Below are 143,802 nucleotides of genomic sequence, written 5' to 3' on the forward strand. Positions count from 1 at the left end.
CCATTTGGGACTGGTGCTTTCTTTTTTTGTTAAGTAATTAGCTATTGATTTCATCTCCTTAATAGATATAGGCCTATTCAGATGATCTGTTTCTCCTTGTGTAAGTTTTGGTAGCTTGTTTTTTTCAAGGAATTGGTCCATTTCATCCAAGTTACCAAGTTTGTGGACATGAAGTTGTTCAAAGTATTCTTTCATTATTCTTTTAATGTCCATGGGATCAGTACTGATGATACCTCTTTCATTTCTGATAGTGGAAATTTGTGTATTCCCTCTTTTTTCCTGGTTTCCAGCTTCTAGCTGGCTAGAAGTTTATCAATTTTATTGATCTTTTCAAAGAACTAGGTTTTGTGTTGATTTTCTCTATTTTTTTCCTGTTTTCAATTTCATCAATTTCTTCTCTAATTTTTATTATTTCCTTTCTACTTAAGAAGAAAATTAAATTGCTTTTCTTTCTCTATTTTTCCAAGGTGGAAATTTAGATTATTGATTTTGGATCTTTCTTCTTTCTTGATATATGCATTTAGTGCTACAAATCTTCCTCTAAGCACTGCTTTTCACTGCATTGCACAGTTTTTTATAAATTATACTTTCATTTTTATTTAGTTTAAAATGTTTTAAATTCCTCTTGATACTTCTTTGACTCTTGTTATTTAGAAGTGTGTATAATCTCTAAATATTTGGAAATTTTCTAGCTATTTTTCTGTTACGGATTTATAGTTTAATTTTATACTTTGTATGATTTCTATTCTCTTAAATTTGCTAAGGTGTGTTTTATGGCCCAGAGTCTATCTCTCTGAATATTCCATGTGAGTTTGGGAAAAATGTTTATTCTGCTGTTGTTTGATAGAGCATGTTATAAATGTTAATTAGATCAAGTTTATTGATAGTGACATTCAGGTTACCTATATCTTCACCTATTTGATTGATTAATTAATTACTGAAAGAGGGGAATTGAAGTCTCCAACTATAGTAGGGGATTTGTCTATTTCTCCCTGCAGTTCTATCAGTTTTTGCTTAGTGTATTTTGATGCACTATTGTTAGGTACATACATGCTAAGGATTGTTACCTCTTCCTGGAGAAATGACTCCTTTATCATTATGTAATGCCCCTCTTTATTCCTAATAATATTTCTTGTTCTAAAGTCTGCTTTGCCTGAAATTAATATAGCTAACCCAACTTTCTTTTGATAAATGTTAGCATGGTATATCTTTCTCTAACCTATTACTGTCAATTTACCTGTTTTTATATTTAAGTTGGGGTTCTTATAGAAAATATATAGTTGGGTCTTTTTTAAAAATACACTCTGACAATCTTTATCTTAGCTGGATTAATATCTACCATGTTTGTAACTGTTTCCTATTTATTGCACTTGTTCTCTATTTCTCCTCCCCACCCCCATCCCCAGCCATTTTTATGCCTTCTCTGGTTTTAATTAAGAATTTTATACAATTTAATTTACTTTCTTGCTTCAGGATATCAATTACACATCTTTTTAAAAAGACTTACTTGTTCTTCTAGAGTTTACTGTACACATTTACAAATAATCTGAGTCCACTTTCAAATAACACTATACTGTTTCACAGGCAGTGCAGTTATCTTATAACAGAGTATTTCCATTTCCTCCCACCTGTCCCTTATAACATTGCTGTTATTTATTTCACATCCATATGCTATAACCACCTAATATATTGTTTCAATTATTACTTTGAACAGTTATCTATTATATCCATTAAGAATAAGAAAAATAAAATATTTTTTTTACTTACATTCGTTCTTTCTCTGACACTCTTCCTTCCTTTATGAATAAACAAGTTGTTGATATCCTGGCCTTATTAAGCCCAAGGGATAATCTCTGGCTCGTATTGGAAGAACATTAAGAAAGCCAGGTACTATGGAAACAGAGGAATGGGGAGCAAGGGCTAGAGGTGATGGAGCACAGCAGTCTGAGGTTATGGGCTCCAATGGGGCCATGGGGCCAAGTTTGCTTTGTTGGGTGCTTCCCTCCTGGGATGTGGGTGAATTCAGGGTACTGACAACCCCCAGAGTCCTATGGGGCTGTTCAGCAGCCTTTGCTAAAAGTTCTTGCCAAGTTTGGGACAAACTCATGCTTATTTTGGGGCTAATGGAAGAGAATAATTTTGCTCCCAACTCTATACTTATTCTGACTTTAATTTTTGTACATCAGACTTGGGCTACCTACATGTTCATTACCTGGGAGACTTGTGACCCCAAACGATCTTCTTAAAAGCTGCATCAAAACTTCAAATGTCTTACTCTTGGATATGAACCCAGGGCTAGAAAGCTAGCAAGGAAAGGCAAAAAAACTCATTTCTTTTCCCAGGAGCATTGCAGGGATGTGACTCAGAGCCACTTAGGTGTTGCAGATGACATGAGGGAAAAACCAGGGTTGAGTTGTTCTGTGAAAGAAAAATCTCATCACAGTGTATCTTCTGATAAAGATTTAAATAGTGAAAAGCTGTCTACATTTGGAGGTTGAAAGTAGGCAGGATAGAGAAAAACTCAATGTTCTTTTCAGGCAGTTTGTGGTTAAGGGTGAGAGAATGTATCAGCCCACAGGGAGAACTGCAGAAAAATGAGAAAGTCATCAAGAGGAACCCTGTGACTTGCAGGGCTGGGGAGCCTGGAGCCTGAGTTCCAGTGCTGGCTCTGGAGCCAGATCTTCCTGTGGCCTGACGAGTCTTTTCTGGCCTTGGTTTCCTCACTTGTACAATGAAGAATTTGTGTTAGATGCTCTTTCAGGAGACCTTCAATTCTCAAATCCCCTAATGCTATGGATTGACACATTTTGATGTGAGGTGAGGTTTTCCTTTTTCTGTTGCACCAGTGGTTTGAACAGACTCATGGGACTAGACTGAAGAGCAAGTTGAGCGTAAGCATTTGTCTCCTTTGCTGACCGACAGCATCCAATTAAATTGCAAGGAGAAGTGGTTTTGTTTGGCAAGGCATTCGTTTGCACATCAGGAGTTGAGGAAGCTTGATTTTCTTCCAGCTCTATTCCAGAACTAATCTCAGCAGACATCAGGATATTTTAAGAGGAGGGAGAAGGGAGGAGTTTTGAGAAAAAGTTATGAATGGAGGAAGAAAGCACAATGTGGGGCTGGGGCTGTGGGACTCTGTCTGATTCCCAAGCACCCTTAGGACTAAACTCTGGATCCAGTTGATGTCTTTCTTCATCTCCCCCCCTTGGAAGAACGTATAGGGGCCAACTGCTTGGGTACAAATCTGTGCCCTACTATTTATTAGAAGGGTGAACTTGGGCAAATGTCTTAACTGCTCCAAGCCTCAGTTTCTTCATTGGTAGATGCCAGTTATGACAGTGGTATCTTATGGGGTTGTCATGAGGTCAGAGGAGGCAAAGCATGTGATGCCCTTGGAGTTGGGTCTGTCCAATGCTGGTCATTATCACCTGAGGGTGCAGACATCCCCACAGATCTCTCAGACCCTATAGCAGATGAGGCTTCCTGACCTCGAGCCCCACTGTTCAGAGACTGGGCCCCCCAACAGCGACCCAGAGAGCTAAGCATATGCTGATGACTCAGGGACACAAAATTGGACGTATTTAAGGAAAAGAGAAAGCACAGACTATCTTCCACCATCTTTGGAGTACATACCTGTTGCAGTCATACTACTATCCTAGTCTAGTAGTCAGCTCTGCTGTGATAACAAACAATCCCTAAATCTTAGGGCTTTCAACATTGAATGTTTATTTTTTTTGTCATGTTGCATAAAAATGGCTATGGTTTGGCTGTAGCAGCTCTATTCCATGCGTCCTCTAGCTTGGAGAAGCAGCTCCTGTCTTGGACACACTGGTTTTGTAGCCGATGAAAAAAGAGTTAGAGGGCTACAGAAATCTGTGAGGCATTTCTTCTATATCATGTCCTCACACACTCCACTGGCCCAAGCTAGTTATGTGGTCTAGCTTGACAATGGGATGAGAATTATAATCTGCAGGAAGGTAGATGCTGTAAATCAATGACCATTGGAGGGAACGCATACTCTTCTACTGGGAAAGAGGATGAATATTAGGGGGACAATTATATACTCTACCACACCCAGCATGTTTTCCTCTCTTTCTTGTAAACAAGGGAAAAAGAGAGAATACTAGGAATTTCAGATAGACTTTAGATGGTGGAGTGGGCTGTTCATTAGATGGAACCCTTACATTTAATGCAGTACCTACTGCTTACTAAGCATTTGTTGAGTTAAATAATGACACAATACAGATGTACTCGAGAAAATCACTAGTAGCTGCTTTATGTGTGTTGTTTCAAATATTTTGAAACACAGAAGCTGCAGTGAATTTCAATGATAAAACAAGGTACATTTGGGGAGCAGCTCTCAAGATTACATTTTGACCTTCTTTTCTAAGCAAGGAAAATTCCTTGGAACACAGAAATGGCAGTTCATTTAGAATTAATGAAAACCAGATATTTATAGCAATGTTTAGAAGGGTTTGGAACCCTTCCCTGAATAAGCCTTTTGTCTTAGAAGAGTGATTAAAGACACTTTTTGAAGACAAAATGGCATGGCACAGCTAAAACGTCTCAGTCCATGTAAATATCAGACGTGAGTTGTAAACAGCCCTGCTCTCTTTGGCATGCCGCCATGCTTCGTATGCAGTATCCCACGCTACGCCATGAACATTCACTTCAGATCACCAGGGAGGAGGTTTGCTATTGGCTTGTGATGAGGTTGGACTCTGTTTCACAAAACACAATGTTTTAATCATGACAGAGACTCAGTTGTAGAAGAATAGATGAGAGAAAAGCATTTTAGATGGAGGTTCTCCTTGCTTCAGCCTCCTGTAGGGCAAATCCTTGAAGCTGAGACCTCAGACACAGTGAAGTATCCTTTGGTTATGTTCAGGTTATTACTCATAATTACCTGCTAAGGCTGTTTATGAAGGGTGTTGAGTTTTGGATTTTAAGAAACTGTGTCAACACTTCTTTTTTTAAATGATGGAAATGTGTATATAAATTTATGCCCCGAAGTTTTGAACTTTACGCCAAAAAATCCATTCCTCCAAATCAAAAAGTAGTACTTTGGGACATGTAAACTTGATGCTGTTGTTAGGGTTCCTGCTCAGAATTTTCTACCCTTTAATCATCTTCAGAAATTTTGGAAACCAAGTATTAAACCTAGAGCTAAGTTATTTGATTTTCTTCCTGATTTTGTTTTTCTCTCTTTTTTAAAAAGGGGAGAGAAAATAACTTTTTTAACAAACTAAACCCAGCAACCCTTTGTCCTACCCTTCCTGAAACCATTTTAACTCTTTTTTTCTTTCTTCTGATATTTGTCTCCATCTACGTGTAATACTTGTACTGTTCTTCTCAGCTTTTTCGGTCACAGGTATCTTCTGACTTCCTTCCGTGGAAATGAGTACTCAGCTTTCTTATGTCTACCACTCCCCTGCCCTATTGATAATTTTATCATGTGTTTTGCTTAAACAGTTCTTCTGTGTTTATGTTTTTAGGAGAGTTACTAGTGACCTCTTCTTTGTTGTGTTAGTCTCCGTACCTATGCGTATTTCTTCCCCAAACTCCTTTCAATAATCACCCAACACAACACGAATCTATCTGTTTCCTAAGTTCCTGGGGGCCTCCCTTTTGGACCCCACCTTCTGTTCTGGTCCTGGCCCGCTAACTTCCAAGCTGGTTTTACAAGCTCTTGTTTTACACCAACTACCTGGAAATGCCCCTTTCCTGACTTTTCTGTTAGATCCCTGTCTCCCAGAGCCCTTGTTTCCCTCTTCCTGGTTTTCTTTCTCATTTTGGTGGAGCACATCCTTTAGTAGACTCCTGAGAAAAGGTACTGGAAAATAATTTTCTGAAATCTCACCTAATGGTGTCTTTGCTCTTACCTTTGATTAGTTGGGTGTGGCATTTTAGGATGGAAATATTTATTTTTTTCCAGACTTTTTTTTTTAATTTTAAAATTTTAAAATTAATTAATTAATGAATTAATTATGGCTGAGTTGGGTCTTTGTTGCTGCGCGTGGGCTTTCTCTAGTTGCGGCGAGCAGGGGCTACTCTTTGTTGCAGTGCTCGGGCTTCTCATTGCAGTGGCTTCTCTTGTTGCGGAGCATGGGCTCTAGGCGCACGGGCTTCAGTAGTTGTGGCTCGTGGGCTCTAGAGCTCAGGCTCAGTAGTTGTGGTGCATGGGCTTAGTTGCTCTGTGGCATGTGGGATCTTCCCAGACCAGGGCTCGAACCCATGTTCCCTGCATTGGCAGGCGGAGTCTTAACCACTGTGCCACCAGGGAAGTCCTTTTCCAGACTTTTGAAGGCATTTCTCCATTGTGTCCCTGTTTCTGGTATTATTTTTGAGAATGTCTGATAGGTCTTCTGATTCCTAATCCTTTGTGTAAACCCCCAATCTTTTTTCCTTTTTGACTTTCTATAAGTTTTCAGGATCTTCTCTTGATTGTCAGTGTTTTGTGAAATGTGGCAAGGATGTGCCTTGGCAAGGATCTTTCTTCATTCATTGTTTCATTCATTGTCCAGAAACTCAGACCCTCCAATTCTGGGAAGTTTTTTCATATTATTTATTTGATAATTTCCTCCCTGCTGTTTTCTGTTCTTTCATTCTATACTTCTAGTTCTTAGATTTTGGGCCTCCTGGATGGGCCTATAATTTTCTTGTCTTTCCTGTTTTATTTTCTCTCTCTTTGATTTTTGTCATACTAGCTGAGGGATTCCCTCTTGTTAATTGTCCAAAAACTTCTATCGAATTTTTTAGTTTTGCTATGATATTATTTTGCATATTACCACAATCAAGCTAATTAACACATCCATCACCTCACATAGTTACCATTTTTTTGTGTATGTACTGAGAACACCTAAGATCTGTTCTCTCAACAAATTTCAAGTGTCCAATATGGTTTTGTTAATTATTATCACCATGGTGTTCTGATCCTCAGAACTTATTCGACTTATAACTGAATTTGTACCAATATCTCTCCAACATCTCCCCATTTCTCCCAACACCCAGTTTCTGGAAATTACCATTCTACTCTCTGCTTCTGTGAGTCAACTTTTTTAGAATCCACATATAAGTGAAATTTGCTATGGTATTTTTAACTACTAAACGCTTTCTTAGCCAGTAAATATTAAATATTCTCATTTAAAAAGTAGAATCCTTTTCTTGTTTCATGGATGCAATATCTTTTCTTGGATTTCTATGAATGCTCACCATTACTCTGTAGAAAACTTTTCTCTGCTCCCAACATTGTCTTTGTTTCCTATAAGTTTAATTAATTTATCTGTGTTCAGGTAAGGGGCTTGTTGAATAATGGGTTCCACAGTGGGGTGAAGACCTGCCTATCTTCTCAGCTTTTTTTCTTGGTCCAGTGAATTTAGTTATGGAGGAACTTTCCGGTTTTCTGTTGGGAGGGTGTAATGGGTTGAACTGTGTTTCCCAAAAAAGGGATGTCCAAGTCCTAACCCCCACTGCTTCACAATGTCACCTTATTTGGAAACAGGGTTGTTGCAGATGTCATTAGTTAAGATGAGATCACAGTGGAGAAGGGGGACTCATCCAATTTGACTGGTGTCCTTATAAGAAGACAGAAGCACACAGGGAGAAGCTGTGTGATGGCAGAGACAGAAATTGGATGGAGAAATGCCTGGGCACCAGCAGCTGGAGGAAAAAAGGGGGGATCCTCTCCTAGGGGCTTTGGAGGGACCATGGCCCTGCTGACAACTGGATTTTGCACTTCCAGCCTCTAGAACTGAGGGAGAATACATCTCTACTGTTTTAACTTTACTTACCACGTCCCCTGATGCTAGTTCAGGGTCTCGCCCTTGCCCTATTCTGTGCCCGGTGTCCCTGGACCTGGAGTTCATTGCTCTTGGAATTAAACTTCTGGTTCCTCTTGGGGTGAGGAAGGCGTGAGTCTCAGGGGGCAGGGATCTGGGGCTGTGCCCTCCTCACTCAGACTCCCAAGTAGCCTCAACTCACTCTTGAAAAGTAACTGGAACCTCCTGTTCCTGAAGGACCTGCCTCTGCACACCAATGTCCCGTTCTCAAGGGCCGCAGCCAGAGGTCACAGCTTCTAGGAATCCCTGAACCTTCCCAGACGGAGACGAGGGCGCCCTCTCCTGGCCTCCCCAAGCATTTTCTCTGGGCTCCCTTTAGGTCTCACTTGGACCATAAGATCCTGGAGGGAAGACTTCCTGTCGGATGCATCCCAGCTCACCTCCGCCTCCCAGCAAAGTGCTTTTCTACACAAAGGCCCCTCAGTACATGTCTGCTGAATGAATGAAGGAATGGAGATGGCCTGAAGCTAAAATGAGGAGACATTTGACTTTATGACTAAGGCTAAGATTGTTAAAGAAAGAACCAATCCACCCATTCTTTATGAATGGAAATTTATATCTCAAAGCTTGAAAAATGAGTCAAAATTGGTCTCGTCTGATAATTATAAGACCAAACATCTCCTTGCTAGAAGTTTTGAATTCCAATCAACTGCAAAAACTTTCTTGGCCAATCTCACAGTTGGGTTTGCCATCCTTAAAATGAATCAGCTGAGCATGGTTTATAGCTCACAAAGTTCTAGGAAGAGTGCTATAATTTTAACTGGGAAATTTTACACAGATTTTCCTAGAGCCGGCTCAGTGCTGGCAGATTACCTCTACTCAGTGCATCTTCTTATTCCCCCAAACGGAGTGGGCTAACATGTTCCCCCAAAGTTACTTATTCAAGGTAAGTATAAAATTCCTCTTGTTAGGCAATTCTTTGCAACAATGTGGATTGTTACAAGGTGTTTCCCGTGCACTTAAAGTTGAAAACTCTCTTTAGGATGCAAAGCCCTCCCCCATGTCTTGCTGGGTGGAGGCTTTGGAGAATCCACTGAATCTCTAGTTTCCATGGCAGGCTTTTGAGTCTATGTGATACTCAGTGACAACACTTTCTGTCTGTTTGATTAGAAAAATGGCTTTAAGAAAAAGCAAAGAATTAATGGAAAAGAATCTGAAAAAGAATATTTATATATTCAGATATATATCTGAATCATTTTGTTGTAAACCTGAAACTAACAGAACATTGTAAGTCGGCTATACTTTAATTAAAAAAAAATCAAGGAAAATAAAGACGGGGTACATTTTTATTGCAGCAGACGTAATCATAGACTTGCCATGGTCATTATTGCAACGGCCTGACTGATCTGCTAGCCTAGGACATAAATTAGAAGGTTGCCCTGTGAACAATTTTTATTAGTGCATCAGGCAAGACTCTTTTGGTTGCAAGTCTTGAGATCCTAACTCGAATTAGGGTAAAAATGAATAAGTTTTGGCTCACATAATCAAAGGGAGAGTTGAGATGTGTAGGATGAGACCAAACAAGGGGGTAGGCTCAGTCTTGGGACATCTGGAACCAGGAAGCTGATGGTACTCATTCTCCTTCTCTCCTCTCTGCTTCCTTCCCTCTGGCTGCCTTCCTCCCCACGGCAGGAAATGCGGCAGCTTCTGGGATCCCGAGATGGGCCGGCTGTAGGCGCGAGCTGGAAACCCCGGGGAAGGGCTGTTTGGACCACTTGTGTCACATGCCCATCCCTGCATCAACCAGCGGAGGTGGTGCTGGCACGTTCGGCAGGAAGATGGCGGCTCCCTGTTGAAGCACATGATGAAAGCAGGGGAAGGGCCTTTCCCACAATAAGGGAAGTGCTGGTCTAGACAAATGACGTAACAGATGTCCCTCCACGACCCGCAGATATTTTCCTTCGTAGCCTGCTATACTTTATTTATTTTTATATTTTTTATTTAAAAAAAATTTTATTGGAGTATAGTTGATTTACAATGTTGTATTAGTTTCAAGTGTACAGCAAAGTGAATCAGTTATACATATACATATATCCACTCTTTTTTTTAGATTCTTTTCCCATATAGGCCATTACAGAGTATTGCGTTCCCTGTGCTATACAGTAGGTCCTTATTAGTTATCTATTTTATATATAATAGTGTGTATATGTCAGTCCCAATCTCCCAATTTATCCTTCCCCACCCCCCTCTTCCTTATTACCTGGTAACCATAAGTTTGTTTTCTACATCTGACTCTACTTCTGTTTTGTAAATAAGTTCATTTGTACTATTTTTAGATTCCACATATAAGCAATATCATATGATATTTGTCTTTCTGTGCCTGACTTACTTCACTCAGTATGACAATCTCTAGGTCCATCCATGTTGCTGCAAATGGCATTATTTTGTTCTTTTTTATGGCTGAGTAAGTATATATGTACCACATCTTCTTTAGGTAGCCTGCTGTATTTTAGTAATTGGAGGTGAGATGTCATTTAACTTTAGACTCAAAAATTGCTGCAACAGCATTATTTGAACAGTAGACCAGAGTTATGGGAGGACTGCATCAGGGCATGTGTACCAAGTGCACGGGGAGCAGGGCGAAGGGGCAGCGAGCCCACCATGTTTTTTATCCTTGCCCCTGAGACTGGGGTTGGATGGGGCTGAATCTGGAGGTGGAGAGTCTGAGTTTGCAGCCCGGGGCCAGGGAGGAAGTAGAGGCTGGAAATCAGGCCGAGGCAAATGTGCTGATCCAGCCCCAACTCCCCAGGGGCTGATGCTGGACCGTCCTGGACACCTTGGTGCACAGCTGCCCTTGGTCTACAGATGAGGAAGCTGAGCCGCCCTGCCCAAGACCTGCAGTTCATTAGTGGCAGAGAAGGACTAGGGCCTCGTTCCTAGCCGGGCGGCCCACTTTCCACGGTGCTGCTTATGGAGGCTGAAAACCGGCATGGGGATGGAATGAGGAATCCCAGCCGCCCTCCAGCTGCAGGGTGAGTGGAAACCTCAAAGCCTCCCCATTGGTTGGACTCACAATCCTTCTTCTCTTGAAATAGCAATGCCTCTGTGAAAATTAATGTGCGGTTGGTGAAAATGTGCTTTTCCTTTTAGTTTAGGATTCGTACGATCTTTTAAGATCGGGACGTAATTATGCAGAATTGGGATGCTTCTTTTCCCACAGTGCTGTAGTCTCCATGTCTGATTGTTATTTGCCAAAGCTGTGGTTGCCTGTTGGGAAGAGCTTTTTGGTCTCGAGCAGCATCCTGGGGGCTGAGGAGTCGGGGATGCTGGCTGTGACCCAGAACAGGCCTTTCCAGTGTGGAAGCCATCGAGGCACCTCCCGACTTGTCAAGGGACCATGAGCTCAGAGGACCAGGCCCCCGGATCACATATCTCTGAACTGGAGACCAAAGTCACAATGGCGGACTTACGGCTCCCGTCAACTCTGTTAGGGCTACCAGTGTCTATTATGGGAGGCTGGTTGTTATGACAATGGGGGTTGAGGGTGGCAGTAGGGAACTGATCTGAGGGGGGTTATTAAAGATGTAAAGTGGAAAAGGGCTCAGCTCACATGCACTTCCAGAAGCTCACTCCGGTGAGCTGGTTGTGAATCATTCAACCCCTTCCTCCCAAGGCATCTGCCAGGGAAATTTCTTAAGATTCTCATGAGCTCCCTGGGGATCCTTCTCAATGGAGATCCAAGTTACAATTTCAGGGTCATGCGAGTTGTGGTATGTACATTCTCCTCTCCATCAGCATGGACTTATTATGTTGAATTAAAAGAAAGAGATGGCACTTGAGGAGAAGTCATTTCACATTTCTTCTAAAAATGTACTAAAATTCCATTTAAGTGTAGACTTCCACATGTACGATAGTATAGCTGAGACATGGCAATTCATTGTAAGAGTCTGTATCCGTGCGGGCTGACTCCGTGTGTTTGTTAGTGTGATGAAGTCTGCAAATGGCAGAGAGAATTTATCAGTAGTGCCAAGAGAGAAGTACAAGAAGAACAATAAAGGCCATCTTCTTTTTTTGGTTTCCTATGGTTTTTTTTTGGCCACGCCATGCGGCATGCAGGATCTTAGTTCCCTGACCAGGGATCAAACCCGCACCCCGTGTAATGGAAGCATGATGTCTTAACCACTGGACCACCAGGGAAGTCCCTAAAGGCTGTCTTCTAGGGAAGAGACCAAAGGCAGAGAGGCCACCAGTTACAGAATAATCTATGTATGACCGAGCCAGAGACTAATTAATACAATATTACATCTACAATCCCATTTGGGCATAGTGCTATTTTCGTTTTGTTCTGTCATATAAAATATATAAGCACAGGCTGTAGGAACTGAAAGAAGCTTTAGAGCTGATGTAATACATCTGTTCCAGTCGGGGTTCCAGGCAGGAAACAGAAACCGCTTTTGCTACTGTGAGCAGAAAGGAATTCTTCACTAGGAATTATCAGGAAGGGCCAGAGGAGTGGGTTTGAGGCGGGGCCTCCAGTAGTAATTCCCAGGGCATCCCACTTGATCCTCTGGCCCGTTCTGGGAGGGAGGGAAGCATGGGGCTGCACTGCAAAGTCGGAGTTTAGGATCACAGCGGCAATCCAGGGGTAAGAGGAGGAAGATGGGGGAGGGGCATTCCCCAGCCACCTCCCGGATGCTGGGCTGAGGGGTCTGACTGCCGCTACTGCCTTCACAAATTCCCTTCAACTCACCCTCAGCACCTGGGAAGCTGGCGTCTCCCTTAGACCTACCACACACATCCCAGCCTCTCCAGCAGAGGCAGCTTCCAGCAGGAAAGAGCAGTCCTCCAAAAAGGGTGCTGTGTTCCAGTCTTGGAAGGGGTCTGGGAGGGGCTCCCTTAGGACCTCCGCACTATACTTGCCAGGAGGGAAAAGACCAGCTAAAGTAGTAGAGAAATCTCCATGCCTCTCCCCACCTTCCTATATATCACAGCAGTGCATAGGGAAGCCCTAACTACGGCGGAGCCTGGGAAATGGTGTTTGTAACTTTCTAACTTGTGCAGAAGGAAATGGGAAGAGGTACCCAGGTTCAACACAACATTTAAGAAGAAACTGGACTGAGAGATTCTGTAAGGTCCCTTGGGTGGCCAGGCCCAGACCCAGGACCCTTGATGTTGAGGTCAGTTCTCACCTTTGAGATGGTTTCCTCTTGGGACCAGATGGCAGGAGGAACTGGTCATTTCACCGAGAATCCCAGATCCCAGTGATTAAGTGAGAAAACCATAGGAGCCATAATGCTCTCTCTGGTGAGTTCAAGGGAGGATGTGGGAGGTTTTCCACCAACGGCTGCCAGCTTCCAGAAGTTTCTGGGGCCACAGACAGTGTTGGCGAGGGTCTAGATTGTCAATGATTAGTTACAGTTAAATATTACAGAGAACCGTTCCTGCTTGAGCAGGGGTTTTTATTTCTTTAAGTCTTGTTCTAAACGATGCATCACCCTTGCCATTGAAAGAGTAGAAATTCCTAATACCAAGGAATGTGTATTCCTAGCTATTTTGAAAAGCAATAGTTGTATTGGTATTTGGGAAAAGGAACCACTGAATGGAAGTACATAGGCCACGCTTGTTCCATTAATCTCTCTGAGCAGAGCTGCTTGGAACAGAAAGTTGTAATCAATCGTTGCCTTAATTTGCAGCAGGCGATGTGCCTCGGAGAAATGGTTCTCTCCAGAGCTGAACTTGCAGATGCCAACCGATGAAGTGGCAGCACATGTCCCAGCTCCTCGGGTCCAAGTCCACGCCTGCCGCCTGGAGCAGGGACTCTGGTGGGAGACGAGCTGCCTTGCGTGAGAACATTGTCTTCCCACACGTCACACAGGCAATGTGGCTCCTTCTCAGAGCCTCTGCTCATTTCTTCTTCCTCTACAGGTGATGGACAGAGAAACCCTCAATCCAGGTCTCCATCCCCATTCTGACATTCCTCGAGCTGAAACCCCAGGGTGTAGAGAGGGGGTGAGTCTTCCTGTGGATGAGTAAGGGGGCCCTGGAGCTGCAGGAGGGGAGCAGGCACTGTCTCTCCTGTACCATCTCCCCTTCCTCCCTAAACCGGAAGGACATCGTCTGTGCAAAGGAGTTAATGATACTTTTACTCCTCAAACTTGGCTTTGGAAGGATCTCCAAGTCAAAAGCATCCTTCAGATGTCTCTCTCTTTTTTAAAATTTTTATTGGAGTCTAGTTGATTTACAACGTTGTGTTAGTTTCTGCTGCACACCAAAGTGAATCAGTTATACATATACATATATCCACTCTTTTTTAGATTCTTTTCCCATATAGATCATTATAGAGTATTGGGAAGAGTTCCCTGTGCTATACAGTAGTTCCTTGTTAGTCGTCTATTTTATATATAGTAATGTGTGTAGGTCAGTCCCAATCTCCCAATGTATCCCTCCCTCCCCCTTACCCCCTGGTAACCATAAGTTTGTTTCTTCAGATGTCTCTTGATATCTCACATGAATGGAATTTTCAAGGGGGGGCCATGTGATGGGTGAGCAGTGAGCAGTTTGGGGGTGTCCACGGTCAGGGTTCTGATCTGAGCTCTGCTACGAACCCAGATTCTTCTCATATGTAAAATGAGACCATAATCTCACTTAAGAAAACACGACACATATCTCTTTAACAGGTGGAGATGTTCTTGGTGCAAGAGATAATGCATATCAAAGTGCTGTGAAAGGTACAAAGCTTTGCCAAAACACAAATTCTTTCTCAAGAATTTTCCTGTAAATCTGAGCACGATAACCATTCTTGTTCCCCTTGCATGTGTCCTGGAATTGGGACCATTAGCTTCATGATCAGAATCATTATATACAGAATTACCACAAAAAAAAAAAAAAAAAGTATTCTTTTTTTTTCCTTGTCTTCTCACCGGCAAACAGAACTTTGGTTAGCAGAACGCCAAGGCGATTTTAACGGCTGGTTTTTTATATTTGAAAGGGGAGGTTATTAGGAGAAGTCTCAATTCAGAAACTTCAAGAAGAAATGGGAGGGCGTGGTGAGGGGGGAGGCGGGAGACTGCATTTCCTGTTTTCCTTTCAGATGGTGTTGGAAAACACTGCAGCAAAACCATGGAGACCCACGGGAACATTCCAAAATTCATTCTCTTTGTGGCCAGGGACCCAGCCCCAAAGGTGATGAGTAGAAGGGGTGGATTTTTTTTTTTAAGAGTTGAGGTTTGCAGGCGTCCAGCTACGGGCTCGTAGGGTGAAGACAGCCTTCTGAGGTGACATCAGCCTGTGGCTGGGCCAGAAGCAACAGAGTGAGAGTCTGGTTTTCATTTACAGTGTGGGGCAGGCCCGAGTGGGGAGGGGGAGAGGAGGGGTCGGAGGAGGGGTGGGAGGAGCGAGGAGCTGGAGGGAGCCTTGGCTGTATCCCTGGACACGGTCCAGTTTGGAGCTCAGTCCTCCACCGAAGGCCGCTCAGCTCTCCCGCTCACCAGCCCCCCACAAGGACCACAGGGGGAGTTTTCTGCCTGCTCGGGGTCCCCTCTCCTGCAGAAGGAAAAGGAGACGCAGCCAGTGGGAAAAACATGTGTCAGATTCGCACATAATTGAATAGCGAAGCCCAGGGACACACACTTCTCCAGGTTTGCTCAGGGTAAGTGCCACTTCGCCCCTGTTCCCCCTGTGTTGGGTTTGTGGCCAGAGGGAAATGCTTTAAACCCCGCTGACCATTTCTCGATGGCTCTCAGGTTCGCTCCCATAGAGTCTGTTTTCTGTACACGCTGCTGGTCTCTGGAAGACCCAGCCGATTTTTCTTTCTCAGTTTGTGCCACCTGGGTTTCCTTAGCTGGGCCAAGGCCCTGCTTGCCCACGAGTCGTGCCGTGCCCCCCGCTACCTCCCCCCCGCCCATCACCCTCTGATCTCCTGACTGCGGTGCTTTTCGGCTCACGGTTTATTTATTTGACATAAATAAACTGAAGCTCAGCTGGAATCTGAGAATCTGCTTTGTTCGCAGAAGTGTCTTTCCGAGGATTCGAGAGCTACCTTGGGGAGACCCTGAGTTCTCCCACGTCCCTGGGGCGTGGGCTGGTTGGGTGTATCTGTCACCTCCGGGGGATCGTGGTGACTTTGGTGTCCAGGAACGGGGCCAAGTCAAGAGTTACTCAGCTATTACCATCAGGGCTCCATCTTTTCAGGAATCTGAAGTTACTGCTGGAGCCTTAGTCCTCTGGGGCTGCTTAAAGGAGCTGCAGGGGTCAGAGGAGGAGAAGGAATTTGGTGTTTGGGCAGCACTCCCAGTGGCTAGGGCAGGGCCCCTAGGGCCACGGGCTGGCCTGTGTTGCCCAGAAGTGGAGCAAGTACCAAGCCCGGAGGCCGGGAGCCCGTTCCCCAGCCAGGAGGGTGGGGTTCCGGCCCCCTCGCCCAGGATGGAAAGTGTCCTCTGACAGTTGCCAATCTACTCTGGGGACCTGTTTCAGGGGCTACCGTGTTGGAAAATTAGGACTGAAGCAGGGGTGGGGTCCCTAGGAGGCCCCAGAGGAGTACTGGGGGGTGTAAACAGAAACTGGCATTTCACAGCCAGCCCAAGGAGCGAATTGAAAGGCTGGTCTGGACCCCAAGAACAAACTGCTGTAGACGGAGGGGAGTGTCCCCCCCCCCAGTGGGGACTCAGAGGAGCTGGCCTATGCCAGCCTCCACACAGCTGCCTCCACACGAGAACCGTAGGGTCCTTGAGCTGCAGGGGTGCTCAGAGCTCATGCAGATAGACTATTCTCACACTGGGGTCCCCCAACTTCCCAGGGGACCCATTCTTAATACTTCAAAAAACTGAAGTGGCTTTAAAATCAGGTATTTTTTGTTCCTAAGCAAAATGATGTTGAAAACCACCAGTTGGCTGTTGGACATTATTGAAACTTCTGAGTTCTTTGCTGGGCTAAAGATAAAGGAAGAGATTCTTGGTTAGAAGGCACTGAGGTGTGGTTCCCTGGCTTTAAAGATGAAGGCTCAGGGGCTCTGAGATGCTCAATTACTTGCTGAGGCCACAGCACCAGTAGGTGGCTCAGACAGCAGTAAAGTCTTTACCATTTCAGGAAAGCAGATGGCCCAGCACTGGAGGATCCTGAGCTAATTTACATCTAGATTTGGAACATACTGTTTGATTTGTTCTCCCAGAAGACAGCGTCCTCCTATCATATTCTATTAAAAGCGATGGGGAAATTGGATTATGCTTCCCGGGGCCTCTACCAACTAACGGGGAAAGAAGTGCCAGAGAAGAGAGCTGGTCCCCAGGGACCGACATTGGCTTTGTGACCAGAGTAGCTGAGCAGGCATCCCTCATCCAGGCCACCTCTGGGGATGGGGGCCTGGAGGGACGGCACCAGCGTTTTGCTTCATTCTTTCTTTTTAAAATTTAATTTAATTAATTTATTTTTTATACAGCAGGTTCTTATTAGTTATCTGTTTCATACATATTAGTGTATATATGTCAATCCCAATCTTGTGTGGGCTTTGCTGAGGGTGAAGGCAGAAGGGTTGGGGCGGTGAGGGATTTTGTAGGAATTCAAGCTATACGAGTGGTCTTGTGGTCTTGATCTCTTCTTTGAGGAGGCAAGGGTTTTCCATTACCATAAGGTTTATTTTTTTCTTTCTCTGCTCACGGCAGTGAGGAAACCATTAAGAAGATACCCGGTGGAGAGGAGGACTTGGGGAAGAATCCCATAGCAGGGTGGTGAGTGTGGGTGTCCTGCCCTTTTCCAGTGGGGGAATTGGAGGGTGTAGCTACTCCCACCTTCCTGGGAGGCAGCTGTGGAAGTCTCTAGAATGTTAGCCTTTGGCCCGGGCTCTTCCAGCACTTGGGAGAGTGTGTGCCTCACCCCACCGTGCTTTGTGGTCCTTAGGTGATGGGATGTATGGTGAATGTCCAAACTTGGGGTCTTAAGGATACTTCTGATGTAAGGCAAGAAGAATTCCTATCTTTCTGAATACGAATTGTTTTTATTTCTGCACCTCCCTCTATTTTCAAAGTGTTGAGGATTCACTGCATCTCTTTCTGTCATCATAAGTGCCTTCTGTGATTCTGTGCCTTAGAACCTAATACAACACTGATGATAAAGTAGGAAGAAACCCCTCTCTTCAACTGATGATTGATGATGGATTCGTGACTCAAATGAGGCTCCCCATCTGACCTTAGTTTTAGGTTAGGTGGTTACAGATGCCGCCGCTTAAAGCCAGCTTGAAATCAGACCTCCTTCCCTTTTGAAAGTTAGTTGACTTTTGCCCTGGAGGCTTCATCTGTGCTATTGCTCAGAGTATTTAGACAACTGGTTACAGGGGTCTTTGTCATTACCCACTTAAAAAAAAAAAAAATTAATTAATTAATTAATTAATTTTTTGCCTGCATTGGGTCTTCGTTGCTGCGCGTGGGCTTTCTCTAGTTGCGGCGAGTGGGGGCTCCTCTTTGCGGTGAGCAGGCTTCTCATTGCGGTGGCTTCTCTTGTTGTGGAGCACGGGCTCTAGGCGCGCGGGCTTCAGTAGTTGTGGCGCACGGGCTTAGTTGCTCCACGGCGTGTGGGATCTTCCTGGACCAGGGCTCGAACATGTGTCCCTTGCATTGGCAGGTGGATTCTTAACCACTGCGCCACCAGGGAAGCCCTCATTACCCACTTTTATGTGAAATTCCACATTTAGGATTTAAAATACACTGGCAGGTCACGAATTCTGTTGCATGAGACTGTCTTGCAGGAATGCTAATCACTTTAGGCAAAAGTTTTATTTGAAAATTAGTTCTTGTCACTGTTCTTTTTGGAAGAAGCTGAGGATTTGTTAGCTCTTGGAGAAGAATCGCGGGCTGGTTCCCATCGGAATGGCACTTTGTGTCTCGGGCAGCCTTTCCACGGAAACCCACAGGAGCGAAATTTTCTTGGTGTCGTAGCTGTGGAAACCACACCACTGCTACATAAATAGTTGACGATTTGAGGAGTGACCTGGCATTTAAAAAAATCCTATTAGTAGCTCTCACTGAGGAAAGGAAAGCTCAAAATGATTCAGGTTTTCAAGTAGGGAAGCTTTAAAAGTTTCCTGCTTCTTCAGACAGCCTTGAGCGAGACAAGGAAAGGTTCTTTTCATCCGCATTTCTAGATATGGATTCCCTCTTTCCAAAAATCTGGGAGATAATCCTGCCCTTTCAAGAAAAGACACTGCTTGTCCCCTCTAAACCGTGGGTGATGACCGTCTCAAACTCAGGGAGCGCCTGCAGCACCCTGATTTACAAAGAGGGGTTCTTTTCAGGAATTCATTATATTAATTTTTGAAAACGTAATTTTAGTACCTTCTGGTCTCATCAGACTATTTTAGGAAGGAGATGAAATTGTGAAGTAGCACCTTTGTCCTGGTATAGTCTTTCCTGAAAGTGTAGAGGAAAGATGCATCGTCCTTTAGAGGACAATGCATCCCTCTGAGCTCCAGAAAAATCTCCGTGCATTGTAGGGAGTCCCTGGGGTGGGGTCGCAGGGAATCTGTTGATACACATCTCAGCAGAGCTTGTGGGTCACTTTGGGACTCACCTGGAGACTGTTTCAATACATAATTTTTAAAAATGTGACTGTAATATCTGAAGTAAGTGTACATTTAGAATTTTATTTTTTCCCTATGCTCAGGTATGCATGTATTGAGGTGAACTTCTGCTTGCAATGAAGCATTCTGCTTTCTAAAATACCTTCAGGACAAGGGCATGAACCAAGTGAGGACTTTTAAAGGAAACATTTTACTGATATCTACTGAGAAAAAAGTTTAAATTAAATGAACAAAAAGGTGTTTCAGAACCAGAGCAAGGCTGCCTATTTGTGCAATGTTGTATCCCTGTAGGAGTTTTGAATTTTAGAACTGGAAGAGATGTTAAGATGAACTAATCCAGTAACTCCCAAACTTTTCCTTACCTGCCCTTGGTCTATGTGTCTCATATGCCTTTAAGCTTAATAAACCCCCTTGTGCTCCAGGGCATGGAGCTTTGCGTCAAGGGAGGGGAAAAAAATGACTAAGACTTAGGCCCTGCCCTCTGGTTGGCAAATATATGATTTCCGTTTGGCTACTGGAAATATCCCCAAATTACTACCTTGGTGGATGCTCTCCCCACACCCTTGACACCTCAGATGAAGAAATGGAACACAGGGAGGTGAATTGCTAGTTTGAGGTCCCAGTACTAGAAGGAAAGCAAAATCAGCATTTCCTGGGTGCTCCTGTACATGCTCATGTGTTCTCACAGGTAGGTGTCTAAGGCCAGGAATATCAAGGGAGTACAAGTCTTCAAGGGTATATTTTGGAGTTTCATGTGAAGAAAGGCACTCTTTGCCATCGACCAGTCTTTTATAGAGTAGCATATTTTAAGTTTGTTTAGCAGAGAGGTAACTGTTGTTTCAAAAAATCTGGAAAGAGAAAGCAAAGCAGAAAAATAGGACAAATATGAAAAGTTCTGCCAAACCCTCTCCCAAAGGCAGATTGTTAGTCTTTTGTAGGGGTCTGGCTGCATTTTGCATAGTGTAATCCTGCTGTTCTCCTGAATTTTAAGACTCATGAAGTACAGAGAAACATTTGCGAGGTAGGAATGGCTAGGGAATGGTACAATGGCAAATGTTTCTGTCAGATGCCTCTGGTTTGACCCATACCTTCAGTTTTCATGGACCCAGAGCATCGAGAATTGGCCACTGGATGGAAGAGCTCGTGGGTTGGTTGCATTTCAAAATTAAGAATTGAACAGCAGCTGGAGATGACTCAGGTCTCAAGAGAAGCCATTCCAGGAAACTGGTTTTTCTCTTCTGGAAACCTCATCAGTTGATTCAGCAGTGCAGTGCCAGGACCCAGAGCCAGCTCAGCTAAGCCCACAGACTGCCCCGCCGTGCACTGTGGGGCTCTCTGTTTCTTGTGGGGACAGCAGGAAACCCACCGGTGGTCAGAGCCTAGGGTAATAGATGAAAGAAAGCGGTCACAGAATCACTGCCGGTTAGAGCATCAGGCCATCAGCCTCATTTTACACATAAAATTAGTGAGGCTGGGAGAGATTAACTGACCTTTACTGATAGAGACAGGAACTAAGTAGAATTTTTCCCAGATATTACACTAAATACAGTGTGGGTGATATTTTATCTGATGTTTCAATGTAATTTAAAAAAAATCTCTTAAATAATTTCCTCTTCTAGACTTGATCACGAATCAGACTAGAAAACAAAATGTTTAGTTTTTCCTTACAATAGGAGGACATTTTAGCCGCTGTGTTTGAACAGTTCTACAATGGAACACCATGGTTTTGGAGAGGCCAGTAGCCCCAAAAGTCCATGGCCAAGGCAGGAAGGGAGGATTACGCTGGGATCTACCCTGGAGCCGACGGCACTGTGTGTGTCACGGGGCAGGAATGGAATGGGTGTTTGTGCAATTCCTTTTGAAGCGTCTTCTAAGGCATTCTCTGCCCTAACATTAAATCTGAACTAATCTCTGCTTAATGTTTATAATTAGCAGGAAAAATGGAGGAAATGCTTTGTCTGGCTGCCTTATATTTAAGAGGGTAAAATGTCTTTTACATGTGCATCGTGGTGTCTAGCTTTTCCAACTATAGCAGATATGGAACTTTCTGCTTCATGTTTATTATCTTGGACCCTAGGAATATGTCTTTAAATAAATTTCCAAATATCTGGGCAGTTAACCTGGAGGTTCTTCAAGTTGCCTTTATGAGGAGAAGGAAGGTAACCCCAGATGGTGCACGGGACATCCTCACGTGACCTCATTCCAGGAGCAGGCTAACTTGCCAAGGCACAGCCAAACCCTCCCCTCCTGGATTGCTCTGTTCTAATGCATGAGCTGTTGAACAGACATTGTTTATTAACAAGATAGACACTTAAAAAAAGTTGAAGTATAGTTGATTTAAAATACTGTATTAGTTTCAGTTGTACAGCAAAGTGATTCAGTTATACATATGCATATATATATTCTTTTTCAGATTCTTTTCCATTCTAAGTTATTACAAGATATTGAATATAGTTCCCTGTGCTATACAGTAAATCCTTGTTGGTTATCTATTTTACATATAGTGGTGTGTATCTGTTAATCCCAAGCTCCTAATTTATCCCCTTTCCCCTGGTAACCATAAGTTTGTTTTTTATGTCTGTGAGTCTGTTTCTGTTTTGTAAATAAGTTCATTTGTATCATTTTTTAAGATTCTACATATAAGTGATATCATAGGATATTTGTCTTTCTCTGTCTGACTTACTTCACTTAGTATGATCATCTCTAGGTCCATTTGTGTTGCTGCAAATGGCATTATTTCATTCTTTTTATGACTGAGTAATATTCCATTGTATATATATATATACACCACAACTTCTTTATTCATTCATCTGTTGATGAATACCAAAAGTCTACAAATAATAAATGCTGGAGAAGGTGTGGAGAAAAGGGACCCCTCCTATACTGTTGGTGGGAATATAAATTGGTACAGCCTCTATGGGGAACAGTGTGGAAGGTCCTTAAAAAACTAAAAATAGGACTACCATATGACCCAGCAATCCCACACCTGGGCATATATCCAGAAAAGATGAAAACTCTAATTTGAAAAGATACACGCACCCAATGTTCATAGCAACACTGTCTATAATAGCCAAGACATGAACAGACACTGTTTTACTTGAGCCAAAGATCTTGGGTCCAGTACTCAGTGTCTAACAAGGATACCAGTAGGTGGCAGTGAGACCAAGTCGACACACAGGATCAGAAGACTTAAGTTTTGCTATCACAGAACACACCTTCAGAGCCTGGGTCAAGCAGATAATTGTTTACAGATGTGTACACGTGGCTGATATTTTCGTCTCTAGCACAGTTTCATAGAATGGAAATGCGAGATTCAAGTTGTAAAATAAACTGTAAAAAAGCAGCTTCCGATGCATTTCTTTGGAGGAATCTTCTTAGAGTTGTTCCAAATTGTTTGCTTTTGAGGATTCCCCCAAAGCTCTTTCAAGTAGCAATAACATGTTAAATTCCGCTCTCCTCCTTCGCTAACCGGAGGAGAATAAGTCCTCTCTTAGCTTCCTCTCTGGGGACAAGAATGGGGGCTCTTTTCCCAGGATTCAGGCAAGAAAGAGAAGAAGGGTAAGAAAAAGAGAGAGAACTAGGGTGGCTGCAAGCTAGAGACCCCTAGGGTTTACTGAAATGTGACTTTTCATTTCACGGCAGGTGGACATAGTTCTGTCGCTGTGGTCTTCCAATATTTCTGCAGCTCCCACTTAAAATGGGACAGTTAGGAGTTAACAGAAGTCCTAGAACTTGTTAGGAGGACCAGCCTGATTCTAAAAAGCAGTGCTTGGAGAAGACCAAATAAATGACTTCAAAATGGGAGCTCTGGATGTATTTAAGTCTTTGTTTGAAAAAGATTGCCTTGTGTGCATGTGTGTGTCTCTGTCTTAAAAGAGATTTCCAGACATGGAAAATGAAAAAGCTTCTGAGGAGACTTAATGAAAACTAATTTCATGGAATTGCACAATGGCTGGGGAATGTCACTGGACTCTGAATACAATTTTGAGTTGAAGGCCCATGTAGAGCAGTCTTCATAATAAGAGGTATCTTTTTAAGTTTCAAGCGGACAGCTACAAAAAGGAAAAAGGCACCTCAAATTCTTTTCAGAATGAGGCCGAGTAAAAAAAGGAATGACTAATGCTCAATAGAAAGATAAGAATTTAATGAAGTTCTCTGGTTGAATCTATTGCCTTCAGGACAGAATCTGTGACACAAAGCAGCTTGACACCCCACCCAACACAAGGGTCTCAAGCAGCCAATTTTGACTTTTTTCGTATTTGAAAGAACAGCAGCAGACAAACGGAGTCTGTTGATGCAGAATCTGTGGTTTGTCACCACCAAAGAAATTTAGTGTATTTTTTCCCCGAAAGATGTCGGGAGTTTCCTTGAGATTGGGGCCAAATCCGGCATATCCTCTTAGGGTTTCCTGGGGTTCTTCCCTTGGGCTTTGGAAACACAAATTTTCATTAGGATTCTGGTTCAATTTTTTTAAATTTTTAAAAATTTTTTTTAATGTGGCAGTGGGCAAAACACTTTGCCTCACCTGCTTTCAGTTTCCCAGCTATAAGATGGGGGAAAATGCAGCCATTGGGCTACTGGGAGAAGGGCATGAAATCCCACCCACGAGACAGGGGCCCAGCAAATATGACTTGTGCTCTCTTGTCTCTATTTCTTGGGGGTGGGAGGGAGAGTTAAGGAAGAGTAATGGGAGGGTGGCTTGTTCCCCCTTATTAAAATGGACAAACTGGGTGATCATTTGAGGAGATGCTATTTGACATCTTTTAAATCTAAATGAAAAAATTCTCCAAGCTTTGTTGCCAGGAACTGCAGTTTTAAAAAGTGGGATGCCATGACATGGTAAACACTAGGAGAGATTTAATTGCAAACAAAAACATTAACAAATATTCACCAGCTGGTCTAGGAATGCTTGAGCCGCATGACTGGCTCCTAAGCCCTGTGGCAGGAAAAGTGTGTGGATCTAAAGGCCTTTTCCCCACCTGGAAATTCAGCTCAACTGAACATGAGAGTTCATAATCATCAGTGGAGCCTGGATAACTCATCATCTAACAAACATCATTTTCTGTCCTTCACTTTCAGAGTTGGAAGAGCTTCTCCCCTCTGCCCTCCTGTGCCCTCCTCTGCCTTCTCCTCCCCTCCCCTGCTTCCTCTCTCCCCTCTTTCCCTTTCCTCAACATCTGGTTAGGTTTTAGAAAAGATAATTCCAGTGCACTGACTGTTTTTTCATTACTTTGTGTCCCAATGAGAAAGAATTCATTTACGGGTCTACTCTTTTATAAGATTAAGATCTTGGAAATAAAAATCTTTACATATAATTTTCAACCAATTTAAAATTCATTTTCCTTAGAGAATAATTGAGGTAACTCCTTAATGCCTCAGAAAGACATTAAGACTTTGTTCTATCATGATTTTGATTTTATTGAGCTCTACCAAAGACTACCAGATTTTGGAATTTGTTAATAGAGATCCCACACAGGGATATAGGGATAGTATAGGGATAGTATAGGGATAGTATAGGGTTAGTATAGGGATAGTATAGGGTTAGTATAGGGATAGTATAGGGGCAGTATAGGGACAGTATAGGGACAGTATAGGGATAGTATAGGGATAGTAAAAACAAAACAAAACCAAAACCAAAACCAGTGAAACCTACTCATTGCACAACTCACCCATGTTCTCTGTCAACGTTGTCTGCAGAGAAGCCTGAAGCTCATCCCATCCCACACTCAGCAGTGGTCATGTCCTATTTCTTCCACATGGATTACATTGTCCAATGCTTTGCAGTGAGGTCCTATACTATTTTTTTGCCCTCATTCCAAAACAAAAATACTACTTTAAATCCTGCCTCTTGTGCATGGATCAAATATTTAAAACAATTGAACTGGACCTCCCGGAAGAGTTGCATCAAATCTTTTTCTCGAAGGAATGGTGCTTGAACTTTAGTGGGGAGTTAGAATAGAGGTGGTTAGAATCACATGTGAACTTGGATGCTGTCCCCAGAGACTCCCACATACACAGATACAATGTTGTACACTTTTGGGGGAGGTTGACAGATCCTTTGAAATCTGTGGATCCCATATTAAAAAAAAAATCTGTGGATCCCACATTTAAAAAATGTTCTTGACCAATTAGAATATTACAGGCTGTCTTGGAAAGGACAGTATATATTTCTGGAAAGAATCCAGTAAAACTTAAATAATGTGGGCGGACAATATTCCCACAAAATAGTTTTCTAGTAGGATGCTTGTTGCTGGTAAAGAAACCTGATGTTCAATTTTAATGGAAAGAATCAAGAATAGCATATGTATGATGTACTTTTACATTACTCTAAAGTGTATATCCTCAATTAAGAAAAATAACAAAGACCACAAATACTGCGTGTGCTTTTTTTTCTTTTCTTCAAAAGGCAAACTCAGGAATAGGTCTAGCAGAGTGTGGGGAAGAAAGGTGTGACTGGATGGAAAGGCCTAGAAGATTCCTAGAGTAGAGCATGGTCTTGCAGGATTTCTAGAGAGCAATGGGGCAACACTGGGGCGGTGGCTTGGGCATTCATCCTCAGTGAAGAAAACAGAACAACCAGCCAAGCGTGGGTTTCTACACTGCCTGAGGGAACTCCCTTGAGCACTGACCAGGACTTGGGGGCGCTGTGGAACCGAAGCGCTGCGAGCTGAGGACTGCCCTCCTATATCGTACAGATCTGTGCCTAACACGTGTTGGCCATTTCAAGCCAAGAAGATTGGGCTGTGTTTTTGGAATGTCACCATTATCACCACTGGCTGTCACTTCATTGTAGGAAGAAATACGTTCTCTTGATGACTGGCCTTCTGATCATCAAAAAAACCTTTCCTTCTCACTGTTGATACATTTCCAAGAGAAAGTTGTATTGACAGGTGGTTTTGTATTACATGCTGGGGTTGTATCTTCAAGCTCTCAGAATTTGAATCACAGGGTAAATTTGTTTTATCACAGGTGATACTTCTGGTTTGACCTCCCTGGAAAATCCAAAGCAACAGTGGGTCTTGGAATCCATTCTCTTGTTTATGGTTTTGTCTTTTTCTATCCCACCAATTTGGCTGACTGGGCTGGCCTGGGGCCCACACTCTGTTGTCTTGCTGTTCCTCACAGCTGGGCCACAGGATCTGGACCCCAGCTCCTCCCTCCGGGCCTGATCTCTGGCAGGAAAAATCATGGGACTGAGCCCACTTCATCCACGTCCCTGGGTGACAGCTTCGATAAGGGGCTGCCTTTTGCTCTCCTTGGCCCTCCGTGCATCTTGCTAAGAAGTCCATCTAGACACTAGTCCCTGGCCAAGGCCAGGTTGCTAATTAGCCAGACAGATTTTCCTTTGCTGTCATTATTTCTGTTGCTCTAGATGGCAAGGTTGAGAACCTTAGACCACCCTTAACATTGTCTTCCTTAGCAATGTGGGGAAAATGGGATTCCTGAATTATATATACAATGGACAACCACAAATAGAATCACCAGGCCCATGGAAGGCCTATGGCGAGAGGAAGGTCAAGGTAGGAAGGTCAAGCAGGTATAAAAGCCTAGGCCTTAGGCGGAGCTGATTTCGTAGCTCTAATGACACTAGTTGGGGTAGAAATAACTTTTGTACCACATCTCAGTGTTCATGTCAGATTTTTTTCACTTTCCTGGGACTGAAGTTTTCTTCCCCAAACCTTAATATTTTGCTGCCAAATACTTCTTTTCTTCTTCCTTTCCAAATATTATTTAGGAGCAAGGACAAATGTTGTGTTATTTAATTATAGGGGCACATACATATGCTTTAAGAAGATATGTGCAGTTGTATTGTTTTCCTGTTTTAGCTCTTAAAGACTCATGCCTCAAAAAAAAGATGCCACATTTATACCATTCCTGTTAAACTGATGGCTACATTTTAGGTGTATGGAGTAACCCATACTAAAACCCATACTTTTAAAAATCTCAGGTAACTTTTCCTATCTTTTTAAAGATTGTAGTAAAACACACATGACATAGAATTTACATGATTCTAAACTGTATATCCTCAATTAAGAAAACTTACAAAGACCACAAATATTGCATGTGCTTTTTGTTTTTTTCAAAGGACAAACTCAGGAATAGGTCTAGCAGAGTGTGGGGAAGAAAGGTATGATTGGATGGAAAGGCCTGAAAGATTCCCAGAGTAGAGCAAGTGAGCAAATCTTAATCATTTTTTATATTTATTTTTATTTATGGCTGTGTTGGGTCTTTGTTTCTGTGCGAGGGCTTTCTCTAGTTGTGGCAAGTGGGGGCCGCTCTTCATCACGGTGCGCGGGTCTCTCACTGTCGCGGCCTCTCTTGTTGCGGAGCACAGGCTCCAGACGCGCAGGCTCAGCAGTTGTGGCTTACGGGCCTAGTCGCTCCGCGGCATGTGGGATCCTCCCAGACCAGGGCTTGAACCCGTGTCCCCTACGTTGGCAGGCAGATTCTCAACCACTGCGCCACCAGGGAAGCCCCCTTAATCATTTTTACAGTAGTGTTATCTACATGTACCTTGTTGTGTAACTGATCTCTAGAACTTTTTCATCTTGCAGAACTGAACCTCTGTACCCTTTGGACACTAACTCTCCTTCCCACCTCCCCCTCCCTCTAGCAACCACCATTCTATTTTCTGTTTCTAATAGTTTGACTATTTCAGATCTCCCACGTAAGTGGAATCTTGCGGTACGTGTCTTTTTGCGACTGGCTCATTTCACTTATCATGATGTCCTCAAGGTTCATTCATGTTGTAGCCTATGACAGAATTTCTTTTTTTTGTTTAAGGCTGAATAATATTTCATTGTATGTATATACCACATTTTCTTTATCCATTCATCCACTGAGGGGCATTTATATTGTTTCCACGTCTTGGCTATTATGAATAATGCTGCATTAAACTTGGGTGTATATATATATCTTCAAAATCTTGTTTTCAATTATTTTGGATACATACCCAGAAGCTGGATTGCTGGCTTATATAGTAATTCTATTTTTAATTTTTGGAGGAACCTCCATACAGTTTTCTAAGTGGTTGCAGTGTTTTACATTCACACCAACAGTGCCTAAGAGTACCAATATTTCTACATCCTCATTAGCACTTCTTGTTTACTGTTTGTTTGATAGTGGCCATCTCAGTGGATGTGAGGCAATATCTCATTGTGGGTTTTTGTTTGTTTGTTTGTTTTTGTTTTTTTTAACATCTTTATTGGAGTATAATTGCTTTACAATGGTGTGTTAGTTTCTGCTGTATAACAAAGTGAATCAGCTATATGTATACATATATCCCTATATTCCCTCCCTCTTGTGTCTCCCTCCCACCCTCCCTATCCCACCCCTCTAGGTGGACACAGAGCACCGAGCTGATCTCCCTGTGCTATGCGGCTGCTTCCCACTAGCTATCTATTTTACATTTGGTAGTGTATATATGTCAATGCTACTCTCACTTCATCCCAGCTTTCCCTTCCCCTTCCCCGTGTCCTCAAGTCCATTCTCTACGTCTGCATCTTTATTCCTGTCCTGCCCCTAGGTTCTTCAGAACCATTTTTTTTTTTTAGATTCCATATATATGTGTTAGCATATGGTATTTGTTTTTCTCTTTCTGACTTCACTCTGCATGACAGACTCTAGGTCCATCCACCTCACTACAAATAACTCAGTTCCGTTTCTTTTTATGGCTGAGTAATATTCCATTGTATATATGTGCCACATGTTCTTTATCTATTCATCTGTCGATGGACACTTAAGTTGCTTCCATGTCCTGGCTATTGTAAATAGAGCTGCAATGAACATTGTGGTACATGACTCTTTTTGAATTATCTCATTGTGGTTTTGATTTTCATTTCTCTGATGCTGAGTGTTTTTTCATATGCTTATTGGCCATTCGTATGTCTTCTCTGGAGAAATGTCTATTCAAGTCCTTTACCTATTTTAAAATCAGATCTTGTTGTAAAGTTGTGGGAGTTATTTATGTGTTCTGATATGAACCCCTTATCAGATATATGGTTTGTGAATATTTTCTCCCATTCTGTAGGTTGCCTCTTCACTCTGTTGACTGTTTCCTTTGCTGTGTAAAAGTTTTTAAGTTTGATATAGTACCATTTGTCTGTCCTTGCTTTTGTTGTCTGTGCTTTTGGTGTCATATGGAAGAAACCATTACCAAATCCAATATTATGAAGATTTTCTCCTATAGTTTCTTCTAAATGTATAATAGTTTCACGTCTTACATTTACATTTTTAATCCATTTTGAGTTAGTTCTTTGTAAGTGGTGTAAGGTAAGGGTCCAACTTCATTTTTTGCATGTGGATATACAGTTTTTCCAGCATCATTTGTTGAAGAGACTATCCTGCCCCCATTGTGTAACCTTGGTACCCTTATAGAAGCTTATTTGACCATATACTTGAGGGTTTGTTTCTCGGATCTTTATTTTATTCCATTGGTTGACATGTTTGTCTTTATTCCAGTCCCATATTGTTTTGATTACTGTAGCTTTGTAATATGATTTGAAATCAGGAATATGAGGTCTCCAGCTCTATTGTTCCTTTCCCAAGTTTGCTTTGGCTCTTCTGGGTCCTTTGAAATTCCGTATGCATTTTAGGATTTGTTTTTCTATTTCTACCAAAAAATGCCCCAGAGAGAGAGGTTTTTGATTTTTATTTATACTGATGATGATTACTTTTTCATGCTGTAATTCCCAAGGCCGCCTTCTTAATCTTCAAACCCTAACAATGAACTGTAAATTATGATGGTAACCCAATTTCTGCAGATGAAAATATTTAGGTTTCTTAAACCAAATGGGATTTCTCGCTTGACTGTAGTCTATAGTACATAATTTTCAATATCAAATAGTACTTCTTGAAACTAAGGACAAGAAAAAATAACCAATAATTTTGACCAGCATGCCCCTCCTCTCTAATGCTGTTACCCAAGGCTCTGACCAGGGAACCCCTGCCAAGTCTGGGTAAGGGTAAGAAGAATCATTGATACACATGCACAGCTGTAGCCAGGACCAGCTCCAGAATCTGTGGGCTCGATTCAAAATGAACATGAAGGGTCCTTGTCCAAAAGTTATTAAGAATTTTAAGACAGCAACAACAAATCATTAAATCAAGCATGGGGTCTAGTGGGTCTGTACAGGTCATATACCCAAGACCTAAGAAAGAGTTGGGGGAAACCAGAGCCTTGGATCAAGGGGAAGAGAAAAGAGGTGATGTCCTGCAAGGGGACCTAAGCTCAGATGGAGAAGACCTAGGCCAGTTCTCTGGAGGGTCATAAGGAAGAGCCCAGACCCTCAAGCTGCTCTCACTGGAGATTGGGGGGTGAAGATGCTGACCTGAGGGTTTGGTGTGGGTCAGGGTGCTTTCAGATGTGGCATGGGGAGAAGGTGGTGTTTGCTTGAAGGGAAAAGTGATGGTGACACAGCCTACTGCGCCCATCCAGACTTGAGCCAGGCTGGCTGGAAGACACAGACCTACTAGAGAATGGACTTGAGGATATGGGGAGGGGGAAGGGTATGCTGTGACAAAGTGAGAGAGTGGCATGGACATATATACACTACCAAATGTAAAACAGATAGCTAGTGGGAAGCAGCCACATAGCACAGGGAGATCAGCTCGGTGCTTTGTGACCACCTAGAGGGGTGGGATAGGGAGGGTGGGAGGGAGGGAGACGCAAGAGGGAAGAGATATGGGAACATATGTATATGTATAACTGATTCACTTTCTTATAATGCAGAAACTAACACACCATTGTAAAGCAATTATACTCCAATAAAGATGTTAAAAAAAAAAAATTTGCATGGGAGACCACGCTATGTGGCCGTCAGCCCTCATGACTGGCTTCAGTCTTGCTAATTCAGTATCCCAGGGTGTGCTCCATCCTGCGATTGGAGTTGGACACACAGCAGGTTTTTGTTGGAGGGAAAGTGCTAAATATTAACAGAGAATGAGGGCAAGATTCAAAATGGTCCCAGCTGCCATGGTTGTTTTTGCACACATTGTGATTTGGACGAAACCCGTTCCCTCCCTGAACGAAGCTTCCCTGCGGGATTCCTTTAGACACGATTGACAGTTAGGCTGGGCGTCACCAACCTGCTCCTTTGTGCCTCTGAGCACTTTCTCTCCTGACCCTTTTTCATTCTGCCATTTGTTTCGTGATATACTATTTTTGCCTGCCTCAATTTGAGAGGAAAAAATGTTGAACTGCACAATTTTTAGCTATGGCCAAAGTCCTACAATCACTAGATTCAAAGATTCTCCTGTCTATGTTTAGTCAAAACTATTTTTCATAAAAGGGATAAATCCTTGATTCATTCGTTAGTAATCGGAGAGTCAAGACCTGATCATTCTCCTTTGTCCTGTTTTCTCTCGTAGGTTCTCACTTGGTGCTTAGACAAAATCAAAATGAGGAAGCATCGGCATTTGCCTTTCGTGGTCACCTTTTGCCTTTTTTTCTCAGGCTTTTCCTTGACTCGTGCACAACAACAAGCAGGTAAGATCCAGAAACATCTCTTCATTTCATTAAAAGGAACAGTATTCTCTGATTTTAGATCTTACACATCATGTGCTGAATATAGAGCTTAAATAAGCTTTGAAGAGATAACCAAGCCATTGACTACAGGATGTTCATTTATTTTACAGACTTTTTGCTCCTCTTTATCCAGTGAGAGAGAGATTCTTTTTACTGAAACTTGGGTTTGCTATCTTGGCGGTGGTTGGCAAGTGGTTTGTTTTTACCTTGGGTGTGAGCAGAAAGTTTGTGTCAAAAATATTTTACCATCTGAAGAGCTTTTCCACATTTCTCGCACTGGTTGATGTCTGAGCACATAAAACCCAGAGAAGACAATGGTTGAGAGTAAAAAATTAATTTTCCCTGACAAAAACAAACACAAATGTCACCATTTCTTTCTCACTCTGGACAGGAAAAGACATTTTTCATCTAGAATCATCAAATCTTTAAAGTATCAGTTTCCCCAAACTACTTAAAAATAGATCCCCCCCCCCCCAAAATAGATCCCAACTAATCCTATTAAGAACTTGCTCACAGAGTTTTAGAAAAATGAGAAATGGTTCATGTATTGTGAGCTGGGAAGGATTGACTTGGGTCCCTCTCCTTTGCTTGGAGAGCTGAGCTTCTGATGGGGATTCTCCCTCCAGATCTGGTAGTTCTTAGATGGTGGCCTGGTGAGGACCACCTCAATGCCAGGGGAGCATGGGTTGGGGCATCGGGTCAGCCCCAGGTGAGTAGAGTCCAGGGGCATGCTGTGCGCAGCCAGCCTGGCCCAGTGCAGAAGGGCACTTCCCAGACACCCACAGCCTGGCACTTTGAGTCTCCTGCTCCTACTTTTGAGAGAGAACTGGATTCATCTTTGAAAGAGATGAATACTGTTCAGCATCTAAGAGGGCTTCGATGGCTCTGAAAATGTAATGACGAGTTAGGGTACCTTTCTTCATGCTAAAAAGTCTGAAAAAAATGAGACTTTGCCTTTCCCTACAGTTATACAAGTCTTCTTCACTTAAGATGTATTTATGACATTTATTTTTAGGGCAAATTACCCAAAGCATGGGAGGTAAAACAGTAGTAGATTTAGTTCAGGTAGAACAGTAGTAGATTTCAGTATTCTATCTTGTCAGGGCCAAGTTTCAGACCCAAAGCTGAGGAAGGAATTTCTAAGATGATGCTTGGTTACCTGTGATAGGATATCCTTCCCGTCCGAGCAGGTGGGTCTTGGGGTTCAAACTACCACAAAGAATCATCTAGAGTTAAAGGACACCCCAGGGAATGTTTCTCCCCATTGTGGAACCTGCTACTGGTCCATGTATGGCAGTCATTGCATATGGAACTTGGCCCAGTGACTGGGCACCGGCAGCTGTTGGGTCCATGTGTCCAGGTCCCTGTTTCTCAGGTAAGTCAGCGTCCCCGCCTGTTTCACACATGAGGTGTAAATTATTTAGTAACAACACAGTGGAAACTGAATGAGTTGAGGAAGGCTTTGCATTGATGGGAAGTCATTTCTTGAACAGGAGAAACATCTAAACCAATGTCTTTTTTAAAAGATGTCACAAATGGCGCTGCTGCCGATATAATATTTCTAGTGGATTCCTCTTGGAGCATTGGAAAGGAACATTTCCAACTTGTTCGAGAGTTTCTATATGATGTTATAAAATCTTTAGCTGTGGGAGAAAATGATTTCCGTTTTGCTCTGGTCTGGTTCAACGGCAGCCCACATACCGAGTTCCTGTTAAATACTTATCGTTCTAAACAAGAAGTCCTCTCCCATGTTTCCAACATGTCTTATACTGGGGGAAGCAATCAGACTGGAAAAGGATTAGAATACGTAATGCAAAATCACCTCACTGAGGCTGCTGGAAGCCGGGCCAGTGATGGAGTCCCTCAGTTATCGTAGTGTTAACCGATAGACACTCAAAGGATGCCCTTGCTCTGCCTTCAGCGGAACTTAAATCTGCTGATGTTAAAGTGTTTGCAATTGGAGTTGAGGATGCAGATGAAGGAGCGTTAAAAGAAAGAGCAAGTGAACCGCTCAATATGCATATTTTCAACCTAGAGAATTTTACCCACTTCATGACATAGTAGGAAACTTAGTGGCCTGTGTGCATTCATCCATGACTCCAGAAAGGGCTGGAGGCACAGAGACCCTTAAAGACATCACAGGTAATGGCAACATCGCCAAGCTGCTGCCTGCCTCGCTCTTCTTTGGAGATAAGCTTGGCAACCGCTGGCGTTAAGGCAATATTATGGCTAAAAGATGGTGGGCGGATTAGGGAAGAGATGCCTGTTCACAGGTCTAAAAACAAAGGTTTGAATATTCTCTGTAGTCTCCTTCCAAAACAGAGCAATTCACCTATCTTCAAGAGGAATTCTTTGCTTTTGAGACAATTAATATTCTAACTCTAAAAAGCACATCCTGACATTATGACCCCACAAGAAGTTGCTTCTATCTTCCTTGGACAAGACAGACTCAGTATAGCTGGGCAGGCATCTAACAAAAATCCCTTCATTGTTCCTGGGATAGAGAGCCCGTTTCCTTTAAGGAAAGCTGAAAGAGCTTGAGTGGAGGGGGAAGGGGGGGTTCCACTTTTGGGTCCAGTGAAGCAACATGCAGAGCTCCTCTCTTTGACTCTATGGGATTTATTTCGGAGATTTGATGGAATTAGAATTGTGAGAAGCCTTAGAGATGATCCAGTCCAAATCTCTTTTGAAGAAATTGAGTTTTAGAGCTGGAGGCCCTTACATGTTGGCTCTGGAGTGGGTTTTCTCACTTCTCCTCCATGCTGTCACCATGGTTGTGCCCATAGAGATGCTTCTGATTCCAATGGTCCTTTTCAGTGCCACTCTGGAAGTACTGATGATGCAGCGACTTTACATGGATGTGTTCGTGCATGGTGACGTGCATGGAACTAATTGCCTGGCAAGTCACTTAACCAGTCACACCTATTAGCTCTCTTGCCAGTGCTAAGTGCCAAAAGACTGACAGGGAAGAAATTCCACAGGTAAATTTCAAATGTATTGCACCACAGCAATTCTGACCAGGGTTAGGCTTCCTTATCAGCGACGGGCAGGACAGAGGGACCTCCCTATGTCACAAAATGAGTCCATGTCGCCAACTGACAGTGGGTAGCAGAGAATTCTAGGAGAATGGGCAGAAAGCTAGGGTGGAGTCAAGGGCCTCAAGGGAGAGATGAGCTCCAGAAGGAGAGACGTGTGTCCCCCAAGATGAAGGGAAAGGAGGAGAAAGGGATCATATTTCTAAGATATTGAGGTGGAAAGGGGAGAGGTTGAGAGTGTTCAGGTTGAGTTGGCATCAATCATCCAATAAGAGAGGATGACAGAGGGAGAGAAGCAGTGGTGCTTGGGAGCTTGGAGGTATCGAAGTTATTTTTGAACAGCTGCAACAGGGCTATGAGGAAAGGATCACAAAACGTTCAAGAAGCAACTGCTGACTTGCAGTGATGTTCAGTTGTTGTCAGAGACCACAGCCTGGGGTCTTGTCCATGAGCGTGGCTCCCTGGTGTTCTGAAGGTATCTCAGGCACTCTTGGAAGAAAAAAGTTACCAGGTTGGAGCTTGCAAAGAGAGGATGGTAGAGAGGCAAGAAGATCTTCTTGGGAAGGAAATTTACCATTGTTAAGATGGCAGCTAGTAAATTCCTGAAATAGCCCGCCCTGGGGACCTGGCTGGGCGGGGAAGCAGATGAGAGCTGGAAGGGGCTGGGAGACTTCTGGAAAGCCAGAGGAGCAGGGGTCAGGATGAGGGGGCAGAGACCTAGAGGCAGTTGAGGAGGAGTCCAGAGAAAGGCTTTCTGGATTATGATCAGAATAATGGTGTTTTTTAGGCAAATAGTACTAGACATCAGTTTTTCATAAGAGAGATTCAGAAAACGAGGAGTGGGGAGCAAGATGAGTTGATGTCATTAGATAGGAGCCGGGCAGGCAGATCATGGTTATGAGAAGGGTTTCAGGACTAACCAACCCCAAGGTGTTTCAGGAGATTGTTCATAAAATGGTTTCCCCAGTGGTTATCTGTGATTTCAGCTTTGATAGGGATGGGAGGGCTCATTACCCTACCAGTGGTTCTACTTCTAATAGAGAGGCGTGAGGCACAGTCTGGATTATTTGCATTAAACCTGAATAGCATTCCCTACTTCAAATGATGTGTCTCACCTCTGCATTATGACACTAGTGTCGATCCTGCCAATTACAGGAAAAGAAGGTGGACCCTGAGAGCACCCCAAACCAGGCACTGCAGTTCACAAGGAGGTTACAAGATGGCAGCTCTAATGACCTTTTCCATTTGCTACAATGTTCTCAGCATCAATAATTCACTAATCATTGCCTTTCTGAATATAGGGATAATAACTCATCCATGTCAAAAAAATGAAAGGGATCAGGAGAGAAATGGAACATCTTCTCTTTATTGGTGTTTTGGCCAATTTAGGAAAAAGGGTGGATGAGTTTGCCATTATGTTTAACAATTATATAAATGGATAAACGATTAGATTACCATATGAATGCTAAATGAGCCTGTCAACATAGTCTGTTTCCACACAGATGACAAAACCTTTGTTTTTATGCCAAGAAAGCATCTCTGTCTTCTAGTGTCCAAGCCACTAGCAGCACCAGGGTGGAATATTAATCCATTTATGTTGTCTTTTCTAATTAACTTCACTCTGCAATTCTGCCAGTATCATGTCCCACTGCATGTTCCACAGCAAAAAAAATAAAATAATAAAAATTCTCTGCTTATAGTTGTTGGGAAAGGTAGTCAGGAAGGCATTATGGAGCTTGCTAATAAGTTAGGGCCATTTCTTTCCATTTCCTGCCCACTAGGTAGGTAACTTTTTCCCATGAATATATATATGAGGGCCACTGTTCTAAATGAACTGTACTCAAGTAATCACTGAAAGTTGTGTTTTTTAAAAATCCCTTTTATCAATGGATATAAAATACAAAAGCTTTACTAAAGCAAAAGCTAAAGTTGACCTATATATCAGTGAGGATGAGCTTTCTTTTCTTTGCAAAATATAAAGATTTAGAAAACTCGCAAAACCTATCTGCAGTTTTGTGTTTGCATAGGAAATACAAATGTGATCTTTTAAATTTTGCTTGAAAAAAGGAAGCATCCCATGAGCTAAGGAAAGCATTGTGCCCACACCAATGTGCTCAGGAAAGTAGTGTTTCCAACGATGTTGAAGGAACCTATGATTTTTCCATGGATGTTTCGAAACTTTTCCATAGAAAATGCCACAGATGGTGTGATACGTGAGCCATAAAAGCAGAAAACCAGACAACTTCACATTTTAAATTTTAGAAAGATCTGATTCCTCTTAGAGTTAATATTGATCCCTGGTATGCCTTGCTGTACACAAGAACCGGTGTCTCTTGTGTCTGTCTGAGGCTTCGGCTCTCCTGGATAACAGCATGCCCTTGTGTGTCCCATCATTGTGTGCATAAGAGGACAACGTGGTTTTTTCAGTGATGACAAATTATCCAACATTTTTCTATGACCTGCTGCGGTTCAGCTTTTTAGAAGAGCAATAATCAAGGGTTTTCCCTCAGTGTTTGTTTATTTTATTTATTTTATTGTGAACCGTAGTCAAAAAGTATAAGAAATTAATAAGGAATGAGTCATCTGTGATTTAGGGATCGTTCTTCTTTTATTGATCTTAGGTTCAGAATTAGTCCTTCCTTTAAAGGTCTCGGTTTGCTGAGTAAGGGGCAAATCTTCCTTTGTCCCTCAGGGTCATTGGTTTAGGCCTGGGAAGTGCTGAGGAATTTTGTGGTATGGTTTGCTGAGCCTGGAGCTCCTGGCACTATGTGGGCTATTTCTATGGCTTGGAACATAATTCACACTGCTGGCACCGCACCCTCCCATAAGATCCTTCAGGAACCCTATGGTTTGGTTAAAGAGTAGCAAATGCTTTGGAATTCTTAGCAAATGCTAAGTTAATATCTTATAAAACCTTATAAGATATTTTCACATTAGTATCTTTCCCTATGAAAGGAATTCCTCTGCAAAATTGTTGTTAGGGGTTTCATGTATGTAAGGGGAGAAAGAGAGCAGTTCTGATTCCAGTAATCCCAATTGCAGCCATCCTTGGCTCAGATTACCCAAGGGGAGAGCTTGGGTAAGAATATCATTTCACTATAGCAAAATTCCTTAATTTCATGAGACAAGATTTGTATCCTGTTTCCATTGTGGAAATAAAAGCAATTTTGTCGGTACCAGGAAAAATTAATTTTACATATAAAATGTTCACTGCCATTAAAAATATCAGAATGAATGATTGTTCATATAATACTACAATTATACTCCAAACATAGCTTCCTAAAATCCAGAATATAAATACCATATATGCTCACATAAAATCTCTTCCTATTCCTAACACACACTTAAGTTATTAAAATATATTTGCTAGAATAATTTTGCTTTTCATATTGTTTAAATCAGCCTGATTTAAACATTCTAGCAGATGAGCCTTTGAAATATTCCACCCAGGTTCGTAGTTTATTGATTGCCATTCCTTGCTCAGTGCTTCTGTGAAACTCCTATTCTCAGTAACAGAATGGAAGTGTCATGTTTGCCATTGTGGGGAGAAAAGAGATCTTGGTCAGCCTTTTTATGTCCATTTGTATAACTCCAGAGCTAATTCTGATTCAGGGTTTACTAGATGCCCATGGTCCTGCCAGGCACTCGGTCTAGGATGTCATAAAAATAAGGTTGGATAATTATGTCATGACTGGTTTCATATCACTCTGCTTAACATCGTCCTGCATTGTGTGATTGAATATAGAGGCAATGGCAAAAATAAATGAAGAAAACATTTAGCTGAATCCCAGACTTGCATTTGAGTTTCACGCAACTAAACGTCATTTGAGAAACGAAAATCAAACCAAAATGGATCAGAGTATTTTTGAGTCAAAACTGTAAATGTTGTGTGAGTTCTTCTTTTCATATTCCCAAAGCGGTAGATACACAGCCATTTTGGTTTTTAAAGTGAAAAAGAAGGAACAACATTTGCTCAAGGAATCAAGTGTTTAACATACTGGGGTGATGAATCACCAAACCCTAAATCTGGGATTCTGTTTTGTGCTGTGGATTTGGACAAAGAAAATTCTTATAATGACTTGAGGATTATAAGAGAAATGTCCTCAAATTAGAAATCATCCTTGGACCTTTGTTAACATACTCCTTTACTTTCTCCTGTAGGCATGGTAATGCACACTTCCATGCAACTGCAGCTCCCTCCAAATTTAGTAGAACATTTCAGAATATCCCCAGAAGTTGAATATGTTTTGGAATTTGACTACAAAGATGGCACAGAAGAAAATTTGATATTAAATGCCCCTACTTAACACCATCATTTCTGTTAAGAAGTTGCCTCTTATCCATTCAGAATGCAGAACTAAAAGAGAATTTCACATTCCTTAATCAACATGTGTTTTGTTTGTCCATATTTCGTGTTTCTTATTGGTTTCCCAAGAAACATGTCAGAACACTGAACGGTGCATGTGGTCACTTGTTCTAATGCTTTCACATTTTTTGCATTTCTCTCTTTTAAAGCACAAGACTCTGCTGACATTATTTTCCTAATTGATGGATCAAACAACACCGGAAGTGTCAATTTCGCAGTCATTCGCGACTTCCTTGTAAATCTCCTTGAGAGACTCTCAGTTGGAACTCAGCAGATCCAAGTGGGGGTGGTCCAGTATAGCGATGAGCCCAGAACCATGTTCTCCTTAAACAGCTATTCCACCAAGGCTCAGGTTCTGGACGCAGTGCAAGCCCTGGGGTTCATCGGTGGGGAGTTGGCCAATGTCGGCCTTGCCCTTGATTTTGTGGTGGAGAATCACTTCACCCGGGCAGGGGGCAGCCGAGTGGAGGAAGGGGTTCCCCAGGTGCTGGTCCTCATAAGTGCTGGGCCTTCTAGTGATGAAATCCGAGACGCGGTCATAGCACTGAAGCAGGCTAGTGTTTTCTCGTTTGGCCTCGGAGCCCAGGCCGCCTCCAAGGCAGAGCTTCAGCACATAGCTACCAATGACAACTTGGTGTTTACTGTCCCGGAATTCCGTAGCTTTGGGGACGTCCAGGAGCAATTACTGCCGTACATTGTTGGCGTGGCCCAAAGGCACATTGTCTTGCAACCGCCAACCATTGTCACCCAAGGTACGTATGCTTTTCTCACCGTCTGTGTGGTAGTGGGGTGTCTGTGTGTGGTTTTGTAGAAGTCAGGGGGGCACCTTGCAGAATGATTTGCCTCGGGAGAACCTGTAAGTACCCACAGCCGAGTCCTTCCAAGATGAGCTAGTTATTGGATGTGGTGTCTGTGACGGTTGCAGTGTTCCAAAAAACCCAGAGATCTGAGATGGAGTGGAAAGTTCTTGTTAGAGCATGAGTTGTCAAGAAGTGTGCTTTTAAGGCTAATTCAACAAACCTGGTACGTTGAGGTTATTAAACATCGTCGTATGACCTACTTATAATGCAGTCATCCTAAAAATGGATCTCAGGGGATCATTACGGTTCCGAGACAGTTACTCCAGGATAATGGCATTGAGCTCTAAAAATCAGCCCGTTAGAGTGTGCTGACATGTGAGAACTGTCTCCCCAAAATCAGTTTTGTGATGCGAAGCAGGAGTGGCATTTCTGGAGGTAAGAAATAACAAAGCACTCACTTGGGGGGATGTTTATGAAAACCTTGTTTCCTGTGTTTACTGAATTGTAGGGTAGCTCTGTTGACGGAGTGATTATACACTCAGATGGGAGGCCTTTGGCAAAAGAGCCCGACTGGAGTCATTTTAAAACAGCAGATAAAACTAATCAAGTCACATAAGAAAATACATTTCATGGACATGGGAGGTGGGAAGAGTATTTAAAAATTTAAGTAAGAACCCAGTGGTGCTTGATGCTGTGGCAGGTAAAAATCTGGCAGATCCAGGTGGACCAGGTTACATCACTGGTGATCTCACCCATCCGTCAGGGATTTTATTATTAATGGTTTTAGGCATATTGCTGGGTGGGGTAAATTAAGAATTGACGCAAAATTACATCTGGAAAATTCTCTTGATATTTCCAGACTTCCCTCTGATTGGAATACAATCTATCAATATTAAGGTTTCTCTGGGCTTGCATGCTTTTGGAAACAAAAGAATGACTTCCATAGGTTTTGTAAACACTCAGGAAGCGCCACGGCTGCTGTCCGAAGAGCGGGCCTTTGGTCCTAGGTCTTATGTTAACCAGCTGTGTGATCCTGGGCAGCCCACACAGACTTTCTGGGCTCCAGTTTTTTGAAGTGATGACAAAGGATGAAAGGATATTTCTGTTCCAGGAGAAGTTTCAAGTTCATTTTTATCTATGGCAGTCCAGGCCCTTATTTCAGCTTTCCCCAGCTAACTTTCACTCCTCACTTACAAAACCGTCTTTAATCTTTGTGCTTCGTCTGTAAATATTCAACAGATATTCCTAGCTATCAGGTATGTGCTGGACACCTTGCCAAGCACTGGGGACCCAGTGCTGGTGGACCAGACTGATGTGGCCGCTGGCTCGTTGCAGTATAATGGGGAGATAGATCACAAAAACGTGAACCAACGACCAGAAAACTACTCCCAGAGCGTGACAGATGAGGACGATAAAGGGGGCTGTCGTGGAAAGAAGGGCGAAAGAGAGCTGTAGGTCAGGTGGCTGGTGTGAGGGAAGGCTGGTGTGAGGAGCTGCAGGACAGAAGCAGACGAGGAGCAGAAGGAACAAGGTACCAGGCGTGGCGATCAGTCGTGCAGCACGAGGGAGCCTGGCCGCACCCAGAACTGTCGGGGGAGGCGGGGCTGGAGCTCACTGAGGCCCGGAAGCCTGGAGAAGCCTCTGGTTTAGGGCGCGAGCATCACCAGCTTGGGTGAAGTCCTCCAGTGGCTTCTATTTTTTTCAGTGAAGCTGGGGGGATAGGAAGACCTGCTTTATTGGAGGTCAGGGTCCCCAAGTCACTGAGAAGAATCACCTAAGAGTAGCCTTGAGTCACCCTAAGAGGAGGGTGCAGAGGAAGACAGCACCGAGGAAGGGCGATGGGGGCTGGACGTTTGCTGGAGGAGATTTTGCTTGGCAACAGGAGCGTGAGAGAGAGAGGACTGCCACGGACCTTGGCTTGCCAGGGCTGCAGGGGTCTTGGCATCCTGTGGGTCAATAGGGAGGTGAGGGCTGAAGTCGACTGGTTACAGGACCTTCAGGGCCCCCTTGGTAAGGGGGTTTCACACCGAGCCCCAGCAGAGCCGTGTGAAAGAGGGGAGACGGCTCTGCTGGCATCTCACAGCAGGAAGAGGAGGACTCTTACTGGAGGGGGAGGGAGGAGACAAGGTGGGGGTGAGTCAGCCCAGTGACCAGGGGATGAAAGGGATCTGCCTTCCTCTCCATCTATCCATGTGTTGCATACATCTTATTGAATTCAGGAAGCTCTGCATTTATCGTTTCAACTCCTACATCCACGGTATGGAAGGAGCGTGTGTGAGAGTGGGTGTTTCCAGGTGTGCTCGCTGTCTTTGTATGTGTCTAGAGAGCACACATGTGGTTAACTGCACAGCTGTATATATGGCTTTTAGGTGTATATGGAGAGAGGAAGAGGGAGGAAGCAGGGGGTGTGGCTCTCAGGGTCTCTCAGCCCCCCCGTGTAGGGAGAATCCACGTGTCTGCAGCCCTCGATGGAGAGTTGGAGGACTTGGAATTCACTGTTTACACCACGACTTAATGCCAAAGCAGTGGTCCCCACGCGCCTGTCCCTGAATGCTTTGTATCTATGGTACATTAACATGTTTTCTCTTAAAGAGGAGAGTTTGGACCCATGCTGTCAATATAATCAAACGTCAAGTGAACTAAAGTGTTACGTGCCGTCCATCTGACTGCAGGGAGTAACGAGGCCTCCTCACATCCAGATGATCACTTAATAAATTGCAAACACTCCTGCCTCTGCTTGAACCATTTACGATCTTACGAGTCTTGGAAGCCTTCTCCGTTTTCTAGATGGGGTGCTGTGGTCCGATATGAGCCTCGGTTCCCGAGACTCAGGTGTGCTGCCTGGGTGTCGATACAGCAGGTGGACACAAGTTCATAGTCACTTGGAGGCAGTGATCTTGTTAAGGTGTTTTTGCTTTGTGGTTTGTCTTTGGATTATCATAACCTTAACATGTAACGTGGGACCTGCACAATGCCTCTCTCTTAAATACAAATACTTCTGGGCCACTTGCTAGTTTTGACATCAATTTCCTTTTTATAAGTTTATGATGCCAAATAACTGGTGTTTTTTCCCCCTTGCCTGAAAAAATCAAGGCATGGACAAGAGTACCAAAAGGAACAGAGGTGCTTATGCTTTTTCAAGTTTTGCACTTGGCAATAGGTGTTCATGAAGTCAGGATTGTGAAGCACAGGGCTCTCCGAGCAGACACTGATCGCTTCTTTAATTATTTGAGCTACGGCTTCGTTCTCACCTCTAAAACCCAAGCTATGGATTTATGGTAGAAAAGAGCTTTCTGACATTTTTAGTGACAATATGGTAAATAAGCGGCAAATAAACCTACATTGATTTCTGTGCAACTATTTTGTAAAAAGTACTAAGAGAGGGTGGGGGTTTGGGGAGCGCCACTTGCCAGCCGTAGGGAAGCTATAACTAACGCAGCTATAACTAATGGGTGTGTTAGGACAAATTCCTTAGGGGCTCCCATGGACTTGACATTGGCCAGGGCAAAGGGAACTCTCCTTGGGTGGTGTTAGCTGTGTAGAGAGTCATACTGAATGTGATGCGTAAGGCTATTCTACTCACCTTGTCACGTTGCTACCTACAGTCATTGAAATCAACAAGAGAGACATAGTTTTCCTGGTGGATGGCTCTTCTGCCCTGGGACTGGTCAGCTTCAATGCAATCCGCGACTTCGTTGCCAAGGTCATCCAGAGGCTGGAGATCGGACAGGATTATATCCAAGTGGCAGTGGCTCAGTATGCAGACACAGTGAGGCCGGAGTTTTATTTCAATACCTACCCCACCAAGAGGGAGGTCGTGACCGCCGTGAGGAAAATGAAGCCCATGGATGGCTCGGCCTTGTACACAGGCTCTGCTCTGGACTTTGTTCGGAACAACCTGTTCACGGAGGCGGCCGGCTATCGGGCCGCCGAGGGGGTCCCTAAGCTTTTGGTGCTGATTACAGGTGGTAAGTCCTTAGATGAAGTCAGCCAGCCTGCCCAGGAGCTGAAGAGAAGCGGCACCATGGCCTTTGCCGTCGGGAACAAGGCGGCCGACCGGGCTGAGCTGGAAGAGATCGCTTTCGATTCCTCCCTGGTGTTCATTCCTGCTGAGTTCCGAGCCGCCCCTTTGCAGGGTGTGCTGCCTGGCTTGCTGGCGCCTCTCAGGACCCTCTCTGGAACCACTGAAGGTGCGGTGTGGAGGGTGTCAGACATATAAGAGGGCTGTCTCCAGGCAGAGTCTTTGGGGAAAAAACAAACCCAAGTTTTATTTGTGTTCAGCTGAGAGACACCTTTTAAATGATGGAAACCATAGCAGCAAACAAGATTTATTTCGGGTTTCCTTTTACCCTGACTTGGGAAATATATGACTTAAAACACCATGTGATACAACTGTATGTCTTAAAATGTCATAAAATAAGAATCGTGTGACTTAGGCTATAGGACCAGAGACCACCTGTCTTTGAAGCTTCTGGCAGAGGAGATCATCTCTCTGTTCTGATCCCTCTTGAGGTCCCAGTGTTCTGTCTCTACTGGTGACTCCTGTCCAGCCCCCTCCCCCCTCCACCAAGATGAAGCCTGGCTCTTCCTTTCCCAAGTAGACAGTCCACTTCTAAATGGTCCAAACCTGAGCAGCATAGAGCATTCATCCTCTGTCCTCTCTCTTTAAGGGATTTCCTTCAATGGGGAAGCATAGTGAGGGGATGCGTGTGCAGATAAAAACCCAGTGGTTCTCCAAACCCCTCATTTATTATGGTTATCACTGAACAGTTATTTTTAAAGACAGGATAACGGTCAATGAGCTTACGAATTGAATCAGTGCAATTCACCGTCCTTAAAGAAGATGGATATCACAGAAACAAGCTTTTCCGCCTCACAAACTTCACCACTGGAAGAATGTTCGGTGCATGACCCACGGTGCATGGATGCATGCTTTCTCCTCAAGCTCTCTGGTCTTCTAAAATCCTCTCTCTCTCTCTCTTTTATTTCCTTAAGACTTCTAATCCACACTTTCAGAGCCAAAGTTCAATTTGATAGAACATAGGATATAAGTAGTTGTTAGGCTTCAATTTTAGTGAAACCTCAGGGAAGAGATGGGGAAGATTTTGGTGACGTGTGTTGGGGAAAACACTCTGATTTGAGAATTGTACTTTCGATTCTTTATGAGCACAACCTCAGCCAAGCATAGCAAAGAGTCTCTTTGCATTTTAATGTGTTTCCATGATCCTGTGATCTCACTCAGGAGGAATCCCCATGGACACTTGTTGGATTATTGCCTGGCAATGCCGTGACTCTCCTATAGAAGAGTCTCAGTAGAGAATGACAAGTGGGCCTCCCTAGGAATATTTCAAGATGAGAACAGCCTAATTTTGTTGATTTTTTTAGCCTTAGGGAACTCATGTTCTCAGGTTAACTTGGACTAACCCTTCTAATCTATCTGTAAGTGGAAATTTCTCTGTAAATGTGCAGAGGGAAACCCAGGGGGACCCAGTCTCGCCCAGGTAAACCTGGCTCTGACCGTGGTCATAAGCCGAGTGATGCAGAAAGGAGCAACACCCTTGCAGAATTCATTTCCAGGGAAGGAATGTTCTGTTTCAAGGATTCTGATCACCTTTGTTGGTTGTAAACATTCTAGCTTTTGGCACTGTATCTCTCTGTGAGCCAACTTGGTTTCGTAATGTCGGCTATCAATACTCCTCACAAACACCAGCCCCCACTGGAGGAAAACATGCAGCTTTCTGCCATATTTTACGAGATGGACGTGCTTGGCCTCACTGATGTTCTCTGTGTTCTACATGTTGGCATGTGTGCCTGGGCTGTGGGCACACATGAGGAAGCCCTCTGCGGTTGTGTATGTCTCACTTTGTTTTCTGTGCTCCACTGCAGTTCACGTAAACAAAAGGGATATCATCTTTCTTTTGGATGGATCGTTCAACGTTGGAAAGACCAATTTCCCTTACGTGCGGGACTTTGTCATGAACGTAGTTAACAGCCTTGATGTTGGAAGCGACCATATTCGTGTCGGTTTAGTGCAATTTAGTGACACTCCGGTGACGGAGTTCTCTCTAAACACCTACCAGACCAAGTCAGATTTGCTAGCTCACGTGAGGCAGCTGCAGCTCAAGGGGGGTTTGGGCCGGAACACGGGCGCAGCCCTAAGCTATGTCCACGACAACCACTTCACCGAAGCTGGCGGCAGCAGGATCCGGGACCAGGTGCCGCAACTCCTGCTCCTGCTCACAGCCGGGCAGTCTGAGGACTCCTATTTGCAAGCTGCCAACGCCCTAGCACGCGCAGGCATCCTGACCTTTTGTGTGGGCACTAGCCAGGCCAATAAGGCAGAGCTTGAGCAGATTGCTTTTAACCCGAGCCTGGTGTATCTCATGGATGATTTCAGCTCCCTGCCTGCTTTGCCTCAGCAGCTGATTCAGCCCCTAACCACTTATGTTAGTGGAGGTGTGGAGGAAGTGCCACTCGCCCAGCCAGGTAACGCTCTCCGACTGCTCCGGGCTCCCTCTTCCCCCCTGACACCACTTTGGCAGGCAGATGGCCCGATCTGAATTCCAGAGCGTGGCAATAAGCTATAGAAAGATGATGGGCTCTCTTTGGTTGAAGGATTTTGAAGGGGGGTTTGAGACACTGTACCAGCAAGCTTAGATGCTCTGTCTAAAGGGTGTTGGTTCATGAAAGAAAGTCTAGAAAATCCAGCTTATGTTCTGTCCAGGTTATCCCACTCTTGATTCAGAAGCTTTACTTATTTATTTATTTTGCCCCAATGCCTCTGAAGATTCTGGTGAGCAAATCCAGATGGAAATGGGAGAAAAACAGAGAAAGACAGAGAGAGATGGATTCTCTTTCATACATGAGTATGCATTGGGAGCATTTAAAAATGGAAAGGATTTTCCTGATATGATATTTTTATGTTCCAAATCTGCTGTATCTAGAAAGTTATTTGTCATAAACCCAATGAAGGCTGTATCTTTATGTGATGGCAAAATGGCTTCCAAAGGAAGTCTGGATGGTGATGATGACTGCAGATTACCAGGGTGATGAGATACAGACTCTTAGCTCTACCACTTGCTGACATCACACAGATGGGTAGCAAGATAGATCCCGCTGAAACATAATCAAAATAGTTCTAAGAACCGTTTGTGCCGAAAATAATGTTCACATGACATGCTGTAGCCCCCTATGTCCGTGTTTTCTGTTGTCTGATCACAGCAGATTGGAAATCACTGACAGAGATCCTGACCCACAGACCGATAATGGACACTATTTTGGGTTCTAACCCATAAGCTCAAATTTAATGAAAAGAGAATCTAATTAGAGCATGTCTATGTGTCAGGTGGATAACCCATATCAGCCTTTGTCACTAGAGACAGATCAATTTTTAAGCAGAAGAACAACAGGACCATATTTTCCATAGTTCTGTTTGTAACAATTTGAAAACACTGTCTGTTCTCCTAGAGTGGTTGCCACATGATATAAGAACAGCACCCTCTGGGCTTTTCTTTGGCCTGCTTTGTTGAGGAAGCATGATGTAAGTTTGGGCAGACCAATCTAGTTGTCCTAATCCTGTGCATAGATGAAAGGGGGCATTTGAAAGACACCTGGTGTGGGTTTTCTCTTCCCTTGCTGGTGCAGTGATCATCAGATGAATTTTGTGAACTCCCCTTACCAAAAGCTGGTGGTTCTGGGCTCAGGTCAGTTTGGTGCCTGTTGTGTTCTTGCCCCTCACTGTGTCCTAACTCACTTCCATTGTAGAGAGCAAGCGAGACATCCTGTTCCTCTTTGATGGCTCAGCCAATCTCGTGGGCCAGTTCCCTGCCGTCCGCGACTTCCTCTACAAGGTCATTGATGAGCTGGATGTGAAAACTGACAGGACCCGGATTGCGGTGGCTCAGTACAGCGACGATGTCAGGGTGGAGTCCCGTTTTGATGAGCACCAGAACAAGCCCGAGATCCTGAATCTTGTGAAGAGAATGAAGATCAAGACAGGCAAAGCCCTCAACCTGGGCTACGCCCTGGACTACGCGCAGAGGTACATCTTTGTGAAGTCCACTGGAAGCCGGGTCGAGGACGGAGTGCTTCAGTTCCTGGTGCTGCTGGTGGCGGGAAGGTCGTCCGATCGTGTGGACAGGCCAGCTCTCAACCTGAAACAAACTGGGGTGGTGCCCTTCATCCTCCAGGCCAAGAACGCAGACCCTGCTGAGTTGGAGCAGATAGTACCATCCCCCGCCTTTATCCTGGCTGCGGAGTCACTTCCCAAGATTGGAGACCTTCAACCACAGATCGTAAACCTCTTAAAATCGGTGCAAAATGGGGTGCCAACACCAGGTAAGGCATAGAACTTCTGGTTGCTTCTGCAGCCCAATTGTCCCATGCTTGAGTTGATGGTAGGCCGCTGGCTCCCTGTCTCAGGGTAGAAGCCCTCCTTGGGTTTCCAAGAAAGATAGGTGATTTCTGCAAGAACAATGGAATATGACTTTTCTTTCCCTGAGATGACTCTCTAACTGCTCTCTAGGGCAAAACAGGAGAATCAGGGTGATTATTTTTAAGGACACTAGAATGTTTTGTAGTAAGATACATTATAAAGATTTAGCTATATCAGTGGTTAAAAATAATCCTTTTTTTTTTTAAAAAAAACACAGTTTTTACTATATATATAATAAAAGCCATATAACACGGTTACGTTAGAGCTAAAACGGTCTTCATCTTCATATATTTCCCCGATTTCTTATTTTAAGTGGGTATCACTGGTCATAATTCATTCTCTGCATTCATGAAAACCATAAAGCATGAAGAGAGGCAGGCACGTTCCCGTTATAAACGCTGCATTAAAGTTTTTCAGTACTAATCTTTGTTACCATGACTTCATGCTTAACCACTTTGCATTTGGTGATAAAACTGCAGCAAAAAGAGTAATTAATTTCACATATAATCCCTTTGATTGAAAATAGAGAATATAGAGCTTCTCTACATTGACTATTGAGCACGTTCGCTGTTGGTTTTGGGTTGTAACCTGGACATCTGGGTTACATTTTCCCCCATTGATCCGCTGTGACTTGCAGTACATCATTCGAAACCTCTCATCTATAAAGTGCTAATGGTTGTGCAGACTCCGCCGACCATGTCTCTCTCCCTGCCCCCAACATTTCTTCTTGAGTACAATGTTGAAAGTTAACAATACTGTTCAAACATGGAAAAGTTCTAAAATAAAAGGGCTATCTGTATGTATTGGTGCATCAGTTTCCTAATCCTGCTTTAATAAATTGTGATAAATTTAGTGGCTTAAAGCAAAATGAATTTACTATCTTAAGTTTTAGAGGTCAGAAATCCAAAACCTGTTTTACTGGGCTAAAATCAAGGCGTCAACATGCTTGCTTTCCTTCTGGAGGTTCTGGCCGATTACCCACTTCCTTATCTTTTCCAGTGTCTAGGGGCTGCCTGCATCTTTGATCCATGGCCCCCTCCTCCATCTTCAAAGCCGGCAGATCTTCAAAGCAGATCTTCTTGTATCTCTGGCCTCTTGTTTCCATCCTTACCTCTTCTCCCTCTAACTCTAATCCTCTTATCTCCCTTTTATAAGGACACATGATTGATTACACTGGATCTACCTGGATAATCCAGGGCAATCTCCCCATCCCTCTAATCCTTAATTTAATCACACCTGCAGATTTTCTTCCATATAAATTCCAGGGATTAGGAGTTGGATATCTTAGGAGTTATTCGGTCCACCACAAATTGGTATGAAATTATCCCTATTGTGTCCCATGTGAGTCACAGAGGCTGTCTTCCTTCTAGTTTCAGGTGAAAAGGATGTGGTGTTTCTGATTGACGGCTCCGAGGGTGTCAGGAGCGGCTTCCCGCTGTTGAAAGAGTTTGTCCAGAGAGTGGTGGAGAGCCTGGACGTGGGTGCGGACCGGGTGCGCGTAGCTGTGGTGCAGTACAGCGACCGGACCAGGCCCGAGTTCTACCTGAATTCCTACATGGACCAGCAGAGCATCGTCGGTGCCATCCGCGGGATGACCCTGCTGGGCGGGCCAACCCCCAACACCGGGGCCGCCCTGGACTTTGTCCTGAGGAACATCCTGATTGGTTCCGCCGGGAGCCGCATAGCGGAAGGCGTCCCCCAGCTCCTGATCGTCCTCACGGCCGACAGGTCTGGGGATGATGTGAGCGGCCCCTCGGTGGTCCTGAAGAGGGGAGGGGCCGTGCCCATCGGCATCGGCATCGGGAACGCTGACATCACCGAGATGCAGACCATCTCCCTCATCCCAGACTTCGCAGTGGCCATTCCCACCTTCCGGCAGCTGGGGACCGTCCAACAGGTCATCTCCGACAGAGTGACCCAGCTCAGCCGCGAGGAGCTGGGCAGGTTGAGGGCATCTCTGGTCCCTGTAACGAGCCCGGGTAAGGAGCAGATTCTTTGGCTCTTCATTCCTTGAAATATCTGGGGCTACTTGTTTGGACTGTGAGTTACAAAGTATTCTCAGTTTTGTTTCCTCAGCTGTAGGGAGTGAAAACCAGAGTTACGCGGAGAATCAGGAACCACGTGGGCTCGGTGTCAGAAATGGCTTGGGGAGATGCTAAGGTTCATGTTTTTGGCCAAATTCAAGTCTCAAAGATGGGCGTAGGCTTGGCTTTCAGCTCAGACCCCTAATTCTGCATAAAGGCTCTGTATAGCTAACCGAAGAGACAGGCCATCTAATTGATAGTTCCAGTTCAATGCCGGGTCCTGGCTTCCCCTGGTCGGTTGGTCCAGCTGGCAGCCTCCTGTGATCGAGGAGGGAGTTTGACCACAGGTGGTCTATCAAGCTGGAGCACAGTCTCTGAAATATTGTTATTTCCAGAGCCAACGTGTGAAGATTGCTTTTGAATTTGCTTGGTGCAGAGAAGTAAGTGTCTTAACTGGCAGGAAGGCCACCTGGCTGTTATGACCTCGGCTTATTCTATTTCCTCCTTCCTGTTCCCCTTTCCTAGGCCTGATACAATGAACTGGAAAGTGGAGGGAACCTCACTTGCTCAGAAGGAAGGGGGCTCAGATAGACCCACCCTTCCAAAAATGCCCACAGAGGGCCTGCCCTCCCTGGACACTCGGGTGGGGAGGGCGCAGTGGTGAACAGGCACATGCATCCTCGCTCCTGTGTGGTTCACATTCTACAGAACCATCCGCATCAAGGCTTGGGGAGGGGAAAATAGGAAGGGCTGGTGGGGAAGGGGGAGGGAAGAGTAAAAGCAAGTGAGAGAAAAGTCGATGCAGGACACAGTGCTGTCTGGGCGGGTGAGGGAGGGAGGGTGAGTGGCACGGTGCTGCAGAGAGGGATTGCTTCCCCTCACTCATGTCCACGCAGAGTGCAGCACGCCCTGCAAGCCTTCCCTGGAATGTTCTAGAGGGCTTGCCATCAAATAAATTTGGGAAGGCAGTGGGATAAATGAAGTGAGGGTCTTTTTGGTTTTGGTTTTGCCCTAATTGATATGTTTTGTGTATCCCCAGTACAATAAGCGAACACAACATTTCCAAAACTTGTTTGGCTACAGGAGTCCTTTTTCTTTTCTTTTCTTTTTTTTAGTTTTTACTTTATACTGGAGTCTAGTTGATTTACAATGTTGTGTTTGTTTCAGGTGTGCAGCAAAGTGATTCAGTTATACATGTACATATATCTATTATTTTTAAAATTCTTTTCCCATTTAGGTTATTACAGAATATTGAGTAGAGTTCCCTGTGCTATACAGTAGGTCCTTGTTGGTTATCTATTTTAAATATAGTAGTGTGTCTATGTCAATCCCAAACTCCCAATTTATCCCCCCTACATCTTTTTTTTTTTAACATCTTTATTGAAGTATAATTGCTTTACAATGGTGTGTTAGTTTCTGCTTTAAAACAAAGTGAATCAGTTATACATATACATATGTTCCCATATCTCTTCCCTTTTGCATCTCCCTCCCTCCCACCCTCCCTATCCCACCCCTCTAGGTGGTCACAAAGCACCGAGCTGATCTCCCTGTGCTATGCGGCTGCTTCCCACTAGCTATCTATTTTACATTTGGTAGTGTATATATGTCCATGACACTCTCTCACCCTGTCACATCTCACCCCTCCCCTTTCCCATATCCTCAAGTCCATTCTTTAGTAGGTCTGTGTCTTTATTCCCATCTTGCCACTAGGTTCTTCATGACCTTTTTTTTTTCCCCTTAGATTCCATATATATGTGTTAGCATACTGTATTTGTTTTTCTCTTTCTGACTTACTTCACTCTGTATGACAGACTCTAACTCCATCCACCTCATTACAAATACCTCCATTTCATTTCTTTTTATGGCTGAGTAATATTCCATTGTATATATGTGCCACATCTTCTTTATCCATTCATCCGATGATGGATACTTTGGTTGCTTCCATGTCCTGGTTATTGTAAATAGAGCTGCAATGAACATTTTGGTACATGACTCTTTTTGAATTATGGTTTTCTCAGGGTATATGCCCAGTAGTGGGATTGCTGGGTCGTATGGTAGTTCTATTTTTAGTTTTTTAAGGAACCCCCATACTGTTCTCCATAGTGGCTGTATCAATTTACATTCCCACCAACAGTGCAAGAGTGTTCCCTTTTCTCCACACCCTTTCCAGCATTTATTGTTTCTAGATTTTTTGATGATGGCCATTCTGACCGGAGTGAGATGATACCTCATTGTAGTTTTGATTTGCATTTCTCTAATGATTAAGGATGTTGAGCATTCTTTCATGTGTCTGTTGGCCATCTGTATATCTTCTTTGGAGAAATGTCTATTTAGGTCTTCTCCCCATTTTTGGATTGGGTTGTTTGTTTTTTTGTTATTGAGCTGCATGAGCTGCTTGTAAATCTTGGAGATTAATCCTTTGTCAGTTGCTTCATTTGCAAATATTTTCTCCCATTCTGAGGGTTGTCTTTTGGTCTTGTTTATGGTTTCCTTTGCTGTGCAAAAGCGTTTAAGTTTCATTAGGTCCCATTTGTTTATCTGTGTTTTTATTTCCATTTCTCTAGGGGCTGGGTCAAAAAGGATCTTGCTGTGATTTATGTCATAGAGTGTTCTGCCTATGTTTTCCTCTAAGAGTTTGATAGTGTCTGGCTTTACACTTAGGTCTTTAATCCATTTTGAGTTTATTTTTGTGTATGGTGTCAGGGAGTGTTCTAATTTCATACTTTTACATGTAGCTGTCCAATTTTCCCAGCACCACTTATTGAAGAGACTGTCTTTTCTCCACTGTATATGCTTGCCTCCTTTATCAAAGATAAGGTGACCATATGTGCGTGGGTTTATCTCTGGGCTTTCTATCCTGTTCCATTGATCTATATTTCTGTTTTTATGCCAGTACCAAACTGTCTTGATTACTGTAGCTTTGTAATATAGTCTGAAGTCAGGGAGCCTGATTCCTCCAGCTCCATTTTTCGTTCTCAAGATTGCTTTGCCTATTCGGGGTCTTTTGTGTCTCCATACAAATTGTGAAATTTTTTGTTCTAGTTCTGTGAAAAATGCCTGTGGTAGTTTGATAGGGATTGCATTGAATCTGTAGATTGCTTTGGGTAGTAGAGTCATTTTCACAATGTTGATTCTTCCAATCCAAGAACATGGTATATCTCTCCACCTATTTGTATCATCTTTAATTTCTTTCATCAGTGTCCTATAATTTTCTGCATACAGGTCTTTTGTCTCCTTAGGTAGGTTTATTCCTAGATATTTTATTCTTTTTGTTGCAATTGTAAATGGGAGTGTTTTCTTAATTTCATTTTCAGATTTTTCATCATTAGTATATAGGAATGCAAGAGATTTCTGTGCATTAATTTTGTATCCTGCTACTTTACCAAATTCATTGATTAGCTCTAGTAGTTTTCTGGTGGCAGTTTTAGGATTCTCTATGTATAGTATCATGTCATCTGCAAACAGTAACAGCTTTACTTCTTCTTTTCCGATTTGGATTCCTTTTATTTCTTTTTCTTCTCTGATTGCTGTGGCTAACACTTCCAAAACTATGTTGAATAATAGTGGTGAGAGTGGGTAACCTTGTCTTGTTCCTGACCTTAGTGGAAATAGTTTCAGTTTTTCACCATTGAGGACAATGTTGGCTGTGAGTTTGTCATATATGGCCTTTATTATGTTGAGGAAAGTTCCCTCTATGCCTACTTTCTGCAGGGCTTTTATCATAAATGGGTGTTGAATTTTTTTTTTTTTTTTTTGGGGTGTTGAATTTTGTTGAAAGCTTTCTCTGCATCTATTGAGATGATCATATGGTTTTTCTCCTTCAATTTGTTAATATGATGTATCACGTTGATTGATTTGTGTATATTGAAGAATCCTTGCATTCCTGGAATAAACCCCACTTGATCATGGTGTATAATCCTTTTAATGTGCTGTTGGATTCTGTTTGCTAGTATTTTGTTGAGGATTTTTGCATCTATGTTCATCAGTGATATTGGCCTGTAGTTTTCTTTCTTTGTGACATCTTTGTCTGGTTTTGGTATCAGGGCGATGGTGGCCTTGTAGAATGAGTTGGGGAGTGTTCCTCCCTCTGCAATATTTTGGAAGAGTTTGAGAAGGATAGGTGTTAGCTCTTCTCTAAATGTTTGATAGAATTCGCCAGTGAAGCCATCTGGTCCTGGGCTTTTGTTTGTTGGAAGATTTTTAATCACAGTTTCAATTTCAGTGCTTGTGATTGGTCTGTTCATATTTTCTATTTCTTCCTGGTTCAGTCTCGGTAGGTTGTGCATTTCTAAGAATCTGTCCATTTCTTCCAAGTTGTCCATTTTATTGGCATAGAGTTGCTTGTAGTAATCTCTCATGATCGTTTGTATTTCTGCAGTGTCAGTGGTTACTTCTCCTTTTTCATTTCTAATTCTATTGATTTGAGTCTTCTCCCTTTTTCTCTTGATGAGTCTGGCTAATGGTTTATCAATTTTGTTTATCTTCTCGAAGAACCAGCTTTTAGTTTCATTGATTTTTGCTATTGTTTACTTCATTTCTTTTTCATTTATTTCTGATCTGATCTTTATGATTTCTTTCCTTCTGCTGGCTTTGGGGTTTTTTTGCTCTTCTTTCTCTAATTGCTTTAGGTGCAAGGTTAGGTTGTTTATTCGAGATGATTCCTGTTTCTTGATGTAGGATTGTATTGCTATAAACTTCCCTCTTAGAACTGCTTTTGCTGCATCCCATAGGTTTTGGGTCGTCGTGTCTCCATTGTCATTTGTTTCTAGGTATTTTTTGATTTTCCCTTTGATTTCTTCAGTGATCACTTCGTTATTAAGTAGTGTATTGTGTAGCCTCCATGTGTTGGTATTTTTTACAGATCTTTTCCTGTAATTGATATCTAGTCTCATAGCGTTGTGGTCGGAAAAGATACTTGATACGATTTCAATTTTCTTAAATTTACCAAGGCTTGATTTGTGACCCAAGATATGATCTATCCTGGAGAATGTTCCATGCGCACTTGAGAAAAATGTGTATTCTGTTGTTTTTGGGTGGAATGTCCTATAAATATCAATTAAGTCCATCTTGTTTAATGTATCATTTAAAGCTTGTGTTTCCTTATTTATTTTCATTTTGGATGATCTGTCCATTGGTGAAAGTGGGGTGTTAAAGTCCCCTACTGTGATTGTGTTACTGTCAATTTCCCCTTTTATGGCTCTTAGCCATTTGCCTTATGTATTGAGGTGCTCCTATGTTGGGTGCATAAATATTTACAATTGTTATATCTTCTTCTTGGATTGATCCCTTGATCATTATGTAGTGTCCTTCTCTGCCTCTTGTAACAGTCTTTATTTTAAAGTCTATTTTGTCTGATATGAGAATTGCTACTCCAGCCTTCTTTTGATTTCCATTTGCATGGAATATCTTTTTCCATCCCCTCACTTTCAGTCTGTATGTGTCTCTAGGTCTGAAGTGGGTCTCTTGTAGACAGCATATATATGGGTCTTGTTTTTGTATCCATTCAGCCAGTCTGTGTCTTTTGGTGGGAGCATTTAATCCATTTACATTTAAGGTAAGTATTGATATGTATGTTCCTATTCCCATTTTCTTAAATGTTTTGGGTTTGTTATTGTAGGTGTTTTCCTTCTCTTGTGTTTCTTGCCTAGAGAAGTTCCTTTAGCATTTGTTGTAAAGCTGGTTTGGTGGTGTTGAACTCTCTCAGCTTTTGCTAGTCTGTAAAGGTTTTAATTTCTCCATCAAATCTGAATGAGATCCTTGCTGGGTAGAGTAACCTTGGTTGTAGGTTTTTCTCCTTCATGACTTTAAGTATATCCTGCCACTCCCTTCTGGCTTGCAGAGTTTCTGCTGAAAGATCAGCTGTTAACCTTATGGGGATTCCCTTGTGTGTTATTTGTTGTTTTTCCCTTGCTGCTTTTAATATGTTTTCTTTATATTTAATTTTTGATAGTTTGATTAATATGTGTCTTGGCGTGTTTCTCCTTGGATTTATCCTGATTGGGACTCTCTGTGCTTCCAGGACTTGATTAACTATTTCCTTTCCCATATTAGGGAAGTTTTCAACTATAATCTCTTCAAATATTTTCTCAGTCCCTTTCTTTTTCTCTTCTTCCTCTGGGACCCCTATAATTCAAATGTTGGTGCGTTTAATGTTGTCCCAGAGGTCTCTGAGACTGTCCTCAATTCTTTTCATTCTTTTTTCTTTATTCTGCTCTGCAGTAGTTTTTTCCAGGTCACTTATCCGTTCTTCTGCCTCAGTTATTCTGCTATTGATCCCGTCTAGAGTATTTTTAATTTCATTTATTGTGTTTTTCATTGTTGCTTGGTTCCTCTTTAGTTCTTCTACATCCTTGTTAAATGTTTCTTGAATTTTGTCTATTCTATTTCCAAGATTTTGGGTCATCTTTACTATCATTATTCTGAATTCTTTTTCAGGTAGACTGCCTATTTCCTCTTCATTTGTTAGGTCTGGTGTGTTTTGACCCTGCTCCTTCACCTGCTGTGTGTTTTTTTGTCTTCTCATTTTGCTTATCTTACTGTGTTTGGGGTCTCCTTTTCACAGGCTGCAGGTTCGTAGTTCCCGTTGTTTTTGGTATCTGTCCCCAGTGGCTAAGGTTGGTTCAGTGGGTTGTGTAGGCTTCCTGGTGGAGGGGACTAGTGCCTGTGTTCTGGTGGATGAGGTTGGGTCTTGTCTTTCTGGTGGGCACGTCCACGTCTGGTGGTGTGTTTTGGGGTGTCTGTGGCCTTATTATGATTTTAGGCAGCCTCTCTGCTAATGGATGGGGCTGTGTTCCTGTCTTGCTAGTTGTTTGGCATAGGGTGTCCAGCACTGTAGCTTGCTGGCCGTTGAGTGAAGCTGGGTCTTGATGTTGAGATGGAGACCTCTGAGAGATTTTCGCCGTTTGGTATTATGTGGAGCTGGGAGGTCTCTTGTGGACCAGTGTCCTGAAGTTGGCTCTCCCACCTCAGAGGCACAGCCCTGATGCCTGGCTGGAGCACCAAGAGCCTTTCATCCACACAGCTCAGAATATAAGGGAGAAAAAAATAGAAAGAAAGAAAGAAAGAGGATAAAATAAAATAAAATAATGCTATTATAATAAAAAATAAGAAAAAAAATTATTAAGAGTAAATGTATTCAGAAAAATTTTTTTTTAATTTTTAAAAATAGATTTATTAATTTTTTATAATAAAAAATAAGAAAAACAATTATTAAGAAAAAAATTTATTAAGAAAAAAATTTTAATTTTTTAAAATAAAAAATATGAAAAAACTTATTAAAAATTTTTTTAATTTCTAAAAATAGAAAATAAGGAAAAAATTATTAAGAAAACATTTATTAGGGAAAAAAAATTTTTTTAAGTAAAAAAAAAAAACAAAAAAAAACCCGACTGCCCTAACCCTAGGACTAATGGTGAAAGCAAAGCTATACAGACAAAATCTCACCAAGAAGCATACACATATACACTCACAAAAAAAGAAAAAGGGGAAAAATTAATATATCCTGGTCCCAAAGTCCACCTCTTGAATTTGGGATGATTCGTTGTCTATTCAGGTTTTCAACAGATGCAGGCACATCAAGTTGTTTGTGGAGCTTTAATCCGCTGCCCCTGAGGCTGCTGGGAGAGATTTCCCTTTCTCTTCTTTGTTCGCACAGCTCCCGGGGTTCAGCTTTGGATTTGGACCCGCCTCTGCGTGTAGGTCGTCTGAGGGCGTCTGTTCTTCGCTCAGACAGGACGGGGTTAAAGGAGCAGCTGCTTCGGGGGCTCTGGCTCACTCAGGCCGGGGGGAGGGAGCGGTACGGAGGAGGCGGGGCGAGCCTGCGGCGTCAGAGGCGTCGTGACGTTGTAGCAGCCCGAGGCGCGCCGTGCGTTCTCCCGGGGAAGTTGTCCCCAGATCACGGGACCCTGGCAGTGGCGGGCTGCACCGGCTCCCGGGAGGCGCGGTGTGGAGAGTGACCTGTGCTCGCACACAGGCTTCTTGGTGGCGGCAGCAGCAGCCTTAGCGTCTCCTGCCCGTCTCTGGGGTCCGTGCTGATGGCCGCGGCTCGCGCCCATCTCTGGAGCTCGTTTAGGCGGTGCTCTGAATCCCCTCTCCTCGTGCACCCCGAAACAGTGGTCTCTTGCCTCTTCGGCGGCTGCAGACCTTTTCCCGGACTCCCTCCCGGCTAGCCGTGGCGCACTAGCCCATTCAGGCTGTGTTCACGCCGCCAGCCCCAGTCCTCTCCCTGCGATCCGACCGCAGCCCGAGCCTCAGCGCCCAGCCCCGCCCGCCCCGGTGGGGGAGCAGACAAGCCTCTCGGGCTGGTGAGTGCTGGTCGGCGCCGCTCCTCCGTGCGGGAATCTCTCCGCTTTGCCCTCCGCACCCCTGTGGCTGCGCTCTCCTCCGTGGCTCCGAAGCTTCCCCCTCTGCCACCCACAGTCTCCGCCCGCGAAGGGGCTCCTAGTGTGTGGACACCTTTCCTCCTTCACGGCTCCCTCCCACTGGTGCGGGTCCCATCCCTATTCTTTTGTCTCTGTTATTTCTTTTTTCTTTTGCCCTACCCAAGTACGTGGGGAGTTTCTTGCCTTTTGGGAGGTCTGACATCTTCTGCCAGCGTTCAGTGGGTGTTCTGTAGGAGCAGTTCCACGTGTAGATGTATTTCTACTGTATCTGTGGGAAGGAAGGTGATCTCCGCGTCTTACTCTTCCGCCATCTTGCCCCTCTCATCCCCTCCATCTTTTTTACGGTGCATTGGTACTCCCAAGAAGGCACTTTGGAAATGCTGTCATCGTGTGTGTGCAGCTTACTTATACACAAGCCTATGTTTCTACAACAGTACGACTCCTGGTCCATCGGCTCTCCCACTCTTCAAGATGACTGTTTTCTACCTTCTCCTTCTCCTGCTTCTTCTACACTTCTCCTCCCTCAGCTTACTCTGAGCTGGTGATCTTGATTCCCATTTCACTGAGAAAATATAAGTAAATCGAAAAAGAACTTCCAGAAGCCATACTCAGTCTGTCCCAGCATCAGTGTCCATGTCTCGGCTTCCCTCCCGTTACTTGGATGAAGTGTCCCTGCTTCCCTGGGCAGCCTCACCGCTTCCCTACTCAAGGGTGTCACCTGCTACTCTCCTTCTCTCTCCTGCATCATCAGTTCTCTGACGTACTGGGTGATTCCTTTCATGATACAAACGCAATGCTTTTTCTTTTCTCATAAAAACTCTCCCTGGATGCCCTGCTCCCCCCTGCAGGAGTGCTCCAGGCTCCTTTATAACGTGTTGCTGTCTACAATTCTTCTCTGAACACACCCTAACCTGTTGTTTGCTCTCCCTGCTCCACAGAAAGTGCTCTGGTCAAGGTCCCTCCATCTGGCAAATCCCAGTAGTCAGTTGTCGGGCACTGTCCCACTTGACCTATGAGTGTCATCTGTCACAGGTTCGATCCCCTCCTTCCCGAAACCCCATCCCCACTCGGTCTAGACCTGGCTCCTGTGTGTCTAGGTTCTTCCTCCTGCTGACTTACTTTTCCTTACCCTTTGCTGGTTCCTCCTCTTCTCTCTGACTTGTAATCACTGAAATGCCCAGGACTCTCTCCTGGGACTGGTATTCTAACTCAAATAGTCTGAATTAGGATACCTTACCGGTCAGGTGGCAATTCTGAGACAAATTGGGAGGCTGTTCATTAACACTAAGAATTTGGTGTCCATGAAGCTGAAGCCCTATGATAACGTTTGATTCACAGGTGTCGGCGGCAAGAGGGATGTGGTCTTTCTCATCGATGGGTCCCAAAGCGCCAGCCCCGAGTTTCAGTACATCCGTACCCTCATTGAGAGGCTGGTTGACTACCTGGATGTGGGCTTCGACATGACCCGGGTGGCGGTCATCCAGTTCAGCGAGGACCCCAAGGTGGAGTTCCTGCTGAACGCCCACTCCAGCAAGGACGAGGTGCAGAACGCGGTGAGGCGGCTGCGGCCCAAAGGCGGGAGGCAGATCAACATTGGGGGCGCCCTGGAGTACGTGTCAAGGAATATCTTCAAGAGGCCTCTGGGGAGCCGGATTGAAGAGGGTGTCCCTCAGTTCTTGGTCCTCATTTCTTCCGGGAAGTCTGATGATGAGGTAGATGAATCGGCAGCAGAGCTCAAGCAGTTTGGCGTGGCGCCACTTATAATCGCAAGGAGCGCAGACCAGGAGCAGTTGGTGAAGATCTCCCTGAGCCCTGAATACGTGTTCTCAGTGAGTACCTTCCGGGAGCTGCCCAGCCTGGAGCAGAAACTGCTGACACCCATCACAACCCTAACCTCCGAGCAGGTTCAGCAGCTCCTGGCCAGCACGCGCTACCCTCCTCCAGGTAAGACTGGGCGTTTCTTGTTCTTTGTTGTGTCTTCTCAAAAAAATATAAAAAATGACAGGCTCTAAGGCCATGGTGCTCACAGGTAAATTTAAATAACGGGACACCTGAGATTGAACAAGTTGGGTCTATTGCTTGTGGCAGGGAGGAAGGACACACACGCTGGTGAACCACAGGGCATCTCAGCCAGAGGGTGTTAGGAAGGGCTTATGATAGGATTTGAACTCATCATAGATGATTTTGTGGAAGGCTTGAGGAAATGGGACTTTGCCCCGGATCGAATGCTGTCGAGAAGGAGTAATTTTATGATTGGATATCTTACCAAATCTCACGGCTAAAGCTGAAATTGATACAGAAGCAGTGGTCACGTCTATGATCCAGGATGAGGAGTGTCTGGTGATTTTTGTTTTCTTCTTGTCAGTGTTCAGATATGATCAGGGCGTGGCTGTCTCTGATACTGATGTTCTGTGAAATCTTTTATGTGCCACTGGAGAATCCAAGTCCTGGCTGTGTGTGCCTGGCCAGCTTTTCTCTTTCTCAAGATAAATGGTTCAATTCCATGACCTGCTCAGCTTTTGCTGTGCTATGTTTCCACTATAAGTAGCCAGTGATTTATGAGGCAAATGTTGAATTTGTTGAGAGGCAAGATATGAGCTATTTAATAAATGGCATCCAAGAAGTACCTAGAATTCTAATTAATAGGAAGCCATTGTTCATCTTTCCTAGGACTTTTGATTAATTTTATAGTTAAAAATGGATTCATGCAAAGAAAATAGGGGCATAATAGTGAAAATAAAAACTTTGTATAAATGCTAGAGATACGTGAGAAAAAGAAATACTATGAATCAAACACCAGGAACGATGGTGTGGTCTGCTGGAGCGAGTTGGGATTCTCCGGGCTGTCACTAGCTAAGTGGTGGCCTTGGATGAAGTGAGGGCCTTTGTCCTCAGCTATCTCTCTTTTCTTGCACAACAAAGATGTTGATCCTGGTGATCTCAATCCCTTCTGGTAGTAACAGTTCATGATTCATAGATTATGGTAACCCAGGATTCGTTTCTAAGTGCTGTTTATATTTTTGAAATGAGTTGTAACCCAGACCCCAAAGCCAAAATTAAAATCGAATAAACTCAGAAAGAGAAAGTTTTGGAGAACTTAAAATATTTCAAGAAGCAGAAATTGTTTTGATGCAAAAGGCCCAATTTGTAATGATTGATTAAAAAAAAGCCCAAGAGATAAACACATGCACATTGGCTTATAATTTTCATGTTAATTGATGTTATGGTGCAACATAGAGCAAAATTCAGAAACGAAACCAGATGAGTGCCAGTCTTGTACTGAGTTTTCTTTTTTCCTTTTCATCCACAGCCGTGGAGAGTGATGCTGCAGACATCGTCTTCCTAATCGACAGCTCTGAGAGCGTGAAGCCGGACGGCATTGCACACATCCGGGACTTTGTTAGCAGGATCGTGCGGAGACTTAACATTGGCCCTAATAAAGTGAGAATTGGGGTCGTGCAGTTCAGCAATGATGTCTTCCCAGAGTTTTACCTGAAGACCTATAAATCCCAGGCCAGTGTGCTGGATGCCATACGTCGCCTGAGGTTCAAAGGGGGGTCTCCGCTGAACACTGGCAAAGCTCTGGAATTCGTGGCAAGGAATTTCTTTGTCAAGTCTGCCGGGAGCCGGATAGAAGACGGGGTGCCCCAACACCTGGTTCTGTTTCTGGGTGGCAAATCCCAGGACGATGTTACCAGGTATTCCCAGGTGATAAGCTCCTCGGGGATTGTGAGTTTAGGGATAGGAGACCGAAACATTGACAGAATGGAGCTGCAGACCATCACCAATGACTCCAGACTAGTCTTCACGGTTCGGGAGTTCAGAGAGCTCCCCAACATAGAAGAAAGGGTCATGAACTCCTTTGGACCCTCCAAGGTCACCCCTGCACCTCCGGGAGTGGACACGCCCTCTCCCTCACGGCCAGGTATGAGCTGTGGGACCCATGACTACAGAGCGGGACACCAATTATTTTTTTTAATTGAAAAAGAGCAATTAGCATTCATTTTAATAGTTTTCTTCTCTCAGGGTTGTGGCTGCCATACGATTAGAAACTAAATACAGGAAAAATAATTCAGTTGAAATTGTAGGAGGAATAGAAGGAAACGCATCTCAGAAAGCATATGGTCATTGATTCTTCCATGCGTTTCCATGAGGCTAATCATAGCCCCATTGAAAGGTTCTATAAAAGTGCATTGAGGGTTAGCCACAGACTCATTGGCTCTCAGAATAAAATGGCATCTTTGAAGTTGTTCAATCCACACCTCTCCGAACATGACTGGAAGTCAGCCTCTCTCCTAGGTGGGGTCATGGTCCAGTCAACCCTCTTTCTTTGGACTGGTATCACCGGGAATTTAGAGCTGTCCGCCTGTAGCTTTGACCTCATGCTCCTGGGTCTGACCTTTGGGGCTGCCAAGAGCAAACTGAGTCCCTCCACCAGCCCACGTCTTTCTTCGCTCCTACCCCAGGTGATAGCCCCTCAGACATCTGGAGCAAATGATTAGGGTTGGTTTTCCATGGGGCATCTGCACTCCACTTAGCTCTTTCACGTCTTCCTTCTGTGCTGGTGGTGGAACATCTCACACTGCTCCGGATTCCCCTTCTCTCTGCTCCAGTCTTGATCCCTTGATTGGAATTAGGGAATTTTCTCCAATGTCATTGAGTTTCACAGGCTCCAACAAAGCTCTCGGCATGCTGGCTGGTGATCCTCCAAAGGTGCACGGGAGTCTGCTTCCCATTTTCCAATCTGTTTCTCCCAGCCCTCCCTTTCCCCGCCTCTAGCACACCTCCCCCAACTCCTTCCAGACACTATCATTTATTTTTGACCAGGAGGAAAGTGTGTAGTGGCATTTCCTAAAACCCCTGATATCACGGACTGTTGAATCCATGGCATAATCTCATTTTGCACGGGACAACTGGGACCCAGTTCTGCTGAGTTTTCACATCTCCTTTCCTTTTGTTTAGGTGATTTATCATTTATCACCTAAATATGTTTTGAGGACTGTGAATTCAGGAACTCTAGAGGCATGGAATAGAGCCCAAGGTGTCCACTGTGAATGAATTACAGGAATGCCTTATTTTAATCATTTTACATTTTGTGTTTTTGTTCTGGATATAAAAACCAAATTTCTCCTTTTTTTTTTCATTGTAATCATCTTTAGAGAAAAAGAAAGCAGACATCGTGTTCCTGTTGGATGGTTCCATCAATTTCCGGAGGGACAGTTTCCAGGAAGTGCTCCGTTTCGTGTCTGAAATTGTGGACACGGTTTATGAAGGGGGAGATTCCATCCAAGTGGGGCTGGTCCAGTACAACTCTGACCCCACTGACGAATTCTTCCTGAAGGACTTTTCCACCAAGGAGCAGATTATCGATGCCATCAACAAGGTGGTCTACAAAGGGGGGAGGCACGCAAACACCAAGGTGGGCCTGGAGCACCTGCGGCTGAATCACTTCGTGCCAGAGGCAGGCAGCCGCCTGGATCAGAGAGTCCCGCAGATCGCCTTTGTGATCACCGGAGGAAGGTCGGTGGAGGATGCCCAGGACGCGAGCCTGGCACTCACCCAGAGAGGCGTCAAAGTGTTCGCGGTGGGCGTGAGGAACATCGACTCAGAGGAGGTTGGGAAGGTCGCGTCCAACAGTGCCACGGCGTTCCGAGTGGGGAACGTCCAGGAGCTGTCGGAATTGAGCGAGCAGGTTTTGGAAACTCTGCATGACGCGATGCATGAAACCTTATGTCCTGGTGTGCCTGATGTTTCCAAAGGTAATGCCCTTTAGGTGCATATTTTCAACCATGTCCTGTCGATGTTGGTGAGTTACCTGGTTACCCAGATCCCCAGCGCTGGCCTCTGGGCTCCTATAGCATCTGGTGTGTCAGGCATTGACTGACATCCACGTGGGTTGGGTCCTGGTTGTCACCTACCACTGTGATCGGATGTGGTTCCAGGATAGGAGTGGATGTCTCTCTTTTCTTGCTCTTACCACATTTACTCCCCACCCCCTACTCTTTAATCCCCTAAATAATTCAGACTGATTGATGCCTGTTTCTGTTTGTAGGTTTATTAGATCAATTATTTGAGATCAGAGTGTTTGCGTTCTCAAGTGTGTTTAGTCTAAAGCACAAACTCGGGATGCATTTAGATAGACACTGACTGTATACCATGCCGAAGTTGATGAATATCAGCAAAGCAAACATACTGAATGGCCAACAATTTTGGCTCCTAAGAGTCAGCATGAGTTTTCCCAGTGAGAGAGGCAGATGTAATTGCTTCTCAGCGCTCATACACAGAAGGTCCCATTTTGCACTTGAGTGTGGTGTCCTGGTCCACGTCCCGAGCTGTGCCTGTAGGTTGAACACATCTCGGCAGCTCGACTTTGAGCTCATGGCCTGCTTTTCCCTTTACAGTCTGTAACCTGGATGTGATTCTGGGCTTTGATGGTTCAAGAGATCAGAATGTATTTGTGGCTCAGAGGGGCTTTGAGTCCAAGATGGACACCATCCTGAATAGAATCAGCCAGATGCAAAGAATCAGCTGCAGCGGCAGCCAGCTGCCCACGGTGCGGGTGTCCGTGGTGGCCAACACGCCCTCAGGCCCCGTGGAGGCCTTTGACTTCGCTGAGTACCAGCCAGAGCTGTTTGAGAAGTTCCAGAACATGCGCACCGAGCACCCCTACGTCCTCACTGCGGACACGCTGAAGCTCTACCAGAACAAGTTCCGGCAGGCCTCGCCAGACAGTGTGAAGGTGAGGACGGCTGCCTCGTTTCCGCTTCCTGTGCCATCTCTGGGTTTTACTGGGCAGGGGCAAACCTTGATGCCTGGAAGCCCCCTCCCCAAACTGTTCTCCTATAGATGCTCTTCATGTTTGATGGGGTTGGTGGTGCCTATATGTAAGAGTCCTTTATTATCAACTGGGCTGAAATGGGATATCTTCTTCTAGTTTTACTAAAGCTCTAAAAAAAATCTTGGAAATCAGTAATTAAGCTTGAATGCATTGAATTTGTGGGTAATTCATGTTTAATCATAGTCCTGCCCATTAAATGCATTATGTTCTCTATTTGTATTTACTTTTCTCTCTCTCTTTCTCTGTATTGGTTCATACACACACACACACACACACACACACACAATCAGTTTGCTAGGGCTGCCATAACAAAGTTCCACAGGTTGGGTGGCTTAAACAACAGGAATTTATTCTCTCACAGTCCTGGAGGCTGGAAGTCTGAGATCAGAGCGGTGTCAGGGTTGTTTTTTTGGAGGTCTCTCAACTTGGCTTGGAAATGGTGTCTTCTTCTGTCTGCATGTGGTTTTCCTTCTGTGTGTGTCTGTGTCCTAATCGCCTCATCTTAGAAGGACACCAGTCGTATTGGATGAGGACCCACTCTAATGACCTCAGTTAACTTAATTGCCTCTTTAAAAGTCCTTTTGCCAAACATGGTCACACTCTGAGGCACTGAGGGTTAGGACTTCAAAATATGAATTTTGGAGCCTATAGCACGGGCACACAAACACACACGCACGCATGCACACGCATACACATATGCATGATTTCTAGAAACTACATCCCCTAAATAAGAGAATGAGATAAACTTTTTATTTCCATTGTTGATTGTGCTTTTTAATAAATCAAGTCCTACCCTATACCCATTTATTTTATACCTCATTTATTGCACAGTATCAAGGAACTGTGAACATGGGGTGATTGTTTCTCAACCTTGGCCCCCAGTTTCCTCTGCTGTAAGGTGGAGGCTGTGGACTGGCTAATCCTTCTCTCAAGGGTCTGTGATGTTTCTTTTACTTTTGGCTGGCGCTTGATGTATCTTTTATCTTCAGGTGGTCATTCATTTTACTGATGGGGTGGATGGAGATCTGGCTGATTTACAAAGAGCGTCAGAGGAACTCCGACAAGAAGGTGGGTTCTGGGGCTTTCTATGGGAGAAGTAAACCTGGGGGAGGCAGGCGCACTGCTGGGCTGGAGAGAAACGACTCCACTAAGGGACCCTCTGGGAGAGCGGCTTCTCTTGGAGGATACCTCATCCCAGCATTTTGGTCCTCTGTCGCCTGCCTGGGGCTACAGGATGGGGCAGCAAGGATCCCATACTTACACAGACAGCTCTATTACCAAGTCCTGGCACAGACCCCATGGGGTCTCAGGCTCATTCCTGTGGTAGAACATCTAGAAAGCATGATGCTTTTGTAAAAGAACGTGAAGTTTTGATTCATTGGGCTGTATTATATAAACTAGGAATTAATTTTATAGCAAAAAATCTTGCTGTATTTTCCGTTTGCTGTTATCACAGCTCAAAAATACTCCAATGTTAAGAAAAGATACACTTTCACATAAAATTTGGAAATTTAAGGTGACTGGTTTGCAAGGATACCTGTTATCAGATGTACTATTTGACTGTTCAACTGCTTTGGAATTTGGTAGCACTGGCTATCAAAAAAGTGGATGCCAACACTAGAGGTTTAAGAAGAATTTGTTGAAGCATAATTTATCATAGGAATGTTCTATTTATTAGCTTGCTTTTCCAGAGCAATGGAGATGAGACCTGCTATCATCTGATTTTGGAGATGTGGGATTTCAATTCTTCCTACAGGATACCTGTGTTACGTAAGACCAGAGCTTGAGAATTTATGTATGAATAAACTTCATGGTGTCGTTTCCTAGAGTTACATTAATCCATTTACTTACTGACAGATCAGAAACAATTGCTCAGAGGAGTGCAGAGTTCCAGTATTCCAACTCTTCGGAGCAGCTAATTAGTGTGATTAAGCAGTTAAAGGCCAAATTTTATACTGAAGTTTTCTTTAAAAAATAAAAGAGAGTCAGGAGGAAAAGTGCTGTGGCTCTTGAATGCGTAGGTGAGGCTTCTTAAGTGTACCTGTGCCCCCAGGCGTCCGAGCTCTGATCTTGGTGGGCCTTGAACGTGTCGCCAACTTGGAGCAGCTGATGCAACTGGAGTTTGGGCGAGGATTCATGTACAACCGGCCCCTGAGACTGAACTTGCTGGACCTAGACTATGAACTAGCAGAGCAACTTGTGAGTGTTTTATGTATCTACACACAAACTGGTTTAGATAGCGCAATATTGGGCATCTCAGGATAACGCAGTCTGCTATCACCAGGCAAATGGAGGAGAGACCACTGGGTGGGCAATTTAATTCATGTAATTTACTTGGGACCTACTTTGTTGCCATAACATGAGTCATGGAAACAGAGCTATGTGAGAACTGGAAAGACGGCCACCCGGGCATGGGTGTCGAGGTAGCTGTCGCCTTAGAGTTTCCTCTGCTCCCTTTAATGAGACTTCTTTTCATTTATAAGACTGTTGAGAAGCCATAACATTGAGATTGACCCTTCCCTCTGTAAACAGGAAACAGGGAAAACAAGAATATGCAGGAAACGAAAGACTATTTCTGGGTGGAAATGGGCTTCCATTGCCTTCTCTTCTAGTTTCCTTTGGAGCAAATGAGGGCACCCCATGAGGCTTCCTAATCCTCTTGGGTTCAGCCTCTCAGCAGGTGGGGTTAATGCCTGGGTTTGGGGGTGAGGCTGGGGGCTTTGGGGACATGAGGGGGCTGAGTGTTCAACTCAGAGGTTCTTTGGCGGAGGCAGCGGTGCCCTATGGGACAAGCTGACTCCTTCCTGCCCTCCGACCTTCTTCCCAGGGCTGCAATTCGGATTTTTTTATTGAGTGTAAGGAAGTTGAGTTAATTGACAAACCTAGGACATGGGAGAAAGTGAAAACTCTAGGAAATTCACAGCAAGAAAAGGCATTGACCGTCATGAGTTTAGTGGGTGGAAATGTACTTTGGGTGTGCGCTTTCCCGTATAAGGCCAGGGGCTGGGATGGGAGGGAATGTCCAGGGTGTCTGATGGGCGCTGGAGTCATTGGTGACGGGCGGTGTGGTGCTTGTGGCTCAGAGGCAGGGATCCCGCCCCACAGCTGCTCCCAGGCCTCCTCCAGGCTGGCGCCGTGTTCCGTGACTCTGACCAGGGTTCTGGGGAAGGGCATATGGTCTCTGCTCTGAAACCACCTTCCATCCTGGCCATCTGCAATGGTTTGTCAGGTTTTGCCTTCTGAAGCTTAAAAATATGTAAGCTATACTTAATATCTGAAGCTTGAATATCTATGTTGGAAACTTCTAGAAATAAGGCCCAGCCAGAGGTGACATTGTGAATAAGACGCATTATCTTTGGTGGCTCTTCAGAGTCCATTTGTGACACCCTACTACCCACCAATGGCTAAGCCTTCAAGAGAGTGCCGTAGGAGGTGACTTTATCTCTTGCTGTGGATGCCACAGTCCTCAGACGGCACATTTATGCCTTTTTTCTAGGTATTTATTGAGATCTAAGCTTCGTTTTTTGTCTTGGTAGGACAACATTGCTGAGAAAGCCTGCTGTGGGGTTCCCTGCAAATGTTCTGGACAAAGAGGAGACCGAGGGCCCATTGGCAGCATTGGGCCAAAGGTATGGTGGTTTTACCCTTTTCTTACACCTGAGACTAGATTTCAGAGCTGTCATTACTTTGGCTGGGGAATTTCTCTGCTATGATGGTGGGGAGATGGAAAAGGGAGGAGAAGGAACTAGCTGTGCTGTAGGACAGATCTGAGGGGCAGACCCTGTCCCTGTGTCTGCTCCCTCCTCCCTTTCCACTGGGTTCTTTTATGCGTTGGTTCTTCATTTTATAAAATTATGTTAAGACCAGTGGCATCATTGACTGGCAGCCTCTCTAGGACGGCCAGCAGGGATTCTTCACATTTGCCTCTAAGTTATAGGAAATGCACAGGATTTCTTGGTAGATCAAGAGCCTTAAAGATCCTGATAGAACAATTGCACTGAAACAATGAGTAGGAAACTGTCATGTTCCAGGGACACCGAAAGCACCGCTCTACCAAATGCAGGGGGGGTGAAGAGATGCTTAAGTAGGAAACAGAGAAAGCCACAGCATTTAACCAAGGAAACGATTTACTTTGTTCTAGGGTATTCCTGGAGAAGATGGCTACCGAGGTTATCCTGGTGATGAGGGTGGACCTGTAAGTAAAAGTTGTTTTATTCCTTAAATCTTTGTTCCCTCCTTGTTCTTTACATGTTGGGATTGAATTGTGGGGTTCTTCATCTGTTCTGTTTCCAGTCTTTTCCACCAGAAAAAAATTACATTCTAACTTTTGTAACAACTTGACTCAGATTTCTACACTACGGAAACTAGTCTGAGGATGACAAATGTGGGTAGGAAGTGCAGCTTCTTACGTGTTCCATCTCAGAGGGAGGGACTAAATGGCTTCTGAGACAGAGGGCCACTGAGGATGGCAAACCCAGCGTCTACCAAATTCAGACATCCAGGCAGAGACGAGAGGCCACTGGAGCCGGGGGTGCAGGGGAAACCCAGTCAGGAGTTTAGCGGTGACGCCCTTTGAGGGGAGCCTCCCAGAGGGCGGTTGCTGGAATGGGTTATCAGTCACCAAAGGGTCCATTTGGGGGTGGGTAGAGCCTGAAGCAGGGCCTTCGGGAAGCAGAATCCTGCCCAGAAGTGGTTTGAGAACTTTTGAGACACTAGAACAAGGCCCAGCCCTGGGATGGGGAGAGAGGGCCCCAGGGGGAGGAGTTGAAGCCCCCAAGGTCCTATCTGGCAGTGCCGGGTGTCAGGGCTGAGCCTGGACCCCATAGAAGAGCTGGGAGCCCAGGACCATGGGCAGCCCTGGGATGGGGAGAGAGGGCCCCAGCAGGAGGAGTTGAAGCCCCCAAGGTCCCATCTGGCAGTGACGGGTGTCAGGGCTGAGCCTGGACCCCATAGAAGAGCTGGGAGCCCAGGACCATGGCCAGCACTGGGATGGGGAGAGAGGGCCCCAGCGGGAGGAGTTGAAGCCACCAAAGTCCCGTCCGGCAGTGCTGGGTGTCAGGGCTGGGCCCGGACCCCACTGGAGAGCTGGGAGCCCAGGACCATATGGAGGAGAGCCAGCCTGAGGGTTCTCCACGGGGCCCAGCCTCCACCCAGACCCAGTACCCTGAGGCCTGCTTATCCTCCGCCCACCAGGAAGTGCCCTCTGTGCTACAGACACTCCCAGACCCCACCCCCTCCAGGGGAGGGAACTGCAGGTTCAAGGCCCTGTGCAGAGGTCGGCCTGCGGGGGGCCGCGGGCGGGGATGCTGGAGGCCCCGCCTGGCACATCAGCCCGCCAGCCAGTGGACCGCTTCCTAACGCACGCCTTTCACAGGGCTCCCTACTCAGTGGAGACACGTGACAAGAAGCTCCAACTTGCAAAATGCCTCTGTTTCTCCTGACAGGGTGAGCGCGGCCCACCTGGTGTGAACGGCACGCAAGGTTTCCAGGGCTGCCCCGGGCAGAGAGGCATAAAGGTACAGTGCGGTGGCCCCCATGTGTGGGGAGGGGACCATGGCACCAGGCCCCAGCGGGGAGAGGGCGGTCGGTGGCGCGTGCAGAAGGGGGACACTTTCTCCAGTGCCTCCTGGGGAAGCAAGATGCCTGCCCCGGCTTCTCTGCTCAGCGCTGGCAGCCAGTGGCGCGCACAGAGGCAGCCCAGGGTCTGGCGGGTTCAGGAGCGCACACCTTGCCGGGAAGGGAGCCTGAGGTTGGAGAAACAGTTTCGTATGGCAATGTGAAGCAGTCAGGACACACTGATGAGGACAGACAGAATGTGGGCCAGGGCAGAGAGAAGGCCAGTGCCCGGCAGCTTCAGCCCCTGGACCTGGGAGGAGTGAGGGAAGTGGAGGGGGGCGGAGACAGAGGGAAAGGACTCATGTGCTGGAAGGTTCTGTGTGTGAAATACTTGGAGTCAAGGGCTGATGAACTTTCTCCTCAGTTTGCTGCAGTTTGAGAGACAGGCCACTGCAATGTTATAAAGGGGCCTCCTTGGAGCCCCTGTCCCTGGCCTTCAGGGCCCAGCCCTCCTGCCCGGAGAGCCAACACTCCCCAAGTGCTCAGGTCCAGGCCAGTTAGTTTTATGATCCCCTCGTGATAGAGAGAGAGCTAGCCAAACAGACGAATCTCTAACAGTGAGTGAATTTTCAGACACTGACTTTTTTTTAATATAAATTTATTTTATTGATTTTATTTTTGGCTGCGTTGGGTTTTTGCTGCTGTGCGCGGGCTTTTCTCTTGTTGTGGTTTGTGGGGCTGCTCTTCGATGTGGTGCGCGGGCTTCTCACTGTGGTGGCTTCTCTTGTTGCAGAGTACGGGCTCTAGGCGCTCTTGCTTCAGTAGTTGCGGCACACGGGCTCAGTAGTTGTGGCTCGCAAGCTCTAGAGCTCAGGCTCAGTAGTTGTGGTGCACGGGCTTAGTTGCTCTGCGGCACATGGGATCTTCCTGGACCAGGGATCGAACCCGTGTCCCCTGCATTGGCAGGTGGATTCTTAACCAGTGAGCCAGAGGGAAGCCCCAGACACTGATTTTTAAGTTGGGGACGGGGAGGGGCTAATGTTTCCTCTTTCCCTTCCCTTTTAGGGCTCTCGTGGATTCCCAGGAGAGAAGGTACTTAAGCTTGCTCTTCTTTTTATATTTAAAACTTTCCCAGTGTTTTGCCGTATTTTACACTCACCTGTGTGTCTTGTCCCCTCACAGGGTGAACTAGGAGAAATTGGTCTGGATGGTCTTGACGGTGAAGATGTAAGTGATTTTCCACTCTAAGTGCAAATTGCTTTTGGTCCTGAAGATTCCAGTGACTAACACCTCAGTCTGTGGTAGAAGTTGTGCCAGGAATGACACTTTATCATTGTCTTTGGCAGGGAGACAAAGGATTGCCTGGTATTTCTGGAGAGAAAGGGAATCCAGGAAGAAGGGTAAGTATATTTCTGCAGTGTTACTGTCATGGAAAAACTATGAACATTTCACTTAGGGATTATTTCTTTTACTTGTGTATGTTAAGGCCGCTTCCTCCAGGCAGCCTTCCCTGACCTCCTGGGGTGCATCCTTGGCATCTCCTATGTCCCTTGTCAGCTGTGACATATTTACATTATATTTTCTTGTTTGGAGAGTATGTCCCATTGGGCAAGGACTGAGTGTGTTTTGTTGAAATAAATCCCCAGTGCCTGGCACAGAGTGGGTCCCCAATAAATACTTGTGGGTTGCCTGAAGTATCTGGAAATAATTTTACCTTCATGGCAAATAAGTAAATGGTAAATGCTGAAACACTGTTCTTTTTAAGATTTGTGATTGGAAGAACACAATTTTGAGGGTGAGATAAATATGTGAAACTCATCTAATTCTCAGTCTCTGCTTGTGGTTTTTATTTAGGGTGACAAAGGACCCAAAGGAGGCAAAGGAGAAAGAGGAGATGTTGGGATCAGAGGTGACCCGGTAAGGGGAAATCCTTGTCACCGATTTGAGACTTGAGTCCGGGGAAGGGGTTTGTGGGGAGAAGTGGGTTGAAAGGAAGAATTTTACTCTTGAAATTGCTTTAAAACATGTTGGCAAAATATGTGGTTAGCCCTTTTCTTAGAATTTTGGGGTGGCTGGAGATGTCTTTGCTCTCTCGCTGCAAAGATAAGTCTTTGCAAAGCCTCTTACGTGAAGACCCGAGAAGTTTCCCTAAAATGTGGTCTCAGGACACTTTAAGTTCGCTTTAGGAAAAGGGAAGAGTTTGCAGCTTTTCTTGCTTTATGGGTCTATAAAACCTGTCAACAAGTGACCATCGCTGGGACAGTCTCTTCTGGTCCAGACCAGGACAAGGCAAGAGTCAGCCTGGCTACCATCCTCCTGGGGGAGCAAGAGCCAGCTCCCCCCTGTTTGGGGCTCAGAGTGATTGCTGACCCCACGGCAGGCTCTGTCAGGGTGGGATGGGCGTTATCTGGATCGGATGTGGCCAAAGTGACTGGCATTCAAACCATCACTAATATTTTCCTGGTCACTGATCCAGCAGCAGCGGCTTTCCCTGCACACGTGGCTTATTCCCGGACCTGTTCTCTTTTCAGGGTAACTCAGGACAGGACAGCCAGCAGAGAGGACCCAAAGGAGAAACCGGAGACATCGGCCCCATGGTACAGCACTCTGTGTACCTAGACTCCCCCTGTGCCGAGAGCCCGAGAAACTAAACTCAAGCTGGTTCACTGCGAGCCCCGGAGGCCACGACGTGATCTTTAAGGCTGTGGATGTACAAGGCTGAGGTTGGGAGCAGCAAGCCCCGGGAAGCCAGTGTGCACGCTCGCAAAGGGGTCTCCAAGAGGGACAGAAACGGTCCCTCCCAAGAGGGGCTTCCTCTCGGCAGAGTTGTGCCCCATAGATATTTCCAGAAAGTGCTCATCAAGCCTAAGCCTTGTGGGGGGCAGAGTGCACCTGGGTCTAAGGCACCCCCAGAGTGTGCGACTGGCCCTGTGTGTATCCATTCCTTTTCCCCAGCGTCTTGTGCGATATTTGAGTTACAAGTTCTTCTTTGCAGACGAGAATCTTACGTTAATTTTCTTTCCCATGACAGGGTCTCCCTGGGGCAGATGGGGTGTCTGGAGGGCCTGGAGAACCTGGGAAAAGCGTGAGTACCTCTTGGGGTTTGCGGGGGCTCTGTGGTGATATTTACTTAACTCTGCTAGACACTGTTTGGGGCAGAGCTGCTCAGCAACTTTTTATTTAGGGAATTTAAGGTGATTTCGGAAACCCTTGTCCCCCACGTGTTGCTGCTTCTGCAGACCTTTCATTCTTATCATTCACTCTGGGCTCCCCCAGCCTGCTTCCCTCCCCTTCCAGAACATACTGAATAGACACTTTTAAAAGTAGTATCTTTGCTGCTTTCAAATATTTGGCCGGGCTTTATCCCACTGAATGTTTTAAAAAATCTAAACAGAAACACAAATACAGAGGGAGTGAGGGGATAAAGGGCGGGGAGGCTGATGAGGTGTATATTTGTTTTGTGTGATAGTTGTTTTTCTTGTACTGCTGTAACTCCAGCAGTGAAACCAGAGTCAATTTTCTAGTGAATTGCATCTCGCAATTGCTTTTTCAAGACGTTTCAGAAATGCCTGCTGTAGACCGCTCAGTGCGTGCCTCGTCTTTGAGTCTTGTTGAAGAATTGCTGAAGCCAAAGGGAGATGAATGATCTTTGGGAAGCTGTTTGAATGCTTCCAGGGCCCAGGGTTACACAGAGCTCAGACCTCCTAGCTGGGAGAAGATGTGTCTGGACGTCTGAAAATTCTCAGGGCTAGTTCAGAGCTAGTTCAGGGCGCTGGTGGGTGCCTGAGACAGGTGTCTCTGCTCAGCATCTGGCTGGGGATGGGGGCCAGATCGGGGCCCCCTCAGCCCTTTCCCCCGTGGCAGTCACATGGTTAGGGATCCGTAGTGGACGATCAGAGGGTGTGCGCTGACAAGGGCTTTTAAAAGAAACGACTCTCGCCCCTCGGCAAATGATACACTATGGGCATAACCTTGCTTTTAAAACTCAGAAGAAAACTTAAATTTTGAAAATGCTATCTTAAAAGTTTTGAGTATTATTTTTGAATAATGCTGTTGATTTCTACAATGAAAAAAAAAACATGAGGAAAACACTCCATTGTTATAATGTGCTGAACAACTTAGTTCGTGAGTAGAGCCAAAGCTTGTTTCCATGAAGAGACTTAAAATACAGTCAAGCATACAGTTCGTGTTAATTCTATGCACAGGGTATCAATTTGGGTTTGAAATCAGTGCGGTCAAGTTAGGGCTGTCTTCCCTTAGGGCATCACTAAGCCAGGCTCACGCCCAGAAGAAGGGCATCCTTCCCCTGGGCTACCTCACTCCTCATGTGGCCTGAGCACAGGTGGCCTCTGGTCATACTCTGTGAGGTCCCCTTTGGAAGGGGCCGGCAGCTTGCTACTCTGTGGAGACTGGCCTGGCCACGCCCCTCCCCCTCTTGTCCATGTGTCACCCCTGGAAGGAGGCCAAGGTCTTCCATGAAAGAAGCTGCCATTATAGTGAATCAGGGCATGATTCAGTGAATGGTGGCCCCAGAAGATCATGGGGCTTGTTCCCTGGGAGCAGAGAAGGTGGTTCTTGGGTGGATGCAGAAGATAGGCCAAGCCTGTAACAGGCTGGTGTGTCACAGGCTCCAGAATTCAACCCCTAACCTTGCAAAGATATATCCAGGATGGATTCCCACCCCAAACCTTTCCACTGAAGAGGAAGCCATCTTGAGGTGGGAACTAATGGATTACTTAAGAGCGAGCCCACGTTTATTTGAACTAAGGTTCACTTCTGGAGCATCGGGGAAGACGTTGCCAAGTCATGAGCCCAAACCAAGTACAGCCGGGCTTTTAGGTTCACGTACGCCCACGCTGAATACTTTACTTAACCGAGTGTGTGTTATATTTGGCCGGGACAGTGTGGAGAGTCTGGGACTCCCTTCCATTATAATTAACGTCTTACCTCTCCCTCCAGTTAGGAAAATGGAAGAAAAATAGACAGATCGACATTCCTGTTTCACATTCCTTACTTGGAACTGTCTGGGGCCGTGCAGCCCGAGGGGTCCTTATTTTGGTTGGCAGGTCTGAAGTCATCCTCAAAACTTCCACGTGGATGACTGACAAGGGCAGCGTGGAAGAAAAACTTTGCCGAGGGGAGGGCAGGAGAAAAGGTGTCCCTTCATGAGAGTTTCCTCTGGGCTGGGTAGGCACAGTGTCTGGGGCCCAGCGGGTGTCGTGACGGTGCGGGTTAAGTCCCAGGGAGCCTGGCCTCCCCCAGCCTCCCCGCCTCCCTTTCACCGTTTGTGTGATTTCTTCCTCAGGGAGGCTTTGGCCGAAGGGGACCAGCAGGAGCTAAGGTAAGCCTCAAAGTCATCATCTCTTTGCTGTCATCACAATGTCAGTCACTGTGTGCTCTCGGGAGATGGTCCCCACCCCACCCACAAATTAAAAATTACTCTCTCCTTCGCCATCAAAACTTGTAGCTCCCATCTTTTCTACCATCTCCTTAAATTTAGCCTCTTCTATAAGACTTGCAAAAACGATGATGGCGGTGGAAACGATTATCAAAATGAAAGTGAGTGGGGAGGGGAGAAGGGAAGGGAGATGACTGGGGAGGCAGCGTCCTGGGGACCTCTTGCCCGTGACATGCCCACTTACCTGGTCATCAGCAAATCACGTGTCTTGGTGGCTCTGTCCTCTCACCTGTGCAAGACAGGTTTGGGTCCAAGATAGCTTCATGTCATGAAGTCATCTTGAGGAAAAGGTGACGGAAGAGTGAGAATCGATCCCAAGAGTGAAAAGTGGCTCCAAGTATTGAATGTCTCTCCCTGGAATTATGGTGCTCTCACTTCTGACCCCTGGTACAGCTGTGACTGTCTCCCTGCACCCTTGTGCAGATGTGACTGTAGAACAGAGGGCTGACCCTTCCCTGCATCTTCTCTTGTTTCAAAGGGCAACAAGGGCGGTCCCGGCCAGCAGGGCTCTGTGGGAGAGCAGGGGACCAGAGGTGCACAGGTCAGTACCCCCAGTGTGGTTGCGTGCCTTGTGACATGTTCCCAGATGCCCTACCATTTTTTAAAAATTGAGGTGACCATTGCTTTTACAAAATTGAACACAAAATTAATCTTTTAAGGTGGCGTTTAGTACATCCCCAACGTTGCACGACTATCATCTCTATCTAGTTTCAAAACATTTTCATCGTCCCCCAAAGGAGACCCTGTACCCATTAAGCAGTCATGCCCCCTCCCCCCAGCTCCTGACAACCAACTAATTTCCTTTCTGTCTTTGTGGATTTGCATATTCTGGACCTTTCATATGAATGGAATCATTTAATAGGTTTTGTGTCTGGCTTTTTCACTTGGCACCATGTTTCTGAGGTGTATCTATGCTGTAGCCGGTGTCAGTGTTTTGTTCCTTTCCATGGTGGAATAATATTCCGTTGTGTGGATATTATGGCGGTCATGCTGTGTCACCTCCACACAGCACTTACGTTGGCATTTGACTTTTTCAGGGTCCTCCTGGTCTCACCGGTCCTCCAGGCCTGATCGGTGAACAAGGCATTCCTGGACCTCGGGTAAGTCTGTCTTGATCCCACCCCTCTCTTTAGCTAAATGGATAGCATGTTGCGCCAGCAGGCTGAGAGTTCCATGTTTCGTGAAGGGTGGAACAGGAGACAGACCCCTCAGCCCGACTCTTTGGCAGCACAGACCTGGGGCCAACCTCAGTCCTCAGAGCAACTGGCTCGTTCACCCTGAGGAAGTTAGAGGGCGTTTTTCTTGATGCTCCAGGGGCTAAGTCCCAATGCTGCCCCTTCCAAACATAGGCCACCTGGGAGGTGAGCAAAGGAAGGAGGGGCCTCATTGCAGAAGTCTTAGGGTGGGTCTGCAGGAAATCAGATGAATCGACCAATATTCTCAGATTACTCTGTATTATTTCATATTTGGCCCCTGGAAATTGCCCCTGTGGTTTGGTATTTGTGTAAGGAGTTCCCCATCCTCAAGTTCGGCATGGAAGATGTTCCTTAAACTCGCTGTCACTGCAAACATCAACATCTATCTTGGCTGTTATCGATGATGAGCAGAAACATGGTGTAGCTGAGCTAGGACCGGGTGCCCATACTCTGGTGTCCCTTGGGTCTGCCAGGGACAGGGAGCCATCTTATAACTTGTTACAGAAATTAGTAATGACTAATAAACTGGCAATGAACTGGCCTGAGGCTACATAAATGCACAAAAATGTTTTACAGGGGAAGGAGGAACTTTGTGAGAGCCCCTATTTGCTTGGAAAGTCCTTCCCAAGTTTGAAATCTGATAAATACCTATTTTGTTTTAAATATTTATTTAAGCTCTGATTAGTCAAGAATTTAAGATGGTGCAGGGGTGAGTTGAAGCTCTTCAAATAGTTAACAGTACAAACAGCTGCCACCATCTGGATTTGCCGCATCTGTCAGGGTCATTTCTGGGCTCTGTAGGCTGCACTGCATTTTAAGAGCTATGTTCCTTTGTTGACTTATTCACTCACTCGATGAGAAAGTGTGTATAGGTTGCCACACCTGTAAAGTCAGGTGCTCGTTGTGGAGGTGTGGAAAGGGAGAGGAGGTAAAGCCATATACATCCGGGTGTTTGTCCCCTAGTCGGTAACTTAGGAGGTGAATGTTAATTACTGAGATGTGTGCACACCTGTGAAAACTGGTCACACTCATATTTTAGGTTTGCACAAGCCATCTCCATGCACGTTTGCACTGGGGTCTCCAGCGCTGAGAGTGGCAGAGAGCTGCAGGATCTGACCTCCACACGGGGGCAGCAGGGGGTGGGGTGGGGCTTGCGGGAGGTGGGCTTCGGACACTTTGGCTTGGAGGGCGAATGTTTCACTGACTCTCTCCTCTCCTCGTGCTCCAGGGAAGCGGGGGGACTGCAGGTGCTCCTGGAGAACGTGGCAGAACCGGGCCCCTGGGAAGAAAGGTTTGTCTGGAGCTTGTGTTTCCCCAGGCCGGGGCCTGGCCAGACACCATGTCACCGCTCCCTCGTTTGTCAGTCTGTCCAGCTGCTTGGTTTGCACATCCCTTCTCCTCCCCTCTGGTCTTTTCCACCAGGCGTCCCCTGTTGACAGTGGCTGGGCCAGTGGGATGAGTGTCCCCACCTTGAGGGCACGCACGGGCTGTGTGCAGTGGGTTGGCCTGCGTTCTCATAACCAGCACTGCCAGCCGCTGCTGAACTGCCGTATCTTTTCGCGCCCAGGCTTGTGAGGACAGTTCAGCATCCTCAGGGCCCTTGGAGCACACGAGCGGCACTAGGACCACTTCCGTATTGCGCTGAATATTCTCCGGATATTGACGCTGTACACAGCAGCCCCGCTGGCCACGTGCAGCTAATCCAAGGGTCCCAGAGCCCGGCTGCTTTGGATAACAGCAGCTTGCTCCGTGCAGGCTGCCTTTCTATGAGCCTTGAGAACAGCGACTATTCGTCATAACCGGTCTGAGAAGCAGCATTTTCTCGGGGAAAGCCGTGTGTTCATGTGACTCCAGCCTTGCCTCTCCGCCCCTCGTGGGGCCACTGGCTTTCACTGCTGACTCCACGCCTTCCTCTTTCCCGTCTCTCTCTCCTCCCCGTCGGCACATCCCCGTGCCATGATGATGAAAAGAACAAACACAAGCCTTCCTGGATTCTCTTCCAGGAGTCCACACGTGGACGTTGCAATTTAAAAAATCATTAACATCAACATCTAAAAGGTGAAGTGAGCAGCTTGTGGCAACCCTACCGATGATGTCACCCAGAACAAGGGCAGGGCTTGGAATCGCATTTTAAATTGTCCCAGACCCACAGGTGTCTCAGCCCTGTTTCTTATGTCTAGGGCGAGCCCGGAGATCCAGGACCCAAGGGAAGCATCGGGAACCGGGGCCCTCGTGGGGAGACGGTAAGATCAACACGTGCACGGGGCCCAGGCTGCCGCTGACTCCGCTGAGGTGCTCAGGAAGCAGGGAGATGTGGCCTGTGCTGGGCTGGCCTTTGTCATTGCAATTTGGGTTGGTTCCACAAAGAGACAGCTTGATAGCTGCTTCTTATGTTACTGGGGATGTGATTGAACATAGTGAAACCTGCTGCTTATAAGTTTCAAAATAATTTTTATTTCACTGGAGGGGGAGTGAATAGAGACATTTTTTCTTGATTTCTTTCTGAGAAGTGAATGTGGTGGTTTACTGACCCTTGAACCACCTTCATTTCAGGTCTTGCAAATGCTTTTGGAGCTCAACTAGATGGAGTTTTTCTGCAAAGAAATAAATGTCCTTGGTTTAAAATGGAATGGGCTTTGATAAGATCTCAATTCAGATTGAAACGGTTTGTTTTGAATGAGACATCCCAGCAACGGAAATTCTAACTTTGAGAATTCATTTTAAAAAAGTTATTTAAAAATACCCTAACTGCTCTCTTGCAATAATGTTGTAACATACGTTTCTATCCAGGAAAAGGAAATCTCCAGTACATTGGGAATTTTTCTGTAAAATGAGTCATTACACCTAAAAACTACATAAGTGGACCAGGTTGATCTGATTCACAATCCCAAAGCTTGAAAATACTTTTCTTGTGTTTGTAATTTCTCTACAGCTAACTGAAATTTAAAAATCCATTGCTATTACTGTCTCAGAAGCAGAGGGGAAAAAAAATCAGACTTTAAAATCTACTCAAACCATTGAATGAAATCTCTTCCTGATTCTGTTTCAATAAATTTGGGGCCACAGCTCTTTAGCTGTTTAAAACTGTAAATTAACTAAGGAGCATGTTCTGTGCATGATTTAGAGATATTAATGTATATTTCATGAAAATTCTTTTGATTCTTTTGAAATAATCAACAGTGTCCAGTTCGGAAAGCCCCCAGGAGAGAGTGGTAGGGACAGATCTCCAAGTACGGGGAAGTGGGTTTGGGGAAGGAAGGCAGTCTAGAGGCATGACCTGGAAGGAAGGGAAGGGGCACCAGGGAGAGGGGAGTAAGGGCTGAGCACAGAAGACTCAGGAGGGTGTAAGACTGAGTCCTGCATTCTTGCTTTGAAGTAGAATCAAAGACTCATATATGCATAGACCACGGTGGCCTTCAAGAGTCCTATCAACTCTACGATTCCCTGGTTCCATGCGTCTTTGATTCTACATCCAAACAGCATCTCTACCAATAGCTCGTAGTAGTTCTTTAGTACAGACACGGTCTTGTTTGCACTGTAAGGTGGGATAGGACTAGGGACTCTTCCTTGAGCTGTACCTTGATCTGGGAACATTCCAGGGATGCAAAGACCCACTGCTCAGGGCTTTAGAAAAAGAAGGTCATGGTGTGCCTGACAGGGGCACCTGCAGTAACGCTGTCTTTCCACTCTTAGGGAGATGACGGACGAGATGGAGTTGGCAGTGAAGGACGCAGAGGCAAAAAAGTATGTGTCTGTTGAGGATTCTTGAACATCTGACATGCTGTATTTTTAAAGAATTATCTCTCAAAATTGAATTGTAATGTAGTGAATTTTTTCTCTTGGTGACGCTACGGATATATTTTTTCTGCTAGAAAGTAATTTATGTTAGATGACTTTAAGTTGGGACCAAACACTGAGTCATTTATTTTTTATAGGGAGAAAGAGGATTCCCCGGATACCCAGGACCAAAGGTAAATATTCCCCTAGGGGGTAAACAGCAGCATTGTTTTAGGGTGAGTCTGATGTGACCACGGACTGAAGGTCGCCATATCTTGGGTCTAGTCTTCAGTCAGACACTTACTAATCAAGTGACCTTGGGAAAGGCCCACCCTCTCCAAGACACTCCCTCATCAGTCACATGGAGATGACAATGTGCCCTTGTCATGGTGCTCGTGAGAATTAAATGAAGTGGCACTGCAATAAAATACTTTATAAACCTTAAGATGCCAGTATAATCTGTATGATGTTATCATTAATGTAAGTTCTAAGGCCAAGTTCAGTAAGCTTAGACTGAGTCTGCAAATGCCACAGCTGTGCCGGTAACTTGGTGGAAAATCCATCAAAATTAGCCATTTGGCCGCTCTGGGAAGTGTGGTCCAGAGGCCCCCAGGGACCCTCAGCTAGACCTGCCTCTCTGAGCTTAATGTGCTGCTTCCTGGCTCTCTTCCCAGGGCAATCCTGGTGAGCCGGGGACAGACGGAGCACTGGGACCCAAAGGCATCAGAGGCCGAAGGGTAAGTTTGCCTGCACCTTCCTGGTAGCGGGTCTGAACACTGAAGACTCCACTGTTTCTTTGAAAGTTACCCTTCTTCACTTGCAACCTGGCCAGAGATCATATGAGGTGGGAGTACAGGAATCCTAAGCCTTAGACGGATGTAATCAGGACACCCTGCAGTTGTGTCTGTGCTGTCTTCCTTTGGTCACGCTCCCTTTAGAGGGAGGTCTGGAGGGCCCCCTCGTCTAATACGTCTCAAAGGTCACTAGCCCATGGTCCACTCCTCGCCTGGTGCCGGGGGACTCAAGTCTCACAATGAATGACATCAGAAGTCTGCGCAGACATATTTGGCCTTGCCCACCAGACGGTGCGGAGACAGGATTTCATGAGCTGCACAAAGTGCTTACCAGGCTTCCAAGTTCAGGGGCGAGCCAGGCTGAGACCATGTATTCTCTCGCCTCCCCACCATGAAAAGACTCCTCTTTCTTAAGCTACTTTTCATTCTGGATTATTCTCCGTAGTGGATGTTTACTCATCCTTTTAAGATTGCCCTGAGTCTTGAATTAGCAACTTGTGGCCTAGAATTGGGCAAAGGCTTCTAACAGTTATTTTTAGCTTAAAATATAGTTAAATTCATTGTAATTATCCTGTTAATTTTCTCAGTGAGGACATTCAAACTAGATCATTTATTATTCATGGTAGAGTTTTAAAACATTGGATTGGTTATCTACATCGAAAAGTGAGCTAATTAATTGTCAGTTACTCCTTTTTATGCATCCATAGTGGTCTTTTTAAAGGTTCTCAGGCAAGCATCTATCTCACCTTGACCTGCCAGAGAACAGAGTTGTGGGAGATGCACATCAGTTTTGTTAGGGCCACTTGTCCCTATACCTGAATTTTGGAGACACTTAAGGTCTCTTAAAGTGAGAGATTCCTTGTGGTGATGGGGGACATTAGACGAGATCACCTCCACCACCCCTTCCAGCTGCAGAAGCTGAGAATGCTCCATCTTCTGCCACAATTGAGCAATGTTTGTTCTGCTTCTAGGGAAATTCAGGACCTCCAGGGATAGCTGGCCAGAAGGGAGACCCTGGTTACCCAGGGCCATCTGTAAGTACCTACCCATTTCCAATCAAGCTGCCCGAGGCCTGGGTGCCTTACACATGGTCCTCCTTGAAAACTTTCCACTATCTGTTTTCCTCACAAAAGACCTGTCTGCATTTTTGTTGTTGTGGTTTGTTTGTTTGTTTTTTAACCACTTCCCTTCTGATACCACAGTGGAGAAAATAGCTTTTGAGTTTTAGAGTACCAAGAAAATTTTAAAGCAAGTTTCACATGGAGCTCTATAATCTAGGGTGTATCGTGATTTGCCTTTACAATTTCCTGGTGTAGGTTTGTTTGAGGTTTGTGTTGAGGACAAACTAAAGAGAACACGTTTGAATACCTCTTGATTGCATCTTGTGGAAGGAGTATAGTATAGACCTTGGTTTGGGGAAGATACCCTTTGGTCTATAAAATCCCCAAGGGAGCTATTGATTAGTGGTTGAAACCCCACTAGTGATCTAGAGCCAGGAGGGCACCTTTCTCCAGTCCTTCCATATCCTTCATCATGAATGTCTTTGTTTCCTTGCTTGCATTTCTTCCTGTACTGTCTCCTGACATTGAGATGGATGAGGTTCACGGAAGAATGGAAAAGATAACTCAGGAAGTGGGAAAATTATCCTTAGAAAGAAAGGTTAGAGGGTTGGGTTGGTTGAACCCAGGAGAAGATGGTAGAGTCAGGTGTTTAATCTGGAGAGGAGCTTTTAACGGGAGATGGTTAGTCCAGTTGCAGCGGGGGATGGACGAACAGGAGCAGCTGGATGGAAAGACGTTGGCTAGCCCACGAGGTGACAGCTTGACCCTCGGTGGCCACACACTGGGATGAGATGCCAAGGGCAGCCATGAGCGTATCCCTGGGGTGGAATCCCAGGATGCTTAGACCTGGAGCCTCAGGGTAGCTAAGTGACTTCTGGGTGTCCCTCCTGCGACAGGATGTAGGAAGCCAGCAAGGGAAAGGCAGCTCTTCTCTCGGGAGAAGCAGCATTTAGACTCAAGTTCAAATGTGTGATTTACACTGATTTGCAATGAGTATCCTGGATTCCAAGGCGTGGAGCTATTTATCTTACAGGGGAAACACTTCTGTCCTCAAAGTCTCTCCTTTGCTCTTCGAGCAGTTAAATCAAATTTATAGGGAGAGCCTGTAAATGATCAAGGTCAGCCAGGGCCCACCTTGTTCCCTCTGTCATGCGTCTGTGGGCCCCGGGCTGTTCCTTGGCGGGAAGCTCCACAGCCCTCACATCTGTGAGCTCTGAGCCCCCGTCCTTGTTTTGCAGGGTTACAAAGGCAGCAGAGGTGACTCGATGGACGTAAGTTGCATGTGTGCCTCGCGAGCCCTTGCCCTGTGAGCTTTCTCTATCTGTTCTCTTACATCTTCTTTCCTTTTCCAGCAATGTGCCCTGGTCCAGAGCATCAAAGATAAATGTCGTAAGTACACGATTTTCTGCCATCTGTGCCTCATTTTTATCCTTATGTGTGAAATTCGCACCCGGTGGACCAGGCTTTCACTCTCCTCTCTGTTCTCTTCTAGCTTGCTGCTACGGTAAGTCATTTCAGTAATTGGACTTCCTTCCGAGGAAAGCAGAAGACCCCTTTTCCAGGAAGTAGTTTGTCTGTGAAAACCTTCCCCCTTCCCACAGGGCCCCTGGAATGCCCCGTCTTCCCGACGGAGCTGGCCTTCGCGTTGGACACCTCCGAGGGGGTCACCCAGGACACCTTCAGCCGGATGAGGGATGTGGTCCTGAAGGTTGTGCACGACCTGACCATCGCCGAGAGCAACTGCCCGCGGGGGGCCCGCGTGGCCGTGGTCACCTACAACAACGAGGTCACCACGGAGATCCGCTTTGCTGACTCCAAGAAGAAGTCCGTTCTCCAGGACAAGATCAAGAACCTCCAGGTGGCTCTGACGTCCAAGCAACAGAGCCTGGAAACTGCCATGTCCTTCGTGGCCAGAAACACGTTTAAGCGGGTGCGGAATGGATTCCTGATGAGGAAGGTGGCTGTTTTCTTCAGCAATAAACCCACGAGGGAGTCCCCGCAGCTCAGGGAGGCCGTGCTCAAGCTCTCGGATGCTGGGATCACACCGTTGTTCCTCACGAGCCAGGAGGACCGGCAGCTGCTCAACGCCCTGCAGGTCTGTGCTCTGGGCATCTCTGACTCTGAGAAGGTGCTCGGGTGCAACTGTACCCTCCCTGATGGGTTTGCACCCCATAGCTTCTAGATGAGGCTGGTCTCACTTGTGAGACTTCCAGAACAGCCTGATGGCTCTGGCACTAGATGGACATCCAAATGCCCATGACTTATTCCCACCAGGTCCCTCTTCGCTTCTTGGAGGAGACTCTCCCAGGCTGATCCTGGAGGCCTACAGTCTCCTAGCGAGGTTCTCCAGACATCAGCGAGCCCAACACCCAAGCTGCATCCCTGTTCAAACATTTCTCAGCCAGGCTGGCATCTAACAATTAAACAAGTCATTTAAGCATAGGACAAGGAAGCATTAGCTTTAGCCTATGAAGCAGCTAAGTGTTTCCTTATTCTTTGCTTGAATGACTTGTATAATTGTCATACTAATAATATATATATATATATATATATATATATATATATATATATAAAGATTAATTAGTCAATTAATATTTACTCAATGCTGATTCTGGTTTTGCAGTCCAGGATGGGTGGGTGATGGGCAGGAAGGGCCACAGCGGGACCAGGAGTGAGGAGGCCTTGCCTCTAGTGTTAGTACGATCACCTTCTAGCTTTAAGTCACCGAAAGTAACATGGCTCTGTCACTTACCCTCTCTGTGTCTCAGATTTCTCACCTGTAACAGAGGCTGGTGGATGAGATGGTCCCTAACGTCTTCCTTTCCAAACTGGATAGTCTATGGTTTTATCACTGCCACGTCAGCAAGAGACAATTGGGTCACTGGCACCATCTCTTAGGGTTTATTCTGCCAAACTCCAGGCCAATTTGAGAACACAGTATTGGGCTTTCAACTCCAGCTTGGGCTACCAGCCTTACGTTCCTATTAGGGGATCATGTATACATCTCCCCTTGTGAGGGCTGAGTGATCCAGAACCACGCATGTTTCCTAAAAAGCATAGTTTCAGCAAGTTCAAAAAGTCAAATATTCATTCATTTATTCAATTTAATGATGATGTGCCAGGGGCTGTGATGGGCAGGACATTCTGAGTCTTCTGGAAGTGATTTCATAACTTGCTTTGTTGTTAAATCCCTTTCTAGACCTGGGCCCATGGGAGAGGGACGGAGTGAATATTTATTAGTTGCTATTATTATTGCTAGATAACAATGACATTTAGGTCCCTGCTGTCTGGTAGAGGCTATACCAGGTACTTTACATACATTATCCAATTTAATCTTCCAAATAACTTCATGGGAATTTACCATTATCTTCACTTTGCAGCTAAGGAAACTGAATTCCAGAGAAGTTAAATAATTGTGCTTCAGGTCCAGCAGAAAGTGCAGGAGTGGGATTTGAGCTCTGGTTCATCTCATTGGAAGAAAACCTATGTTTTCCTGTCATAATCAGTGCCTTCCTTCCTAACCCCGCTTCCCAAGAAAGAGAAGATATTGATCTATTGGGGGGTTTATTTAATTGATGTGACTCTAATGTATTCTTCGGCTACATTTTCAAATGGGAACTTATCCTGTGTACTCCTACTAAGGATTTCCTTTTGTTTAAACCAGATCAATAACACAGCGGTGGGTCATGCCCTTATCCTACCAGCTAGCGGAGACCTCACGGACTTCTTGAAGAACGTCCTGACTTGTCACGTTTGCTTGGGTAAGGTGCTTCTCTAAGAGAAAAAATCTGTCCGGCTGCAATTGCGAAACATACTATCCACAGAGGGACATTTGAGTGAATAATCATCATCTGTACAAAGAGCTTGAGTTAAATGAAGATTCACATAGCCTTGTATTTACCAGTGTGTATGCTGCGTAAGTAGTTTCCATGCTTAAAGCTGACTGCCCCCAAACAGAGCCTCTCTTTGTTAAGAGAATGATTAGTTCTGTAGGTAACAAAGGAGGAAGTGGGCTCTGCTTATGTTTTGACCTTGGAGTCCAGAATTTTATTACCTGGTTTTGTTTTATTTTCTGGTAATGTGTTTCTGGAACACATTTCTTCAAGGAGTGGCAAAGAAGTAAGGTAGTTTCCTTTTCTTTTCTTTTCTTTCATTATGCCAATGCCATAGTCTATTAACAAGGATTTCAGCTTGATTTGTTTCCTCTAGTAAGTGCCAGGTGATGAAAACTGAAATCTGGCCACGATATTGTCAGCAAGGTATACATAGGTTTCTACATTATGTGACAATTCTAATGACCCCAGACTCCCTGCAGACTGATGTGCAGTATCTCGCCAGGAGAGTCACAGAGTAAACGTGCTGCCATGCTTCTTTCTAGACATCTGCAACATCGACCCATCCTGTGGATTCGGCAGCTGGAGGCCTTCCTTCAGGGACCGGAGAGCAGCGGGCAGTGACGTGGATATCGACATGGCTTTCATCTTAGATAGCTCCGAGTCCACCACTCTGTTCCAGTTCAACGAGATGAGGAAGTACATAGAGTACCTGGTCCAACAGCTGGACCTGAGCCCGGACCCCAACGCCTCCCAGCACTTCGCCAGAGTGGCGGTCATGCAGCACGCACCCTATGAGTACGTGGGCAACGCCAGCGTGCCGCCCGTGAAGGTGGAATTCTCCCTGACTGACTACGGCTCCAAGGAGAAGCTCCTGGCCTTCCTTGGCAGCAGGATGACACAGCTCCAGGGGACCAGGGCTTTGGGCAGTGCCATTGACTATACCATCGAGAACATCTTTGAAAGTGCACCCAACCCACGGGACCTGAAGCTCGTGGTCCTGATGCTGACGGGCGAGGTGCAGAACCAGCAGCTGGAGGAGGCCCAGAGAGCCATCCTGCAGGCCAAATGCAAGGGTTACTTCTTCGTGATCCTGGGCATTGGTAGGAAGGTGAACGTCAGGGAGCTGTACAGCTTCGCCAGTGAACCAAACGATGTCTTCTTCAAACACATGGACAAGTCTACTGAGCTCAACGAAGAGCCTCTGATGCGCTTTGGGAGGCTGTTGCCATCCTTCATCAGCAGTAAGTCCTGCGCACGCTTGGCTCCCAGGGATGGGGCCGCGGGCATGGGAATGATAGCTAGTGTGCCCGTGTTGACCCGTCCATTCATTCAACAAGTATATACTGGCACCTACCACATCCCAGACACACTGTTAGGAGCTGGGGTTGGCAGTTGACACAGATGGGAATCCTGCCCTTGTTCACTCGTTTATTCAACCAGACTTGACTAGACCCCTCCCAGCCATGGACTGTGTCCCTGGGAGTTTATAGTCTAGGTGGGTGAAGGGGTCAAGTGCACATTTATTAGGCATGACATAATACGCTATTATGTCACATTGAGTGTGCCCTGATGGGGATCAGGGAAGCTTCTAGAAGGAGCAGCATTGATCTGGGCTTAGCCCCCAACCCTACACTTGGATACGTCTGAGCCTTTACCCAATATGGGTCTCCCTCCGCTAAATGATCTCCACCCTTGCTTCAGCAACAAACCCGCATTTGTCTTCAAAAATTATCTCCAGAGCCCCTGTTCACTGCGATGGTCCCTACTCCCAAGGCTTGGGCATTGTTAATCTGGATGTTGTACTTACCGCATCTATTACATGGCCCGTTGGTCATTCATTTATGGGTATGTGGTCCCAGTAGACTGCACATCCTGGAGGAGGCGTATCATTCATCACTGCCTTGATGGAGTCAGGCACAGGAAAGCATCTAACAAATGAGGGAGATTTATAAAATATGACCTGTCCCCCTAAAGTTTTAGGGGAAAAATGTGAAGCAAGGGTAGGCCAGCAAGTTCACCCAGGAGCTGCTATTAACGTCTTCGGAAAATTAAAACAGAAGTTCTGTTAAACAGCATTGAGAAAATGCTCAAAGTAATTCTATTATAATGTGATGTTCAAGAGCTTGGAACTTGGTAAATTCTGCACTTGATTTTTCTTCTATTCCTCTCTTCCCTCACATTGAGTAAGCGTTACCTTTAACCTAATCACCCAAATATTGCCAAATAGGAGATACAGGCTTAAGATGTTTTATGGATCAAATACCATTATGCTTCATGTTTCAAATCACTGGACTTAGATTGTCTGGAAGAATGAATTAATTCAACAAATATTCACGGACTACCTATACGTGATCCATTTAACTCCTTAGCAGATTGATTTTAATTTGCATGTGGTTCACATGCCCTTAAATATTTCTTTCTCTCTTTTTCTCTAGGTAAAAATGCTTTTTACCTGTCCCCAGATATCAGGAAACAGTGTGATTGGTTCCAAGGGGACCAACCGGCAAAGAATCTTGTGCAGTTTGGTTACAAACAAATGTAAGTGATTATAATAACTGCCTCAGAAATTAGAGCGCTAGAGGGAATGCAGAGGTCCTTCAGCCAACACCTAACTTTATGGGGTGAGGATGTTGAAATCCAGAAAACGTGACTTCCCAAATGTCACGTGGGGCATTTCAGGGGAAGAGTCTGTTGTATCCGTTAGCTTTTGCTGTGTAACAAATTACCTGAAACTTAGCGGCTTACAGTAACAACTGTTTATGTAGTTTGAGATTCTGTGGGCTGGTGGGTTTTGCTTGGGCTCAGCTGGGCAGTTCTTCTGGCCTCTATGGAGCTCATTTTCATGTTTGTGGTCAGCTGCTGGTCAGCTGTGGACTGGTGGTCTAGGGTGGTCTCATGTGGGTGGCTCATCTGGGCTCCATGTGGCAAGCCTGGGTTTGTGCACAAGGAGACTGGGAGGGTTCCGTGAGAGAAGGTGGAGGTGAGCAAGGCCTCCTGAGGTCTAGGCTAGAGCTGGCACACTGTTACCTGTGCCTTATCCTATTGGCCAAAGCGTGTCCAAAGCTGGCCTCTCTAGATTCAAGAGTGGGGAGCTGGGCTTGTTGGGGGGGACCTGCCACATCACATTGCAAAGGGCATGGGTACAGAGAAAATGGGCCACTGGGGCCATATGTCCCAACAGTCTACTATAACTGGTGTGCAATGATTTCATACAGAAAGATTGGATACTTCAAGCAAAAAATGGACTCCCCATCTCTCAAAATGATTAATGCTGTAATGACACAGGTGGTGGTGTCAGCAAAGGGAGGTGACACGCAAGGTCTCCTAGGAAGACTAATGAGATGGTTGGGAGGTGGGTGGGGCTGCAGTGCCCATGGTGATGCTGGCTGCTCGGCACATGCTCCGTGGCCTTATGTCCAGCACCATTTTTGGTGCCAACTGCAGGAGTAGAGAGGAGGGCACTGTGGCTGTGTGACAGAGGGCTGGGCAAGGGGGACATGGTGGCAGGAACTGAGGTCAGGCACTGTACCAGCAATTTGTGCCCCTCAAGTGAAGGTCACAGAGGATCATGCTTTGGGAGAAGGGGAGGTTTTGTCTGTTGCATCCAGACGAGATGCAGATTCGAATTATCCTTGTAAAGTGACTACCTGCCTTACTCTTGGCTGAGCCCCAGGGTGACCTCTTCCAACTGCCCATACTTCTCCCTATACCCCTTAACTCCTTCAGCTTTTGCCTTTGTCCTCAGAGGGAACGCTTCACATTTCAGCCTAGTAAGTTGAAAATCATTCCCGAGGCAGTGGTGACCCTTCTCTGGTGCTATCATGCTCATTCTGCTTGATCTAGCTTCACAGGTTCTGTTTTTCTAGCCTTGTATTATCTGTATAATTTCCCTCGAACATTCCGTCAAGTTGGCTCAACTTTATCTTTAGGAAAACAGAATGAACAAAGCAACCTAGTATCTGAAGTTTTATGATAGCAACTTGAAAATATACTGCCTATACCATATAGCATGACATTTCTATAAAATAATGAATGTTCATCTCAGGGCAAGTAATGAACAAAATTGGGTCTGTGCTACCATGTCTGATGGTTATGTTGCTGTTCTCTTTAGAGATTCATAGTAAATCGAGAAATTGTGAGAAAAACAACCACATACACAAAAATTAATACAAACAAAAATATACAATATGCCCTAGGAATGAAAGCGTATGCCGACTTGATCATTTTCCAGCTCAACACAGCATCTTGCTTATTTTTTTATTTAAACTTTTTAATGGAAGTATAGTTAATTTACAATGTTGTGTTAATTTCTGCTGTACAGTAAAGTGATTCAGTTATACATATATACATTCTTTTTTTAATATTCTTTTCCATTATGGTTTATCACAGGTTATTGAATATGGTTCTCTGTGCTATACAGTAGGACCTTGTTATGTATCCATCCTGTATATGACAGCTTACATCTGATAACCCCCAACCTCCCACTCCATCCCTCCCCCAACCGCCCCCCGCCCCCACCACCGGGGCAACCACAAGTCTGTTCTCTATGTCTGTCTATTTCATAGATAGCTTCATTTAACACAGCATCTTGTTGAGTGGCTACTTTCTTATAACGAGCGTAGCTATTAACTGATCTTAGTTTTTGGTGTATGTGTTTCAGTTGGTCAATTTTTATAATTAGAGCATTATTTAAATATTTTATTTTTACTATTTATTATTAACAATAAGTATTATTATTATGACAATATTTATTTCTGTTTCTTTACCCTCTTCCAGCTTTTATAAATTGAAAATAAGAGTTCAGGTGTATTTACAGTACAATAGAGGCTTCCTTTTTAATAATTCTATTTTTTATATGCTGCTCAATGTCTTTTCTGTGGCACAGATCCTAAAAGGAAGGAATTTAGTATATGCAATGCTATATATAATATATAAAAGCTACTGCGTGCATTTTGGTGAGATAGCAAATTTTGCATAGAGCATGGAGTTATGTCTTTGTCTATTTTAGATAGCAGAAGAAAATATGTATGAGTTGAAATAATATTTAATATGTTTTAACAGAAATGTTCCGAATAATGTTACTTCAAGTCCTACATCTAAACCAGTGACCACAGCAAAGCCAGTGACCACAGCAAAGCCAGTGACCAACACCACCAAACCAATAACAGTGGTAAACCTGCCGGCCTCAAAGCCAGCTGCCATGAGACCTGTGGCCGAGACACCCGTGGCTGGGAGACCCATGGCCACCAAGCCTGAGGCTGCCAAGTCCATGGCCACCAAGCCTGAGGCTGCCAAGTCCATGGCCACCAAGCCTGAGGCCACCAAGCCCAAGGCCGCCAAGCCCTTGGCCAAGCCTGTGGCCACTAAGCCCGAGGTCGTCAAGCCTGTGACCACCAAGCTCGTGCCCACCAAGCCCGAGGCCACCAAACCTGAAGTTGCCAAGCCCATGGCCACCAAGCCTGACGCCACCAAGCCTGAGGTTTCGAAGACGGCCACAGTTAGACCCGCAGTGGCTGCGAGGCCCGCAGCAGCTAAGCCGGCCCCTGCCAGACCCCCTGCTGCTGCCAAACCCATGGCCGCAAAGCCCGAGGCCCCCAGGCCCCAGGCAGCCAAACTGGCCGCCACCAGGCCAGCCACTGCTAAGCCCATGGGTAAGAAAGCCATCTACCTGGGATGTCTCATTTACTGTGTCCAGGGCTTGTCCCTTGAAGCCTGTTTACAAAGCAATCCAGACACGGTCCTTGATCTGCAATCTGACATCTAGACGATGTATTTTGAAAGGTGCTGGTTTGAGCATGGAATTACCAAAGCATCCCTTTTTTTCTATATTAGAAAGCAATCTTTCTCTTCCCCCCCGTGAGGCTGGTGAGTTCCAAGCAAAGAGCAGGTGAAATACCCACCCCTCCGCCGCCTCTGCTGCCCGTTTTCCCACTCCCTGCTCCAGCCCCGAACCCCCATCGGGGCAAGCATGGGAGCGGCACATTCTCTCAGGGATGTCCGTGGGCGGCCACCACCCAGCTCTCCTGGAAATGCAGTTGTCTTCAGTTAAAGGGATGAGCTCTAAGTAGACGCAGGGTTTTAGACCCCATCGAGGGAGTGAAAGAGAGAGAAAGAAAAAGCCTGTTGTCAGCTCTTAAATGGTGAAGCTTATGTTTCTATGCTTTAGTTCTGGAGCCAGACCCGCCTCCCTTAGAATATGACTCCCGAAGATCTGGATGGAGCTTTGTAATTGCAAGTCTTGTCCCCTCTGTGAAGCATGTACCCATAGAGGAGAGGCCCAAGCCTTGTGCTGTGGCAACACTGGGGCGTTTCGTTTAGCAAATTGAAAAGTTAGAGCCCAGACGATCGTTCTGTCCCAACAGACTGAACTACGTGCTGGTACTGTCCCTGGGAAGAATGCATTCCAGGCTGGATTAGATATGGGTGGGGGGTTGGTGGGCTTAATGGGACTCAGACTGTGTTATTTTATTTTTCCTGCAAAGAAGATGCTAGAAGTTCCTATAGAGTCACAAACTGTATAGAAAAGTGAAGGCAGGATGTATGTGCTCCTGAAAAAATAGAGATTGTCTTCATTTTATGAAGAGAGAGAAGCAGGGATTCCTTGAAAGAATTTCATGTCATACCCTAAAGTTCCATGATGTATATTTAACATATTTTAAATTAGGGGCCTCATTCTGTCTTGAACGCTTCAAATTAAGCACGCTGGACCACACGTTTTCAAAGTATTTCCTTAATAAGAGAGATTTTCAACAGAAAAAAAAGGTAGTTGTGTACCTGGCCGATGAACAATGAGATTTTTGATTACTGTGAATTTCACGTTTCACATATGCTGGTAGGTTACAAGATCAATATTTCTCAGGAGCTTGAAAGAGAAACTAGTTGTCTGCCTCACCTAAATTTCAGATCAACCGTCTACTGGTACATCTCTTTAAGAGTTCATCTCTGGCCTGTGTGTTACAGTCATTTAGGGTTTTATTTTTTGTCTCATGCTCTCAGCACTCTATCTTGCAGTTAAGGCAGCCCGAGAGGTCCACGCGTCTGAAATCACAGGGAACAGCGCCAAACTCCACTGGGAGAGGCCCGAGCCCCCCAGCCCTTATTTATACAACCTCACCATCACCTCGGCCCACGATCAGTCCCTGGTTCTGAAGCAGAACCTCACGGTCACGGAGCACGTCATCGGGGGCCTGCTCCCTGGGCAGACGTACCATGTCATGGTGATCTGTTACCTAAGGTCTCAGGTCAGAGCCATCTACCAAGGCAGTTTCAGCACAAGTAAGTGCACTTTTGGTTTAAGGAAAGTTGGTACCTATCTCTGCGTGGGATATCCAACGGGGCCATAAAGGGAACCATGCTTATTCACTGACCTTTTTCTGAAACAGCAACGAGGTTAAAATGAAATCCTGTGTGTTTCGGTTGCACCCAACTTGATAACTTAACAAAATGGAAAATGGGTTCCTTGCGAACTGTTGTCCTGCCTTGGGGGTCCTGGGCTACTTGATTCAGGAAACCAGATCCGTGTGGCCTGAGTGCAGCCCCTTCCCAGGGAGGAAGAAATATGGCCACGGAAGCTGGCGGTGTCTCGGCTGCCCACCATGTCCCGTGTCAGAAGCATGTTTCCATGCTCAGTGAACAGAAAACACCACTGAATCATGGCTCCTTAGGGAGTCTCATCCCAGGGGCCACGGGATGTCCACAGGCGCTGTAGAAAGGGCACCAGCGTTTCCCTCCCCTGGTCTCACCGTGCTCAGGCTCTGCGCTCTGCTGTGTCGGCCCTGTGGCTCCTTTGCTGTCCCGAGGCCTGGCCTGCATGATTTCCCAGCCCCCTCCCCAAGTTCTCCTGGACCCTCACCCCCACCCCTGACTCTTCTCGACCCCTGCTGTTCCTGGGACGTGGAGGGGAGGCTCCCATTCTTTTCTCTTGGGCCAGAGTTAGTCATATCCAGGAACTATGATTGAGGAAAGGCAATTCCCATCAGTTACCATACAACCCATGAAGATTTGAGTCCAAAGACCCTTCAACCCCAGGGCTCTACTTCCTTGGAAGGAAGCAGAAGATGTTATGTGGAAAAATGAGAGGATCTCTTCCAGGTTCAGAAATTTCCTCCGTTTGCTTGTTGAGATGAATGAAACATGCAGACAACAGACATAAGCAGTGTGTGTAGAGACCTCTTGGGTCTCTACGTTTCAGTGGCCCCTCCTTACATAAGACATGACCCAGAACGGCAAGCCTGCCTCAGTCCCATAGGGTTCCTAAGCCTTTCATTTTCTGAGTTACCTATTAGTGGTGTATCTTTTTCTTTTATAGAGAAAATTCAGCCTCCACTTCCGCAAATGGCGAGGTCAGCTTCTAGTTCAACCATCAATCTAGTGGTGAGCGCAGAACGGCTGGCTGGGAGTAAAACAGGTGAGCTGTGAAACTATCAGGTCCACTGCAGCACTAAGAAAGCATTCTTCTGAACAGTTTAATCTGCTGGGGTTCTAATTCTCAGACCAGGAGTGACTTGTATGGAGAAAGTTTCAAAGTGGCTCTGTGTGGCCCCTCCTGGGCTTATTCTGCACATTCCAAGTTGCCTGTCCCCAGGATCTTAGAAAAAGTTGAATGAGGGCTGCTTTGGGGGCCATAGCCAGGAACTCATGTGTCCCTTAGTCATTTCCCTGGTGCCTCATCTTGGGACTCGAGTTGATTTGTGGTCTGTGATGCAACGAAGCATAGGATTTCATCCACTTGGTGATTTAATCTAATAAAAAACTGCTTAGAAGAATACAAGACAATTCAGACTGGAATCCATGAAATAAATGGGTTTGGAAGTGACCCATGGGATCAATGTTCTGGTCCCAATTTCCTAAGCACACACCCTGGCTTAGTCTAGCCTGCCATTCTCTATGTGTCTGAGCCCAAGCATGTGCACATTTTATGTGAAATCCATGATGAGTTAGACGTGTTTCTGGAAGTGACAGTTGTGACTTGCTTTTGTCCTGGGCAGTGGAACTCTGGGGGACCCGTAACCTCTCCTTCAGGGGAACATGAGCTATGATTGTTCATCTGTGGGAAACTGGTTATTGAAATAGCCGATATGCTTTGCTTAAGAGTAATTCTGCAAAAGATATTGGTACTAATTCCACAGTCAAGGGTATTTAGATGTCTTATTGGTTTACAGACCCCAAAGCAAAGGGTTTCCCCTAATTATAGGGACAGCTCATTAGTTTTTGATATATTGGCCACAGTCAGGAGAAGGAAGGCATATCTCTTTACGTTGTTAATTTCTGTAACGGATTATGACGAAAGCCATATATCGAGTGCCCAGCTGCTTTCCTACAGCGCTAGATTTAAAAGCAGCTGTGCTTTCTCAATATGCCCTGCATTGTCAGAAGCAGCAACAAGTTATTTTTTGAGCTGTTGGCAAGGATTCCCTGTTTTACTCTTTCCAGTTTAAGTTTTAAAGTGACCCTTGTTTCTCCACCTTATCCTTTTTGTAGAGTTTGCATCGTATCTCATCTGTGTTTAAATGAAATTGGGTGGTTTCCGACTCCACACACCCATCTCTTTGGGGCCACTTGGAAATACAGGGCTCTCGATTCTTTTAGTTGTTTCTAGAGGGAATCTTCTCTATTACTAGAATAGTATTTTTTTTTAAACATCTTTATTGGAGTATAATTGCTTTACAATGTTGTGTTAGTTGCTGCTGTGTAACAAAGTGAATCAGCTATACATATACATATATCCCCATACACCCTCCCTCTTGCGTCTCCCTCCCACCCTCCTTATCCCACCTCTCTAGGTGGTCACAAAGCACCAAGCTGATCTCCCTGTGCTATGCTGCTGCTTCCAACTAGCTATCTATTTTACATTTGGTAGTGTGTATGTGTCAATGCCACTCTCTCACTTCGTTCCAGCTTACCCTTCCCCCTCCCCGTGTCCTCAAGTCCATTCCCTATATCTGCGTCTGTATTGCTGTCCAGCCCCTAGGTTCATCAGAACAATTTTTTTTTTAGATTCCATATATATGTGTTAGCATATGATATTTGTTTTTCTCTTTCTGACTTACTTCACTCTGTATGACAGACTCTAGGTCCATCCACCTCACTACAAATAACTCAATTTCGTTTCTTTTTATGGCTGAGTAATATTCCATTGTATATATGTGCCACATCTTCTTTATCCATTCATCTGTCGATGGACACCTAGGTTGCGTCAATGTCCTGGCTATTGTAAATACTGCTTCAGTGAATATTGTGGTACATGACTCTTTTTGAATTATGGTTTTCTCAGGGTATATGCCCAGTAGTGAGATTGCTGGGTCATCTGGTAGTTCTATTTTTAGTTTTTTAAGGAACCTCCATACTGTTCTCCATAGTGTCTGGAATAGTATTTTATTCCATTGATGGACTTTCCCTGTGTCCATGTATACATGGTATATCTATATCTGTACATCTACATTTATCTATCTATCTATCTATCATCTCTTAATTCATCCACAACCCATACTGACATGTGGCATCAGGAGTTACTAGAAAGAAGATGATGAGTCAATGCAGGAATTATGAAACTATTACGTACACAGATGTGTGATAAGGGTCAAAAAACCAACTACCTATAGAGCTGCAAAATGTTTTAAAATAGTTTACTTTTAGAAACAAGTTTAGGAATTGGTCTTTGTTAGAGACAGCCATGTGTTTTTCAGACTCCTTTTGCCTTTCCAATGGAAAGATTGACAGAAAAACAAGAAATTCTCTCCTCTTGACATAAATTTATGGGAACAATTCAAGAATTCATGGTAGATTGGGTAATTAAGTTTTAACTTAAGAGTTGTATAAAAAGATTTTATAAAAACTTTTAATGCTATGAGTTTTAACTCAAACTAAAAAAATGGCAGTAAGGATGTGGCATGGTGGTTTGGGATGGAGAAGAAAACAAGTCTCAACCCCTTTGATTTCTTTTTTTTTAAATTGAAGTATAGTCAATTTACAATGTTGTGTTAGTTTCTGGTGTACAGCGAAGTGACTCAGTTATAAATACATATATATTCTTTTTCATATTCTTTTCCATTATGGGTTATTACAGGATATTGAATATAGTTCCCTGTGCTATACAGAAGGATTTTGTGTTTATCTATTTTGCATATAGTAGTTTGTATCTGCTAATCCCAAACTCCTAATTTATCCCTCCCCTGCCCGTTTTCCCCTTTGGTACCCGTAGGTTTGTTTTCTATGTCTGTCAGTGAGTCTGTTTCTGTTTTGTAAATAAGTTCATTTGTGTCATATTTTAGATTCCACATATAAGTGATATCATAGGGTATTTGTATTTCTCTGACTTACTTCACTTAGTATGATAATCTCCAGGTCCATCCATGTTGCTGCACATGACATTATTTCATTCTTTTTTATGGCTGAGTAGTATTCCATTATATATATGTACCACGTCTTCCTTATCTATTCATCTGTTGATGGACACTTAGGTTGCTTCCATGTCTTGGCTATTGTAAATAGTGCTGCTATGAACATGGGTGCATGTATCTTTTCTAATTAGAGTTTTCTCAACTCCTTTGATTTCTGCTCATAATCAAGGGGCAATGGATAAGCCTTTGTCCCCTGCACTGGGGGTTCCCTGCAGGCCCTAGCACACCCCAGCTACCTTCCTGAGTCACCTCCCAACATGATGCTTGAGCTCAGAGAAGCCACAATGGACCTACTAGGTCCACCAAAGATATGGGTCAGGACAGATGACATTCTGACTTCGAAGTCCCTGAAATCTGTGCATATTATTTGCCACTTGTTGGTAACTTCACCCCTCACAGAGTGTGGGAAAAGTAAAACTTCTAGCAAATTCAGTGCTTCACTGAGAGAAAATGATTAGGAATAAATTACACAGTGAGATTTGGGGATGTTTTTGGTTCTCTTATGTATGGTCCAGAAGGGATAAGAATATATAAACAGTGTTGAGTTAATATAAACAACACAATCTTTAAACAAGAATCTGGCTGGGCTGTCTTGTTTTTTAAGACTGAGTCACAGATTCAGACGTACGAAGGTGTTTTCAATCTAGACCTTCAACACTTAGGTCTCCTCTCTTCATGTGACAGACAGAAAAGAGATTTTGAGACTGGGGCTTTTGTGTCCTTCAAGGCGATGGGTGGTAGTTAGATACAAATGAGTCCAAAACCTTTCTCCTTCCTTCTTATCAGTACAGAGCCCTCAAACCCAGGACTTGAATGTTCTTTCACCCTTTCACGTGTGTGTGCGCACACACGTGTGTGTATTTCCCCCCTAGTGATTCAAGTCAGCCTGAAAATATAAATTACTTGCTCTTCTTTTTTTTAAAATTTTTGTTTATTTAATTAATTAATTTATTTTTATTTTTGGCTGCGTCGGGTCTTAGTTGTGGCACGTGGGCTTCTCTCTAGTTGAGGCGTGTGGGCTCAGTAATTGTGGCGGCACGTGGGATCTTAGTTCCCCGACCAGGGATCAAACCTGTGGAAGGTGGATTCTTAGCCACTGGACCACCAGGGAAGTCCCTTACTTGCTCTTCTTAAGAACAAGTTTCTGCATAATTCATCTCTAGCCTTCAAGTAACAAAACAGCGCTTTGAAAAAAAGAAAAACCCAGCACTTTGCCAAGATAAGTCGCTTAATAAACATTTGCTAAATGAACATATGTAGGTGTACACACACACCATTTTGAAAGCTCTTCTTGAATGAAATTAATTGGATATTTACTTTAAAATGTATAAATTGAAAATGGGTAAACAGAATTAGGAGATGGAAGCTTGTTTCCCCTCCTCCCTCCCAACCCCTCCCCCATATAATCAAAGCATCTTAGAAATTTTTTCCAGGGGGTGAAACATTTTAATATGGTCATATTTTTGCAGATAGAAAAAGGAGTAACAACAAATCATTGTTTATATGAAACTTTAAAAAATATACTAACTATATTATTCCTCAGTAGTTTCATGTATATTTCACATCTAAATATCAATTGCCACAATATGCATTATTTCTCCAAAGATGTATTTTCTAGACAATTCAGGCAAAAATAAGTTTTAAAACTAGCTTTTATATGTGGACGTGAATGTAGTTTAATTCCAGCACCAGTTCATTACAGTTCATCTCTGTAAGCACAAACACGGTTTGTGCTTACAGAGATGTGTTCCTTTCTTAGTTTTAAATGCTAGATACTATTTTTGTTTTTTGGCCTCGGCACGTGGCTTGCGGGATCTTAGTTCCCCAACCAGGGATTGAACCTGGACCCACAGCAATGAAAGCACCGAGTCCTAACCACTGGACCGCCAGGGAATTCCCTAGACACTTCTCTTTGCTTTTTTACCTCTATGAATAAAAGATTTACTGGGTTCTGATTCTGTCTTTAGGAACTGAATTTTGTCATAGTTTACCACTTGGGGTTTAGGAAACATGGTGACCAGTGTTTGAATCTATGCAGGAATTTGTGGGCAAAAGTCCTGTGAAATGAAAAGGTCTTTGGTTCATGGCATCCAATGAGGAGGGAGAAGATTGAGCAGTACTAATATTTGAGTTTTCATATGTTAATATTTGCCCCTTTTGAAATTCACATTTAATAGGTACTTCTTTACCAGAAATTTGACACAGGCATGTAATGGGAGGATAGCCTAGTGAGGGGATTCTTTGTCCCCCCAGCTGAGGCCTGGCCCTGTGTCACACGGAGTGTGAGGTGTGGCAGTAAGGCCTCAGCTTGAGATGAAGGTTGATTACAACAGCAAACCAATAGCATCATTACTAACCATTCAGGATTCCAGACTTTGAAATACTACATGATTCCATTTTAAATGGTTAATACTTGTATTTTCCTCAACAAAACAAGCCCTGCAAAAAGAAAAATCCCACCCCACTTTTTGCTTTCCTCAGCACCTAAGGGAATCACACCCACTTTTCTGAGATACATTTGCTGCCTGAAAATGGCAGTTAGCAGCAATTAAACAAATCTTTCAGTGCTTATCACAGTCTTAAAAAAGCATTGACTGTGCTAGGCATTTTTGCAGTATGTTTAGTGACTGCTAGTTTTGAGGATGCTGTGTTGTTGCTAATGTTGGTTTTAGGTTTTTGTTACCATCTCTCTCATCCTCCTTCTCATTTTTGGCCAAAGAAGACTTGAATGAATATTTTACATGCATATGATTAGTAAAGCTAAGACTCTGAAGTTTCTAAACAGCAAAAAAAAAAAAAAAATCTAACTCAGAAAATTTACTTTTTACAATATTAAAGAATGAATCCTAAATTATTGGCCCACCCATGTGTGAAGAAATGTTTCAGTGCAGAAGAGAATAAAAATAACTAACACAACATGTAACATTCTTTTTTACTTACCCTAGAAATTAGCAATCTGTAGAAATGACCATATTTTGTCTGATCAGGCATTCCTGGGTCAGTTACACAGCTCGGAAGGAAATAAGTTCACCAATGTTTTACTTACTTTATCGATTCTAAGATGTACAATTTTCCCCATTGTAGTACCTCTGAAATTGAAATGTGACTTGAAGTTGATGACATGTCATGGCTTACTGGCAGCATTTTCTCTTACTTAGTGGATTATAAAACAATAGTACATTATAAAATTAAGATATCTTAGATTTGATGAAATCCAGTATTTGCTTGGCTCTGTTCCACCATGAATATACAGCATTGGCTGCCACAGAATGATGTGATGGGGCAAATATATGACTTTATGTTGATAATAATTTAAAGAACTAACTTAACCCCACAAGTTGAGGTACATTAAATGGCTACAAATATTTTCTCTACTTTGAAGAGACATAGCCATCTTCAAGGCTGTGTGTTTATTGCTGCATGAGAATGTAGCTAAGTCAGCTACCATGTTTGGGTTATGACGGGTCTCCAAGGGCATTTGGTATTTTTTTATTGTGAAGTATAAAAGTCTTATGAAATAAAACTCTATTGGTCAAGACCTGAAACTACATTTAAAATGCAACTACAGCTACATTTAAAATAAAGTTAAAAGTACAAAAAAAGTTTCTTTGGTACCTTTTGAGCCAATCCACATGCAAAATGTAGACACAGGAAAGTTTTATTCATTCCTGACAATTGTATCTGCTTCAGAGGTTTGGAAGCACTTTATATCATGTCAACAATGTCTGATCCTAAGGCAATTAAACCTTCTTCTTATTTTGAAACCATTAAACTAATGAGGAACATATTTACACATATTCACAACTGCAGCCTAAACCCTTTCCCCTCCTCTCAGCTCCCACGATTTTGCTTAAGAAAGAACTTAAATATTGATAACTTGCTGGTTTGGAAAATGTCAAATTGATGCCTTTAAAAATGCTGCTTTGAAATAGAGACACAGACATAGAGAATAAACGTATGGACACCAAGGGGGGAAAGGGGGTGGGTGGGATGAACTGGGAGATTGGGATTGGCATATATACACTAACTAATATGTGTAAAATAGATAACAATGAGAAACTACTACATAGCACAGGGAACTCTACTTCACTTCGCTGTACGGTAGAAACTAACACAACATTGTAAAACTACTATACCCCAATTAAAAAAAGAAGTTTAAAGAAATAAATAATGAATGATAATTTTAGAATCACAGAACTAAAAAAAAATATGCTGCTTTTAGACACTATACAAATCTCAACTGATAAAAAAGGCAAGATTTTCCAATTCAACATGTTTTTGGTTTCAAACACTTTTTCTAGTAATAAAATAATAGATATTCATTGTGAAGAATTCAGAACATACAGAAAAATGTAAGAAAAATATGATTCCCATAATCAAAGTATTGATGGCCATTTATGACCACCATTAATGATCCAATGCATATCTTTCCTGTTTTTTTCCCATGAATATTACATGTGCACACACACACGTCTTTATTACAAAAGTAGGCTGTGTTTCTTTGGGTGCCTTCCACCCCATGGCTGTTGTTCCAGGATGTAGGTTGGCTCCTGTGGTTTCTGTGAACATGGGATTCCTTGGACAGGGCTTTTCCAGACATCACACTTACATCAGTTTCCTCTCATATTTGGAAGCTCACTGAAGACCAGTAACCGTTGACTATTTCACCAGGAAGTTTCACCAGATGGGGATCTGAATCAGGCAGCCTTTCAAGTCTCTCTTTTAAAATGAAACTTATTATTATTATTATTTTTTATAAATTTATTTATTTATTTTTGACTGCGTTGGGTCTTCGTTGCTGCGCGCGGGCTTTCTCTAGTTGCGGCGAGCGGGGGCTACTCTTTGTTGCAGTGTGCGGGCTTCTCATTGCAGTGGCTTCTGTTGTTTTGGAGCACTGGCTCTAGGAACGTGGGCTTCAGTAGTTGTGGCACACCGGCTTAGTTGCTCCGTGGCATATGGGATCTCCCTGGACCAGGGCTCGAACCAGTGTCCCCTGCGTTGGCAGGCAGGTTCTTAACCACTGCGCCACCAGGGAAGCCCTAAACTGAAACTTATTAAAAAAATAAAAAAATAAAAAATAAATAAAATGAAACTTATTTACATTGTTATTCTAGGCAAAAGTGAACCAGGAAAGGTTGGTGATAATTTTCACTCCCCATGGTCTCTTAGGCTCTGGTTGGGTTCTCAGTATGAGGAGGAGAAAATCAATGAATGTGTAGCCAGACACTTCTCTTGGATCAAGGACCCCAGGCTCCCCCAGGGCTGGGCCCCAAGGGGAAAACTCTTTCTGGAGGGAAACATAAATAGCTGTCATGTCCAAAGACTTGTTCTAGGGAAAACCATCCTTCTTCGGACTATAGGACATTTTAATTTTGTAGACTTTGAAACCGTTGTTTTAGCATATGTAGACATAGCTTGGGTGAGCCCAGCCTGCATGGGTCTCAGAAATCAAATGATGGGAGTTTAAAACTTTCTCTTCTTAAGAACATAAAACCTCCCATTCTGATGCTTTAAAAATGGAGGGGCTTCCCTGGTGGCGCAGTGGTTGAGAGTCTGCCTGCCAATGCAGGCGACGTGGGTTCGAGCCCTGGTCTGGGAGGATCCCACATGCCACGGAGCAACTGGGCCCGTGAGCCACAACTACTGAGCCTGCGCGTCTGGAACCTGTGCTCCGCAACAAGAGAGGCCGCGATAGTGAGAGGCCCGCGCACCGCGATGAAGAGTGGCCCCCGCTCGCCACAACTGGAGAAAGCCCTTGCACAGAAACGAAGACCCAATACAGCCGTAAATAAATAAATTAATTAAATAAAATAAAAAAAAAAGGAGAACCCCAGGCTTTTGTCTTTGCATAAAGTTGAGGCCCACATTAACATATTTCTCTTGGTTCTCCAAGAATTTACATGTCCAGAGTAGTAGCGTCATTATATTGCATTAGTAAACCTTAAAGGTCTTGGCAGTGACTCCTGCTGGAATAAAGGAGGTAGAATGCAAGAGCCGTAGTTTGGTGCCGGAGGTTGAAGGTGAAAGTCAAGGGAAGTTGGAAAAGCCAGTTGGTCAGGGAGCAGTGTCCTGCTGCTGGGCTGCCTCCAGGCTGGGTGCCCTTGGGTCTGGGGAGACTTCTGTTGCTTCAGAAGAGCACAGGGGAGTAGGACCCAAAGCGCTAAACACAGATGGCCAGGACTGGGTGCACTTGGAACAAAGTGGAAGCAACCTGGGCCACTGTGGGATGCTCTGGGGAAGAAAGGGGAGGGGATGAGGCGACCATTTGGCCAAGTTCCCGTGCTAACAGGGGACCCACCGGTAAACACGGGATGTGTGTTGGTGCTTGAGTGATCTTGCCTTGCTCAGTCCCCTCATTCCTTCAAACCAGGCCTTCTCCTCTAGCGTTGGCACATCTGAGAGGAAGAAAGTTGTTTTTGTAAGTTGTCATCATTTTATCCTGGCCTCATTTGGGTCTTCAAAAGCTCTTGGTAGCACTGCTGGCCTTCTGGGCCTCTGAAACTGTCTGCAACTCGGAGATGCTGTAGGTGTGGGGTCACCTTCCTCCTGGAGGTGGGGGTGACAGCCTCCCCAGAGCCACCAGGTAGCGTCTTAGACCAATTCTGAGCCTCAATCCTGTGCCTGGAAGTCTGGTCCATTATGGTTGACCTGAGCTTTGGTTTTAGACCTGAAGACCTAGATTTTCCTTTTACTTCTTGGTACCAACCATCCCTGAAGATGCCTACCACCCCTGCCATCCATGGAGCTGGGGGAAAGGCCCCAGGAAATGTCAGCCCTGTGTGGGGAGGGCCGGTGATTCACGGGTGTTAGTTACGCATGTAGACATGTAACATTGTCCACTCCAGGGGTTTGTTTTACGTTTTTTCAAACTTTCAGATAACAGTTGATATTAATGTTTCTCTTTTCCAGCCAGATCTAAAGTTTGCCAGAAAACACTGTAAACAGAAGTTTTACTGTGTGTGAACTGTAAACTTTTCTTTCTTTACAGGCGTGGTGGAGAACGTAGTTTTTACTCTGCAGCTGGGCTGCATCAGAAGCATGCATTTAAAACATAAACTTCCTTAACTGGAAAAATAATGCTTCTCTGTCTTCAAAATAGCTTTGCTATGTGACATTTTTGCTTCTGTGAACTTTGCATCAGTGTTAGCATTTCTTTTGGCTTGTTATATTTGACTGGCCACAAAGGTAGTAGCTACACACACACAGACACAACACATGTGTGCATATACACACATTTAAAAAAAATTATTTATTTATTTATTTTTGGCTGCATTGGGTCTTCGTTGCTGTGTGCGGGCTTTCTCTAGTTGTGACAAGTGGGGGCTACTCTTCGCTGTGGTGCGCGGGCTCTAGGCACTCGGGCTTCAGTAGTTGTGGCACGTGGGCTCAGTAGTTGTGGCTCGCGGGCTCTAGAGCGCAGGCTCAGTAGTTGTGGCGCACGGGCTTAGTTGCTCCGCGGCATGTGGGATCTTCCCAGACCAGAGCTCGAACCCGTGTCCCCTGCATTGGCAGGTGGATTCTTGACCACTGTGCCTCCAGGGAAGTCCCTACACACATATTCATAAAGGATTTTCTTTTTGCACTTTGACTTTTGTTTTTAATCTACCTGGCTTGTAGTGAAATGGAGAGTCTTGTTTTTGAATGACATTCTAACAGAACTTAATTGCTATTTTGCCAAGGAGTAGAAAACTCCAAGGTTTTAAAATTAGGTTTCTTCTCCGGGGGTTGAGCATTGAAAGAACTGGAGACTAAGTGACCCAGTGATTGGAAAGGGGAAAACACAGTTCATTTAATCTGAAATCATCCAATAATAATTGCCAACATTTGGGATTCCAAGTGTAGTTTATGAAGTCCTTTCATTGATAAGATTGTATTTATTGCTCTCAGATCTGTAGGTGATTATTATGTCCATTTGACAGTAAGGAAACTGAAGCTTGGGGAGGTAAAGGAAGTTTTCCTCCTGGAAACTCTTCTGTTTTCTCTCTCTGACAGCACTGTGATGAGACCTTCAGCCCCTCACGCTGGGAGCACAGTAACTTACACGTTCTCATTAACCCTCTTTCCCCATCTTGTTCTTCAAGATATATGTAAGTTGCCAAAAGAAGAAGGAACTTGCAGGGACTTTATATTAAAATGGTACTATGATTCCGTTACTGAAAGCTGCGCCAGATTCTGGTACGGAGGTTGTGGTGGAAATGAAAACAGATTTGATTCGCAGGATGAATGTGAAAAGGTTTGCCCTCCTGGTAAGTGATTCTTCTTTTGTGTTGGTGGTTTTTGCAGGTAAGGGATCCAGGCCAATAATTCACCTTTTAAAGATATTTGAATGATAATGATGATGATAGATTTGAAAAAGAAGATAAATTGGATTTTCAGATGAGGAAGGTGTACAAATAAAACACGTGGGGTTAATCTTCTGAGTTATTATGGTTTCCTAAAAACATACTTGTATACTTGTATTTTTGCCAATGAAGAAACATATGGTGGACCACTCCTCACCCTTCAGAAATATTACTAAGTTTCTGTTATTCATAAAATATTGTAACAGACATGGTTATTAGGAAAATAATATAATGAACAATTAATAATAACTGCTATATAGTCTATTCATCTTTAAATAATCTTGCTTCCTCTAAATAATAATGTTGACCGCCAGGCCATGTGATAACTCCATTATGCTGGGCAACGTGATTGGTAATAAAATCAGAGCAGCTATACAGAGAGTCTGGGGCCAGTGCGGAATGGGAGCCCTGGGTTTGCTTAAAGGCCAGGCAGGTGATGCCAGGGGAGAGAAAGGGCTCAGATGGCACAGAGAGCCCCAAACCCCAGGCCAAGAAGCTCCAGGGGAGCCATTGAAGGAAGTGAACTGAAAAGTGAGATTGGTGATGGAAGCCAGAGGCCATGGGTATTTTCATGAGAAATACAGTGTCCTTTTGGGTCAGTAATGTGACTTTCCCCCTCCTCTTCCTTTCCACCCTCACCCGCCTCCCAGTGCTTATCAAGCCCGGAGTCATTGCTGCGATTGGGACCTAAGCGTGGCCGACCAGTGACACATACCTCTTGAAGAAGAAGGAGTCAGCCATCGCCAGTCATCTTTGTAGAAGCTCTGGGTATAGATTCCCTTGCACTGTACCATTTCATGCTTTGATTTACACTCGAACTTGGGAGGAAACGTCTGCTGCATGACCTATCAATATGGTGCTAAATGTGTCTGTGGAGTCAACCCTCTTTGTCTCGGGGCAATTACATCGTATACTTTGAACGTTGTGTAATAGTTATCCACTGCTGGTGTTTATGTGAACATTCCTATAAATTCAAATTCCCTCTGGAGTTTCATGTTATGCCTGTTACAGGCAAGTGTAAGATCTAGAAAATAACCCCCGATTTCACAGCTACTCTATATACTTCTGCTTGGTTCATTTTTTTCCCCTCTTAATTAAGCATGACTTTAGATGGAAAGCCTATGTATGGAGAAAAAACAAGAGTCTAACTTTTCCATTTCCCCCCCAATTTCCTGGATTAGATTTTGAGCTAATTTCCTTTTTCTAGAGCTTCTAACAAACAATCTAGTTAGAAGGAAGCAAAATCCCCTAATCTTTGTGCACTGCTGTGGGACCAATGCCTTAATTAAAGAATGAAAAGAAAGTCACAATAGAGAAGATTTTTTTGGCATTCCTCTAATGTTGTGTCTGTGTTGTTTTTTTGGGGGGGGGGTTAATTTTAATTTTAAAATTTTTAGGAAATTTATACAAAGAAACTTTTTAATAAAGTATATTGAAAGTGTTGTGGGTTTGGTGTTCTTGGCTGTGTCGTTTCCCTAGCAACTGTTGTCAGAATCACCCCAGGACAGGGGAATTGGAGTCCGTTCAGGCCCACAGTCTTGGGTACCACCCTTTGATTTCCAGTGAAGGGGCAAGGGCGCTCTATCGACAGTGGGAAACCCGGTGGATCCAGCTCTCCATGGCTGGGTGGGTCACGTTCCTTGCTTTGGGCCTCTGGAGTCTTCCTAGTCTTAAGAACCAGGCTGGCTTTCATGCTCTCCTTTAACTTCTAGCTGTGTCCCAGAGATGTGGCCTCCTTCCCTGCCTCTTTAAGATAATTGTTTCCTTGGGGTTCCCTTGGCTCTTGCCTACAGTGGCTGAGAGGTGGGATGTCATTGGCCCAGGACTCCCCAGTCCCCTTTCTGGAGTCTCAAAGATGAAGCATAAAGTTTCTTTTTTCTTTAAAGACCATTTTGCTCCTGTCTTCAGAAATAACACAAGAAACAAATAAATACATATTCAGGTGGTACCTGAATTCCACTTGGGAAGGAAACTGAATTTGTTTGATAAAACACATCTACTCTGACAAGTGCTTCTGGCCGAGCTCTAGGGACCTTGGGCGTGGACAGAACTGTTTTATGTAAGATGGGGAAGGATCTGTCAGTCAATCTATTGATCAGAGGGAGGTAGGAGGAGGGAGAGGGTGTGTAGAGCCATGGAGATGATGGGTGGGGAGAGTCTGGGTAGTCACAGAGACCACTCCTTGTGATTTCCACCCAGATCTTTGGGTGCAATTTCTAAATTCACAAATGCGCTCAAAGCGAGCACATCTGCATAGCAATTGGAGGAAGAACTGAGCTTTGTCCCTGAGTCGGTGTGTCAGAGAATGTAGCCAAAGGCAGAGATGGAAGGAAGATGCTGTGGGCAGAGGACCCCTCTGCTGGAATCTGCAGGAATCTGGGGGAAGACTCAGCATTTCACAATCCAAGGCGTTGGGGATTTGAGCTTACTGGCACCTTGTAGGGATGAAGAGAGACTGGTTGAATATCAGGGCAGCCCGGGGTAGATTGCATGGCTTTGAGGACTCCTGAGAAGCTCTCACAGTCAGGGGGCTCCTGGACCACGTCTGCCCTCTAGGTCATGCTGACTGCCTCCCCACCTTTGAAAGGCCCCCTTTTTAGCATGAGGCCAAGCCAATGGAACTACCAAGAGCCCCGTGATGGTCATGAATTCCTTTCAAACAGGTACTCAGACTGGGCGGGAAATGTGCCTTCTGTGACTTTCTTAGAGATTTTTCTCTCCAGCCCCACAGGAACAGCCCCCTTCCACAGAAACAGGCCTGCGTGCCTCCCCTCAGGCTGTGGGTAGTCAAGCCAAGTGCATCCCATCCCATTGGAGCAGAGAAACATTTGCAGGGGGATTAGGAAAGGCAGCTTCACTGGTGTAGTGGATGGGACAGTCTGTGTGCATTTGTCCTGGGGCTGCCATAACCAAGTGCCACAATCCAGGTGGCTTAAAACAATAGAAATTTATTCTCTCACAGCTCAGGAGGCTGGAAGTCCAAAATCAAGGTGTTGGCAGTGCCATGCTGCCTCGGAAACCCGTAGGGCAATCCTTCCTTGCTTCTTCCTACTTTCTTGTGATTCCTTGACTTGTAGGCAAGTGATTCCAATCTCTGCCTCTGTCTTCACATGGTCATCTTCTTATAAGGACACCAGTCAAACTGGATTAGGGACCCACCCTGCTCTGGTATAACCTCATCTTATCTAACTATATCTGCAACGACCCTATTTCCAAATAAGGTCACATCCTGAGGTCCTGGGGGTTAAGACTTCAGCATATCTTTTGGGGGGGAGGGGCACAATTCAACCCATAACACAGTCTTAGGGTTTCCAATACCAGTTCCCAACTCTGATCTGTCGATCCACTGTTAACAGCAAGGTAGCAGCTGTAGTTAAGAGATTTCAACTGAATGTTGTCACTTCCTCGTCGGCATTGGTTATTGAAACCATCACTACTGGATCTTCAGGCTGGGTCCTATTCATTTCAAAACTTAAATCCCAGATGCTGTGCAGAGCCTTTTCCCTGTAGACCAGCGCAGGTACTGGATGATTAGAGTGGAGAAGCCCATGGCTTGTTCCCTCCCACCTTCCTTTTTACTCCCCAAGCCTGTGGAGTTCTGGGCTGGAGCTCCTTCCCAGGCTCCAGAGGTGAACTTGGAGCTGACTTTCTGTTGGCTTCTGTTCTCTCCTTGACTCCTTTCCGTGGCAGGGTCCCATGCTGACTCTTTCGGGGTGTATGTCGGTCCTCTGGCGGAACCTGGGGGGCCCGAGCCTGGCAGTTCTGTGCACCTCTTCCTCCCCTCACAGCCCCCTACTGGGGGTCGTCCTCCTCGTAGACCCTCGGGGCTGGTGTCTTTGCGCAGGAGAGCATCCTCTTGGAGAGCAGTGTAAGCCAGTTGGCTCAAGTCCAGCCACCTTCTCGGGTCACTTAATCCATAGGAAACGCTCATGACCTTGCCACATCAACTGTCACATCCCTCTTTCCACTCAACCAGGGGTCAGGGGTCCTGCGGGTTCAGGAGTCAGGAACATGGTCAGTTGAGAGCTGGTCTCCAGCCCCTGACTTGGTGGTGGTGGGAAGGAATGATTCAGACCATCATCTCCAACTCTTGAGTGTTTCTTTGTCTTCAGGGACAGGGTCCAGTGGACGCCCCTTCCTGACGCCGCAGGGAGTGAATCCCTTCCTCCCCACTCCCACCAGGGGGTGAGGGAAGAGCGTGGTCTCTTCATAAGCACTTCGTTGCTCTCGAAAGGCCCCGGCAACCTCTCCCTTGGCCCTGTTCTACCTCATTAGTGACTGGTTACTGTGCTCTAAGCTGGGGCCCTTGGCCGTCAACTCTGGGAAAACAGGACCCACCAGGCACCCACCACCAGCCTCGTGTAGGAACTTGATGAGTGGAGAGCTCTGAACCCCAGATCTCTAGTGCAGGCTGAACACTGCTTTTCCTCCTGCCCCTCGATTTCCTAGAAGTGAGCCTCGGCACCCCAAGGCACCCCACTAGTGTGTGTGAGTCTGCCTCACCACACGTTAGTGACTGAAGGCTCCTCGAGGGGATGGGGGAGAAGACTCATCACATGTCCATGGTTTGACTTTATACACACACCCTTTAACAAGCTGTCTCAGCCCCAAAGTTCCTCTCCCCCAACAGCGACCTCAAGTTTCCCCTCCTCTTCCTTCCCCCTGCTGCTTAAGATTCCCTCCATCCTTGCAGCAGTTTTCAGGTCTTCCCCTCGGTGGAGGCACTTCGACTTGGAAAACCAAAGCCCGAGAGAGGGCGGAATGGTGGGCATCTTGCTTCCTGCACTGTTCACGTGGGGTCGGTTCACCCCATCACATTTAAACTTTACGTACAATAAAATGCATCCACTTCTGTGTGCTGCTTGATGAGTTTTGACAAATGAATACACGCACAGAACCCTCACCACACTCATGATGGTCATCATTCCCATAACCCCATCCAGCAGTGTGCGCAAATGAACAGCATTTAAAGTTATCATGACTTTTCTCCCAGTAAATGTATCCTAAGGAAACAATCGGAGATGCACAAAAATTTATGTTTAAGGATATGGCTTTATTTGCAATGACAAAAATGAATTCGAGATCATCAGAATGGCCAGCAAGAAAAGGATGCTTACATATATCCTGCTTCACCAACAAAAGAAAAACATAGCCACTAATGTGATTGATATATATACACTACTATGTATAAAATAGGTAACTAATGAGAACCTACTGTACAGCACAGGGAACTCTGCTCAGTGCTCTGTGGTGACCTAAATGGGAAGGAAAACTAAAAAAGAGGATATATGTATACAGATACCTGATTCACTTTGTTGTACAGTAGAAACTAACACAAAATTGTAAAGCAATTATACTCCAATAAAATTTAATTAAAAAATACATCATAATGCTGGTAAATGGTCGATGCCGTTAATCAGTTGATATATATGATATGATGTTAAAAAGATACAAATCTGTATATTTAATATGATAGTTTCATATATAGGTGCACATGCACACACACATATTTCCCTTTTGTGAAGGAAAATAACAAAAGCAAATACAACAAAATTTAAGCAGTGGTTGTTTCTGGCGTGGTGATTTAAACGTTCTTTAAATGTTCCTACACTTAAATTTGTTTTCTAAAATAAACCCGTGTGTTACCCTTATCAAACAGTTATTTTCAACTTGAAGATATTTTTATATACGAATTGCAGTATTCATAAATTTTAATTGTTTTATAATCGGTGTCGTGTGGATGCACTTAACCACTCATCCTTCCTTCCTTCCTTCCTTTGTTCCACAAGTGTTTACTGAACATGTGTCATGTGCTAGATCCAGGTCTAGGCTCCGGAAATGCAGTTCTGTTGGAACTGACCTTCTGGGGGAACCAGACAACACAAAAGCATCTATAAAGCATGAAGACGTGGGGAGAGCTGAGGAGAAAAATAACCGCAGCCGCCTTTCCAATTCCCTTGGTTTCTTACCCTGCCCTTGTGCAGTTAGCATGTGCTGGTCCCCAGGAAGAGAAAACGTGGACTTTAGGAGAGCTTGAGGGCACACACGTCACCTGTGGCCACAGCTTACATCCACACCCAGGGATGCTCAGATGTGCAGAATCAAACACCACTGGAGGGAGGGCTGTGGTCCTAGAAACCCCATTTGGCCACCAGACATGTCCCCTACCCAGCTACAGCACTTTCCCTTGCCAGTGTCTAGACCCTAATCTTGAAGTTGCATTTTACCCCAATGTTAGTTATAAAATAGAGTGGAGGAGTCATTAATGGGTTCATTCCACCCCTGGAAAATCAGGCTGATTTTGCATCTCACACTAAGACCCCATTTCCACATAATTCTGCCTTGTTCAATGGACACAATTGGTTACACTAATTCATTTGACACCTGAACACATTGTATGTGTTCCTCTGGGCCTTTAGGATAAAGTGTTGAACAAACCATACAGGATCCCTACCCCCGAGGGGCTTACATTCTGCTGGTGGGAGACAGAGAGAATGCAAGGACCGTGAAGAAGCAGCAAATGGTGGACGTGCTTTTGCAGGAGGCGGCGAGGCTCTGGGGCAGGGAAGGTGGGGCAGGGGAGGCGGGGCAGGGAAGGCGGGGTAGGGGGCAGGCAGTGCTGTGCTGGGGCAGCGACCATGTTTCAGTAGCGCGATCACCGTGGGCCTCGCTGAGAAGGAGACTTTGAAAAACACCTGAAGATGGTGAGGGAGGAGCCAAGAGGGAAACTGAGGAGAGAGCTCGGGGCAGATGGGACCCCTACAGCAAAGAGTGTTCATCAGATGGAGGAGAGGGCCATGGGCTGGGTTCTGTCAAGTGAGAGCGGGGACCCAGGGGCCATTGGTGGCCCGGGTTGACCTACCGGCTTTTACTCAGTGACATGGAGCCATCGTTCAGCAGCTCCATCAAGGGACCGACAGGAACGTCCTTGAACTCTACAGGATCCACTAGCTGCTCTGTGTGGACAAGACCTCAGAGCAATGAGGCGGTGACACCAGTGATGGGGTGGTGACATCGGTGGTGAGGCCATGGAAGAAATTCAGGCGATGGTGACCAAGACCAGAGCAACAGCAGAGGAAATGAAGTGTGGACTCTGGGTACCTTTTGGTCTAAAATGTGCAAGAATTGATGTAACGTCTGTGTACAGTTTTTTACACATTATTTCCACAAAGGAACTAGAACCAAACAGATGTTAGGTCATCTGTCCTGACTTTGTGTTCAGCAAGGCGTGGTCTGAGCTGCATTCCTGACCTGAGACAGCTGTGGACCTCTTTCTGAGACCTGTTCTTTGTCAGACGATGCCACTGTCTCCACGTCCTTGCCTGTGCTGTGGCATGCCCCTGACCCGAGGGTCCACCCGGTGCTTTATGGGGCAACCTTGGACAGCTTCCAGCCTGGCTGTGTGCATGGAAGTAGCTTGCCAGAAAAGAACACCTGTTTTGAATTTTGTGAGCAAGAACTAAACTTCCACTGGGGTAATGCACTGAGGTTTTGGGCTGTTCTAGAAGATGGTGGAGTCTTAACACAATTCACCTCTACCCAGTAGCAGTTGTGTGTCAGGCACTGTACTAGCTGCTTCACCCACATTATCTCAGGCAGTGCTGTCTGGTAGCGGTCACTATACTAGTTCTTTAGATGATGAAACAGAGGGTCAGAGTGGTCCAGTTCACCCAGTTACAACCTAATGGAGGCTGTATCTGAGAAAGTCACCATGACCCAGAAGCTCTCCCTGAGCTCCCAAATGTGTACTGGTTCCTGCGGGACCCTCACTGTCGTTCCCCAGGGGCTGTTTCCCTGGAAGTTGGATCTAATCTCAAGCTCCGTATCTTCTTGCAGCACAAAGCATGCCCTACCCCGTCCATTTCTAAGACCTTCTGAAACTCTCAGCGGGCAGAAAGTCCCTCTCTCCTTTCCTTTTCCTTTAACGACAGTTTTCCCATCTCTTTTTCATTATCCGGAGCTGCTCAGGGGAGGACTTAGAAAAGCTAGCCATTCTGGGCTTGTGCCTGGTTCTCCGAGGCCAGGTCATTGAGACATCTGTTTGGACTGTACTATTAGCACATTTCGATCCTTTCATCAGCTTTGCTGGATTTGTGAATATAAGTGCTTTCTACTCCTCCCCCCTGCCCCCACCCCCTTTACAACTTTCTACATAATTAAAAAAAAATCATAAGGAGTGTGAATGGGCACCAGTCTTTCTATAGGAAGCCAATATCCTGAACCCTCAAGATCAGTTTGATATTTCTCCCCCAAGGTGATTCATTTTTAGGGAATGGTTCAGATTTCGCTGCCAAATTTCCCTCGCTGTCAGATTTCCAGCTGGACCTGGCTGTTGGTCAGGTTCTCGGAGTCCAGCCTCCTGGGTGTGGCTTCCAGAGAAATTGGGGTCTGCTGATGGTGCTGAGCTGCTAGGCCCCGGTCCAGGGGCTGCCCAGGGGTCTGCTCCTTCTCCGATTTTAGTTCAGGGTTCTGACCCTTGATGCTGCGTGTGCCTCCTGTCTCTCCCTGGTGCTGAAGTGCTATTCTTAGTGCCATCGGATTCCCAGGGGGTCTTCCTGTTTGTTTGGAGTCAGGACTTCAGAGCTGGACAGTCCTCCAGAGGTCCTGAGGCCCAGCATGAACCAGTTCAGAGATCCCTTTTCACACTATTCCTGATTCTGCGACTCACGTGGCGGGCATAAAATTGCCCAAGAGTGAAACACTGAAGAAGGAGTGTTTAAAAATCCAGTTGTTCCAGCCCAAAGACACCTGGTAGAGGGTAATGGGAAACAAAGAAGGAAGGGTCTCTGTGCATAAGGGTGACAGTTTCCAAGTAAGACTCAACCTGGAAAGTACATAGGATTTTCCTGCCTTAAATCAGAGGTGTCTATGAAAACCTTCAGGCTACTGGTACAAAAAGTCATCTAGTGGAAGGGATTCGGGGAGCTGCAGAGAGAACCAGCCAAACATGTTTGAATTCAAGAGGAATGCCGAAGTTCCAGTATCCACACAAATTTTCCAGGAGAGGTTAGACAAAGAAATAGTGAGACAATACGAAAAAACGGGTGGAACCTCTATATATTCGAGGGGAAAAAAAAGTCTATTTATTTATTTATTTATTAGTTCAAACAAGTTTTTTTTTAAACATCTTTATTGGAGTATAATTGCTTTACAATGGTGTGTTAGTTTCTGCTTTATAACAAAGTGAATCAGCTATACATATACATATATCCCCATATCTCCTCCCTCTTGCATCTCCCTCCCACCCTCCCTATCCCACCCCTCTAGGTGGTCACAAAGCACCCAGCTGATCTCCCTGTACTATGCGGCTGCTTCCCACTAGCTATCTATGTTACTTTTGGCAGTGTATATAAGTCCGTGCCACTCTCTCACTTCGTCCCAGCTTACCCTTCCCCCTCCCCATGTCCTCAAGTCCATTCTCTACATGTGTGTCTTTATTCCTCTCCTGCCCCTAGGTTCTTCAAAACCATTTTTTTTGGTTGTTTTTAGATTCCATATATATGTGTTAGCATACGGTATTTATTTTTCTCTTTCTGACTTACTTCACTCTGTATGACAGACTCTAGGTCCATCCACCTCACTACAAATAACTCAGTTTTGCTTCTTTTTATGGCTGAGTAATATTCCATTGTATATATGTGCCACATCTTCTTTATCCATTCATCCGATGATGGACACTTAGGTTGCTTCCATGTCCTGGCTATTGTAAATAGAGCTGCAATGAACATTTTGGTACATGACTCTTTTTGAACTATGGTTTTCTCAGGGTATATGCCCAGTAGTGGGATTCCTGGGCAGTGTGGTAGTTCTATTTTTAGTTTTTTAAGGAACCTTCATACTGTTCTCCATAGTGGCTGTATCAATTTACATTCCCACCAAGAGTGCAAGAGGGTTCCCTTTTCTCCACACCCTCTCCAGCACTTATTGTCTGTAGATTTTCTGGTGATGGCCATTCTGACCGGTGTGAGATGATACCTCATTGTAGTTTTGATTTGCATTTCTCTAATGACTCCTGATGCTGAGCATCCTTTCATGAGTTTGTTGGCAATCTGTATATCTTCTTTGGAGAAATGTGTATTTAGGTCTTCTGCCCATTTTTGGATTCGATTGTTTGTTTTTTTGATATTGAGCTGCATGAGGTGCTTATACATTTTGGAGATTAACCCTTTGTCAGTTACTTCATTTACAAATATTTTCTCCCATTCTGAGGGTTGTCTTTTCGTCTTGTTTATGGTTTCCTTTGCTGTGCAAAAGCTTTTAAGTTTCATTAGGTCCCATTTGTTTATTTTTGTTTTTATTTCCATTTCTCTAGGAGGTGGGTCAAAAAGGATCTTGCTGTGATTTATGTCAAAGGGTGTTCTGCCTATGTTTTCCTCTAAGAGTTTGATAGTGTCTGGTCTTACATTTAGGTCTTTAATCCATTTTGAGTTTATGTTTGGGTATGGTGTTAGGGAGTGTTCTAATTTCATTCTTTTACATGTAGCTGTCCAGTTTTCCCAGCACCACTTATTGAAGAGGTTGTCTTTTCTCCATTGTATGTTCTTGCCTCCTTTATCAAAGATAAGGTGACCATATGTGTGTGGGTTTATCTCTGGGCTTTCTATCGTGTTCCATTGATCTATATTTCTGTTTTTGTGCCAGTACCATACCATACCATACTGTCTTGATTACTGTAGCTTTGTAGTATAGTCTGAAGTCAGGGAGCCTGATTCCTCCAGCTCCGTTTTTCTTTCTCAAGATTGCTTTGGCTATTCAGGATCTTTTGTGTTTCCATACAAATTGTGAAATTTTTTGTTCTAGTTCTGTGAAAAATGCCACTGGTAGTTTGAAAGGGATTGCATTGAATCTGTAGATTGCTTTGGGTAGTATAGTCATTTTCACAATGCTGATTCTTCCAATCCAAGAACATGGTATATCTCTCCATCTGTTTGTATCGTCTTTAATTTGTTTCATCAGTGTCTTATAGTTTTCTGCATACAGGTCTTTTTTCTCCTTAGGTAGGTTTATTCCTAGGTATTTTATTCTTTTTGTTGCAGTGGTAAATGGGAGTGTTTCCTTAATTTCTCTTTCAGATTTTTCATCATTAGTGTATAGGAATGTGAGAGATTTCTGTGCATTAATTTTGTATCCTGCTACTTTACCAAATTCATTGATTAGTTCTAGTCATTTTCTGGTAGCATCTTTAGGATTCTCTATGTATAGTATCATATCATCTGCAAACAGTGACAGCTTTATTTCTTCTTTTCCAATTTGGATTCCTTTTATTTCTTTTTCTTCTCTGATTGCTGTGGCTAAAACTTCCAAAACTATGTTGAATAATAGTGGTGAGAGTGGACAACCTTGTCTTGTTCCTGATCGTAGAGGAAATGGTTTCAGTTTTTCACCACTGAGAAAAATGTTGGCTGTGGGTTTGTCATATAAGGCCTTTATTATGCTGAGGTAAGTTCCCTCTATGCCTACTTTCTGGAGGGTTTTTGTCATAAATGGGTGTTGAATTTTGTTGAAATCTTTTTCTGCATCTATTGAGATGATCATATGGTTTTTCTCCTTCAGTTTGTTAATATGGTTTATCACATTGATTGATTTGCATATATTGAAGAATTCTTGTATTCCTGGGATAAACCCCACTTGATCATGGTGTACGATCCTTTTAATGTGCTGTTGGATTCTGTTTGTTAGTATTTTGTTGACGAGTTTTCATCTATGTTCATCAGTGATATTGGCCAGTAGTTTACTTTTTTTGAGACATCTTTGTCTGGTATCAGGGTGATGGTGGCTTTGTAGAATGAGTTTGGGTGTGTTCCTCCCTCTGCTATATTTTGGAAGAGTTTGAGAAGGATAGGTGTTAGCTCTTCTCTAAATGTTTGATAGAATTTGCCTGTGAAGCCATCTGGTCCTGGGTTTTTGTTTGTTGGAAGATTTTAAATCACAGTTTCAATTTCAGTGCTTGTGATTGGTCTGTTTATATTTTCTATTTCTTCCTGGTTCAGTCTCAGAACGTTGTGCTTTTCTAAGAATTTGTCCATTTCTTCCAGGTTGTCCATCTTATTGGCATTTAGTTGCTTGTAGTAATCTCTCATGATCCTTTGTATTTCTGCTGTGTCAGTTGTTACTTCTCCTTTTTCATTTCTATTAGAAATGAATTTCAATTCTATTGATTTGAGTCTTCTCCCTTTTTTTCTTGATGAGTCTGGCTAATGGTTTATCAATTTTGTTTACCTTCTCAAAGAACAAGCTTTTAGTTTTATTGATGTTTGCTATTGCTTCCTTCATTTCTTTTTCATTTATTTCTGCTCTGATGTTTATGATTTCTTTCCTTCTGCTGACATTCGGGTTCTTTTGTTCTTCTTTCTCTAATTGCTTTAGGTGTAAGGTTAGGTTGTTTATTTGAGATTTTTCTTGTTTCTTGAGGTAGGATTGTATTGCTATAAACTTCCTTCTTAGAACTGCTTTTGCTGCATCCCATAGGTTTTGGGTCATTGTGATTTCATTGTCATTTGTTCCTAGGTATTTTTTGATTTCCTCTTTGATTTCTTCAGTGATCTCTTGGTTATTTAGTAGTGTATTGTGTAGCCTCCATGTGTTTGTATTTTTTACAGTTTTTTTCCTGTAATTGATATCTAGTCTCATAGTGTTGTGGTTGGAAAAGATACTTGATATGATTTCAATTTTCTTAAATTTACCAAGGTTTGATTTGTGACCCAAGATATGGTCTGTCCTGGAGAATGTTCCATGAGCACTTGAGAAGAAAATGTATTCTGTTGTTTTTGGATGGAATGTTCTCTAAATATCATAAGTCCATCTTGTTTAATGTGTCATTTAAGGCTTGTGTTTACATATTTATTTTCATTTTGGATGATCTGTCCATTGGTGAAAGTGGGGTGTTAAAGTCCCCTACTATTATTGTGTTACTGTTTATTTCCCATTTTATGGCTGTTAGCATTTGCCTTATGTATGGAGGTGCTCCTATGTTGGGTGCATAAATATTTACAATTGTTATATCTTCTTCTTGGATTGATCCCTTGATGACTATGTAGTGTCCTTCTTTGTCTCTTGTAATAGTCTTTATTTGAAAGTCTATTTTGTCTGATATGAGAATTGCTGCTGCAGCTTTCTTTTGATTTCCATTTGCATGGAATATCTTTTTCCATCCCCTCACTTTCAATCTGTATGTGTCCCTAGGTCTGAAGTGGGTCTCTTGTAGACAGCATATGTACGGGTCTTGTTTTTGTGTCCATTCAGCCAGTCTATGTCTTTTGGTTGGAGCATTTAATCCATTTACACTTAAGGTAATTATCAATATGTATGTTCCTATTACCATTTTCTTAATTGTTTTGTGTTTGTTATTGTAGGTCTTTTCCTTCTCTTGTGTTTCCTGCCAGAGAAGTTCCTTTAGCATTTGTTGTAAAGCTGGTTTGGTGGTGCTGAATTCTCTTAACTTTTGCTTATCTGTAAAGGTTGTAATCTCCACCAAATCTGAATGGGATCCTTGCTGGGTGGAGTAATCTTGGTTGTAGGTTCTTCCCTTGCATCACTTTAAATATGTCCTGCCACTCCCTTCTAGCTTGCAGAGTTTCTGCTGAAAAATCAGCTGTTAACCTTATGTGGATTCCCTTGTATGTTATTTGTTGCTTTTCCCTTGCTACTTTTAATATTTTTTCTTTGTATTTAATTTTTGATAGTTTGATTAATATGTGTCTTGGCATGTTTCTCTTTGGATTTATCCTGTATGGTACTCTCTGTGCTTCCTGGACTTGACTATTTCCTTTCCCATGTTAGGGAGGTTTTCGACTATAATCTCTTCAAATATTTTCTCAGACCCTTTCTCTTTCTCTTCTTCTTCTGGGACCCCTATAATTCGAATGTTGGTGCATTTAATATTGTCCCAGAGGTCTCTGAGACTGTCCTCAATTCTTTTCATTCTTTTTTCTTTATTCTGCTCCCTGGCAGTTATATCCACCATTTTATCTTCCAGCTCTCTTATCCATTCTTCTGCCTCAGTTATTCTGTTATTGATTCCTTCTAGAGTATTTTTAATTTCAGTAATTGTGTTGTTCATCACTGTTTGTTTGCTCTTTAGTTCTTCTAGATCCTTGTTAAATGTTTCTTGTATTTTCTCCATTCTGTTTCTGAGATTTTGGATCATCTTTACTATCATTACTCTGAAGTCTTTTTCAGGCAGGTTGCCTATTTCATCTTCATTTATTTGGTCTTGTAGATTTTTACCTTGCTCCTTCGTCTGTAATATATTTTTTTGTTGGTTCATGCTTTTTTTGATGGGTGGTGCTATATTCCTGTGTCACTCGTTGTTTGGCCTGAGATGTCCATCACTGGAGTTTGCAGGCAGTTGGATAGAGCTGGGTCTTGGTGCTGAGATGAGGACCTCTGGGATGCCTCATTCCGATTGATATTCTCTGAGGTCTGAGGTTCTCTGTTAGTCCAGCGGTTTAGACTCAGAGCTCCCACCACAGGAGCTTGGGCCCGACCTCCAGCCTGGGAACCAAGATCTCACAAGCTGGTCGCTGGGGGTTTGTCCCATCCCCTTAGGTATCCGTGGTCCCCCACTGGTGCCTGGTACGTGCCTTAGTTGCGAGGAGACGTGAATTCCACATCCTCCTAGTACGCCCTCTGGACTCCGCCCCCTGAAGAGTTGATTTATAAGTTAAAACCCCAAAGGCAAGAGGGAGCCAGGCACAGGGAGACCTGAGGGAGGAGGATTCTGGGTTGGGAGTAGAGCTGGGTCTTCTGAGTCTGACACATTGAGTCTGGCATGTTGGAGAATGAGCAAGATGGCTAGTGGGGCTGGAGCACACCGGGGAGGGGTGGTTCGGAATTGCAGTCCTGGTTGGAGAAGACAGAGGACATGGAGAAGAGAGGGTGGGTTTGGACTTATTTTGGGAGCAGAGTCAATAAGACTTACTTACGAATTAGACACACAGGGAAGGAAAGGGAGTTAAATGGTTGATGAGATGCCTTTTACTGTGATGAGGGCAAATGAGGGAGAAATGGTGTTTTTGGTGTGCCATGTGCTTCTTTTTAGAAACGGGTGGTAAAAATCAAGAATTCCCTTACGTGCATTGTAATTTGGGATGCCAGTTGAACTTTTGAGTCAAAATGTCAAGAAGGCAGTTGAAGTTCAGAGCAGTGACTGGGACTAAGGGTATAGACCTGGCACTTTGGGAGAGCATATGATATTCTAAGCCACGGGTCCAAAGGAGATAACCCAGTTTGCGAGCATAGGTAGAGAAGGGAAAGGAGGTTAGAATAGACCTCTCAGCACACTGACAGTTAGACGGTGAGCAGAGGAGATGGGCCCAGGCAGAGTCTGAGAAGGAACATCTGCAGCAAATAGAAGAGAACCAGGAGAGAATGGTATCTTGGAAAGTATGAAAAGAAACTATTTCAAGAAAATAAGCATGTTCAGCTGTGTTGAGTGTTACTGAAATGAAGGCAGGGGAAATCTCGAGAAGATTCGTGCAGATGTTGACACGTGTATTAGGTGGCCTCAGCAGCCAGGAACAGTATCCCATATCATATTAGCTTTGCCTATAAAGATATTTTTTATCCCCACCTCACAGGAAATCCAGAGCATGGGCTGTAGGGTCGGTCAATTAGATGGTTGAATGATGTCATCAAAGACCAGGTTCTCTTCATCTCTCTGTGTTATTTTCAGTGTGGGCTCCACCCTCAGGTTGGTAATGAGATGGTCCTCCCTTGGATGCGGCAATATTTAATGGAAAAGGAAGACCATCTCTTTCTGTGGCTCTCTCGGGAGTGACAGCGTGTTTCCCAGCAGCTCCCCAGTAGATGCCCCCGCCCCCCCCGAATTCCAATGTTTAGAATTGGCTGAGGTGGCCTTCCTTGAACCAATCATTTGCAAGATGACTGACATTACTCCCAGACAAACAAGCCCACCTCCTTTAGGCCCAGGACGTGAAGGTCAGTGGGGCTCTGGTCAGGGGGATGGGGGCTGACTGTATTCATTGCTGTGCGTGCATAGGTTTGTGTGTGTGCGTCCACGACATAGCGATGTGCCATTTAACAAACCGTGTGTACTTCACCCAATGCTGTAAGCTTTATTCTTCTAAATTAACTCTTGATATTTTCCAAAGCAAAATAGAACAGCAGAAACAAAGCTATATAGTTTTCGTTAAAGGAAGCACTTGAACTAATGGCGCTCACTGATTTCCTGTCTATTGTGGTTCCCTCACTGTGGTCCAGGAAAAGTCATGACTGTCAACTTAACTGTATCAGCAAGGCAGCTGCTTCACTGCATCTCTCAACGTGGATGTCAGTGGTCCGTGCCCGACACTCCAGCCCACGCCTAATTCCCCACCTTCTGAATTTTTTTGGTGGCCTTAACTCATCCCTGCGCCAGACCTAATGCTTGTGACCCATGGTAATGCTTGGAAAACAGTAGGTGAAAAAAGACTTCAAACATTTCTCCATCTTTGTTTTTCTCTACTTCAGTGGGGCAAAAGAGGGATTCGGTGTTAGAGTGTTTGGCCCTTATTTATATACAATAAATAGTTTGTTAGATTTCCCACCTCATCAAGGGAATTTATGCTACTCATGATAAGACACAATTTCAGGATAATAAAAATAAGTATTAACCATTTCCAGAAACAAAAACTTATGCACGCTTTATACTATTCAGAATAAAGGTCCTAAATTAGAATATATTCTAATTCTGTTCTATTATCTTCTACTTTACTCTATTCATTTTATTCTATAATAGAATATATTCAGAAAACTGTTTCCTTCTGTGGGATTGCCCTGGGAAAGTCTTGAGCTGAGACTGGGTCTGTTTAGCATCCAAATGGCCCAACAGTTTTGATTTGTAAAGTAAGTGTCTGAAGGGAATTTATATGAGCGGCTCTCAAGTTCCTGCCACAAATGAATCACACAGGGATAGTCTTTCCTTGGACGACCAGAATGCAACATATATCCGCTCAAATCCTCATCCTTATTTCAGTTTCAAAATGAAAAGCCGTCTTCGCTGAAAGGACACTCGCACGCAGGCTCTTGTTAGTTTGCTGGTCCCCAAAGAGCTCTCTAGGATGGAAATTCACCGTCCGCTTGGAGTCCGCGCTCCTGCCCCTGTAGCCGTCGGATTTGACATTCTCATGCCTTTTAAGGGAACACTCGGCCGCTGGAAGTGGTCCAGTCTGCACACATGGATCCCATTCCCTGCCATGTGGCAGCACGGCCTCGCCAGCGTGGCAGAGAGAAGGCTAAAAATAGCAGGCGGGGTGAAGCAGGCTTCGCTGCGACAGCCATTCTCAGCTGCTGTGAAAATATAGGAACAGCTGCTGGGTCTCGCTGGGGCTCTGTGATTCCCTTGTTTGGCAGAAGTTGCTACTCCAACCCCACCCCAAATTAATTTTTGCTTTTCAGAGAAGAGCTTCACCAGCATGGGGCTCTCAGGCCACGCCCTCCTGTAATCGCCGTGACAGTGAGGCTCACGCCTTCCTAGGCTTCTGGGCCCTGGGGTCCCCACCCTTCAAAGTGGACAGAATGGGACAGTGCGGAGGAAAGGTGTCCTTTCAAAGCAGCCACCGTGATGCATCAGAGACCTACCCTCAGTCCCAGCCCCCATATCTGTTTGGAACTCCTTCAGTATGTGGGGTGGGTGGCCTCATGGACACACATACCTTCAAGGCCTGGCAGGTTTCATAGGTGAGCAAGACCAGGGGAGGGACTGCTAGGGCTTGGGGTATGGAGGGGGGATGGTCCATCTTACGGGCATTCAGATTTACAGGTTTAATACGCTGCTACCAAGTCAACTCGGGCCACCACCTTGCAGTCTCCCATTTAGAGGCACTGAGTTAAAATTCATTGTTGCTGTGTCTGCTCTGCTGTATACGACTATGCAAAACGTTGAGCTGTGGCTTGGAAATACACCCCAACTTGACCTCAAAGTCATTGGATGTGACCCCAACAGAAGGACAGAGCAGATGCCAAGGTCTGCAGGTCTAGTGGTAAATGCGTGCCTGACTGTGAGAGTTGCCAGAATCGGCTGAAGGTTCGTTATGTTCAGCAAGGCTGTTTTCACAGAGAATAAACAGAGTACACGATACAGTGCAGGGAGTGTCCTGGAGGGCATTCAGGGTCGCGAGGAAAGAGGAGGCCGACCTGTCACATGAACCAAATGCTCAAGATGTTATCATAAATGAAGTGCCTGCAGGAAGAAGCTTCTGGAAGGGAAGCTCAGACCTACTCTTCCTTCTCACTCCAGCCTTGGGGATTTCGCCCCTACTGGTCATCATTATACCTGGTCATTACAAAATCCAAACAGCTCTAAGAACAGTCCTGCTGGCGTGCATGCGGGTACGTGTGAGTCTAACAGCTGTTTTGGTGCATGGTGTCAGACCCTCAGCGCCGGGGCTGTGTGTGCATCTCTCAGCTGGACTCTGTGTTGACAGCAGTGGAAACGCTGGAGTCGTCTTCTGTCTGGTCATGTAGGGGAGACAGACATGCACACAGTAACCGCAGTGCAGATGAACTTATCTACAAAGCAAAAGTAGAGTTACAGATGTAGAAAATAAACTTATGGTTCCCGGGGGGTAAGGGCGGGGAGGGATAAATTGGGAAATTGGGATTGACGCATACACACTACTATGTATAAAATAGATAACTAATAAGGACCTACTGTATAGCACAGGGAACTCTACTCAATACTCTGTAATGGCCTATTTGGGAAAAGAATCTAAGAAAGGGTGGATATATGTTTATGTATAACAGATTCAATGTCCTGTACACCTGAAACTAACACAACATTGTAAATCAACTATACCCCAATAAAAAATTTAAAAAAAAAATTCTCAGTGCAATACGGCAAAAGCTTTTTTTTTTTACTGTACAGCAAAGTGAATCAATTATATGTATACGTATATCCCCTCTGTTTTGGGTTTCCTTCCCATTGAGGTCACCACGGAGCACTGAGTAGAATTCCCTGTGGGCAAGAGCTTTGATAAAGGCACGTACACGATGGACACACCGCTGCCATCGGGCCCTGAGAAAGGCGGTAGGACGAGAAAAAGAAACACCTTGGCCCTGGCTCTTAAATAGCATTTAGAGGCCAATGTACAGACAAGATACAAGATATTTGTTCCAATGGAGGTAAGAATGCTGTGTGTCCCTGAACACGTGCAAACACTTGATGGCTTTGGAGAGAAGTGAGTGTTCAGGGGACGTGAACTTTGTTATTGCTGGACCTTCCTGAGATGGTAGAGATGAGGCTGGACTGAAAGCCAGCTAGTTAGTCTTCAAGGGCCCTGCTGTCACTCAAAAGAGTGTGTGTTTAATACCTTCAGTGTCCTCTGAAGGCAGAGGACACTGTCTTGAAATGTAAGCAGGGAAATGGCATGATTATATCTCAGCACAGCCGGACAATCTCCTCCCACTTTCTGTTGTTGCGAACTGTTAGGTTTATGTCACGGGGAGCAGGGACGTAGGAAAGGAGCCTATTAACAGCGTTTCTTTTTGTAGGCAGGGCAATGGAGGCTCAGAGAGGGTCTGTGATCACCCTTAGCCACACAGCTGCTAGTGGACAAATTGACTTTTGAATTCAACATGGTCTGAAAGTCTGTCTTGACTTCTTGTCCTCTTTGCCTATTTTCCTTTTGGCCTATTTATTGTTCTATTTGAAAGACTTCTTTACTTCTTAAGCGACTTTCACAAATATCGCCAATTTTTAAAGTACTCACCATTTTCCTTTTATTTATGAGGCTCTACATTTTTCTGAGCTCATATCTATTTTTATTTTCCCTTATAAACTTCATCTTTGCTACCATGCTTATAAATGAAATCTCTATTTCAGGTTATAAAACTGTGTGTTAGATGCTGCTTGGCCATCCGCCCAGGCCCTGGGCCCCTTCTATGACAACTGTTCCGTGACCTGATGCCCCCAGCCCCAGGGTCAGAAGCCATATCTCACTCAAGGAACCACAGCAAAGGGCAAAATCCCCAGATCAACTGTTAATCAGTAGAAGCAAAGTGGTTTTGATTGTCACATTAGGCAGTCAGGGGCTTGAGAATCGCTGGCTCAGAGATGTCATGCCGTGGCACAGACATCACGGGTACCACAAGCTGAAGCTGAGAGGCAGCTCACCAAGGTTCTGTAGCCAGGGAAACCCAGGGGTCGTGAACAGAGGCCTTAGGTTGCTCAGCGTCTCAGTCATCCCTGGGCCCAAGAACCGAGTGTCTGACCCCGGCTCTAAGTGGCCTGCCTGTGGAGAAAGAGAGTCCTCTGGAAATGGGGGCACAGCAGCAGTAACACCGTGGCATCACGTGGCAACAAGTGGCACCTGTCCCCAGCCTCACCCCTCTCCTGGCAGGATGCCCAGACCAGGAGCACGTCTTCCTCTTTGCTTGATGCAGGGCATGGCAGAAGTGGTGCCTCTTCCATCTTCTGTTTCTTGACTCTGACACCCCAGAGTGTTGGTTTCTTTTCCTTTTGGCAGGGTCTGGAAGAGTGCCTTATTTGGTTGAAACATGCAGGGTGAGGAGCATTGAATTAGGCTGCTTGTAAGTTCCACAAGCAGCCCAGGAGCCTTTCTGCAGACGCTCCGGACCAGCTAGCGTGAGGCTATCTTATCGCTTGTTCATGAGCGGTTTTCTCATTCATCACTGTGCACAGTCTCCTCCCACACGCTCTTTACATCGTCCAATACATCGTCCAACTAGACTCTTAATCCTCCACTTCTTCCCTGCTTCCCAAACCTTTCCCCTGTGTCTTCTGAATCACGGCTATCATCAGCAAACTCCCCTTGTATCGTCAATAAATTTTTCAGAGTGATTTTTTTTTTTCTCCTATTCGCCTTACTTGAAAACTGGTTTTCTGCTCTGGGGAATGCTCTCTGCCTCCACTCTTTTTCTTTTTTTTTTTTTTAACATCTTTATTGGAGTATAATTGCTTTACAATGGTGTGTTAGTTTCTGCTTTATAACAAAGTGAATCAGTTATACATATGTTCCCATATCTCTTCCCTCTTGCATCTCCCTCCCTCCCACCCTTCCTATCCCACCCCTCAGGTGGTCACAAACCACCGAGCTGATCTCCCTGTGCTACGTGGCTGCTTCCCACTAGCTATCTATTTTACGTTTGGTAGTGTATATATGTCCATGCCACTCTCTCACTGTGCCTCCACTCTTTAAAGGGATTTTTTTTGGAATCCCATCAATGCCGGTGCATTGGGTTTGCTGCCTTTGAATCCCATCAATGCCGGTGCCGGAGGATGGGTTTGCTGCCTTTGCTCCCTATCACCACCTCCCAGAGCTGTTAATGCCCCGCCCCCAACCTCGCGAGAACTCCTCCCTTCCATCTGATTGCTGTCATCTGCCCACCTCTTTATCACTGTCTTCACCGCAGTCTCCTCCGTCCTAATAACTGTGACCATTCTGAGAGATGGCAGAGTTGATCCTCAAAGCATGGCCCAATAAATAACCTTTCTGCCGGCAAATCTCCATCTCAGATACCGGTTTGGTGTCCCTGACCTGTGGCAGTCAGGAAGCACCCAGTGGTCGGGTACCAGGAAAAAGATCTGGTGAGTAGGTGTCTGACGTTTTCAGTGAAATGCTCTGTATGTAATGCATTACCTCTTATGAGCCAAAAAAATTTCAGTAAAACTATAAAATAGGAACATCAGTTCAAAGTTGGTGTGGACCCAAAGCAAAGTCCCTTTTCCCATGCAGATGGGAAAAGATCAAGGCCGGAGGTCAGTGGGGGTGAAGAAAACAGACATTTGGGTTCCAGTAATTTTTGTGTATAACTCTTGTTCCTAATTATTCCACGAGTCTTTGGGAGTGAGGATTTGGATTAGCTCATGTGTGCGTCCCTCGTGACCCACAGGACCTCTTACTCAACGTGTATGCATGGAATGGAGAATGAATGTGTGCATGCCGGCTGCTTGGCAGTGAAGGCTATTAGGACTTCTCTTGGGACACATGCGGCTATGTGCCAATGTCCCACTGAGGGCAAAACTGCCTCAACCACCAAGGCTTCCAGCTTCCAAACCCTTGCTTATTCAAAGGCAGGGAGCCAAGTGTTTGATTGGATGCCAACTTGAGGACATTGCCTGGTCTCCCCTCTAAACTGGAGGTCAGGGGGTCCATGTAGACCATTTGAAGGGTCCTTCAATGGGTTCATCTTTGTCAAGTAAAGCATTCGAGTTTGAATTGCCATCTTATTTCATTACTGTCTTTCTGCCCTTTTCAGCTTTATTCCCTAATCCTCCATCTTTCAATTATTTTTATTTTATTCCTCTTGAATCATTTCAAAACTTTGTGTCATTTTAAAATCCTTTTTAATAGCATCTTTGTTGTTCATAATCTCAGTTTATGCTACTTCATTTTTCCTTTTCAAATGTAAAAACTTTTTAGGTTATTTATTTACTCTTCATTTCTTCCAAAATTAACTTTGTAAACTTCAGGCCTTGGATCTTTTAAATTTATTTTTACTGCTATTCACTTATTTTCTTTTAAAGACTTTTGAGTTTATCATAAGACAGACACATGGAACCAGCATATGGGGACCAGCTGTGAGGCCCTTACCTGTGTCTTTGGTCCAACATAGCCAGTCCTCCCCAAACTCTCCGTGGACGTGAGGGAGCTGTGAGGAGCCAGTGACAAACCCCTAGTGGAGAAAGAGAAAAATACAAGAGAAGTCATCCATTTAAAAAGGTACGCATTAAGGGGCAGGAAAGGAATAAAGACGCAGACATAGAGAATGGACTTGAGGACACGGGGAGGGGGAAAGGTAAGCTGGGACGAAGTGAGAGAGTGGCATGGACTTATATATACTAACAAATGTGAAATAGATAGCTAGTGGGAAGCAGCCACATAGCACAGAGAGATCAGCTCGGTGCTTTGTGACCACCTAGAGGGGTGGGATAGGGAGGGTGGGAGGGAGACGCAAGAGGGAGGAGGTATGGGGATATATGTATATGTATAGCTGATTCACTTTGTTATAAAGCAGAAACTAACACACTATTGTAAAGCAATTATACTCTAATAAAGATGTTAAAAAAATAATAGATATACAATAAATTTCATGCATTTAAATTGTACAATTTTATAAAAATAAAATAAAATAAAAAGGTACGCATTAAACATTCAAAAAAAAAAAAAAAAAAACCCCAGTGGATGTGGATGGAGTCACCACAGAGTTCCCATGGAGATTGGAGCCATCCCCATCCCCTTGACAATGTAAAGACTCTCCTTTGGAAACAGCTCCTGTCATAGTAAGTGCAAGGTGACAATGCCACCTAGGTCCCCAGTCATGAACCGGCTGTTTCCCAGCCTACCTAGCCACCCACCTAGTCAGCTGTGCTCCGCATCACTCCATCATTCAGTGGAAGATTTGGGTCAGCGCAAGCAGGGTCTGCAGACACTGGATCTTGGCGTGAGCAAGTAGCTCACATTCCTACTTCTGCTACAATGTCACCACCTCTTCAACCCGCACCGATAACAGTTTACGGAGAAGAAAAATAGAACACGGTGTATAGATGTTTCTGCAAGATGTGTCAATGCCATGTGACAGTGGGTGGATGCTGTGTTAGACTCTTACTTGGGACGTCCTCAGCAGAGAAGGGAAACCTTCCTAAAGGCAGAACTCTGAACCATTCCCTTATCCACTTAGCATGAAGTCACCCTAACAGGGAGGAAGATAGCAACCAGCAGTCGTGTGCTAGGTACCATGTCCTCTTCACATTTACTTCTTTCGTGGTAACCAGCAGGGAGAAATGGCAAAAGGTGAGGCTCTACACTGATCCATGGACCATAGTGTGAGAGTCACCGACTCAAAATGAGCTTGCCTGGAGGATTAGAGACAACGACACTTGGGGGAAAAGGTTGGACCTTTTGAGATGAGCCCAGAAGCTCAGACTGTTCACATCCTGTCTAAAAGCCCACCCAAAGACTCTGGGGGGTCTTCGTTAGCTTCTTTCCTCAAGCGATCAATGGCTGAACAAACCAAGTGGCCCTGGAGCTTGTGATAAAGCCTACGTGTGGAAACCGTGGTGTGGGCTCCACTTCATCAAGTCTGGCCACTGCTGCTGTTGTGTGGTCTACCTGCCAGCCAATGAAGGCTGACGCCGCTCTCCTGATGTGGCATCTTGAGGGACCAGCCAACAACTCCATGGAGGGCTGATAGCGCTGGTCTCACTCCACCACAAGGGAACAGTGATTTGTCCTACTAGGAACAGACACGTGTTCTGAATTTGCGTTTGCTTTTCCTGGTTACCATGCTCCGCCAGCACCACCATCCATGGGCTTATCAAATGCCTTATTCATTGCCACAGGATGCCACACAGGCTTGCTTCTAAAGGGAATCTCTTGGGAATTCCCTGGCGGTCCAGTGGTTAGGGCTCCGTGCTGCCACTGCAGGGGGCACAGGTTCAATCCCTGGTCAGGGAACTAAGATCCCACAAGCCATGCAGCATGCCCCCCTCCGAAAAAGATAATAATAATAAAATAATTAAGGGAATCTCTTTACAGCAAATGAAGTTTCACTACTTTCATCATGTACCCCATGGCCCACAACAACTGGCCCTTAGAGAAGAAATGGTGAGTCAGTTAGAATGGGTTAGGTTATGGTGACATAATCAACAAGCCCAAACACAACAATGGTTTATTTCTCACTCACATTTCAGGTTCAACCCAACCTGGACTTAGGCTGACAGAGGTTTCATCTTGGCAAATGTGTCTACAGTTACTGAGGTAGGAAAAAAAAGATAAGGCAACTCACACCCTGGCATGAGTTATCTCTTCCCATTATATGTCATTGATCAAATCAAGTTACAAGGTTAAACTTGACTCCCAGGGCATGAGGAAGGACCTTCCTACTAGGTTTCTGGAAGGAGAGGAGAAGCAGAATATATGCGATCAACCTAATGATTAAAAGAAATGTCTTACTGAAGATCAGATCTGTCCTGGCTTGTGATTTGGAACAGCTGACCTTCAGCCTGTGTTAAATTCTCTTAGCCAGAGACCAATATATGCTGCTGTTTCTTCTGCAGTTAATAAATATGAATCTAAGAACAATGATGTGAAAAGGGATGTACAATTTCCCACAAGTATCCCCGATACCCTGACTGCATTTTTTTTCCTTTGTGTTACATGACTCTGGGATATTCTGGATTAGAGATTTTAGTACCCTAGGAAGGACTGAGTAAGATTTCCATTCTTTCAATAATGGTACATCCACTGAGTAGGAAATAGTGCTGCTACTTGGCCATTCAGGACTCCTCATGCTACTGGATTAAAGCAAAGAAGGGTTATAGTGCCTACGTGATTGAACCTGACCCTCAAGGGTAAAAAGCTGTTTGCTACAAATTAGGTGGACAGGAGTATGGATGCAGCCCGCGGGATGTTCTGCTGTGCCTCATTGAACCGCCAAGTACAGTGATTAAGGTCCATTGAAAATGATTGCTCTTCCGTGGAGGCAGGACCACCAAGGGCTCAGACTCCTCAGCCAAGAGAATTAAGGCTCTTCCCTGGCTAAGAACCTCAACCAACTGAGTTCATCATTATAACAAATGCACCCTACTGATGCAACATGTTAATAATAAGGGAAGTGTGTGTGTGTGTGTGTGTGTGTGTGTGTGTGTGTGTGTGTGTGTGTGTTGGGGAAGGGATACAAGAGAATTCTCCCCAATATTTTCTGCTCAATTTTTTTATAAACCTAAAACTGCTCTAAAAAATAAGGTCTACTAATTTAAAAAAAAACCAAACAAACAGAAAAACCAAAACCCCAAACCAAATGACGTCCAAATAAGAAAACATTAACTGGGAGTGTTGTTCTTTGGAGAAGGCTCCTGTCGAGGGTGCATGGACAATGGGTAGCTGAACAGCCTACTAGAGGGCACGGTTGTTGTTTGTTGACTGCCCAGCATTCTCTGCTCTTCCAGACAGTCATGTCTTTCTTTGCTGTTGGAACAACAAATCTGGTGCCCACCTTCCTCCATGGTGGCCGAAAGGGGCAAGAATTTCTCACTGTCCTGGTTGGCCAGAGGGTGGCTGTTATGTCACTAAAGCCCATCACAAGCCATGGTACAGTTGACCTTCTTCAACACTTGTAGGCTGGGAGTCGCCACGTCATTGGCTTTGGCCAACGATAAGGTGGGTGGAATCGGCAAGCTCACTTTGAAGCAGAAGTTGGAAGAGGGCGCAATGGCCCGACTCCTTTTTCCTGCCTCTACAATTGAGGAAGTAAATACACCATGGGTCTCCATCAGCCTGGATCCCAAGGGCTAGGGTTAGGAGAGCTCCCTGGGCGGACACCTTGCATGAGTAGGAAATATGGTGGCTGTAGTTAATTTGCAGCTTGGAAGCATCAATTGCTACTTAAGCTCAACTAGTAAACTACGAAACTGAGTACACTTTCCAGTGATAGATCCTGATTAAAATGCAACCTTGAAGGATCAAATTAAGGGTAGAGCCATCACTCACTTTGAAAATGCAAATAAACGTACTTAAAAGCAGGAAGGAAAGACTCACTGCAGTCCTGTTCCTGGTTTCAGGAAAGTAGGGGATTTTCGTTTCTTCCCTGTGTGTTTCTCTTGGAAGATTCTGTTTTATTTGATATTTTCATATATTGTTCATCATGGATTTTCTTGCATTTATTTTGTTTTTAAAATATTTCATTACAATATTATTTATCTTGATTGCTGAGGTTTTTGGTGCTCCCTTAAATTTTGTGACCAAAGTCATCTGCCCCACCCTGATCTCATCCTCCCTTTGCCCATCACCAGTGTCCTTTCATGGCCTGTGCATTTCCGTGGTGGCAGAGGCCAGACTGCTTCCCTTACCATTGTATAAACACCACTTGGTACAACCCTTAGCTTGTTGTAGGAACTCAATGAATCATTATTGATCAATGGACATATAATTCTTTAATAATAGTGATAACATTATTAATATAACAACAACAGCAATAATAATAAGCCACAGTGGTCACAGGGCAGAGGTGAAGAGGGTGATGCAGGTTGGATGAGCTCTGAGTTCCTTCTTTCTTGACCCTTCCTAGCTGGGCTCACTTTGACCTCCTCCCTTGGGTGGATCAGTTCTCATGCTTCCTGGGCCAGTTCTGACCGGGGCAGGGACTACGTCAGCATCCTTGGCTCATAACCTGGCAGGATCCTGACTTATTCTTCTGCCTGCTATCCCATGCCTGCTTCCCCAGCCCCTAGTGAGACGCACTTGGTGTGACTGAGGCCCGCTCTGTTTCCCTGCCTGATGTTGCCATTCACCCCGAGGCTGGAGCTCAGCCTCAACCCCTGTCTTGGCTGAGGTCTTGACTCCTGCCTGACCCCGCTCCCTCCAGGAGCGCTGGGTCTTGGTTCCTCTGCTACAGACCCTGGCTGCCGATGACCTGAGCCCGGTGCACAAGGAGCTCGAGATCCTCCTGTTCGGGATGTGAGCGGATCCACATGTGGAACAACCTGATGGCTCTTCCTTGGTTGCCTTATTTGCCTCATTTGAATGCATTTTCCCCATCTGGACACAAGCCATGGGGCTTCCTGGCTCCCCCCAGCCATGTCCTATTCCCCCCTAACTCCACAGCCCGTGTGACCCGTGTCCTCATCCCTCGTGTCCGAGTACTCTTGATCGTAACCAGAGAGGGAAACATCAGTGGAGAGAGCTCAGGGAGGCATTTTCAGTAAAAGTCGGTGAAAATAATCGGAGGCTGTCTATAATAAAAGTAGGGCAGTGTTTCATCTGAGCCAAGCTGCGGGCTACAGCCCGGAAGCCAGCCTCCCAGGTAACCCTGAGGAACTGCTCTGGAGGAGCGTGGCTTTCAGCGTAGTTGCATGTCTTGTCAGAACAGAGAACATCAAACAAGTCAGGGAACCACCTAAACGTCCACTGACAGGTGAATGGATAAAGAAGACGTGGCACACACACACACATACACACACACACACACACACACATATATATACATATACATACAATGGAATACTACTCAGCCATTAAAAAAGAAAGAAATAATGTCATTTGCAGCTACCTGGATGGACCTAGAGATTATGATACTAAGTCAGAATGAGAAAAACAAATACCATATGATATCACTTGTAAGTGGAATCTAAAATATGACACAAACGAACTTATCTATGACACAGACTCACAGACCTAGAGAACAGGCTTGTGGTTGCCAAGGGGGAGGGGGCGGGGGAGGGATGGATTGGGAGTTTGGGATGAGCAGATGCAAACTATTACATAGAGAATGGATAAACAACAAGGTCCTACTGTACAGCACAGGGAGCTATAGCCAATATCCTGTGATAAACCATAATGGAAAAGAATATGAAAAAAAAAAGAAAGACAAAACAATGTCAGGGATACATTTCTTCAAGGTTTCAAGAAAACAGACCAGCATGTACACAGAGAGTCAGCATGGCCTTGGCCCTGGGAAGGGAGTCTTATCGTCGAAGGAAGACCGGCAACGGCGTCCCAGGAAGGGAGGCATTTAATCTTTATTTTTAACACGGACATTCTTTACTTCTGATCAATGCACCCTTTTGTTTAATGATTAAAGCAGATGTACAATGTACGTTTGATAGACTGCTTTAGTTAGCATAAAATTCACGTTAACTCGTGTATAAGCCAGAACAACTTCCCCAAACCTCAATATGTGTACATTGCTTTTTTTTTAAATTTTTTTTAAAAAATTTATTTATTTATTTATTTATGTCTGTGTTGGGTCTTCGTTTCTGTGAGAGGGCTTTCTCTAGCTGCGGCAAGCGGGGGCCACTCTTCATCGCGGTGTGCAGGCCTCTCACTATCGCGGCCTCTCTTGTTGCGGAGCACAGGCTCCAGACGCGCAGGCTCAGTAGTTGTGGCTCACGGGCCTAGTTGCTCCGTGGCATGTGGGATCTTCCCAGACCAGGGCTCGAACCCGTGTCCCCTGCATTAGCAGGCAGATTCTCAACCACTGCGCCACCAGGGAAGCCCCTGTGTACATTGCTTTTATCAAGTAATAGGGAAGAAAGTGGCAAGAGGTGACTTAAGAGTCTGGAGGCAGCTTGGTGTACAGGAAAGTGTCTGCTGTCAGAGAGAAAAGGCACGGGGTTTGGAGTGGAACAGATTGGATTCAGGTTTCGGCTTGGGCACTGAACATCTGCGTAGAACTGAGGAAGCTTCCTAACCTCTCTAAGCTTCCATTTTCTCATCTTCAGAAGGGGTTCATTGAGCTAAGGTGTGTGGAAGGTTCTTAGTAAATTGCACAGATCAATATATATTTTTAGTTTTAAATCTTTAGTATTTATTATTCTACTACAGAACACTATTTTTCTTCTTTATCAAAAGATATTATACACACTACTATGTATAAAATAGACAACTAATAAGAACCTGCTGTACAGCACAGGGAACTCTACTCAATACTCTGTAATGACCTATATGGGAAAAGAATCCATAAAACAGTAGATATATGTATATGTGTAACTGATTCACTTTGCTGTACACCTGAAACTAACACAGCATTGTAAATCAACTACACTGCAAAAAAAAATTTTTAAAAATAGAGAAATAAATAAAAGTAAAAAAGGTATTACAAATATTACCATTAAAGCTGGAAGCTACTTTGCATTTCTGTTATTTCATATCTTAGTTAAGAGTGAATGGTCTCACTGCCCCTTACTTTTAAGTGACTTCTTAAGTTTGGGATTTTGTTATTGCAAATGCAGACAAGGTCAGTTTATTCGGAAGTGCTTATACATTATACAAGGTTTTATTTTAGCCCAAAGTGGATATGCTGGGATTGTGGTATATTGACTGAAAGCTCTGACACCACAATGAATGTTAAGCTGGAGATAAAAGGCAATGTTCAGTCATCTGTGGAAGTTGGTCTTGTATGAATTAGCCATGATTCATCTCAAGGAAAACATTTGTTGCCGTGTTAGTCTTGGAAAATCCTGTGGTCTAGCCTGGCTTTGGAGTTGGCAATTTCATATACATTATTTCACTTAACCCTCACAACAGCTCTATATAGAAGGTGAAGTGTGGAGAATGCACAATGAACCCATTTTACAGATGAGGAAGTTAAGTTCTGAGACTTGGAGTGGCCGGGTCAAGGTCACACACTTGATGAATGAAGAGTGCTGGTCTTTTGCCTATTATGTTTGTTTCACCACATTTCACACACCTCAGGTCCCTGCTCTGTGTGTTTAGATGAGAGTTGGAGAAAACACACCCTCATCCTCTGTGTTGGTCATCTCTCTGGTTATTGAATGGCGCTAACTAGCAGGTGTGACCACACATGTATGAAAGGTATCCTTTCAATGTGATCAGCTAACTGTTTTCTTTGGACAAACCAACCCAAGGATGCCACAACTATGGCTTAAGCACTTTCATAAATACAAATTTGGTTGTGAATTAGAAATTGTTCTATTAAAAGGGTTACCTTTCTCTTGGGATTAGTACTATTAAAAATTTTGGCTATATGAATTGTTTTTTTTTTAATTGATGTATAGTTAATTTACAATGTTGTGTTAGTTTCACGTGTACAGCAAAGTGATATATATATATATATATATATATATATATATATATATATATATATATATATTCTTTTTCAAATTCTTATCCACTTAGGTTATTACAAGATATTGAATAGAGTTCCCTGTGTTCTTGTTGTTCATCTATTTTATATACAGTAGTTCTAGTTTCAGTAAGTTCCTTAAAACTGTACCTACTACATATGAACAGTTTGGAAGTTAAGAGCAATTCATATAATAAAAAATAAAAAATGAATTGTTCTTAACTTCCAAACTGTCCATCCGTAGTAGGTGCATTTTTGAGGAACTTATTGCTACTACAACTCACCTGAGGTTTGCACCCATATGTATGGTGTTCCCAAGCTGGTTGAGGATAATGAGGCAGGGCCGTGAAAGGTGTTCTTGGATGATGTCAAGATCACCTTAAATGCATAGTGCTGTAGCTTTCACAGTGCAAGTTCATTATCTTGGCTAAATTGATACTCACCACAGCCCAGGGAGACAGGCACAGCAGATACTACATTCATTTCATTGACAGAACATTGACACGTCCAAAGGCATCAAAGGGAGACTTGGTTATATGACTCTGTTCTTTGATTCTATAATTTCCACAATATTAAAAAAAGATACTTGTAATTTTGTGTAAGGTGACTGGTTTGAAAATATTTCTACCACTGCATTTCATTCACTGGAAGATCTGGGGAAAATAGCTACTCGATGTACAGCGTCCACTACCCAGATCTCATTTCTTTCTTTCATAAGAGTTTAGCTGGGAAATGTTGTCAGCATAGTGAATCATCCCTTCTTTGTCAAGGCATTTGACCGGTTTTTATGATCTCCTTGTGGACACGCTGAAGAAATATGGGGTGGAGTCTGGGATAATAAGGTGAATTACTAGCTGGCTAATGGTGTCCAAAAGAATTGTTGACTCAGTCACCCAAAGGTTTTTGGTCTTTGTGTTGTAGAACTCTCTCCAATTCTAGACTATTGGGCATTTTTATCAGTGCCATGGACGGAAACAGAAGTCACTATTTTTACATTTATAGATAGCATGAAACTGGGAGGGGGACCTTGACTGAAGGGGGCTGAATCTGTAAAAACCCACTTTAATAGGCATAAATGTGAATACTTCTGTTTGGATCTGCTCACCCAAATCACACAAATAAACTACCTTCCAATATAGGATAAAGGAATAATAGTAATAGCATGTTGCAAGTATCTGAAGGACTCTAATCAATGTTACTATCAGTTAAATCTGAGTAAACACTATGAAATACCCACTGAAAAGCTAGTTTGATCTCACATGAGTTTATAGAAATATGGTATCTAGGTGGAGGTCTGGTTAGACCACACCAAAGGAATTGCTACTCCATAATTGGAACCCACTGGTAAACTTGTATGTGCAGGAGAGAATGCCCACGGTGTGGAGGTGGTACCGGTCCCTGGCCTGTGAGGATGCCTGAAGGAAACAGAGCACTTCTACGTGGCAAAGAGAAGACGTGGGGTGAGAGGTCATTGGTTATTTCCTGCATATATGTGAAAAGCTTTCCTATAGAAGAAAGATTATTCTCGTTCTTTTCACTCCTAAGGTTTAAAACCAGATGGGTAGGTGGTAGAAGATGAAGTGGCCTGCGTAAGGCTGGGTTCCAGTTATCCCAGACTCTGCAAGCACTTGGAAGGGAAGATTACAGATGGGGATTTGACCATGGCTTTGATGCTCACTGGGGGAGTTTACTCAGGAAATGCTCCACGGCAGAGATGAAAGTCACGCTGAGCTTTGAAGAATGAAGACATCTTGGATGCAGGCTTGAAGTGTCCCAAGAAGTCATTCAAGGGGCAGAAAGAGCAGCATGGTAATCAGATGAGAGGCTGGAGAATGTCATGGTTATGACTATGAGTTTTGTAATTGGACTCATATTTGAATACAAACTCTGCCATTTGTTAGCTATGCAACCTTGATGCAGATAGAATGATGGACCCCCAATGATGTCCACGTCCTAATCCCTGGAACCTGTGAATATGTTCCATTACATGGCAAAGGGGAATTGAGATTGCAGGTGGAACTAAGTTTGTTAAACAGCAGATAGGGAGATTATTTTGGATTATCCTAGTGGGCCCAATATAATCACAAGGGTCCTTAAAAGTGGAAGAGGGAGGCCGGAGATCAGAATCAGAGAGTGAGGCATGATAATGGAAACAGGTCAGAGCGATACTGTGTGGCTGGCTTTGAAGGTGGAGGAAGAGGCCATGAGCCAAGGAATGCTAGCAGCCTCTAAAGAAGGAGAGGGCAAGGGGGCAGACTCTCTCCTTGAGCCCCCAGGAAGGAACCCAGCCCTGGGCTGAGACGTTGCCCTGAACGTGGACTGAAAAAGGCAGATTTCCTGTGGGAGGTGTGTGTGTGTGTGTGTGTGTGTGTGTGTGTGTGTGTGTGTGTGTGTGTGTGTGTGCGTGTGTAACTACTCATTCTAATCTATTCCCGGGGTGCATGGAAGATCATGAAACATGGGGGTGAATCCTGGAAACTGATGGAAAAATCTCAAGACTCTTTTAGCTAACCTGGAGAGTTTTCTAGTGACCTACGTACTTGAAATATTGCCAAGGTTCCTTTCTCTTTTATTTTCGGGGTATACACTTGTAAATCTTTAATGTCAGAAATTTTGGATAATCATGATATTTATTCATCAGGCCCCCTAAAGGAAACTGCCCATACTTGGGCAACTTTGCGGCTTTCGAATCTCCTTAGTTCTGAATTTAATGATCTGCGGGAAATACACGTGGGGAAATAAACAGGTCGTGAGTCTGGGGGAGTTTGTTCTCAAATATGCCCTGGACTGTAGCCCAAGCCTTCTCAGGTTACATTCAAATCAAATTTGCTTCTGTTCATATTTTTCCTTCATTTAAAGTGAATTTATCGAATGTCTACTATGTTCTAGGCATTGTGCATATAACCGTGAACAAAACAAAGTTGCCGTTTTCAAGTAACTTACATTTTAGTGGAAGAACATTCTATAGAGATTGTAAGCTGTCCAGCAAAATCCAGTCTCCTCTTCTTTGGACACACACCAAAACCCTGCTTTCCAATGACCCTTAAAGTTATGTATGGACATATGGCCAAGTCCTTCCCAATCAAGAACTAGAGCACAACTCACTGCCCTTTGCCTTAATTCACATTTTCATTTTCTTAGTTTCCTCTGAAATAATTATGACCATAGGAGAAACATCTGATTGACTTGGTCAATTTTTAAGTAAAAATATTTTGACATTCATTTTATTTCTCTTATGAGATGTCGGTTAAGAGAAACCTATGCATCACATGTTTCTGTGAAAAATATGAAAGTGGAAATAGTTTTTTAAACTTTAATTCTACAGAGAAGAATTAAAAGACTTCTTGGAAATTTAATGTAAACCCAGACAGAGAGTGCAGCACTGAAATATACCAGAAGTACGAAGAAAAGAGACAATGTTTAGAATAAGTTGAAAATAGCTACAATGGTTTCATTTACTGAACTTCTCTGTGCCTTGGTTTCCCCATCTGTGAAATGGGGATAATTCTATAGTTGAAGAAAATAAGAAGCAGTTGAATCAGCTGTCTAAGAAAGTAGGTTCTGGTGCCAGACTGTCTGGAGTCTCTTCACACGACTGCCACTTACTCAGTGTATGGGCAAGGTATTTAACTTTTCTGGGCCTCTGTTTCCTCATCTGTAAAACAAGGTTAATAGTACCTGTTCTGAGGTAATGTTGTGAGAATTAAATGAGTTAACATTCTAAGCACCACCTGGCACATAGCTATGATCATGTGCGAACAGCTCTACTTCTGAAAAGTTTAAGATATCAAATACCTTATTTTATTAACACAATATACGTGGACCTCCAATTTTTCACTACTTTTATTATCATAAAATCTCATGTTTTGCCAAACTCGAGTTTTGATACAATTTATTTCAATGCCTTATCAAAGGAATTCATTCTCCTTTTGTCTACATTTCGAAAATAAAAATTGAGAAACTTACCAACGTAGAAGATGGCAGCCAACTCGAAACGATGTGGAAGGGAAGCAGTTCTTCTAAAAAAGGAGATACGCTGAGTAAACAGTCCCCAAAGTGGTCCTGAGTGTGTTCCAGATGAGTCATGATTTATGAACAGGAAATCTGGGTCGGCTAGGCTTCAGTTAAACAGTGTGGGGAGATGGAAACCAGATGTTTAAACTTCATCTCAGAGGCTCACAGAGCGAGGGCAGCATAAAGAGGCGGGTGAAGGAGGGAGGAAAGGGAGAGGCCAGCAGACGGGAGACCATGGGGAACACATGTGGCAAAGGGAGCACACGGAGAGGAAGGAGGGGGCGGGAGAGAGGAGGAGAGGGGAGGGAGGAGGGGTGGCCAGGTAGGCAATGATGGAAATGAAACTCCCCCCCCCCCCAAAGTCAACTCATAAAATGTTTCATCAGCCAGAAAACCTGGTACTTGTTTAGGATATACGTTTTGTTTTCACCTGTGTTCCCATGGAAACCTGGAAACCAGCTGAGAAAGTTTGGACATTTTTGTTAACTTGGAGTACAGAGATCATATGTGTGTGAGTGTCTGTAAATATACACAATGTATTTCAAAAGTTATTTCAATGAAATACCTCTTCTCTTCCAATTACATCTCTGAAAGAGCCCAGTTTCCTGAAAACCTAAAAACAAGATTGACTTTTAATGGGAACAAAGAGAAGAAAGTTTACGTGTGTATTCTTCTTGATGTCAAACTGTCTAATACAAAGGAAATAAGAGATTAGAAGAAAGGTCAGCAAACTCTAGCCTTTGGGTCAGTTTGGGCCCCTAGACTGTTTCTGTATAGCCCACAGGTTAAGAATTTAAAAAAAAATCTTTAAAGAGTGGTGAAAACAAATAAAAAGAATATGAAACACGATTGTGTGTAGCCCACACAGCACAAAATATTTGCCATCTGGTCCTTTACAGAAAAGTTTGCCAACCCCGGATCTAAAATACAACGTCATTGCAAGTGAAGCCAGGAAATAAGATAACAGGTCAGCCTGATAATAATTGCCACAAACAAAACAATCTGAGACATATTTTTATAGCTCTACGCAGTGCTGATTGGGTTAAAGCTTATATGATCCCTTCATGCAAATCCACTGTACCCCATCCTCAAAAATGGGCAAAGCTAACCAGCAGCACACGTGGGCGGAAAGGCAGGGACTGAAAGGCTCTCTGGCTGCATCTCAGGGAAGCACATGACGCTCTGGGTCTGCGCAGAGCTGCCCAGCTTCCAGGTTCAGAGCTGGCACTCACCTTTCAGACCTCAGAATGGAGAATGAGCAGTGAGTGTGAAAAGTCACAGAAAAGTGTGCCCGGGTCTTTGGAGAGACCCAAGGAATAAGGCAAAGAGAAGCAGTTACCAGATTATACCTTTGCTTAGATAAAAGTGACTCTGATCAAATAATAATGAAAATAATAATGTAATAAACAAAAAAAATAATAGTTAAGCTAACGGCAACTACAATTTATTGGGTGTTTATAAGGGGCCATACATTTTGCTAATCACTACCCTGGAATTATATTTAATCCTCATAATAAATTTCTGAAGATGAAGAAACAGACTCAGAGGCAAAGTAACATTTCCAAAGTCAAAGCTGTTAAGAGGGAGAGCCATGGACTGAGAAGAGTCTTAACCACTACTGTTATTCCTTCTTAAATGTAGAAAGGCTCAGTGTAAAGTGTTTGAATACAAATATGCAGGGTGCAAATGGAACTGAAAAATAAATCTTTATTATCCATACTCTATTTCCCTTTTCTTTTAAAAACCACAATAATAAAACTCTAATCATTGAGAGGTCACAAAATTTCATTCTAGATTTTATTTCCCATGGAGTCTGAAATGTGCTGCATTAGGCCAACCTCAGTATTCTGGACTGGAATACCTCTCCTTCCGGGATACTCTGATTTTGTCTTTTTTTCCTGCTGGAAAGTCTATTCTTTGGTGCCCAGGTCAGCTGACTATATAATGTATTTTGACTTGACAGCACTTGGAAATGAAATTTAATTATCAACATATGCATTTTCTTCTGTAACTGTTTCAGAATGTTCCCTTATTAAATAAGTGTGCAAAAGCCCACATGTGCCTCTCAGCAGAGGCCC

The 143,802-nt window shown here is 44.4% G+C and overlaps 1 protein-coding gene and 1 long non-coding RNA gene across 6 annotated transcripts in view; one reads left to right on the forward strand and one right to left on the reverse strand.

The window, feature by feature from the left end:
- The first annotated feature begins 15,199 nt into the window (after window positions 1-15,199).
- On the forward strand, window positions 15,200-108,609 carry COL6A3 (collagen type VI alpha 3 chain). 5 transcript variants are annotated; one of them, XM_082396673.1, is made up of 43 exons: window positions 31,714-31,831; window positions 33,974-34,012; window positions 39,421-40,023; window positions 43,677-44,261; window positions 45,958-46,557; window positions 47,836-48,408; window positions 49,876-50,484; window positions 60,249-60,854; window positions 62,221-62,835; window positions 64,070-64,669; window positions 65,312-65,649; window positions 66,738-66,816; window positions 67,802-67,947; window positions 69,285-69,377; window positions 69,890-69,943; window positions 71,193-71,264; window positions 72,370-72,396; window positions 72,487-72,531; window positions 72,651-72,704; window positions 73,159-73,221; window positions 73,836-73,901; window positions 74,336-74,389; window positions 76,610-76,645; window positions 77,241-77,303; window positions 77,800-77,862; window positions 79,187-79,249; window positions 80,139-80,201; window positions 81,652-81,702; window positions 81,894-81,929; window positions 82,410-82,472; window positions 83,501-83,563; window positions 84,829-84,861; window positions 84,943-84,979; window positions 85,083-85,094; window positions 85,192-85,685; window positions 87,255-87,351; window positions 87,969-88,667; window positions 89,862-89,964; window positions 92,488-93,077; window positions 94,438-94,701; window positions 95,735-95,833; window positions 106,907-107,071; window positions 107,818-108,609. In XM_082396673.1, the coding sequence occupies exons 1-43, from the start codon at window positions 31,744-31,746 to the stop codon at window positions 107,856-107,858; spliced, it is 9,144 nt and encodes a 3,047-aa protein (XP_082252799.1). In that variant the 5' UTR covers window positions 31,714-31,743; the 3' UTR covers window positions 107,859-108,609. The 5 variants fall into 5 exon arrangements, with proteins under 5 accessions (XP_082252796.1, XP_082252795.1, XP_082252798.1 ...); XM_082396670.1 differs by lacking the exons at window positions 33,974-34,012; window positions 85,192-85,685; window positions 87,255-87,351; ... (5 more) ...; window positions 106,907-107,071; window positions 107,818-108,609 and adding exons at window positions 15,200-15,426; window positions 17,435-17,500 and having other exon boundaries at window positions 85,083-85,126; XM_082396669.1 differs by lacking the exons at window positions 33,974-34,012; window positions 85,192-85,685; window positions 87,255-87,351; ... (5 more) ...; window positions 106,907-107,071; window positions 107,818-108,609 and adding an exon at window positions 15,200-15,426 and having other exon boundaries at window positions 85,083-85,126.
- A 27,204-nt stretch (window positions 108,610-135,813) lies between these two features.
- The window catches only part of LOC309630943, a 9,414-nt gene continuing 1,425 nt past the window's right edge, over window positions 135,814-143,802 (reverse strand). The window contains exons 1-2 of the long non-coding RNA XR_014245971.1: window positions 141,677-143,802; window positions 135,814-141,365 (exon numbers count right to left, since the gene is read on the reverse strand). The exon at window positions 141,677-143,802 is cut by the window's right edge and continues 1,425 nt beyond it. This is a non-coding gene — a long non-coding RNA (uncharacterized lncRNA). The remainder of the gene's footprint in view (window positions 141,366-141,676) is intronic.

Source organism: Balaenoptera borealis (genome assembly GCF_965194805.1).
Source record: "Balaenoptera borealis genome assembly, chromosome: 6".
In the NCBI taxonomy this organism is placed as follows: Eukaryota; Metazoa; Chordata; class Mammalia; order Artiodactyla; family Balaenopteridae; genus Balaenoptera; species Balaenoptera borealis.

Coding starts and splice junctions, on each gene's coding strand:
- COL6A3 (XM_082396673.1), top strand. CDS start 31,744: ATGAGGAAGCATCGGCATTTGCCTTTCGTGGTCACCTTTTGCCTTTTT. Junction 34,013..39,420: donor GACCCTTAAAGACATCACAG/GTAATGGCAACA, acceptor TCTCTTTTAAAG/CACAAGACTCTGCTGACATT. Junction 73,902..74,335: donor CCGGAGACATCGGCCCCATG/GTACAGCACTCT, acceptor TTCCCATGACAG/GGTCTCCCTGGGGCAGATGG.